Source organism: Podarcis erhardii (assembly GCF_964252035.2).
Source record: "Podarcis erhardii genome assembly, chromosome: 3".
NCBI lineage: Eukaryota > Metazoa > Chordata > Lepidosauria > Squamata > Lacertidae > Podarcis > Podarcis erhardii.
In genome coordinates, this window is record NC_138507.1 from 121131516 (window position 1) to 121255388 (window position 123873).

The 123873-nt window shown below is 46.9% G+C and overlaps 1 protein-coding gene and 1 long non-coding RNA gene across 5 annotated transcripts; one reads left to right on the forward strand and one right to left on the reverse strand.

Moving 5' to 3' along the window:
• Positions 1 to 234: 234 nt before the first annotated feature.
• On the reverse strand, positions 235 to 102351 carry LOC309338078. 3 transcript variants are annotated; one of them, XR_014154675.1, is made up of 3 exons: positions 100416 to 102351; positions 99167 to 99788; positions 235 to 254 (listed from the first exon to the last, which is right to left on the reverse strand). It is a non-coding gene; the product is annotated as an uncharacterized lncRNA (long non-coding RNA). The 3 variants fall into 3 exon arrangements; XR_014154676.1 differs by lacking the exon at positions 235 to 254 and having other exon boundaries at positions 99109 to 99788; positions 100416 to 100549; positions 100844 to 102351; XR_014154677.1 differs by lacking the exon at positions 235 to 254 and having other exon boundaries at positions 99109 to 99788.
• Positions 6851 to 75534, forward strand: LOC309337893 (uncharacterized protein). Of its 2 annotated transcripts, XM_081854880.1 has the most exons (7): positions 6851 to 6963; positions 31905 to 32127; positions 39919 to 40086; positions 42377 to 42437; positions 46556 to 46619; positions 68122 to 68876; positions 74906 to 75534. In XM_081854880.1, exons 2-7 carry the CDS (start codon positions 31940 to 31942, stop codon positions 74945 to 74947), a joined length of 1278 nt encoding a protein of 425 aa, XP_081711006.1. In that variant the 5' UTR covers positions 6851 to 6963; positions 31905 to 31939; the 3' UTR covers positions 74948 to 75534. The 2 variants fall into 2 exon arrangements, with proteins under 2 accessions (XP_081711006.1, XP_081711007.1); XM_081854881.1 differs by lacking the exon at positions 6851 to 6963 and having other exon boundaries at positions 31473 to 32127; positions 46556 to 46623; positions 68138 to 68876.
• Positions 102352 to 123873: the final 21522 nt, after the last annotated feature.

The following is a 123873-nucleotide window of genomic DNA, read 5'->3' on the forward strand; positions in this document are numbered from 1 at the left end:
AAATGCCGTTTACCTTCCCCCTGGAGCGCTTTGACATGCTTTCGAACTGCTAGGTTGGCAGGAGCAGGGACCGAGCAACAGGAGCTCACCCCGTCGTGGGGATTCGAACCGCCGACCTTCTGATCAGCAAGTCCTAGGCTCTGTGGTTTAACCCACAGCGCCACCCGCGTCCCTGTATAAAAATAAATAAACATAAAAAACCCCAAACAGTTGCCTGACTTGGTTGGGTACAGCTTCTTTTCAAAAGCCAGGCTCTATCCGTCCACGGCTAAGTCCCAAGCCTGTTTGACCCAGCACCAGTTGCACTTCCCCTGTAAAGCTCTGAGTTCCAGGCTGGCTCTTTTCCACCTCCGAGCCTGCAAAACTTCCACTCAGCTGCGAGAAGATAACAATGACACAACTAGGAATAAATGGCTGAGTTAAAACAAGCTCCCTCCTCCAATCGCTGCTCCCCGGCGCTGCCTCCCCTCCTCTCACTCCCACAAGGGGAGAGAAATGCAAGCAACAGATGAAGCCCACAGATGTCGATTCAGATCTCGCCTTCTAATCTGGCAACAGACTGGGTGGAAAAAACAGGGGAGCCTGTGCGGAATTTGCAGCGCAGAGTTTGCCTCCTTAATTAATTTTGCCTCCATTAATTGAAGACATGGGGCGAGAGGCCGAGTTTAAAATACAGAGGAAGCATCAGTCTCTCTTTTCTCTCCCCTCCGCCACCAAAACTTTTCTCTTTCGTTATAAGAGACAACCACCCCAGCGTGTAAGAAAGGAACAACAAGCTTCCTGAGCCAGTGTGGTGTAGTGGGTAAGAGCGGTGGACTCGTAATCTGGTGAACCGGGTTCGCTTCCCCGCTCCTCCACATGCAGCTGCTGGGTGACCTTGGGCCAGTCACACTTCTCTGAAGTCTCTCAGCCCCACTCGCCTCACAGAGTGTTTGTTGTGGGGCAGGAAGGGAAAGGAGAATGTTAGCCGCTTTGAGACTCCCTAGGGTAGTGATAAAGTGGGATATCAAATCCAAACTCTTCTTCTTCCTGATCATCTGTCCCTCTTTTGAGCAGTTCAGGGTCAAAAGAATCCCAGATTTGCAGGAAGCTCAGTACGCAAGCGCCGAGGGCCCCTCTGGAGGTGATGGCGTCCAGCGAGCCTCTCAATGTCATCAATGGAGAACAGGGACCTGCGTGCACCAGTCATAGAATCATAGAACTGCAAAGCTGGAAGGGACCACAGGGGTCATCTAGTCCAGCCCTCTACAATGCAGGAATATTTTTTGACCAATGTGGGGCTTGAACCCACAGCCCTGAGATTAAGAGTCTCATGCTCTAACCTAGCTGAGAGCAGGAAAAATCCTAGTTGTGCTGCCAGCGCCCGCTGGTCGGATGGTGCCCCACGGCGCTGCAGTGAATGCTTGGGCAATTAATGAATTGGTTATTAGTTAATTGTTAATGGGAGAGTGGTGCTTAGATGTTTCATAGCCTGCCCAGTCTGGAGGTGAGCGGGCGAGGGACAAAGGATGTGACACATAAGTCACATCCTTCCTCTTGCAGGGGTGGGCGTGACCTTACCTGTGCAGGTAACAAAAGCACAAGGCACACAGCCACCTCTCTCTTTTCTCCTTTTGGACTTCGTCGTTGGACCAGTAGCTTTTTAGCTAGTGATGCCCTGTTGTCTTTCAGTCAACAGAGGACAAGGAGACTACAGTGGTACCTCGGGTTAAGAACTTAATTCGTTCTGGAGGTCTGTTCTTAACCTGAAACTGTTCTTAACCTGAAGCACCACTTTAGCTAATGGGGCCTCCTGCTGCTGCCGGGCCGCCGGAGCACGATTTATTGTCTCATCCTGAAGCAAAGTTCTTAACCCGAGGTACTATTTCTGGGTTAGTGGAGTCCGTAACCTGAAGTGTCTGTAACCTGAAGCATATGTAACCTGAAGTGTATGTAACCCACTGTATCTCCATATGGGATAGACTCACATGTATATATCTGTGACTAAGTCTGCCTTCAGGGATCCATCTGTGAACTGATGGTGCTGTGAGTAAACTACTTTTATATATCTTAATTAAGATTGTTGCGTGTTTATTCTTTTAAGAGGGATTAATAAGGGATCGTACCAGGAATCTATACTGAGAAGCTTAAACAAGCTTGCAACCAGCTACCCTGTGTGCGTTTAAAGGAGAATATTAAAACTCTGCTAAGTTATAGAACTTGCCAACGCAAGTTAGGAAGGATATTAATAAACAATATATCCCCTCCTGCCTCCCTGAACATTCCTACACTTGGGTGCCTTTAAAATAAGTTTGGGCAAATTGATGGAGGATAAGTCTCTCAGTGGCTACCAATCTCGATGGCTATGCTTTGCCTCTGTGGCTGGCAACCGCAGGAAGAGACAGGGGTCTTGTGTTCAAATCCTGCTTTGTGGTTGGCCACTGTGAGAACAGGATGCTGGTCCAGATGGGCTGCTGGCTTGATCCAGCAGGTCTCTTCTTCTGACGATCTTATGGAACCTCCAGGTCCATAAGCAGTCTATCTAGATTTCTCAACTCTTAGAGGCATTTGACCACTGTAAAAACAGGTTGCTCGACTTGATGAGCTGTTGGCCTGATCCTCAGGCTCTTCACATGCTCCTAAGTTGTTTGGGGGTATAAACTTGGGCACATGCGAAAAACCTTCCTTTTCATTCTGGCCTTCTCATATAGTTAGTTTTTGTCCACAGCTAGCATTGGGCCCGGGTGAACCTTGTTTTATACAGTATTTATGACATTGTTATTTTTTTTAGCTTGTGTTTTCTTCCTCTCCTCTTGTGCACTGCTCTGGTATTTTAAGTGTTAAGCACTCTTAAAATTCTGCTAAATAAAGGACGCTTAATGGGATGTGGGTGGCTCTTTGGGTTAAACCACAGAGCCTACGACTTGCCGATCAGAAGGTCGGCGGTTCGTATCCCCGCGACGGGGTGAGCTCCCGTTGCTCGGTCCCTGCTCCTGCCCACCTAGCAGTTCAAAAGCATGTCAACGTGCAAGTAGATAAATAGGTACCGCTCCGGCGGGAAGGTAAACGCCGTTTCCGTGTGCTGCTCTGTTTTACCAGAAGCAGCTTAGTCATGCTGGCCACATGACCCGGAAGCGCTACGCCAGTTCCCTTGGCCAATAAAGCAAGATGCGTGCTGCAACCCCAGAGTCGGTCACGACTGGACAAAATGGTCAGGGGTCCCTTTACCATTAATGGGATGTGATTCCATAACTCCACATACACTATGCATTTAAAGCATGCTCCGCCCATCAAAAAATCCAGAGAACTCTAGTTTGCCCTAACAGAGCTCCAAGAAACTACAGTTTCCAGGATTCCTTAGAGGAAGTCATGTACAGTGGTACCTCGGGTTAAGTACTTAATTCGTTCCGGAGGTCCATTCTTAACTTGAAACTGTTCTTAACCTGAAGCACCACTTTAGCTAATGGGGCCTCCCACTGCTGCCGCGCTGCCGGAGCACGATTTCTGTTCTCATCCTGAAGCAAAGTTCTTAACCTGAAGCACTATTTCTGGGTTAGCGGAGTCTGTAACCTGAAGCGTTTGTAACCTGAAGCGTATGTAACCCAAGGTGCCACTGTATTTAAAATGCAGCCCAAGTGAGCAGTTTCTGGTTTGGTTTGGGTTTCTTTAGGATCTGGGTTCTAAGGTTTGCAAAACTGGCAGGAGCGAAGACTTCCCGGTTTCCTATCCCAGGCACTCGGGATCATCTTCCCGGCTGCGGCCCCAGCTCACTTTTGGAGCAAAAAACGCTCGCCTCTCTCTTTCCCAGCCTCCCCACATGTTTGGACTTGCTCCAGAGATCCCCCGCACCCTTCTCACACCTGATCTCCCGCTTTGGGAAGGCGCTGCCGCTGCAGCCGCTCAGTCCTGTCAACTGCGCAAACATGACAAGTTAATCTAACGCTTCGCATCTCAGAAATGCCTCCGTACTCCGTTCTGCGCGCCCCTCTTTCCGTCCTGCCGCGTTCCCGCTTCTGGCTCCCCCCAGGAGGCTCTGATCTCTCCTCTGGGGAAAAGCAGGCAAGCCCAAGGACAATGTAAAATGAAAAATAAATAATAATATTATTTTTTTTCTTGCTGTCTTAGCAATTTCTGCTTGGAATTCAAAGGCAAAGGCAGAACAATCTGTTGTGCACGAAATGCCCAATAATAGGCGCCTCTTTCTCTCTCTCTCCTTCTCTCTCTCTCTCTCCTTCTCTCTCTCTCTCACTCTTTTTTCCTCTCTCTCTCCCTTTGTTAATTCTGAGATGGAAACAAGCCAGGCAGGAAGAAAGGCGACCCAGCCGCTCCTTCCCCTTCTTCAGGGTCTCCGACGTCCCCACGGGCTCTTTGCGCTCTGCCTGGTTGACAGCGCATCTCACGAAGGAATCAAGGAACGGAGGCTAAGAAGGGATCCCAAAGGCCATCTAGTCCAGCCCCCTGAATTCACAGCTACAGAACCCCAGGTCAAAAAGCCCCCCAAAACTCATAGGAACTCCTTGCACAAAGTCAAAGACTGTTGGTCTTTGAAATATACTCGCAGTTGAGAGTGGATTTCATGCTCTTTATTCAGCTCATAGTGGTGAGGAGGAATGGAAGTTCCCCCAAAATTTCTGCTTTATATACATTATTTACACAATGGGCCCCACGTGATTGGCTAATTCCGGGATTCTCCTGTAGGCCAATCAGGTTGTGGATTCACTTCCACCTGGAGCTGGATTGGGTGGCTCCTGCGGACCAATCAGACTGCTGCATCCTGGATCCTATTGTTCTAGGACCAATCAGACTGCTGCATTCTGAATCCTATTGTTCTAGGACCAATCAGACTGCTGCATTCTGAATCCTATTGTTTTAGGACCAATCAGACTGCTGCATTGTGAATCCTATTGTTCTAGGGCCAATCAGACTGCTGCATTCTGAATCCTATTGTTCTAGGGTCAATCAGACTGCTGCATTCCGAATCCTGTTGTTCTAGGGCCAATCAGACTGCTGCATTCCGAATCCTATTGTTCTAGGGCCAATCAGACTGTTGCATTCTGAATCCTGTTGTTCTAGGGCCAATCAGACTGCTGCATTCCGAATCCTGTTGTTCTAGGGCCAATCAGACTGCTGCATTCCGAATCCTATTGTTCTAGGGCCAATCAGACTGCTGCATTCTGAATCCTGTTGTTCTAGGGCCAATCAGACTGCTGCATTCCGAATCCTATTGTTCTAGGGCCAATCAGACTGCTGCATTCCGAATCCTGTTGTTCTAGGGCCAATCAGACTGCTGCATTCCGAATCCTGTTGTTCTAGGGCCAATCAGACTGCTGCATTCTGAATCCTGTTGTTCTAGGGCCAATCAGACTGCTGCATTCTGAATCCTGTTGTTCTAGGGCCAATCAGACTGCTGCATTCTGAATCCTATTGTTCTAGGACCAATCAGACTGCTGCATTCTGAATCCTATTGTTCTAGGACCAATCAGACTGCTGCATTCTGAATCCTATTGTTCTAGGGCCAATCAGACTGCTGCATTCTGAATCCTATTCAACTCAGTACATAACAGTCTTCTTAGCTTAGTCTTGTCTATACCAGGGTTTCCTAAACTTGGGTCTCCTGCTGTTTTTGGACAACAACTCCCATCATCCCTAGCAGGCAGGGTCGGGGTGATGGGAATTGTAGTCCAAAAACAGCTGGGGACCCAAGTTTGGGAAACACTAGTCTACACTGACTGAAGCTCAGCAGAGGACCTTCTGCATGCAAAGCAGGTGTTCTGTGCCTGTGCTGGGTTAGGAAACAACTTCCAGAGGGATCCCTGGATGAGTCTTTCTTGCAGCAAAAACCAGGAGATTTGGGCGTGCTTCAGTTGTGATTTCTGCATTGCAGGGGGTTGGACTAGATGTTCCCTGGGGTCCCTTCCTGTTATGTACTGAAGCCAGTGTGGTGTAGTGGTTAAGAGCGGTGGACTCGTAATCTGGGGAACCGGGTTCGTGTCTCCGCTCCTCCACATGCAGCAGCTGGGTGACCTTGGGCCAGTCACACTTCTTGAAGTTTCTCAGCCCCACTCACCTCACAAAGTGTTTGTTGTGGGGGAGGAAGGGAAAGGAGAATGGTAGCCGCTTTGAGACTCCTTCGGGTAGTGATAAAGCGGGATATCAAATCCAAACTACTACTAATTCTTCTTCTTCTTCTTCTCCTCCTCCTCCTCCTCCTCCTCCTCCTCCTCACCGTGGGCCAGCAGGGGAATACTGTAGATAGTTTTCACTCAGGTCCACATATGCAAATAAGGGATTGAAAGTGACGTTCAGTGATTGGCTAGTTACAGAAAGTGGTTACTGTTGTGTTGTAGTGGAGCTCTATATAAGCAGGCTGGCTGAACTCTTCAGTTCAGTTCTGTTCTGGCCTGTGAATAAACAAGAGCTGTCTGAAGAATCGCTGTGTCCTCTGATATGTTCACCCACAACTTAACACTTCCAGCTCCACAGTTCTGCGATTCTGTGAGTCTTGTGGCACCTTAAAGGCATGATGGTGGCACGGGTTTTCATGGAGCAGGAAAGAATCTGCAGAGCCTGCCAACCAGACAACGCTGGGCTTGATGGGCAGAGTACAGAGATTTCAAATATCTCTCCTCAGTGAACTCAAGTAAATTGCCCTGAGCCGGCAACTTATTTCTGTCTCAAGAGAGAGAGAGAGAGTTAAATATTCTGTTGCAAATCTTTGATAACATTGCAAGCGAGCCATCTGATTTGCATCACTTTCAATGAGGCCTGTAAAACTTTTACCTCTGTGAAGGACATCACACCCCCATCTAGTGCAGGCAGGAGAAGATATTCTACACAGACACACACGGCAACGCTTGTGGTTTTAATATTAGCGTAGGGGCTTTCTAGGAACAAGAAAGGAAGTGTGCAGAACTCCGTGAGGGAAATAAAGGCAGAACCATCTTGGCACTGGCTGGAAGATGCTACCCCAAGAGACCCCAAGAGGTAAGACTGCAGCTTTGGCCCTGAGCTTGCTGGGGCTATGAGAGGAGCAATGAGAGTCGCCCTTGGGGTACAATGTTCTGCCCCCCTCCACTGAAGACTCCAGATGTAACTATGCATACAATAAACCATATTTCTAAGACACTAGCCTCCACTGTGCCTCCATTTCCTCAACAGAAACACAACTCCAGATGAACGCCTGGAAGAATAATATTTATTATTATTATTACTTGTACCCTACCCATCGGACTGATGGGACGCGGGTGGCGCTGTGAGTTAAACCACAGAGCCTAGAGCTTGCCGATCAGAAGGTGGGCGGTTCAAATCCCCGCGACGGTGTGAGCTCCCGTTGCTCAGTCCCTGCTCCTGCCAACCTAGCAGTTCGAGAGCATGCCAGTGTAAGTAGATAAATCGGTAACGCTCCGGCGGGAAGGTAAATGGCGTTTCCGTGCGCTGCTCTGGTTCGCCGGAAGCGGCTTAGTCATGCTGGCCACATGACCCGGAAGCTGTATGCCGGCTCCCTCGGCCAATAAAGCGAGATGAGCGCCGCAACCCCAGAGTCGGCCATGACTGGACCTAATGGTCAGGGGTCCCTTTACCCTTACCCTACCCATCGGACTGAGATGCTCCAGCCTTTCTGGGTGGAACCCTCTGGAATCTTCCTAGCACACAGCAGAGATTTGGGGTGCTGCGCAACCTTCATAACAATACTTTGCTTTCAGTCTTGTCTCCCAGCCGAGAGTGGTTCTGTTGGTGGTGTTGCAGGGTGAGCAATATTGGCAAGGCTTTTATGGGAGCGGGTGGTGCTGTGGTTTAAACCACTGAGACTCTTGGGCTTGCCAATTAAAAGGTCAGCGGTTCAAATCCCCAAGACAGGGTAAGCTCCCATTGCTCTGGCCCAGCTCCTGCCAACCTAGCAGTTCAAAAGCACACTGGTGCAAGTAGATAAATAGGTACCACTGCGACGGGAAGGTAAACGGCACTTCCGTGCACTGCTCTGGTTTCTGTCACGGTGTTCCGTTGCGCCAGAAGCGGTTTAGTCCTGCTGGCCACATGACCTGGAAAGCTTTCTGTGTACAAACGCTGGCTCCCTCGGCCTGAAGTGAGATGAGTGCTGCAACCCCACAGTCGCCATTGACTGGACTTAACCGTCTAGGGGTCCTTTGCCTCTTTTCCCCCTTCTGTGTGTGCATTGATCCTCATTTGCTTGCGGGGAGATTAGATGACGCTGGCCATTTAATGAGAATTCGTTCTGATTCATTTGTGGGGAAGTCAGACGATGCTACATCAAGGCTAGTGATACTTGACATATCACCCAGGGGTTCTTTACCTAATAGTAGTAGTAGTAGTAGTAGTAATAATAATAATAATAATAATAATAATAATAATAATAATATTTATACCCCACCCATCTGGCTGGGTTTCCCCAGCCACTCTGGGCGGCTCCCAACAGAATATGAAAAACACGATAAAACCTCAAATATTAAAAACTCCCCTAACTTCTGAAGAAGTGTGCATGCACACGAAAGCTCATACCAAGAACTGACTTAGTTGGTCTTTAAGGTGCTACTGGAAGGAAATTTTTTTGTTTTGACTATGGCAGACCAACACGGCTACCTATCTGTAACTCTATCTCTAACTTACCTATTGGCAAGGTTCAATAGCAAGCGAAAGGAACAGCATTTGAAACGCACACCATGTCTTGGGTCCCCCTCCGACCTGCATCACATCCAGTTCCTGCTCTGTCCCTTTCGTCCCTTTCTGCCTTTGAAAAAACCTTCATTAGAGAAACCTGTTCTAAAATACTTAGACCCTCCCAGCGCTAGGACATTGGAGATTGATTAGGCCCTGGAAGGTATCCAAGATAACACTTTGAGAGAAATTAAAAACACCTCCTTGCCTACAGATCCTGTGAAACGCCATGTACCTGAAAGGCAGGAGTCTTAACTTTTGGAAGTGGTTTCAATAACACAACACCTCTTCTCTTTCTCTCTTTCTCCCTCTCCCCCTCTCCTCCTGCCCCCCTTTTCTTGCCCTCTACCTGGAGATACATTTGAATACGAGCCAGCTTGTTTTGACCGCAGCGTGCAGAAGGCTTGCCTCTGTAACTCAGCCCTGCTCCAAAACAGCTGCTAGTAAATCTCAGGACTTTGCAGAAGTTAAAATGTTAATTCGTAAACTGGGTTAGAAACAACTTAATGCACCCATCATGATCCCATGGAAAGACTTTCAAGGAGGGATATGTAGAAAATGTAACTTGAAAAAGAAGAAGACATTGCACATATTTTTCTAAACCATGAAATCTTTAAGAAAAATGTGTTTTAAAAAAAGGAGGGTTGGCAGGAGGGCTTCGGTTCAGAGTACTTTTTAATGTGAATCTACAGCGAGGGTCAAATTGCTCCGGGATTCTTTATGGGATCTGTAAGATAAATAAATAAATTTATGGCGCTTGGAAACCTTCTCAGGACTGCAGAGACAAAGGACTTCTGCATCCCTGACCGTTCTGACAGGCCTTCGGTAAAATGACTTCTGATTGGCCAGCTGCACTAGGCATTGGGCATTGCTGAGAGAGGGAGACAATCTTGCCTTTAATGGGAGAAGCAGCAGCAGGGTGAAGGAAAGAAAAAAAACAATGTCAGTGTCAACTCTAAGATGAAGTGATGGAAGTGGGAAGAGAAAGTATTTATTAGCACCTACCGGCACCTGCCAAATGCTGGCCAGAGTGGTGCATTCTTTGGTTATCTCCCGCTTGGAGTACTGCAATGTGCTCTGTGTGGGGCTACCTTTGAAGGTGACCCGGAAACTACAACTAAATGCGGCAGCTAGACTGGTGACTGGGAGTGGCCGCTGAAACCACATAACACCAGTCTTGAAAGACCTACATTGGCTCCCAGTATATTTCCAAGCACAATTCAAAGTGTTGGTGCTGACCTTGAAAGCCCTAAACGGCCTCAAAGGCCCAGCATACCTGAAGGAGCATCTCCACCCCAATCATTCTGCCCAGACGCCGAGGTACAGTGCCGAGGGCCTTCTGGCAGTTCCCTCACTGCGAGAAGTCAAGTTACAGGGAAGCAGGCAGAGGGCCTTCTTGGTAGTGGCGCCCACCCTGTGGAACGCCCTCCCACCAGATGTCAAAGAGATAAACAACTACCAGACTTTTAGAAGACATCTGAAGGCAGCCCTGTTTAGGGAAACTTTTAATGTTTAACAGACTATTGTATTTTAATATTTTGTTGGAAGTCGCCCAGAGTGGTTGTCCAAAACGTCATTAGAGGGCATCAGATAGGGGAAAGTTGGCTTTCTGGTATCTCAGCCAGGCTCATCCTTGTTTTTTTGGGCCTCGGGTCTTTAGCTGAGCTAGTATTTCACAGCTCCTGAGTTCATAACCCCAAAGCCACCGACCAGCCCTTTCCCTATCTGGTTTCATCTCTCCAAAAGCCTCCCTGGTCGTGCATAGTTTCTCGCTGAGCTGTGCTGGAACGACTCTCTCCAGCCATTAAATCCCACTCACGTCACTTTCTCCCACATCCACCCCCCCCTTCTCTCTGGGGCTCGTGCAGAAGAATCCTCTGGCAAGGCTGCCTTCTGCACCTGCTACTCCTTCGAACCCCTTTCTTCTGCCTCGGAAACTTCTGGCTGCGATGAATGGACTTTGCAGCGATTCACGGTGCAAGGAGACACTGTAGGCAGCGGGGAAAGAATATGAAATTGGGGCAGCTTGTTTCCCCCCTTCCCCTATTAAAGGTAAAGAGACCCCTGACCATTAGGTCCAGTCGTGGACAACTCTGGGGTTGCGGCACTCATCTCACTTTATTGGCCGAGGGAGCCGGCGTACAGCTTCCGGGTCATGTGGCCAGCATGACTAAGCCGCTTCTGGCGAACCAGAGCAGTGCACGGAAATGCCGTTTACCTTCTCGCTGGAGCAGTACCTATTTATCTACTTGCACTTTGACGTGCTTTCGAACTGCTAGGTGGGCAGGAGCTGAGACGGAAGAATGGGAGCTTACCCCGTCGCGGGGATTCAAACTGCTGACCTTCTGATCAGCAAGCCCTAGGCTCTGTGGTTTAATCCACAGTGCCACCCGCGTCCCACAGCGCCACCAGCTTTGTGCTTTATGTAAGCTGAAATCCACAGATGAAACGAAGAGCAAACCGCGCGATGCATCAATGATGAAATGAAACCCGTGCTGCGGAAGGAGGGCTGATGCAGCACAGTTAAGGGGGGGAAATGCGTCAGGAGAAGAAGCTCAGTGGTTGGAGACAGGCCAACAAGGATGTGGACGCCAATATCTGCCCAAAATGAAGCTGAGGGACCCTAGGCCTGCACTTCGACACAAAGGAGGGGTTAGCTGGGTCTCTTGCTTTTACTTTAACCGATGAGCTCAATAGGAATCTGAGAATTGTAGAGGTGGAAGGGGTCCCTGAGGGTCATCTAGTTCAACCCCCTGGAATGCAGGAATCTCAGCTAAATAATCTATGGCAGGTGGCCACCCAATCTCTGCTTAAAAGTCTCCAGTGAAGGCGAGACTTCTACGTTCCGAAGGAGTCCATTCCACTGTCAAACAGCTCTTACCATCAGAAAGTTCTTCCTGATGTTTAGTCAGAATCTCCTTCCTTGAAGCTTGAAGCTATGGGTTCGAGTCCCACCCTCCAGAGCAGGAGAAAACAAACTTGTTCCATCCTCCATGTGAAAGCCCTTAAGATATTTGAAGATGACTCTCCTATCTCCCTTCAGTCTCCTTTTTTTCCGGGCTTAACATCCCCAACTCCTTCCATTTGTTGTTGTTTAGTCATGTCCACTTCTTCGTGGCCCCATGGACCAGAGCACGTCAGGCACTCCTGTCTTCCACTGCCTCCCACAGTTTGGTCAAACTCATGTTTGTAGCTTCGAGAACACTGTCCCACCATCTCGTCCTCTGTCGACTCCTTCTCCTTGTGCCCTCCATCCTTCCCAACATCAGGGTCTTTTCTAGGGAGTCTTCTCTTCTCATGAGGTGGCCAAAGTCTTGGAGCCTCAGCTTCAGGATCTGTCCTTCCAGTGAGCACTCCGGACTGATTTCCTTCAGAATGGATCGGGTTGATCTTCTTGCAGTCCACGGGACTCTCAAGAGTCTCCTCCAGCACCAGAATTCAAAAGCATCCCATGTTCGGCGATCAGCCTTCTTTATGGTCCAGCTCTCACTTCCATACATCACTACTCCTTCCATATTCCTTCCATTCTTTATTTTATTTGAAGCATGTATAAACCACCCAACACTTGCAAACATAATGTCAGTGTGCAAAAAAGAGAAACAAATTCAGCGTACCAAGTTAAAAACTTGAGAATACATTACATCAATCTGTTAAACCAACAGTGGGGTCACACAAACGGGTGTGTAATGCCTATTTCTGCCTCTAGCACCCCCCCCAAAAAACCAACTACCTCCCTTTTCCATCTGGTGCATTTTCACCATGACAAAGTTCCCTTCCTATTTTCACTGTTTGCTGCTGCTCACTTTTTCTGGGACCCCAATAAATGGGGGTCGGAGGCGCATCCTTCAAAGGACATTCTCTGGGAGCCTTGTAGAGACATCCCCTATGCCGCCTCTAGAGGGAGCTGCAGCTGCAGCCCTTGGATTGAGCGGAAATAAGCAGCCGAAATCTGAACATGATTTGTGTAGCACTGAGATACTGCCTTGCAATATATATGTATATAAACTACGCTTGCCATATTTCAAACAGTGAAAATCCAGATAGAAGTTGTTCGCCCAGACACTGCTTCCGACTGCGGTATTCCGGATATGTCCGGTAAATTCTGGACATATGGCAACCCTAAACTGTGCCAAAATTAGGGGTGGGTGAATCTGTCAATTTCAATTTCTCTGTTTCTCATTTTCCCAGGCTTAAATTCAGTTCTCCACATTTCTTCATCGGATTAAGATTTAAAAAATTTTTTTTTTAAAATGTCTGCATAAAAAATTCATTAATGACTGCCTTTTAGGTCTCTAGCTTTGCCATAGACTGAGTCACATTTTCCCAAGCAACTTCCCTTGATATAATGTGTTTTTGTTTATTATTTTCATGAATATGTGCATTTTTTTGTGTGTGTGCCAACACTCTGGCAGCTGCTAACAGATAAATTATCACATCAGCAGATTCCAGGCAGGCCCTCAAAACTCAAAAGCCCCACCCTGTAAGGACAGCGGTTTTTGACTGTATTTCTGACACTCCCAGGAAGTGGGAGTAAATACCGGTTAAAACCCAGGAAAGTTGGGGGTAACTGTTTTTTCTTAGAGGCCGCCAATGCCTGTTTTTTCAAAAAATAAAAAATGTGAGCAGCTTGTTAACTGACCATTATAAGAATCTTGTAACATTAAGAACTGGGTGCCTGAGTTTGCTTGCTTTCCTCCTCCCTGCCCATCGCTTTTTTCTTTTTGTGCTGTGTCTGTTTAGATCTTAAGCTTAAAGGCAGGAATTATGTTTTCTCGGTAAGCCACTCTGGAAGCCGTTCCAGCTGAGGAGCGGAGGTAGAAATGCTTTGACTGGCTAAACAAACAAAACTGCAGGACCCACGTGACGTTGGGATTTATTTTTGGGGCCTGCCTATAAATAGGCGAGCTGCCTTCTGTGGTTAAGCGGTTAACTGAATACTCTCAGTCACGCCACTTGTGCAAACTCTGACCTCCTTTGCAGTCCAGCAGTGACAGATACGGTATACTGCTTTGTTCAAGACAAACAAGAACTCCCAACGCCACCGCTTCCAAGGGATCGTGCCTTGCCAGCTGAATAAACCTCGTATAAACCTGCAGTCATGTTTCCCAACTTCATAGGGCTTGTTCCAGGCTTGTGGCATACACTCCTAATATATCCTGAAAGCTTTGGCCCAAAGGATGCAGGCAGAACCCAGCTCATCTTCTTTGTTGATTCCTGAACTTCCTTCTGCCACAGAATGCAAAGCTGTGTCCACGTGGCTGGCAGGCGTCTGCTGTCCTCGCAGGCAAGGGCCTGAGCATGCATCAATTTATTTGTACGCCGCTTTTCCATAGTTAAAACCATGCTCAAGGTGGCTTACAGCATAAAAAGATTACATAATTCATCTTCTTCTTTGGAGATCACTTGTAGCTGAATAAAATTGTCTTCCTTGAACACGGTCTTAACGGTGAGTCCGTAAGTGACTGTGGAGGCCAATTCTGGATCCACTCGTCCTTCCACAGTGGGGACATAGGTTTCCGGGTGGGAGTTGATCACAGCGAGGGTTTGCCAAGCGTGCCTTCCTCTTAGCATGTTTCTCCCTTTCGTCCCGAGTTCGAGCGTCTTCAAAGCCCAGGACACCTTTGGTAAAGGCTGTTCTCCAATTAGAGCATTTGCAGACCAGTGTTTCCCAGTTGAAATATACTCGGATTTCATGCTCTTTATTCAGCTCATAGTAGTGAGGAATGGAAGTTCCCCTGAGATGTCTGTTTTATATACATTATTTACACAATAGGCCCCACGTGATTGGCTAATTCCGGGATTCTCCTGTAGGCCAATCAGGTTGCGGATTCACTTCCACCTGGAGTTGGATTGGGTGGCTCCTGTGGACCAATCAGACTGCTGCATTCTGGATCCTTTTGTTCTAGGACCAATCAGACTGCTGCATTCTGAATCCTATTGTTCTAGGACCAATCAGACAGCTGCAATTTGGATCCTATTCAACTCAGTACATAACACCAGTTATCAGTGTTTATGTTACATTTTTAAAATTTGCCTTAAGAGCATCTTTAAACCTCTGTTGTATTTCGCTTTCCATTCTTAAGTTGGGAATAGAATAGTTGCTTTGGAAGACGATCATCAGGCATCTGAACAACATGACCAGTCCAACGAAGTTGATGTCGAAGAATCATTGCTTCAACACTAGTGATCTTTGCTTCTTCCAGTACACTGGCATTAGTTCGCTTGTCTTCCCAAGTGATAAGTAAAATTTTGGGGAGACACCATTGATGGGTGACCCTGCTGGGAGTACAAGACTCCCGACGGCTTCGCTCACAAGGATCATAGGAATGTGCAAGCCCACTCACCACAACAAGGTGATGATCCCATGAGTGAGATCACATAATTACAAATATATCAAAAGTATATTTCCTTAACTTTTAGACTGTAAGCTGTGTGGACCAAGTGTTGGTGCTTGGGAAATATAGTGCAGCTGTGTTCAGGTAGAAATAGCCTGGCAAGATTGCTGGTTGGAAGGATAAAGAAAACTTAAGGTTTATTACACATGGCAAACAAAGCCATTCTAAGGGCAGGTTCTACATGTGCCCAAGATGGAGTCAATAAGTTGGCCCCAGCGCAGGCTAGCTCATAATGACTGAACTTGGAAAAGAAGCAGGAAGGAAGTAAAGTCTGGAAGGATTTTCCAACAACTCAGTGGTTTTCTGGTTCTGGTGGGTTATTGCAAACTTTGCTTCACTCCCAACAGTGGGGACCTCACTTTAATTTATTTATAGGAAACATTTATATCCACCTTTTGCTAAAAACTGCCAGGTGGCTAGGCTAGTCAAACAGGAGATATACCAATAAAATGTAGGAGCAGGATAATCTCTTTTTCTTTTAGCTGTGTAAATTACCGTATTTTTCGCTCTATAACACGCACCTGACCATAACACGCACATCGTTTTTAGAGGAGGAAAACAAGGGAAAAAACATTCTGAATGAAACAGTGGATGTATCATTTTTGGGCTTCATGCTGTGGCCACAGACATGTGATCTGATGGTGAATTTGGGGTGACCCAATGCAAAAATCCTGAGAATTCCTGTGGATCCATGCTTTGTAACCACGTTTTTGCACCATTGCAGCCCCAGGCAACAGTGGGTGCGTGATTTTTTTGGTGCAGGCTGTAGCCATGGACATGCTATGTGATCGGATGGTGAATTTGGGGTGACCCAATGCAAAGATCCTGAGAATCCCTGTGGATCCATGCTTTGTAACCACGTTTTTGCACCACTGCAGCCCCAGGCAACAGTGGGTGCGTGATTTTTTTGGTGCAGGCTGTAGCCATGGACATGCTATGTGATCTGATGGTGAATTTGGGGTGACCCAATGCAAAGATCCTGAGGATCCCTGTGGATCCATGCTTTGTAACCACGTTTTTGCACCATTGCAGCCCCAGGCAACAGTGGGTGCGTGATTTTTTTGTTGCAGGCTGTAGCCATGGACATGCTATGTGATCTGATGGTGAATTTGGGGTGCCACAATGCAAAGATCCTGAGAATCCCTGTGGATCCATGCTTTGTAACCACGTTTTTGCACCATTGCAGCCCCAGGCAACAGTGGGTGCGTGATTTTTTTGTTGCAGGCTGTAGCCATGGACATGCTATGTGATCTGATGGTGAATTTGGGGTGACCCAATGCAAAGATCCTGAGGATCCATGTGGATCCATGCTTTGTAACCACATTTTAAGTGGGGAGCGAAGGAAAAACAAAGAAGGGACATGAGAGGGGTGTGCAGAGAAGCAGCTGGCTAAGAATGCAGGAGAGGGATTTAACGGGAGGGAGGAAAGAAAGGCAAAAGTTTTCCCCCACCCAAGCCAGCCATCTCTCTCTCTCTCTCTCTCTCTCTCCCTCCCTCCCTCCCCCCTCTCTCTCCTTCCCCCTCCCCCCCTCTCTCTCCCTTCCCCCCTCTCTCTCCTTCTCCCCCAGCAGCACAGAGAGGAATTCCCCTCTGCTTGCCTGGAAGGGAGGGGCTTTCCCTGCTCTTTGTTCCGTTTCAGCAAACACAGCAACGAAACAGAGGAGGGTGGGCAGTAAGACCCTGAGGCAGAATGCAGGAAAGCAGCCGCTTCCTCTTTTCAGGTTTCGCTTCTCCGTGCAGCGCAGCGATTTGATTTTTTGCCTGATTTTTGCCTGGTTTTTCGGCTCCAGGGACCACACATTCGCTCTATAACACGCACAGACATTTCCCCTTCCTTTTTAGGAGAAAAAATCTGCGTGTTATAGAGGGAAAAATATGGTATCCTATAAAGTGTCATGTTCACTGGTAGGGTAAGCTGAATCAATTTGTTTTTTAAAAACAGTGCTGAGCCCTTGTGTTACAGTTCACAATAAAAACCCTTTCTCAGATCACTCATGGCACTGTTTGTAACTACTGTAAATCCTGATTATCTGAGAAGGAATAAATAACACCAGAAGGATGCCAAGAGTATTGTGGTTACAGTCAAAATATTTTCATGAGGAGCACTGGACGAGTTTTGCTTTTGGGATCTCATGAGAGTCTCTAGTTTGGCAATGCTTGGGGTGTCATTAACTTTGTCTGCTGCCAGCGCTTGCAGAGTTTATCATTAATTATTATGCTCATTATTAACTGCACTTCTAGCTCCTCCTTGGAGAATTCTGAACGTGGAAAAACACACAGAAATGCATTCCTTCTGGAACTAGATTTCCAATTTGGGGAGGGGGAGGATGGACAGGGGAAAGACGTGGTCAGCAGAAGCCAAAGATGTCCAGATGTGTAATTTCCTTGCGTGTTTGCTGTTAAAATGTCCACCAGCCAACTCCGTCAAATGTGCCAGCAATGTCACGTGACCTACAAGCTTCCCACAGGCATCTGGTCGGCAACTGCGAGAACAGATTGCTGCAGGAGATGGGCCTTTGGTCGGATCCAGCACTTTGCCTCTTCTTAAGTTCTCAGGTTATGACAGTTTTAAAAAATGGCGATTGGAGAGACGACTGTTTTTGTCGAAGGCCACACAGAGAGGGACCTGGCTGAGTACAGGTTCAGATTCAGGCCCAGCAGTTCAAATCTAACGTTTTGGCTGTTAGCCTGTGTTGGTTTTCATGACAGCAGGACACATAGGTAAAGGGTAAAGGGACCCCTGACCATTAGGTCCAGTTGTGGCCGACTCTGGGGTTGCGGCGCTCATCTCACTTTATTGGCCGAGGGAGCCGGCGTACAGCTTCCGGGTCATGTGGCCAGCAGGACTAAGCTGCTTCTGGCGAACCAGAGCAGCGCACGGAAACACCATTTACCTTCCCGCTGGAGTGGTACCTATTTATCTACTTGCACTTTGACACGCTTTCGAACTGCTAGGTGGGCAGGAGCTGGGACCGAGCAACGGGAGCTCACCCCGTTGCGGGGATTCGAACCGCCAACCTTCTGATTGGCAAGCCCTAGGCTCCGTGGTTTAGACCACAGCGCCCCCCGCATCACATACACACGCTCAAATGGTGCTTGCATCTGCAAGGACAAGATGCGTCCTCCTCCTGGCTCCTGCTGCCTGGTCCAAAACTGAAGATGCAGTGGGAGACCTTTTTGCTTCTTATAATTCTAGGAGTTGTAGCTTGTTAACAGGCGCTGAAAGTTTTTAGGAGACCCTCTTTCCTTCCACAGAGCTACAATTTCCCGAGGTCCTTGAGAAGGAGGGATTTCAATCTTTTGGGGATGTCTGGGAAATCCTATTCTGTGGTTTGCTTTTGCCTGATTTGTAGGATCACATCTGAACTTAATGAGCTGAGTTATGAACATGCCCTTTGCCCGTCCATACAGACCCTTCATTCGCCACCCCATATTTGTTCTGAGTCACAATTAAACTAGGAATTGTTGATTCAAGTAGGTAGCCGTGTTGGTCTGACGCAGTCAATAATAATAATAATAATAATAATAATAATAATAATAATAATTGTCCAGTAGCACCTTAGAGACCAACTAAGTTTGTTCTGGGTATAAGCTTTTGTGTGCATGTACAGGATCAGGTTTAAGGTGCTGGTTTTAACCTTCAAAGCCCTATACGGCCTAGGGCCCTCGTACCTACGGGACCGCCTCTCCTGGTATGTCCCACAGAGGACCTTACGGTCTTCAAACAAAAACATCTTGGAGGTTCCGGGCCACAGGGAGGTTAGGCTGGCCTCAACCAGAGCCAGGGCTTTTTCGGCTGTGGCCCCGATCTGGTGGAACGCTCTGCCACAAGAGACTAGGGCCCTGCAGGACCTTACATCTTTCCACAGGGCCTGCAAGACAGAGCTGTTCCAGCAGGCCTTTGGCCAAGGCACAGCCTGACCCCCTCTCTCCTTTGGTACTCCTCACAGAACTCTAGCCCAATGGTTGCCATTAATCTGATTTTGAACGATTTTAGAATGAACTGATTTTAGAATGCTGTGTTACTTTTACTGTTATTAGCCGCTCTGAGCCCAGCTTCGGCTGGGAGGGTGGGATATAAATAAAATTGTATTATTATTATTAATTATTATACCCAGAACAAACTTAGTTGGTCTCTAAGGTGCTACTGGACAATTTCTTTCTTTCTTTCTTTCTTTCTTTCTTTCTTTCTTTGTAAGCATTTACCTGCAAATGGCACAAAGAAGAAGGCAATTTTATCATTCATTTTTTAATTTCACTTTAAAAGAGGCTGCCTGCTTCAACGTAAAGTCTCACCCACCCATGCAGGATACTTTATATTGCTGGTAAGACTTTTAATGTAATTTGGCGTCTTTCATCTAGCTAGAAGGCTGATCGTTTTAAATTTCCGCCTCCACTCTGGGCACTGTTAGTCGGGAAACGGAGAAAACCTTTGAGAGGGTGGAGGTGGCGATGAGGCGAAGAGTCGAGACCCCAGCTGCTCCTTTGAGCAGTGGCGTAGCGTGGGACGTGCAGGGGGGGCCCGGCCGCACCGGGCGCAACATCTGGGGGGGGGCGCGCTCTCGCCGCCTCCGGAGTCGCCGAAGAGCCTCGGGCGCAGGCTGTAGCAGAGCCCCATGTCTCGCGGAACCGACGAACTGTGCGCGCGTTCGGGCTGAAGGCGTCTGGCAGGCAGCGGCTCTCAGCGCTCGCTGCGGTCCCCACGCGTCAGGGCCGCGGAGGGCGCGCCAGGCAGCCCCTCCTCAGAGCCCCCCCCCCCGCCGCCGCCGCCGCTGCTGCTGCAGCTGCTGGGCCATGTTGCATTTTCCTCGCCTCTCTGCCCTCCTCCTCCTCCGGGCAAGCGGCATCGTTTGGGCGGCAGCGCCAGTGGCAACTCACCTCAGATCACCTGACACGGACCCGCCGCCACTGCCGTGGCTACCTTACCGTAAATACCCCAGCCCAGGCAGCAGCAAGAAGAAGCTGGCAGCGGCGGCAGGTTAGGGGTTAGGGGTGCAAATTACTTGCCTTGCCCCGGGTTAGGGGGCGCAAATTACTTGCCTTGCCCCGGGTGCTGACAACCCACGCTACGCCACTGCCTTTGAGACAACCTAAATCAGATAGCGTGTGCAGCGTTAAAGCACATCCTGTACGAATGAACCGTGGAGAAGGTTTTGCATGGCCTCTCTTGAGTAATTGCATGAAATATCTAATTGCGCAGAGTCTCTAATTGCGCAGGGTGTCTAATTTAGTAGGTACTCTTCTGAAAGAGCCTCACTTTCCCTTCTGCAGGGAAAGTTGCAGGCAAGAGCATTTGGGACGGGCAAATGGCCCCCGCCTCTTCCTTCGCTGTTTCTTGGCTCTGCGGCGCATTAGCACATCTGGAAATACTTCCTTGCCTCTTCAGCTGTGAGTGGAACTGAGCAAATCTGTTTCAGATGCTCTATGGAGACAGCAGTCACCATTTCACTCCCTCCCTCTCTCAGAGAGCAGGGTTGGCTGCAGTAAAAAACGAACTTTCATCACTGTGTGGAGAAAAAATGGGAGGCCTTTCCTAAGCTCTGAGACCAAGAAAAAGTCCAGCTTGTTCCTTCTCCTTCGTTGTGGGGCTCCAACACTAGAGTAGCCTTGCAGGGCACCATGGCTTCACAAGCACAGGCCAAGGGTGCTTCAATTGCCCCAGATTCTTTGTCTGAAGCTTTTTGCACAGGGCCAGAAGAAGGCAGCAGGGAGATGCTGGAAGAGAAGGGGCCAAATGGAGAAAGCAGAATGCGGAAAATAAAAGGGACCTGTCGATTCAAACCTATCTAACCTGATTTTGCTGCTTTATTGCTCTGTTTCCACACCCTGTATGAAACCACAACAACATCACAGCCAAGGTCCTTATGTCAGATGTGATTTTATGGTAGCACAACTGGTTTGACCACAATTGGTGCCGCACTGCAGGGGGCACCATAATAATAATAATAATAACAATATAGTGGTACCTCGGGTTACATACGCTTCAGGTTATACACTCCGCTAACCCAGAAATACTGTTTCAGGTTAAGAACTTTGCTAAGGATAATAACAGAAAACGTGCTCTGGCGGCGCGGCAGCAGCAGGAGGCCCCATTAGCTAAAGTGGTGCTTCAGGTTAAGAACAGTTTCAGGTTAAGAACGGACCTCTGGAACGAATTAAGTACTTAACCTGAGGTACCACTGTAGTAGTAGTAGTAATAACAATAATAAGTTTATTTATTTATTTATACCCCGCCCATCTGGCTGAGTCTCCCCAGTCACTCTGGGCGGCTTCCAATTGAGTGTTAAAAACAATACAGCATTAAATATTAAAAACTTCCCTAAACAGGGCTGCCTTCAGATGTCTTTTAAAAATAAGATAGCTGCTTATTTCCTTCACATCTGAAGGGAGGGCGTTCCACAGGGCGGCCGCCACCACCGAGAAGGCCCTCTGTCTGGTTCCCTGTAACCTCACTTCTCGCAATGAGGGAACCGCCAGAAGGCCCTCAGCTCTGGATCTCAGTGTCCAGGCTGGACAATGGGGGTGGAGACGCTCCTTCAGATATACTGGACTGAGGCCATTTAGGGCTTTCAAGGTCAGCACCAGCACTTTGAATTGTACTCGGAAACGTACTGGGAGCCAAGGCAGATCTCTGAGGACCGGTGTTATGTGGTCTCGGCGGCCGCTCCCAGTCACCAGTCTAGCTGCCGCATTCTGGATTAATTGCAGTTTCTTGGTCACCTTCAGAGGTAGCCCCACGTAGAACGCATTGCAGTAGTCCAAGCAATGCTGTAGAACGGAGAGCAAGATGCAAGGGGCTGCCAGATTTTAGTGTTGCACAGGGCACCACTAATATTTGAATGCCCAAGTCAGGCTACAGATGCAGAATGCCAAAGGTGTAGGTAGAGAGTTCAAGAACAGTATCAAAAATCCAGTTCTGGGCACCACAATTTAAGAAGGACATTGACAAGCTGAAATGTGTGCAGAGGAGGGCAATCAAGATGATCAAGGGTCTGAAAACTAAGCCATATGAGGAACAGTTGAAGGAGCTGGGTATGTTTAGCCCATGAAAGAGGAGACCGAGAGGATATATGAGAGCCATCTTCAGATATCTTGAGGGCTTTCACTTGGAAGATGGAGCATACTTGTTTTCTCCTGATGGTAGGACCTGAACCAGTGGCTTCAAGTTACCAGAAAGGAGATTCCATCTAAAGACCAGGAAGAACTTTCTGACTAGAAGAGCTGTTCAACAGTTGAATGGTCTCCGTCGGGAAGTGGTGGACTTTCCTTTCTTGGAGGTTTTCAAGCAAAGGTTGGATGGCCATCTGTCATGGATGCTTCAGCTGAGATTCCTGCATTGCAGGGGGTTGGAATAGATGACCCCCCGGTGTCCCTTCCAACTCTATGATCCTATGAAGTTGTGCTGCAGCTGCCTTAAGTTGAGCGGGAACACCTGGAGGCCCTGAAGAATGTCTGTCCTGTGACATTTTTTCTGAATGAAGAGAGGAAGAAGCAACAGCGAATTGTCACTGCAACAACTGACGAGAGTGAGTGTGATGGCCTGGGACTCGGGCTCGGACTCGGAGCCAAAAGAGTCTTAGTCCTTTGCCTCAGGCATCATCTGAACCAAGTCTGGGGGCCTGATCCTGAAGAGTCCCAGTCTGCACAGGTTCCCACCAGCTGGGCCGAGTCAGGGGCCTGAGTCTGCCCTGGCTCCAGATGTGAGGATTCCCTCGTTGCCTCCAGCTGGGCCATCACTTACAGCTGCTCCACTACCGGTTGGGTCAGGGGAGGCTGAGGCGGCCTCTGGGTCTAGTCACCCACCGACGTCTCCTGAGCTGCAGAGAAGGAGAGACCTGAGTACTCGCAGGAGGAATGCTCACCTTTGGGCAAGACAGGGAGGTGAGTCGCTGGGGGGTCAGGACCAGCCGCTACCCTGACAGAGACTGCTCAGAGATTGGGGTGGCACGTAGAAGTATGTTTCATGTTCAGTTTACTCTCTCTCTTTTCTTTAGCGTGGGGTGTCTGACAGGGAATTGGTGCTGCTGGAAAAATCTGCTTTCTAAAAACCCGGTCCAGAAGGCACCAGGTTATGAAATGGTGCTGCTAAGGATAGACATATTGAGGGACAAGCTCACAAACGAAAACCTTGCATAAATTTAAACCTGTAATGCAGTGCTTTAACTGCAACACAACTGGCCCCAAAGAGCAGTTGTGGTAACCTTGCAATCCTGTAATCCTGGCCCAGCTGACAAACACAAAAAACATCCCCGCTCCCAGGTCATTTCCTCCTTCCCATTTCCCATTTATCTTGTTCCTTTATCCTCCACCTTATCTGGATGTTGGGGGAATGATGACTGGATTTTTAACAATTCCACAAAGGCTCCCAACAAGAATGTGGTTTAATTATGAGATGCCTCCATAGTTTTGTAACTCCCAAAGGGATAATGTATCAAGTTCTTCTTCTAGTTTCGGTCATAATTCTTCTCCTTCTTTCCTATTATGACTTACTGCTACAGATTTGAAAAGTCTCATTTGGAACATTCCTGACCAGTGAAAAAGAAAACAGTTACAGAAAATGTTCGTGGACACCCACATCTCTTAGGGTCGTCTTCTTCTTTGGCGATCCCTCGTAGCCGAGTAAGATTGTATTCCATAAACACAGTATTAACAATGAGTCTGTAAGTGACTGTGGAGGCCAATTCTGGATCCACACATCCTTCCACAGTGGGGACATGGTTTCCGGGCGGGAGTTGATCATGGTGTGGATTTGCCAAGCATGTCTTCCTCTTAGCACGTTTCTCCCTTGCGTCCTGAGTTCGAGCGTCTTCAAAGCCCATGACACCTTTGGTGAAGGCTGTTCTCCAACTGGAGCGCTCGCAGGCCAGTGTTTCCCAGTTGTTGGTGTTTATACTACATTTTTTTAGATTTGCCTTGAGAGAGTCTTTGAACCTCTTTTGTTGACCACCAGCATTACACTTTCAATTTTTAAGTTTGGTATAGAGTAGTTGCTTTGGAAGACGATCATCAGGCATCCGCACAACATGACCAGTCCAACGAAGATGTTGAAGAATCATTGCTTCAACACTGGTGATCTTTGCTTCATCCAGTACACTGTTATTAGTTCGTCTGTCTTCCCAAGTGATGTGTAAGATTTTTCGAAGACATTGTTGATGGAATCTTTGAAGAAGTTGGAGATGGCGTTTGTAAGCTGACAGTATTTTGCAGCAGGAATTTGAGTACACACTGGAATTTGAGATTTGTGCAATCAAAGTGGATTAAAGCACTCTTATTTGATAATTTTATTGAATAGAATTTAAATACCGCTTGAGCGTAGAAAACCTCAAGGTGGTTTATGAAAAGAACAAGATACTGTTGCCCTAGTGCAACAAATCCACCAGAAAAAAAAGAATCAGACTTGTTGCAGTTTGGAAAGGTAATGGGGAAATTGCACTGAGAAGTGTGGAATGAGCGATTAGCCAGGAGACTTAGTTGCAAATCAGGGTTAATGCTTATTTTCATATAACCTCTCCATAAACAAATAAGAACAAATGCTCAGAAAATACTGGCTATAATCCAAGCTTTTTGCAAGCAAATCAGGACGGATGCTGAACAAACAGGTCACCTTTGGTTAGTGGGAAGCAGTAGGACGCACTCTTTACGCAATGTTCCCCCCAAAATAGGCTGTTTGAAGTTTGTCTGGCTCCTGTATAGTTCATAGACTGGGATGGGGGGGGGGAATTGCCTTTAGTTCCCATTTAATGGTGAACCTACCCAATTTGTACTTTGCAAAACAATATGCAAAACAAAGCACAGCTCACCTTCAAAATTCACACTTGTCTGAATCTTGCAGTGTGGTTCTCCAGACAAGTAAAAAATATAAAAATGCATATAGTGGGGTAAAGCGTGTGAGGGGGAAAATGCACATATTGGTGGAAATAGCATACAAATAGCATACATAATACTGGGGGAAATTGCTTTGCAAAAATGTATGTGTTAGGCAAAACCGCATATGAAATTGTACATTGTAGGAGGAATTCACACTAGGATGCTGGTTGGTTTTCTGAGGACATTAAAAAAGAAAAAGAAAAAGCCTGATGTAGAAATACGAACAACTGAATTTAAGGCTGGAAAAGTGAAGAAATGAAATTGTCAGATTCACCCATCCTTACTCAGACTGAGAGGTAAACTTGGAGCCATGACTTCTGTGTAGATTTTGAACCTCTGGAGCAGATTTCTCTGAAGAAATTAACCTCTGGCTTCTGCTTTAATGTTTCAAAATGAAATAAAATGTGATGTAGTTAGAGAATTAAATAAATGGCTAAGACTTGCTGTGGTGAGGAATAGGGCAGAAAATCTGAAGGTCTCTCTCTCTCACTTGCTATTTAATTAACTATCGTACAGTAATTTACTGCCCTTGACTACAGACCTAAATGATTTAGCTTGGGGTATTGTGGGTACATATTTCATCCTGTGGCGATGTCTGACTTAAAAAAAAAAGAGAGAGTTTAATGTGCCTTTAATTACAGAGCTCTAATGAGGTGACAATGAAATTATTAGTCTGTTTTTCACTTGCAGAGGGCTCTTAGGCTAAAGGTTTAGAAGAGCATTAAGCACCATCTTTTTGGCGAAGGGATTTCAACGCTGAACATTTTCACGCTTCGGGCTGCCATTGTGATTCAAAATGGTGGCTGGCGTCCCAACGTTGACAGAAGCTGCTGCCCTCACCTTGGGATCCCTCGTGTCTAATTTGAAATTGGCGCAGTTCAGACCATTCGCTCCAAAAATCAGCTGAAATCACGCCATGGTCACGTTTTGGACCACCATCTTGATTCAAAATGGCGGCCGGTGTCCCAACATCAACAGGAAACCTCAGGAACCCTCAAGCCCAGCTTGGCAATGATATCGCAAGAGAATGGACACCTGGAAAAACAACTTTCCAAAATATATAGTAGACGACAACTCCAAGTTTCACTAATGTGGAGTTGGATGTAGCAGACATACTCTTAGAATGAACAAAATATAACAAGGAAGTTGTTCTTAGCACCAGAGCTGAGCAGACCTTACACAAATCTGTGTAGCCCCCACCCCTGTAATCGTCAACACCAACTTCGTTGGACTGGTCATGTTGTGCGGATGCCTGATGATCATCTTCCAAAGCAACTACTCTATTCCAAACTTAAAAATGGAAAGCATAATGCTGGTGGTCAACGAAAAAGATTTAAAGACAAGGCAAATCTTGAAAAATGTAGTATAAACTGGGAAACACTGGTCTGTGAGTGCTCCAGTTGGAGAACAGCCTTTACCAAAGGTGTCATGGGCATTGAAGACACTCAAACTCAGGACGCAAGGGAGAAACGTGCTAAGAGGAAGGCACGCTTGGCAAATCCACACCGTGATCAACTCCCGCCCGGAAACCAATATCCCCACTGTGGAAGGACGTGTGGATCCAGAATTGGCCTCCACAGTCACTTACGGACTCATTGTTAAAACCGTGTTTATGGAAGACAATCTTACTCGGCTATATAATTTAGGGCTGGGGTGAGGAGATATCTGCAGTTGCTATTGCTAAATAATTGGGAATCACAGACCCTTGATAAACTCCTGTGAATCACCATTCTGCCAAGAAGCCCCAATTCTCCTTCTGCCCAGCCCTGATGTAGAGGGAAAAAATATTGGGGAGGGAGGGGGGACTCTGATTTCAGGCCATTTAGGCTTTTATAGGTTAAAAACAAGGGCCTTGGATTGTGCTTGGACTCTAACAGCAAGCTGAGACCTTTGGATATAGGGTGGTATAGAAATTAAATTAAATTAACAATGATAATATCAAGTCACTGTGATATACTGAGGCCTATTGGCTCCAGTCAAATGCTTGGCTTCCCAAACTGGTGCTGTTACATGTAATACCGTTTGCCTTCTGCATCTGTAAGAAATCGATTGTTTAACCTGGTGACTTTGGAACTGCCTGCCTCTTGACATTAGGCACTGGATTCTTTTCGGAGGCAGCTGAAAACATTTTCACTTATACAAGCTGAACCACATAGCTAGAATGCTGATGTGTTTTTATTTATTTATTTATAGCTGGTTTTAATTGCTTGAATATTTTAAGTAATTTTTACAGTTTTTTTTAAAAAGTGGTATATAAATTTTATGAAACAGATAAAAATAAATGAAAGGGGCAGGAGCTCCCTCCCCTGTCTCACTGGCAAGAGTTTCTTTCTCACCCCCCCCCCGGGGGATTCCTCATTCCGGTCTGACTTGGCCTGACAGTTTCATGGGTGTGGCAGCTGCGCATTCCTCCGAGAAATCAGCTTACATGCACATGGCAGTTCTCACCCCCTCGTGCCACGTTGCGAAGCAGACGTGAAACTGCTTGCTGTTTGCTTGGCTGTAGCTAAGCACCTAATTTCAACCCTACCTGCAAGCGTAGCAGAAGTGCAAATGGGTACCTGGAGTAACAGGCTCTCAGCATCACCGTGCAAATAAGTGCTTCCTTGACCTTTAAAGCCCTTCACGGCCTAGGACCCTTGTACCTACGGGGCTGCCTCTCCCGATATGCCCCACGGAGGACCTTAAGGTCCATAAATAGCAACACTCTAGAGGTCCCGGGCGTTTAGGAAGTCAGATTAGCCTCAACCAGAGGCAGGGCCTTTTCAACACTAGCCCCAACTTGGTGGAACGCTCTGTCTCATAGACCAGGGCCCTGCAGGATCTGATTTCTTCCCGCAGGGCTGGTAAAATAGAGTTGTTCCGCCTGACCTTTGGCTTGGAATCAACTTGATCCCCTTCCCCTCATTCCTTTTTCCTTTCTCCTTCTGTGTTGGAACCCCTATTTGGGGACTTCCCTGGCTTTTTTCTGGCCCACGTAGGACCAGTCTGGATAGTTAGCCTTGGTGAAGATTTGACGTTTTCATCAACAAAAAGTTTTTGATTTGAGTTCCTACTGAAATGAGGCTGCATTTTAATGTTGTACTAAATCTTGTTTTAAGGTTGTATTTTAATCAATTGTTTTTACCTGGTGTTAGCTGCCCTGAGCCCGGACTTGGCTGCGGAGGGCGGAGTATAAATAAAATTTGTTATTATTATTATTGTGCAATGGCTTTGAAGCTGGTTAAAGTGAGATCTGGACTGCCATCACATCAAAGCTCAATCAATTGCCTGGCATTCGACTAATTCGTCAAATCATTAATCTGTTGAATTTAAAGTTTGGGTTTTGGGAAACCAGGCATTATTAATCATATTTTATTCTGCATTTCCTCCAGGGGTGGTGTACATAGCTAAGGGCAGGTAAGTAGGCCTGCCATTAGCGACTGCAGAAATCTCAATTACCTGCCTTTGCAGAAAGGTGAAGAGGGAAGCTTTCCTGGCCAAACTTTGGTGCTGCGAGAAGCTGTGGCAGTGGGACCTCGGTTGTCGAATGTAATCCGTTCTGGAAGACCGTTTGACTTCTGAAATGTTCAACAACCGAGGCGCAATGGGTGGTCAGCAATTTCAGTGGAGAAAATAGAGAAATGCGCCTTGGAAGCCGTTCGACTTCCAAGGCGCGTTCGGAAACGGAAGCATTTGGTTCCAGGTTTCTAAATAAATAATTTTTTATTTATACCCCGCCCTTCCCGGTTCAGAAAACCAGGGTCAGGGCAGCTAACAACAAATTTAAAACACTTAATTGATGCAACAAAAAACCCAGCATAAAACACAGTATAAAATGTGAACAACAATAAATTCAGAATTCAAAAATCAATTTAGGGGGGAAATCCATCCAATAAACATTAGATGATCACCAGGACTAGCTGGCTAAGTTAGTCCTATTTGGGCCAGTGAAGAGACCAGGGGAGAATTAGCTGTGGGTTTCGGGTTCTGAATTGTTCGGCTTCCGAGATGCCCGATAACCGAGGTCCCACTGTTCCAGCACAGACGCCCTATCAGAAAAAGGTGGCAACTTCTTGCAATGCAGGGGGTTGGACTAAATGATTCTTGGGTTCTTCCAACTCTGCCATTCTACGATTCTATGATCTGTCGGCAGAGAGGATTTACAGTGGTGCCTCGCAAGATGAAAATAATCCGTTCCGCGAGTCTCTTCGCCTAGCGTTTTTTTCGTCTTGCGAAGCATCCCTATTAGCGGCTTAGCGGATTAGCGCTATTAGCGGCTTAGCGGCTTAGAAAAGGGGGGGGGAGCGAAAAAAATCGCAAGACTCGCAAGTCGTTTTCGTCTTGCGAAGCAAGCCCATAGGGAAATTCGTCTTGCGAAGCGCCTCGAAAAACCGAAAACCCTTTCGTCTAGCGGGTTTTTCGTCTTGCGAGGCGTTCGTCTTGCGGGGCACCACTGTATACAGAACTCCAAGGAAGGCATTGGAGCAGGTAGGTATGAGACAAGACTGACACTTCAAATTTTTTATTATTTTTTACTGATCCTGCTCCTAGCAGAAGGCCTGCCACTCAGTGGCGTAGTGTGGGGCGTGCAGGGGAGGCTAGCCGCACTGGGCGCAACATCTGGGGGTTAGGGTTAGGGGGCGCAAATCCACGGGTTAGGGGGCGCAAATTACTTGCCTTGCCCTGGGTCCTGACAACCCACGCTACGCCACTGCTGCCACTCACTGCATTTCTTGCAAGAGGCAAATACTGGCCTTGCCTCATGGCTGAATACCTGCGGCTGCTTGAAGAAAATGCACTTTTTGCACACAAATTCCTCTGGAAGGCGAATGCATTTCAATTTGCTTCCACAAAGCTTACCTGGAGGTATTGAATTTTATTATTACGGTCACAGACCAGTTCCGGATCACTTACAGTATCAGAAAAATCATAAAACACAACAAGAATACATTGAGTTGCACTTGGGTTTTACAGAGACAATTCAGATTTAACAGCAGTTAGGAATATACATTCAATTTTGCTCACTAAAATATAACCTAAAATTTAAAACCTTTATCATTTTGGTAGTACAGCTTGTTCCCTAAGTTTTATGGCAGTCGCACAGAATTTGGCCACCCTTAGCGTGATCTCTAGATCCCTTTCCTCTACCAGGAGTTTTAGACATTGGAGTTCGGACCCATTTACCTGGAGGTAAGAGAATGTCCAATCATTAGTGTGCATTTTTCCTGATTTATTTGAGGGGAGGTTGCACACTGACTGACACTCATTGAGTTGCTTGTACAATGGCTATGTGTTTCCCTGCTAATAATTTGTTCGTTCCAGACCTTTCAGAGCATCCACCTGTCGTTTTCGTAGCTGCAGAAAGCCCATTTTTTTTATAAAAAAAGAAGCGGATTTCTTGCCCCAGGGTGACAGAGTGTTGGGCTTTAATCATGCAAACCTAAATTTCCAGTGTGCAATTATTATTATTTATTGCATTTGCATTTCCAAGGAGCTCAAGGCTGCCTCCACGGTTCTCCCTCTCCTCCATTTAATTCTCACAACAAGCCCGTGAGGCAGGTTAGGCCGACAGGCAGTAATTGGCCATGGGACACCCAGGGAGCTTCGCAGCCGAGTGGAGATTCGAACCCTGATCTCCTAGGTCCCAGTCTGACACTCTAACCACTATGCCACACCTGCTCTCTTGTGTCCCATTTGAGTTGCACCTGCAATATGCTGGCCGTCTGCTGGTGACCTTCAGAATCATAAATGGGAAACTGAAATAAGCCGCAGCCCTAAGTATTCTTAAAAGTTTATTTTGGCAAAATCAAAGAAGTCGAATGCAAGGGACAAAGTTCCCCCTCCTCCAAAGTGAGCGTTGTCCCTTCCATGTCTGCCTGTGGTCAGCTGCTAAAGGCCTGCAAAACAGGCAAAATCCCAAGAGGGCCTGGGGACATCCAAGACGCAATAAATAGTAGGGTAAATAAACACGGCGCATTTTCAAAACGCAGCTGGTGTTTACTGGGAAACTGCCTTGATTCCAGTTAGGGATGAATCTGAGATTCAGTTGGTGTTTTAAGGGCGACCCTACCCTAATCTGCACTTTCTGAAACTTTGCAAACCCAGGCACAGCCACCCATCAAAATTCACACATCTCTGAATTTTGCAATGCAGAACAACAATAGCAGAAGGAATAAATGTATCAAAAAAAACCAAAAAACAGAAGGGGGCAAGTCCTTGGGATGGGAGGGCGGGAGAGATAAGGGGGTGATTTGTTGTTGTTTTTTGTTTTTGCTTTTTTCCATTATGTGATGTCATTATGTTGACTGAATATAAAATTGTAAAATCTAATTTAAAAATATTGTTTTTTTAAAAAAAATGAATTTTGCAATGCAGCTCTCCTGCCGAGTAACATGCAACTTTTTCAAAAGGGCACTTGCTGGAGCAAAGTGTGCATAAAAATGCATATGTTAGTGAAACCAGCATGCACCGTATTGTTTATTTTTATCTACTTCGTAAGATTTATATGCCTCTTGATTGCAAAAAAGCCCCCCCCCCCAAACACTCAAAGCAGTTTATGAAAGAGATAAAACGATAAGGAAAAAGAACAGCAGTAATTTAAAACTTTCCGAAATAACAGCTGACTAAAAGCAGATCAAAATCCGCAGCAGCTTTCTAAACATCCCAGCAGGCTTGTCGAAACACAAATGCTTTGAGGCAAAATTGCTTTGCGAAATGTGTGCAGCTGGGAGAAATTTGCACTAGATGCTGACAAAGTTTCACGAGGGACTTGGAAATAAATAAATCACGAACTGGTGTGAAACTGAACTCAGGAAACAGAAAATAAGAAATGAAGAGAAGCCGAAATTTGTCAGGTCTGCCCATCCACCTTCAGTCCCGGGAGAGGGATTTCCTGCAGCAGCTCTTAGTCCTTTCTGACTTTCACCGGTTCCCTTTTGCAGACGGTGATTTTCGTTTCCTGGTAAGTCAGGACAAATTCCACCTGTGGCTCTTTTCACCTTTCTGCAGACAAGGCAGGTGGATCTTGGAGCGGCTCTGGGTAGATGCAACCAGGAAGTCGCAGCCGCCTTGCCTGGACAAGCAGCCAGCCAGCCAGCCGCCCACACTCCTGCTCAGAGTTTGCGCCAAGGAGCTCCGGAGCCCTTCTTTGCCCTGCTGAGAATGGGCCTTTTCCTGCGCTAGGGGGGCGAGCAAAACACGTTAGCCCGGAGGACTCGGCTGCTTTCTCAAGGTGAGTGCTGCTGGCTGTCGTTTTCCACCTGCACGGAGGGAACAGAAAATTGGTTTTGGCTGGAATGAATGAGACAGAGCTGGCAAGCCCAGAGATTTGGCCTCTCCCTACAGATCTGGCTGGGTGGCGATGAAGAGACACTCTGTGCATGCCCAGGGCTGGTTTGTTTTCTTCATCTCCTCCTCCTCCTCAGGGTGCTCTTTGCTGTTCTGTTTTTACCTGGCGTGTTGTTCTGATAAGACAGGAACATCCCTGCTCTTCCTCATCAGCTGATAAAATCATGGCTGTGTCTTCTGGCACATTCTCAATATTGTCGCTGCCTTGAACTGAGTCAGAGAGCTGCTCCATTGAGCTCAGTATTCTGAGACTGGCAACAGCGGCTCTCCAGGGTTTCAGGGTCATTGCCAGCCTTACCTGGATAACCCAGGGATCAGACAGGGACGTTCTCCATGCAAGGATGCTCTTTGTTGTTTAGTCATGTCCGACTCTTCGTGGCACCCTGAACCAGAGCAGGCCAGGCACTCCTGTCTTCTACTGCCTCCCGCAGTTTGGTCAAACTCAAGCTGGTAGCTTCGAGAACACTGTCCCACCATCTCGTCCTCTGTCGTCCCCTTCTCCTTGTGCCCTCCATCTTTCCCAACATCAGGGTCTTTCCCAGGGAGTCTTCTCTTCTCATGAGGTGGCCAAAGTATAGGAGCCTCAGCTTCATGATCTGTCCTTCCAGTGAGCACTCAGGGCTGATTTCCTTCAGAATGGATCGGTTTGATCTTCTTGCAGTCCATGGGACTCTCAAGAATCTCCTCCAGCACCATAATTCAAAAGCATCCATTCTTTGGCGATCTGCCTTCTTTATGGTCCACCCCCCACAAAAATGCCAGGGCTACTCTTGCAATAAGAACTCTCCCGTGGGAACAGATCGACAGCCCATTGAGTCCAGCATCCTCTTTCCTACATCAGCCAACGAGATGCCTCCACAATCTTGAGGTGTGGCTGTGAATTCGAAAGTTTCGCTTTTGCTTCTGATTCACCCAGGACCCAGCCTTTGACAAACATGGTGTTTCAGACAGCAATGACCATCAACCCCAAGCAGCAGATGGGTCTAAGCTCGTAGCCAGTGGCTCATCTTGTGGCAGGCAGTTCCACATGGTGTCCCCCCCCCCCAATTTTTAAAATTGATTTTACAAATTACAACCAAATTATTGCCAAATTCATGTAGTTTTATTTAAGTGGCTTTCCACTCGCCGATGTCGATGTGTCCTTCGCTTTCGATGTTACCGCGCCGAATATTTTAAATTACCTCCAATTCCACATGTTCCCCACGTGTGACGTTTCTCACACTTAAATAGCGTTCTGTCTTAGAAAATGTCCAGTCATCCCACTCCGACAGGTTGTCTGCCCTCTCAACCAGGGACATACGCAGCGTATATGAATCTCAAGTACCTCTTGCGGCTTGCGGCTGGCATCCTCGTCATATTGTTTTACATCATAGATAGCAACTGGGACAGAACTGCTTGGAGCAAGGTTAAGGCAGATCTGGTCCAGATTTGGTGCTCACCTGGAGCAGAGAAACAGGTGGATAACATAGGGAGATGGAAGCGAGGCAGTCCTTTCTGGCTGCATAGCAATTTCTCTCCTGGCGCTGCGATTAGAGAAGCAAATTGCGCCTCGTCTAATTTCCATCTCTCTTTATTAATTCCTCCGAACCTGGTGGGCCGTGGGGGGAAAGGAGCACTCTGAGAGCATCCAATAACACGTTAGTGAGATAATTTAATGTAATTTCCTGCCTCTCAGGCAAGGCTTGGCATTCCAACTGAGACCTTGGAGCTGGGAAGAAGTCTTTGCCCTCAATCGTCCCCAAATAAGAGGGGCAAAAGACACAGGTGGGCCCAGGGCTGTCTTAAGCATATGCGGCACCCGGGTGCAAAGATCTGCCTGGCTCCCCTGGACTCAACTCTTGGGCCCTGGACCCTCAGCCTGGCGCCCCTGAGAGCCCAGCGCCCAGGTGCCCCGCACCCCTAGTGGCTATGGATAAGACGGCCCTGGGTAGGCCTCTTTTCGGCTAGCAATCCCTAAGGCCACCTCATTCTTTCATCTGCCCCATGCGTTCTGTCCACATATGAGCCAGTGTGGCCTAGTGGTTAGAGTGTTGAACAAGGACCTGGGAGATCGGGGTTCGAATCCTCTCTCAGCCACGAAGCTGAGTGGGTGAACTTGGGCCAGTCGCTCACTCTCAGCCTAACCTACCTCACAGAGCTGTTGTGAAAGGTGAGGTATAAATTCAATAAACAAGTAAATAGAAAGGAAGATATCATAATGTTGTTGTCCAATCCATGGCACAACTGCACTTGGAATACTGTGTACAGTTGTAGTTGCTGCACCTAAAATACAACAACAACAACAACAACAACAACAACAACAACAACAACAACAACAACAACAACAACAGCAACACTATTGTAGAGCAGGGAAAGGTTCAGGAGAGGACAACTGAAAAGGCCAAAAGGATGGAGCAAGTCCTCTAGTGGGAAAGGCGGCAGCATTTGGGGGGCTTTTTATTTCAGGAAGAAAATGGTGCATAAAAGGAGGGACAAGATTAGTTTATAAAATTATGCACGGCCCAGAGAATGTGCATAGAAAAATTTTCCTCCTCTCCGTCATAAAGCTGGAATGTTGGAAGGTACAAGACAAAATAAAGGACTTTTTCATGGAGTGCAGAGTTAAACTGTGGAACTCCCTGCCACAGTGATGCCCACCAACCTAGATTGCTTTAGAAGAGGATTAGATAAATTCACGGAGGAGGAGAGGGCTCTCTGTGGTTACTGGTCAAAATGGTTATGGTCTCCCTCCACTGTTGGAACCTGAAAGCTGCTTGCTAGCAATTACAGGTGGGGAGAGCTCTGCTGTTGCACCCAAGTCATGCCTGCAGACTTCCCATGGGCACCTGGCTAGCTGATGTGAGAACAGGATGCTGGACTAGAGAATCGGTCTCTTGTTATAATAATATAATCATTTATTATTTATACCCCGCCGATCTTTCTGGGTTCCCCCAGCCACTCTGGGCAGCTTCCAACACAGTATTAAAATACAGTAGTCTATTAAACATTAAAAGCCTCCCTAAACAGGGCTGCCTTCAGATGTCTTCTAAAAGTCTGGTAGTTGTTTTTCTCTTTGACATCTGGTGGGAGGGCGTTCCACAGGGCGGGTGCCACCCCCGAGAAGACCCTCTGCCTGGTTCCCTGTAACTTGGCTTCTCGCAGCGAGGGAACGGCCAGAAGGCCCTTGGAGCTGGACCTCAGTGTCCGGGCAGAATGATGGGGGTGGAGATGCTCCTTTAGGTATACTGGACCAAGGCTGTTTAGGGCTTTAAAGGTCAGCACCAACACTTTGAGTTGTTCTCGGAAACATACTGGGAGCCAATGTAGGTCTTTCAAGACTGGTGTTATGTGGTCTCGGCGGCCACCCCCAGTCACAAGTCTGGCTGCCGCATTCTGGATTGTTATGTCTTTATAGGGCGAAGCACAGATAGGAGGGATTTAACAAGAGTTGGAAGGGATTCTAAGATCCATCCAGTTGATCTAGTAGGAGATGTTTCTCCTTGCAGGGTGAAGTTTGACATTCTGTAGGGAAGTACAGGGCCGCTTAATTTGTGACCCTTTGACTAATGGGCTTTTCCAACTCCTGGCAGCAGGGAGCTGTGGCCAATCCCGGATGCTGTCACTGTGTGAGATGCGCAGCCATAATGCATTGACTGTGTGCACACATAGAGCCTTTTGCACCACTAAAAACACATAACATGTGACGTGGACCCAGGGAACAGAGCGAATTGCAGGACAATCCTATTCATCATATGTGAATGTGAATCCTGATTAATTCTTTGCAGCTTACTCACAAGGGCAGCCTTAGTCAGCTTAGGAAACACTAATAATAATAATAATAATAATAATAATTTATTTATAGTTGTTGTTCTCTTTGACATCAGGTGGGAGGGCGTTCCACAGGGCGGGTGCCACTACGGAGAAGGCCCTCTGCCTGGTTCCCTGTAAATTGGCTTCTCGCAGCGAGGGAACCGCCAGAAGGCCCTCGGTCCTGGACCTCAGTGTCCGGGTAGAATGGTGGGTTCTTTTTGATGTGGGCAGTGGCATGAAATACCTGCTAACTGAGAAACCCTGAGGTCAGTGTTTGGGTATAGCACTGGAGATAAAAGCAGAAGGCAGAGTAAGGATCCACTCCGATGCTATTCCTTTCCCCATTTTGCTTTGGGTATAAATCCATAAATCTGCTGACAGGCTGCCAAGCGGTCATTCTGCACTTGGTTGCCTGGGCTGAATTTCCTTGCGCTGTCTCGGGCTCTTGGTTCATCTAGCTCTGTTGCCTACACTGGCTGACAGAATCACAGAACTATAGAGTTGTGAGGGACCCTCAAGGGGCATCTAGTCCAACCCTCTGTGATGCAGGGAGGACAGCCAAAGGATCCCTGACAGCTAGAAGATACGTTCAAAAATACAATAATAGTTTTGACTCTTGCTAGCATTCGAGTGATAAAGGAAGTAAAAGGAGGCGGATAACAATTAAGGATTTATTATGTTTTCAGAATGTATTGGAAAATTTATATAGAAAGGTTTGTTGTTTTGTGTACATTCGATTGTAAGATAAAACATATGCGGAGGGACTTGACAGGAAGTCAAAATTGGTGAAAAGATTTTGTAAGGTAAAAGGGGAAAAATATTTACTTTCATTATCAATTTTTGTGTGTGTGTGTGTGTGTGTGTGTCTGTACATATGTGTGTTTTTGTATGGAATGTTTGGGAGGAAATAAGACGGTAAATAACAAATAAACTAAATATTGATGTATGTAATTTTTATTTCTCGGTTGTGTGTGGTGGTAGTGTGGTTGTGGTGTTTTTTGTAACATGGAATCGTTCAATAAAAATTATACATATAAAAAAGGAGGATCCCTGAAGGATGGCCATACAACCTCTGCTTAAAAACCTCGCAGGAAGGAGAGCCCTCTGCTAATCCATCAGATTCCTCTCTTTCGCCTCTTCACCCTTTTCTTCCACACCTGCATTTGTTCACCAGCCAGCCAGAACTGGGAGGGACAATCAACAAGCCAAGGCTGCTCAGCTGCTGATCCCAAACCGGATCATCCTGTTTGTCGTTTGCAGGAGACGCCTCTTGGATGACTTCAAATACAGCCTCTTCTTCCTGGTGGGTCCCTGAGATGGACTCCTCCCAGTCCCAGGAGGAATAAAGGCCATCTCTTTCTGTGGGTTAAACCACAGAGCCTAGGGCTTGCTGATCAGAAGGTCGGTCGTTCGAATCCCCACAACGGGGTGAGCTCCCGTTGCTCGGTCCCTGCTCCTGCCAACCTAGCAATTCGAAAGCACGTCAAAGTGCAAGTAGATAAATAGGTACCGCTCCGGCGGGAAGGTGAACGGCATTTCCGTGCGCTGCTCTGGTTTGCCAGTAGCGGCTTAGTCATGCTGGCCACATGACCCGGAAGCTGTACGCCGGCTCCCTTGGCCAGGAAAGCGAGAGGAGCGTCGCAACCCCAGAGTCGGCCATGATTGGACATAATGGTCAGGGGTCCCTTTACCTTTACCTTACCTCTCTTTTTAAAAAAGCAATCACAATCTCCCAAGAACGCTTGCTGGCCTTAACGCTTTGCATCTGTGCCTCCTCCTCCTCGCCTCTGTTATTCCTCCAGCGCTGCTTTTCCTAATCTCCAGTCGTCTTTGAAGAAGCATGAGCAGGCAGCCAGGGCATTCATTCATCTTTTTCTTCCAGGGACATGTGTCAGGATCATAGGACTAATGGGCGGAGAGGGAGAGAGAAAGCGAGAGTGGGGTGTCCAGTTTAAAGGTCCCACTTGGACGTTGGCTCTCCAGCACTTTTAGAGTCCTAGAATTGCAATTCCAATAATAATAATAATAATAATAATAATAATAATAATAATAATTTATTATTTGTACCCTGCCCATCTGGCTGGGTTTCCCCAGCCACTCTGGGCGGCTTCCAACAAAGATTAAAAATACATCAAAATGTCACACATTAAAAACTTCCCTGAACAGGGCTGCCTTCAGGTGTCTTCTAAATGTCAGGTAGTTGTTTATCTCTTTGGCATCTGATGGGAGGGCGTTCCACAGGGCAGGCGCCACCACCGAGAAGGCCCTCTGCCTGGTCCCCTGTAATCTCACTTCTCGCAATGAGGGAACCGCCAGAAGGCCCTCGGCGCTGGACCTCAGCATCCGGGCAGAACGATTGGGGTGGAGATGCTCCTTCAGGTATACTGGGCCAAGGCCGTTTAGGCCTTTAAAGGTCAGCACCAACACTTTGAATTGTGCTTGGAAACGTACTTGAAGCCAATGTAGGTCTTTCAAGACCGGTGTTATATGGTCTCGGCGGCCGCTCCCAGTCACCAGCCTAGCTGCCACATTCTGGAGTAGTAGTAGTTTCTGGGTCACCTTCAACATGCCCAGTTTATAGGTCCCACTTGGACACTGGCTCTCCAGCCATCACAGAATCCTAGAATTGCAATTCCAAGGCTGCTGTGGCCAACATCTTTGAACCATCCGGTTCCTGCGTCAACAAGGATGCTGTTAGATTCCTCTTGAAAGTCAATAAAATGGGAGACAGAAGCACCAAACTCACCCTGCTGTATTCAAACCTTTTAGCTGCAGATGCCTTTGACGGAATGGGGTTCTCCACCACTGAGCCATTATGGGCCAGCAGACAGCCAGTAGGGTGTTGAGTGTTGGGCTGTGACCAGGAAGAGACAGGGTCTCACTTGATCCTGAAGCCCCCTGGATCTTGGGGGCCAGTCCCAACGCCTCTCAGCCTAACCAACCGACCTCGTAGGGTAGTTGTGTGGATGAAATGAGGAGGGGAAGAACCATGTCTGCTGCCTTGAGCTCGTTGGAGAAAAAGTTGGCACATCGATTCAAATAAAATAAAGTTTGCACAGATTTAAAGCCTTCTGTTGGCCTGTGCTTTATAGAACACCCTCCCACCAGATGTCAAAGAGAAAAACAACTACAGCGATACCTCGGGTTACAGATGCCTCAGGTTACAGGCTCCGCTAACCCAGAAATAGTACCTCGGGTTAACAACTTTGCTTCAGGGTGAGAACAGAATTTGTGCGGCGGCAGCGGGAGGCCCCATAAGCTAAAGTGGTACCTCAGGTTAAGAACAGTTTCAGGTTAAGAACAGACCTCCAGAACGAATTAAGTTCTTAACCCGAGGTACCAGACTTTTAGAGGACATCTGAAGGCATCCCTGTTTAGGGAAACTTTTAATCCCTGTCTAGTGAAACAGAGTGGCTGGGGAAACCTAGCCAGATGGGCGAGGTATAAATAATAAATTATTATTATTATTATTATTATTATTATTATTATTATTATTATTACAGCCATTATATTCCTGCCTATTGATATGTAGCAACTGCCTTTAGCTGTTCTCTTTCCGGAGAACAGCATTCTTGTTCAGATCCTTAGAAAGGTGGTGTGGTTTTAATCTGTTTTAGCATTTTAACTTTTTATGTTTCAGAGTATGCTTCTAAACCTTTCTTGTGATACGATGCGATAGTCTTTATTGTCATTGTCCCATATAGAACAACGAAATTGAAAACTTCTACATCAGACATTCAAAAACCATATATATATTTTTGTAAACCTTGAGGGGTTTTTGTTTGCTTGTTGGCTTGCTTTTTGTTTGTTTTTTTGCAACCAAGCGGTATATAAATTTTATCAAACAGATTAAAGAAACAAATCATTCCTCTCTTTCCCCTCTCAGTTTCGCTTTCCTCCTTTCCCGCGAGTGTATGGCTCCTCCGCTGGAAGAGAAGACAGAGACTGCAACCTCTCCCAGGCCCCCGCCTGCCCCCCATGTGTGGGGCTTGGGGGCTGTGGCTTCCGTTGCCCCTCTCATCTTGCTGCTGCTGCTCTGCTTTCCCTTCAAAAGGTAGGTGGCAGACTTGGGGAGTCACAGTGGGGCTGTGTTCAGGGTCCGGGGACACTCAGAGAGGCGAATCTGGACACGGGGGGGGGGGTGTCGCCAGTGGTGTAGCGTGGGGGGTGCAGGGGGGCCCGGTTGCACCGGTTGCAACATCTGGGGGTTAGGGTTAGGGGGCGCAAATCCACGGGTTAGGGGGCGCAAATTACTTGCCTTGCCCCGGGTCCTGACAACCCACGCTACGCCACTGGTTGTCGCTCCAGGCCGGTGTGTCCTGCAACAGATAGCATGTCATTGATGCAGTAATAGTGGATTCATTGTGGATTTGTAATAATAATAATAATAATAATAATAATAATAATAATAATATTTTATTATTATTATTATTATTATTATTATTATTATTATTATTATTTATATCCCGCCCTCCCCAGCCGAAGCCGGGCTCAGAGCGGCTAAGAACAGTAAAAATAACACAGTTTACATAAAATCACAATCAATTAATTGAAATACATTCTAAAATAAATTCATTCTAAAATCAGTTCAGAGTCAAATTCATGGCAACCATTGGGCTAGAGTTCTGTGAGGATTACCAAAGGAGGGGGTCAGGCTGTGCCTTGGCCAAAGGCCTGGTGGAACAGCTCTGTCTTGCAGGCCCTGTGGAAAGATGTCAAGTTCCGCAGGGCCCTGGTCTCTTGTGACAGAGCGTTCCACCAGATTGGAGCCGCAGCCGAAAAGGCCCTGGCTCTGGTTGAGACCAGCCTAACCTCCTTGTGGCCCGGGACCTCCAAGATGTTTTTGTTTGAAGACCGTAAGGTCCTCCGTGGGACATACCAGGAGAGGTGGTCTCGTAGGTACGAGGGTCCTAGACAGTATAGGGTTTTAAAGGTTAAAACCAGCACCTTAAACCTGATCCTGTACTCTACCGGGAGCCAGTGCAGCTGGTATAGCACAGGGTGAATGTGATCCCACGGTGAGGACCCTATAGGGAGTCTCGCCGCGGCATTCTGCACCCGCTGGAGTTTCTGGGTCAGTCTCAAGGGCAGCCCCACGTAGAGCGAGTTAACAATAATCCAGTCTGGAGGTGACCATCGCGTGGATCACAGTGGCTAGGTCAGGGCGAGAGAGGTAAGGAGCCAACTGCTTAGCTTGGCGGAGATGAAAAAATGCCGCCTTTGTTATAGCTGCAATCTGGACCATCTGCACGTCATTCTGGTTTAATAGTTGTTCAGTGGTGCCTCCCCAGTGTTAACACATTCTTGCCACAACAAAGGCAGGATCCCACCCACTTATCAGCCTATGCGATAAGAAGAGGTACAGGATTTCAGCAGGAAATAAATTTTATTATTATTATTATTATTATTATTATTATTATTATTATTATTATTATTATTGGAATCCACAGGGCACGCTTTGACTGGAAACAAAGCAAAGTCCAAACTTTGAGGGGTTAACTACAGTCCCCAGTTACAGGTTTTAAATGTGCATTAGATGGGATGATGGGATTTAAATGTATAGTGTAGATCACAGAATCATAAAATTGCAGGAAGGTAGCCCATCTAGGTCAGGGTTTCCCAAACGTGGGTCTTCAGCTGTTATTCGGCTATGATTCCCTTCATCCCTTGCCACTGGTCCTGCCAGGTAGGGATGATGGGAGTTGTAGTCCAACAATAGCTGGAGACTCAGGTTTGGGAAACTCTGATCTGGGCTAACCTCCTGCAATGTGGGAAAGTATCAACTAAAGCAGCGGTTCTCAACCTGTGGGTCCCCAGATGTTGTTGGACTACAACTCCCATCATCCCTGAGCTCTGGCCTTGCTAGCTAGGGGTGATGGGAATTGTAGTTCAACAACATCTGGGGACCCACAGGTTGAGAAAGGCTTAACTAAAGGATCCAAGACAGATGGCCATCCAGTCTCTGCTTAAAAACCTCTGCAGCTCATTCAACCGTTCCTCATCAGGCTGGCTTGGTTTTCAGACCCTTGATCTCCCTCCTCTGCACACATTCAATATCCTTCTTAAACTGGGGTTCCCAGAACTGGACGCAGAACTAACCTGGGGTCTGACCAAATTTGCGGCTTTTGCTGCCTCTGATTTGGCAGTTTTGAGTGAAGTTTCCAGTGAATTTGTATGGGCAACTTGGCCACTGATGCTGGATAGCCCAAGAGACTTCCTGAGTCGTGCTTTGATTTCAGGGCCTCAGGGTCTGAACCATGTTTTTGATGGCATTGCAAGGAGCATGCAGTAAATCTCTCGACTCAAAAGCCGAGCAAATGTGTCTCTCTCTCTCTCTGTTGCAGGAAAAAACGGCAATTATCAACCCGAACTTTTAAGAGGGACCCATCAGATCTCATCAGCGTGGTGAGTCCTTCCAGTGTCTGTCTCTAGGGGAGGGTTGGAAATGCCAGCCAGATGCTGTCCACATCCTAAGGCAGCCTTTGCCAACCCGGCACCCTTCAGAAGTTCTGAGCTAGAACTCCCACCAGCCCTAGGCAGTAGCGCTTTGACCGTTTCCTTCCTCGTGATGCTTGCGGCTGATTGGAGATTTGGCCCCCAAATATTTGGAGGGTGCCATGTTGGGAAAGCATGGGGAGCCATCTGGCATTTGTGACCAGCATGGCGGCAAGACTCTGAGCCCCCCCCAGCAGTTATGCCTTTGATCTCTTAAATCCAACACCGGGGGGGGGGGGGGGTCCTCCAGAATTTCAAGGCACATGTTTCCGAGCACAATTCAAAGTGTTGGTGCTGACCTTTAAAGCCCTAAATGGCCTCGGTCCTGTATACCTGAAGGAGCATCTCCACCCCCATCGTTCTGCCCAGAAACTGAGGTCCAGCTCCGAGGGCCTTCTGGCAGTTCCCTCACTGCAAGAAGAGAGGTTACAGGGAACCAGGCAGAGGGCCTTCTTGGTGGTGGCACCCGCCCTGTGGAACGCCCTCCCACCAGATGTCAAAGAGATAAACAACTACCAGACTTTTAGAAGAGATCCGAAGGCAGCCCTGTTTAGGGAAGCTTTTAATGTTTGATGTATTACGGTATTTTGATATTTTGTTGGAAGCTGCCTAGAGTGGCTGGGGAAGCCCGGCCAGATGGGCGGGGTATAAATAATAAATTATTATTATTATTATTATTATTATTATTATTATTATTATTATCATATTTGAGTGAATGCCATGGATGTCAACCCTCCTGGTCACGTTTCTCTCTCGCCTCTTCCCCCCCCCCCCCAATCTCTCCTCCACCCAGACAACTTGGAGATTTTATCATTTTATTCTACAGTCATACCTTGGTTCTCGATCGGAATCTGTTCCAGAAGTCAGTTCGACTTCTGAAAACGTTCAAAAACCAAGGCGCAGCTTCCGATTGGCTGCAGCCATTTTCTACATTCAGTCGGAAGCCGCGGAAGCCGAGTCAGACATTTGGCTTCCGAAAAACATTTGCAAACCGGGAGCCAAAACGTTCGAGTCACAAGCTGTTTGAGAACCAAGGTACGACTGTATTTGTTTGAGCCAGCCGTTTAGAAGTTTTATTCCTTCATAAGAAAGCACATAAAAGTTGCAGTCCTCAAGGCACCCAGGTTCTAAGGTGCACAGGGCTTCAAAAGTCAGAACCAGCATCCTGACTTTTTGCTTAGAGACAGGCTAGCAGACCTGTTTTCTTTTTCTCTTCGGGTCTCTTCTCCTCTAGGGTGCTGCTGTGCATTTGAGTTGTTTGGTACTCCTGCGCTGTCTCTTAATCAGTTTTTTTAAGCTGCCTGTGAGCTTTGGAGGAGTCGGGAATACAAAACAAATAAGAATGTGTGCCTTTCTGCTGCTCCTTTGATAACCTGGACAGGTAAATCATTAACTCTTAGAGTCAACCTAGACGCTGCTCGAGGCTTGCAATCTGTGACCTTAACTACAGTATTTTAAAAACACCAATTGCCAGTGGTGTTGGGTCTGTGTGTGTGTGTGTGTGTGTGTGTGTGTGTGTGTGTAACCCTAGCATGCAGTTAGGGGACTTTAACTATTAGGGCCGCCCCCCACTGGGGTCCCAGTTCAGACACATGTCTATTTATTCTGGCAGTTTTCATACTGGAAAAAGAGAAGTCCACTTAATGGAAACTTCCTCCTTAGCCAATTTGCCAGGATTAAGGCCTTAAGTGTACAGTTGTGTGTGTGTGTGTGTGTGTGTGTATTATATATATATATATATATATATAAAGTAAAGGTACCCCTGCCCGTACGGGCCAGTCTTGACAGACTCTAGGGTTGTGCGCCCATCTCACTTAAGAGGCCGGGAGCCAGCGCTGTCCGCAGACACTTCCGGGTCACGTGGCCAGCGTGACGAAGCTGCTCTGGCGAACCGGCACCAGAGCAGCACACGGAAACGCCGTTTACCTTCCCGCTATAAAGCGGTCCCTATTTATCTACTTGCACTTAAGGGTGCTTTCGAACTGCTAGGTGGGCAGGAGCTGGGACCGAACGACGGGAGCTCACCCCGCCGCGGGGATTCAAACCGCCGACCATGCGATCGGCAAGTCCTAGGCGCTGAGGTTTTACCCACAGCGCCACCCGCTGTATATATATACAGCCTTAACCTAGATGGTGAAAGTGCAGCGCATTCACATCCCAAGAGGGTCTGGTTGCTTGCACTGCTGCAGCCTCCAGTTCCAAGAGACCCCAAACATTATGCCTGCAGTGCAGCAGCTGGACTGATAACTGGGAGCGGCTGCCGAGACCACATAACACCGGTCTTGAATGACCTACATTGGCTCCCAGTACGTTTTCGAGCACAATTCAAAGTGTTGGTGCTGACCTTTAAAGCCCTAAACAGCCTCAGTCCTGTATACCTGAAGGAGCGTCTCCACCCCCATCGTTCTGCCCGGATACTGAGGTCCAGCACCGAGGGCCTTCTGGCGGTTCCCTCCCTGTGAGAAGCCAAGTTACAGGGAACCAGACAGAGGGCCTTCTTGGCACAACTAAACGACTAAACAACTCAACAACAACAACAGTTTGTCCAACTATGTCCACCCTGCACTCAAGGCCTGGAAAAAGTTTGGGAACCACGGATCTAACTCATTATTCTCTATTCCAGAGGGTTCTTAACCTGTGGTCCATGGGCCCCCCGGCATTCCATGCATGGGCTTCAGGGGGTCCTTGAAGGAAATCAGTCCCCAGTGCATTAAAAATAAATTGCGTCCCACATTTGTGTGTGCATGTGGTTTGTGCACACTTTTTTCCACGGCGGGGCTCTGCAGCCTCCATCGCATTCTCAAAGGGGTCTGTGACCCCAAAAAGGTTAAGAGCTACAGTACTGGTCTGCTCTGGTTGGCAGCAGATCGTATTGGGTTCGAAACATGGTGTGTTGTCCCAGATATCGGTCATCGAACCTGGGACTTTCTATATGCAAAGCAGATGCTCTTGCTGTGAGTCCCATTCCAAAGGCATTAGGAGGCATCATTCTCCTCCCAGTGGTAATGTGGGTCGGCTCCTCTGGTTCCTCCGTTCCTCAGAAAGGCATGTTGAACCTGGCGTTTGCCACTAAGTGGCAGCATATACCAGCTCTGTGGTTTACCGTTCCTTTTGCTTGTGATTAAGAACAGGCCAGGCTAGACCAGCCAGATGCCTTTAAAATACACACACCCCAAGCCCAAGATACATGTAGGAAACTTAGAAGTTTGTGCAGGAGTCGCTGTTTGTGGGTGGCACCCAGTTGCATACTGCCAAATGCAGCTTGCAGAGTTCAGTTTGGACCTGGGCTTTTGCACAAAGAACCCACTTTCCCCAAAGCTTTTTTGTGCACTAGAAAGAGTAAAATAACAATTGTTTGGTGGGAAGCCTTGCAATCACGTACAATCATAGAATTGCAGAGCTGGAAGGGACCCCGGGGGTCAAAAGTGCAAACAAACCAGGGCACCAGAGTGGCAAAGGGTCAGATGCGGTGTGTTTTCCAGGAAGTAACAGAGCAAGAAATGTACCCATCTCATTTTTAGGTGTCCGTCTCTTCTCATGGCGCGAAGCTATCCCACTCCACAAACATCTAAAGAGCCAATCGCACAGAATGGTGATAAGTGAATGTTTAGTTAACAGCACGGCTTAAATGAAGGCTGGGCAGTCTGATTTAGGGAACAACTCGCTTTCTCCTGGCAAATTTGAGCTCCAGGCTCATTACACCCTCATTCTCTTCCTTTTGCACCAGAAGGAGAAGGTAAGCACCCCTGAAATGGCCCTGGGAGCAGCTGCTGCGCTTTGGAGCTCCAGTTCTGACTGAGCATCCTTTGTTTTTTGCTCCAGAACCTCCCCCACAAAAAGCTGCTCTTTAAAGCTGAATTGGAGCAAACAGCAGTCCAAGGAAAACTCTTTCTGCCATGAAGGAAGCCCAGGTGTATTTTGTCTGGCTGCAGCCACAGGAGACCTGCTCTCAGCAGGATGCCAAAGCCCCAGAGGTGTCACCTTATCCTTCAACTTTTTAAATTTTTCTTTCATTCCTTCTTATGCAGACGAGACTGGAAGACCGGATGAGCCCAGCTGAGAAGACCTTTGAAGATGGAGAGTTGCACAACAGTAAGTGGGCAGTATGAGAGAGGATTTCTCTATGCTTGAAATGTGCTGTTTATAAGAGTGACATGTTAGCAAGTCGTCTTTCTGCAATAGATTCCAAGGGAATCCCTTAAATCAAGTAAAGCAATACAGTGGAACCTTGGTTCTCGAACTTAATCCGTTCTGGAAGTCCGTTCAACTCCCAAAACGTTCGAAAACCAAGGCGCGGCTTCCGATTGGTGCAGGCGCCCTGGAAACAATAGCCTACAGCCACATCAAATGTTTGGCTTCTGAAAAAAAAAACTTTAAAAAACCGGAACACTTACTTCCAGGTTTTTGGCGTTTGGGAGCCGATTTGTTCGTCAACTAAGCCATTTGAGAACCAAGGTTTCACTGTATTCAATAATCCATTAGAATATAATAGTACAGTAAACAGTACAATTGCATATCTTCAAATAATAAACAAAGAGTTTCACTTAGCAATTACAACAATTACTAAACTGTAATCAATAAATATAATGGCAAGTCACAATGTATAAAACCAAAATGTATAAAACCACAAAACCATGTGACAGGATCAAATTGAGAAACAAGGACACACTAATTATATCTATCTATCTATCTATCTATCTATCTATCTATCTATCTATCTATCTATCTATCTATCTATCATCTATCTATCTATCTATCTCTATCATCTATCTATCTATCTATCTATCTATCTATCTATCTATCTATCTATCTATCTATCTATCTATCTATCTATCATCATCCATCTATCTATATCTGTCTGTCTGTCTGTCTGTCTGTCTATCTATCTATCTATCTATCTATCTATCTATCTATCTATCTATCTATCTATCTCTATCATCATCATCATCATCTATCTATCTAATCTATCCTCTTTTCTCTCCCCATGGGACCAGACCCATGAATGGATCGGTTTGATTGGTTTGATCTTCTTGCAGTCCATGGGACTCTCAAGAGTCTCCTCCAGCACCATAATTCAAAAGCATCAATTCTTCGGCGATCAGCCTTCTACTGCTTCTAGTGAGAGCCAGTGTGGTGTAGTGGTTAAGAGCGGTGGACTCATAATCTGGTGAACTGGGTTCGCGTCTCCGCTCCTCCACATGCAGCTGCTGGGTGACCTTGGGCCAATCACACTTCTCTGAAGTCTCTCAGCCCCACTCGCCTCACAGAGTGTTTGTTGTGGAGGAGGAAGGGAAAGGAGAATGTTAGCCGCTTTGAGACTCCTTCGGGTAGTGATAAAGCGGGATATCAAATCCAAACTCTTCTTCTCTCAAAGTCATGGTCTGGGAAAGGCTCCTAGGGCTGGATGTTGGCGCAAGACAGGTGGCGAAAGCCTTTCTCATCCGCAGGAGCGTGAGAAAGTGTTTTGCTCGACACCCCCCAGCCCGTCCCTCCACACCTTTGGCCGGGAACTCAGGGCAGCCGGCAGCAAAGGGGAAAGCTCTCTTTCCTGTTGGAACAATAGCCTGCCGTCTGCAAATAGCTCGAGGCCTTGCAGGCAAACGGTGCGCCTGTTTCTGCACACACATGCGCTTCCCTTCCACTCCTGGAGTCGGTGTCTGAGGCAGCGGCTTCTCAGCTTTTGGAAAGTGAAAGCTCTTTCGGTTCAGCCTCCAGACTCGTTTGCTTCGCCTACGGTTACGGGGAGGAAACAAAGGCCTCTGCTTCAGTGCTCCCAATAGCTCAGATAATATTCTTTGCTGCGTACTGACAGCAAACGCACCAAGGTGTTCCATACCACAAGTCTCGATGGCAGAGGGCAGATTTCCCCACAGATTTGCTCCGCTTATAGAGCCTAATCAGGGCATCTCCTGTTTAAACCCGATATAGATAATGTTTGCTGAACCTGAGCTCTCAATGTAGACTCTTTTAGGTGAACTTTGCTAAACCTGAGCTGCTGCGCCGCCTTCTATTTGACCAGGCAGCGCAGGTTTTGTAAGACTTCATGGTTTCAGCAAGGCTGCAGTTTTCAGCAGACTTACTTGTCCAGTGCAACTCAGCGGGACTCTCTGAGTAAACATGCAAAGGGGCCGTATTGTAAGAGGCTAAGGGCTTATCGCCACTTCCTCTTGTCCCGCTGCTCAAAAGTGTGCAATTGGAGCAAATGGCAATCCAGGTTTTCTCTGTATTGATGTTTGCTCCGATTTAGCACTGAAGAGCAGGCTTTCCCTGGGAACAGGAACAGGGCAAGGGGGAAACCACTCGTGCCCTAATTTGGATAGTGGTTTGCTTTGACTTAGCATAGGGTTAGTCAAATGGGTCAGTTCTGGTTTCTCTCATAGTTCCAGTCTTCATTTCCATATCAGTTCACTTTAAAAAAAAAATCCTCATGCAAACTACTAGCATTTTAAAACAAAACAAATTCCTTCCAGTAGCACCTTAAAGACCAACTAAGTCAGTTCTTGGTATGAGCTTTCGTGTGCATGCACACTTCTTCAGATACACTGAAACAGAAGTTTCCAGACCCTTCTATATAGTGAGAAGGTGGGGAGGGGTATTACTCAGAAGGGTGGTGGGAATGGGTGATTGGCAGATAGCTGTGATGAGCCTGTTGACGACTCTTAACGACTGCAATAGGTCTTACAGGAAAAAGCAAGGGGTGAAAAGGTGTAAAAATGGCTTTGTCATGTATAATGAGATAAGAATCCAAGGTCTTTGTTCAGACCAGGTTTCTCCATGGTTTTAAGTTTGGTGATAAGTTGTAATCCAGCAGCTTCTCTTTCCAGTCTATTTCTGAAATTCCTTTGTAGTAAAACAGCTACTTTGAGATCTTGTATAGAATGTCCTGGGAGATTGAAGTGTTCTCCTACTGGTTTCTCTGTCTTGTGATTCCTGATGTCCGATTTATGTCCGTTTATTCTTTGGCGTAAGGTCTGGCCTGTTTGTCCAATATAGAGAGCTGAAGGACACTGTTGGCATTTTATGGCATAAAGCGGGATATCAAATCCAAACTCTTCTTCTCTCAAAGTCATGGTCTGGGAAAGGCTCCTAGGGCTGGATGTTGGCGCAAGACAGGTGGCAAAAGCCTTTCTCATCCGCAGGAGCGTGAGAAAGTGTTTTAGTATTTTAGTATCTAGCATTTTAGTTTGAATTTTTCCAAAATACATATTTCCCCCCAATTTTTCCCCAAAAGCAATTTCCTGCAGTACAGGGCCATCTTTACCTGGGGGTGCAAGGGCGCTGAATTCTGGAATGCGACAAATGTATACCTACTGTATACCAGTCCCTCTCGATCGGCGGCAGTGAAAAGCAATGGAGTGGAAGTCCCTCTCCCCCAGCCTCTCTGTTAGTCCGTAGCGTCAAATATTCCCAACGAGTTAGGAGACAAAAGCAGTTATCCCCGCTGCGTTACAGGTGAGTGATTCCCTGCCCAAAAAAGCTCAACAACTTTTTTGAGTTTGCCCCCTAAAAAAGGCCAACAACTTTGGGGGTGCTGGGCGGATCTTTGCACCCTGGCAGTGCATATGCTAAAAACGGCCCTGCTGCAGTATAGTACATTTTTGTTTTTTTTTCACCAACATGGGTCTTATTGTGTGTATTCTCACCAACATGGGTCGTTCAATCTACACTTCACCCCAGGATATGCCGTTCTCGGGTGGCGCTGTGGGTTAAACCACAGAGCCTAGGACTTGCCGATCAGAAGGTCGGCGGTTCGAATCCCTGTGATGGGGTGAGCTCCTGTTGCTCGGTCGCTGCTCCTGCCAACCTACCAGTTCAAAAGCATGTCAAAGTGCAAGTAGATAAATAGGTACTGCTCCGGCGGGAAGGTAAACGGCGTTTCCGTGTGCTGCTCTGGTTTCGCCAGAAGCGGCTTAGTCATGCTGGCCACATGACCCGGAAGCTGTATGCCGGCTCCCTCAGCCAGTAAAGCGAGATGAGCGCCACAACCCCAGAGTCGGCCACGACTGGACCTAATGGTCAGAGGTCCCTTTACCTTTACCTTTATACATCACTTAGCCGGAGAACTGCATTGCAAGATTTAGAGAAGTCTGCTTTTCAAAGGGTGCCTGTGTTTTTGGTCTGCTTTTTATTTTGGAAATAGCAAATCGGGTTGGTTCCCTTTTAAGTGAGAACAGAACCCAATTCCCTCCACCCCTCATCCCTAACCTAGCAAATCCCTTCAGCAAAGCTCCTCTGCTAAATACCCCTTCACACACCTATTTTTATTTAGTCAATTTCTTATCCTGCCTTCTAAAGTGAACGTTATTTCTTCCAAGGTGGCAAGCACGTTTTTTTAAAAAAACAAGGCCAAATTAAATGCAGAAGAACTGCAGAAACAAAACAGAACTGTAAAGGTCACGAGAACAATAAAAACAGCAATAAACCCATAAAACACTGAAAGCAGCCGGCAAATGAAAGCATCCAGCCTTTGAAAGCCACAGCCAAATAAATCTGTTTCAATGTGGTGCCTGAAATTTGTAGGGGGAGGCCATGTGCAAGGGGGGCATTTTTTTAAGAAGCAGAGAACCAGCACTGAGAAAGCCCAGTTTTCTGTCTCTACCTGCCAAATCCCATGGAGATGGGAGGCAGGGAACCCTAAGAACGACTTCCTCGGATGACCTTAATGCCTGGGGCATCTCAGGCGGAAGCGAGCAATTCTTGGCTACTTCCAGGCAGCTGACCAGCTCACGCAAAACTTGCACAGGGGTTAAACGGTGTCATTCACTTACAGAGCATTCCTCTTGTTACACACACCATTGCAAGCTAGTGGCTGTTATCCTTTCCAGCACCATTTCCCATCGCTGTTCTTACCAGACTTTTTGCGCTTCAGGAAGCGGCGGAGTGACTGCGCTACCTTGGAAACGGGGGACCTCTCCTTCCTTGGAGGTTTTTAAGCAGAGGTTTTTTTGGGGGGGACCCTCCTGCCAAAGATGTTTTAGCTGTGATTCCTCAGCGGCGTTTGATACCATCGACCATAACATCCTTCTGGACCGTCTAGAGGGGCTGGGAGCTGGGGGCACTGTCATACAGTGGTTCCGCTCCTTCCTCCTGGGCCGTGTTCAGAAAGTGGTGGTGGGGGATGAGTGTTCAGACCCCTGGGCTCTCACTTGTGGGGTGCCTCAGGGTTCCATCCTCTCCCCCATGCTTTTCAACATCTACATGCAGCCGCTGGGAGGGATCATCAGGGGGTTTGGGCTGGGTGTCCATCAGTATGCGGATGATACCCAGCTCTACCTCTCTTTTAAATCAGAACCAGTGAAGGCGGTGAAGGTCCTGTGTGAGTGTCTGGAGGCGGTTGGAGGATGGATGGCGACTAATAGATTGAGGTTGAATCCTGACAAGACAGAAGTACTGTTTGTGGGGCGACAGGAGGTGGGCAGGTGTGGAGGACTCCCTGGTCCTGAATGGGGTAACCGTGCCTCTGAAGGACCAGGTGTGCAGCCTGGGAGTCATTCTACACTCACAGCTGTCCATGGAGGCGCAGGTCAATTCTGTGTCCAGGGCAGCTGTTTATCAGCTCCATCTGGAACACAGGCTGAGACCCTTCCTGCCCGCAGACTGTCTCGCCAGAGTGGTGCATGCTCTAGTTATCTGCAATGCGCTCTACGTGGGGCTACCTTTGAAGGTGACTCGGAAACTGCAATTAAGCCAGAATGTGGCAGCTAGACTGGTGACTGGGAGTGGCTGCCGAAACCACACAATACCGGTCTTGAAAGACCTACATTGGCTCCCAGTACGTTTCCGAGCACAATTCAAAGTGTTGGTGCTGACCTTTAAAGCCCCAAACCGCCTCGGTCCAGTATATCTGAAGGAGCGTCTCCATCCCCATCATTCTGCCTGGACATTGAAGTCCAGCACAGAGGACCTTCTGGTGGTTCCCTCCCTGTGATGAGCAAAGCTATAGGGAACCAGGCAGAGGGCCTTCTCGGTGGTGGCACCTGCCCTGTGGAATGCCCTCCCACCAGATGTCAAAGAGATAAACAACTACCTGAGATTTAGAAGGCATCTGAAGGCAGCCCTGTTCAGGGAAGTGGCCAGCCATAGTTTAACGACATATGTCAGGGGTGTCCAAACTTTTTTCAAAGAGGGCCAGGTTTGATGAAGTGAACATGTGTGAGGGCTGACCAAAGAGTTGTTGACCTTATTTAGGATTGAAGTTGTTGATGTTTTGGCATTTTACCCCAAAGTTGTTGAGCTTTTCTTAGGATAGAAGTTGTTGAGCTTTTTGAAGGATTCCCCCCCCCCCCAGAAAATAAACTGCTGCAGGGTCCACATTAAACCAACTGGCAGGCCGGATTAGGCCCCCAGGCCTGACTTTGCACATGCCTAAATGTGGTTCTTCCACTCCCACATGTTGCCGCCGAATCTCCTGTTGGCATTGCTCATGGCCACACGTTACCTCCTGGTGATGTCATAAGCCTTGCAAAGTGGTTTCCTGAGCCTGACCACTATGGCGGCAGGTGGGTGGGTGGGTGTGTGCGAGAAAGCGGCTGGCAAGCGTGGCTCCCTCTTCTCTAGCCATGGGCGAGTCAGAAACCTGTCCCATGGGAGCCAAGAAACCAGGGAGGTGTGTGCAATCAGTTCCTGGGAGGCGATGAGAGATAAGATAGTGAGAGGGAACATCAAAACAACATCTCCTGGCAGCTGAAGAAGGCAGGTGGATCCTGGCTGGGAGCTTATTCAATTCTGACACATTTATTGATTGGTTTTATTCCACCAGCCCATCAGTCATTCGGTCAACTGACTTTTTAATGCGTGTCTCAAGGCAGTTTGCAGACACGCCATAAAAACAGTTAATATAGTTTTCGAAACCATGCAAAAAAAGCAAACCGAAGAAAGGTTTTTTAAGCAATGCAGGATGAATATATAAGGCTAGAGACCTTTCCACCCAAGCTTGTCTCCAAAAAAAAAAAAATATTAAAAAAAAAATGCCTTCAGTTGTTTGCAAAAAAGGACAGATTGTGGGCACCCATCGTTCCTCACCAGGGATGGTTTTCTACAGAGCAGGGGCAACCACACAGAAGGCCCTGCTCAGAGTTGCTGTGGAGTGGAATTCTGATATTTTAGGGACTGGCTGGGGGCGGGGGGGGGGGAGGGAACACTCTCCAGCAGAACACTTCCCATGAACTCCATGGAACAATTAATAATGGGGGGAAATAATAAGGGGTTGTATTTCGATGAGGATGGCATTGTGCAGACACTGTACAAAACTTGGAAGGCAGAGCAGGGCTGAGACCACAGTAAACTGCCATGTGGAAGTACAGCCATACCTTGGTTGTCAAACGCCTTGGTACTCATCCGTTTTGGCTCCCAATTCCGCAAACCCGGAAGTGAGTGTTCTGGTTTGCGAATGTTTTTCTGAGGCTTCCAATTGAGTGCAGAAAGCTCCTGGAGCCAATTGGAAGCCGTGTCTAGGTTTTTGAACGTTTTCAGAAGCTGAACGGACTTCCAGAACGGATTCTGTTCGACAACCAAGGTACAACTGTATCTTACACATTATTTGGAAGTGAGTCGGACTGATTTCATGGAATGGTGGCCTCAGCTACATCACTTCCCATTTCCCAGCCCTTTAAATGCCTCCCTGTACTGTTCTTGGGAGACAGGGGGCGGGCAGGTGTGGAGGACTCCCTGGTCCTGAATGGCTAACTGTGCCCCTGAAGGACAAGGTGAGCAGCCTGGGAGTCATTTTGGAAGCACAGGTCAATTTTGTGTCCAGGGCAGCTGTCTACCAGCTCCATCTGGTACACAGGCTGAGACCCTACCTGCCCGCAGACTGTCTCGCCAGAGTGGTGCATGCTCTGGTTGGACTACTGCAATGCGCTCTGTGTGGGGCTACCTTTGAAGGTGACCCGGAAACTACAACTAATCCAGAATGTGGCAGCTAGACTGGTGACTGGGAGCGGTCACCGAGACCACATAACACCGGTCCTGAAAGACCTACATTGGCTCCCAGTACATTTCCGAGCATAATTCAAAGTGTTGGTGCTGACCTTTAAAGCCCTAAACGGCCTCGGTCCAGTATACCTGAAGGAGCGTCTCCACCTCCATCGTTCTGCCCGGACACTGAGGTCCAGCTCCGAGGGCCTTCTGGCGGTTCCCTCACTACGAGAAGCCAAGTTACAGGGAACCAGACAGAGGGCCTTCTCGGTAGTGGTGCCTGCCCTATGGTGGAGTCTCCTTCTTTGGAGGTCTTTAAGCAGAGGCTTGACAACCATATGTCAGGAGTGCTCTGATGGTGTTTCCTGCTTGGCAGGGGGTTGGACTCGATGGCCCTTGTGGTCTCTTCCAACTCTATGATTATATGAATGCCCTCCCATCAGATGTCAAAGAGAAAAATAACTACCATACCGCCCGCCTCCTGTCCCCCCAAAACAGTACTTCTGTCTTGTCAGGATTCAATCTCAATCTGTTAGCCGCCATCCATCCTCCAACCGCCTCCAGGCACTCACACAGGACCTTCACCGCCTTCACTGATTCTGATTTGAAAGAGAGGTAGAGCTGGGTATCATCTGCATACTGATGGACACCCAGTCCAAACCCCCTGATGATCTCTCCCAGCGGCTGCATGTAGATGTTAAAAAGCATGGGGGAGAGGATGGAACCCTGTGGCTCTGGGGCGATGCTTAGGCAAGTGCACAGCCCCCCCCGCCCAAGTTAACAGCCCTTTTGTGCATGAATATGAGTGCTGTGGTGGGTTTCCCCCTCTTGGAGGGTCTCTCCGGCATAAGTCCCAAGATGCCTCTGCCTGCCGCGAGCGTAAGGCGATTGGAATCTATTTAACGTGGATTATCCGCCAGATGGAGATGGAGGTTTTAAGGGGACATCTGGGTGATTCCGGCTAGGCTGTGGCCAGGGGCGAGATGGCGGCAGCCTGCCCCAACCTGGTGCCCTCCACATGTTCTGGACAGTTGTGCTGGTGGGGGGCAGTGATGGGAGCCGTAGTCCCACACATCAGGAGGGCACCAGGTTGGGGAAGCCTGGGCTATGCATTGGGAGGAGATTTCCCTGGAACAGAAAAGGGGCTTTGCTTTCACCTCTCCACCCCCACTCCCAGCCCAGCTTTCAGACCTTTTTGATCTTTATCCCTGAGTTCACAGAGTGCAAAGAGAACAATCCCTTTAACTCTCCGCAGGCAGCCGTTTTTAATTCTCAGGGCAGAAAGCCTGAAGCACAGACCGCATTGTAGGTGGAGGGTGGCAGGGCAGAGATTCATTCGGATTTTGTTTCAGACACATCAGAGACCCTGTAGTGTGGTGGTTGTTGTTTAGTCGTGTCCGCCTCTTCGTGACCCCCTGGACCAGAGCACGCCAGGCACTCCTGTCTTCCACTGCCTGCCTCAGTTTGGTCAGGCTCATGTTTGTAGCTTCAAGAACACTGTCCCACCATCTCGTCCTCTGCCGTCCCCTTCTCCTTGTGCCCTCCATCTTTCCCAACATCAGGGTCTTTTCCAGGGAGTCTTCTCTTCTCCTGAGGTGGCCAAAGTCTTGGAGCCTCAGCTTCAGCATCTGTCCTTCCAGTGAGCACTCAGGGCTGATTTCCTTCAGAATGGAGAGGTTTGATCTTCTTGCAGTCCAGGGGACTCTCAAGAGTCTCCTCCAGCACCAGAATTCAAAGGCATCCATTCTTCGGCGATCAGCCTTCTTGATGGTCCAGCTCTCACTTCCATACATCACTACTGGGAAAACCATACTTTTAACTATATGGAACTTTGTCAGCAAGGTGATGTCTCTGCTTTTTAAGATGCTGTCTAGGTTTGTCATTGCTTTTCTCCCAAGAAGGTAGTGTGGTTAGCTGTACTCATAGAACGGTAGAGTTGGAAGGGACCCTGACAATCATCTAGTCTACGCATGTCCAACTCCAAAGAGACTGCGATCTACTCACAGTATAAAAAGACTGGCTGTGATCTTTAGGGGAGGGTTGGCCAAAGGCGATCACTAAACTTCATCCTGTGATCTACCTGGGATACTCTCGCGATCTACCGGTAGATCATGATCTACCTGTTGGACATGCCTGATTCTAGTCCATGGGTAGGCAAATTAAGGCCCGGGGGATGGATCCGGCCCAATCGCCTTCTCAATCCGGCCTGCGGACAGTCCAGGAATCAGCGTGTTTTTACATGAGTAGAATGTTTGCTTTTATTAAAAATGCATCTCTGGGTTATTTGTGGGGCATGGGAATTCATTCATTTCCCCCCAAAAAATATAGTCCGGCCCCCCACAAGGTCTGAGGGACAGTGGACCGGCCCCCTGCTGAAAATGTTTGCTTACCCCTAATCTATTTTTTTTTAATATTTATTAAAATTTCAATAAAAAAAGGTTACAAAATTGATGGGGGGAAAAAATACAAATTACAGAAAAAATAAAAACAATTAAAAGTAAATCCCTCTTTCTATATCTTAGAATTCATTTACTTATTTTCATGACTTCCTCACACCTCCCTTTTTTGTATTCGTTCAGATAGTTAATTCAGCAAATCTTTACCATCTTTGTTTTATCTTATTTCTTAATCGATTTTTACATATTCCTGTTTAACCTTATTACTAAAACCGCTTTGTTTCATTCCAACGTCATTTTAACATTCAATAATTTTAAAGTGTTTCTGTAAATAATCTTTAAACTTTTTCCAGTCTTCTTCCCCCGACTCTTCTCCCTGGTCTCGGATTCTGCCAGTCATTTCCTCCAGTTCCATGTACTCCATCACCTTCATCTGCCATTCTTCCAGGGTGGGTAAATCTTGTGTCTTCCAATACTTTGCGATAAGTACTGTATTCTTGCTGCTGACCCTTAATCTAGTCCAACCCAGTGGCCCATCTAGTCCAGCATCCTGTTCTCACAGGGGCCAATGAGGTGCCCGTGTGAAACCCGCAATCAGGATTCGAACCCAAGACCAACTCTCCCCTCCTGTAGTTTCCGACAACTGCTATTCAGAAGCATTGCTGCTTCCAGCTGTGGAGGCAGAGCTTTGCCATTGTGGCCAGTAGCCATCGTTAGCCCTCTCCTCCTCCATGAATTTGTCCAATCCTCTTTTAAAGCCATCCCGGCTGGTGGCCCGCACTGTCTCCTGTGGCAGTGAGTTCCACAGTTTAACTACGTGCTGCACGAATAAGGACTTTCTTTTATCTGTTCTGAATCTTCCAGTCTTCAACTTTGTTGGGTATCTATAAGTTCCAGTGTTATGGCAGAAGGAGGAAAAACTGTTCTCTCCCTTCTCTCTCCATGCCACACACAATTTTGCAAACTCGTCTCTCACTCGCCTTTTTCCTAAATAACAATGATGATGATGATGATGATGATGATGATGATGATTTATTCCTACCCCACCCATCTGGCTAGGTTTCCTCAGCCACTCTGGGCAGCTTTCAACAGAACATTAAAAACAGAATAAAACATCAAACTTTAAAAAACTCCTCTAAACAGGGCTGCCTTCAGATGTCTTCTAAATGTCAGATAGTTGTTTATCTCCTTGACATCTGATGGGAGGGTGTTCCACAGGGTGGGTGCCACTACCAAGAAGGCCCTTTGCCTGGTTCCCCGTAACTTCACTTCTCGCACTGAGGGAACTGCCTGAAGGCCCTCGGCGCTGGACCTCAGTGTCCAGGCTGAATGATGGGGGTGTGGAGACGCTCCTTCAGGTATACTAAATGTGCCTTTGGTCCACCTAAAAAGGTGAAGGGACCCCTGACCATTAGGTCCAGTCACAGACGACTCTGGGGTAGTGGCGATCATCTTGCTTTATTGGCTGAGGGAGCCGGCGTACAGCTTCCGGGTCATGTGGCCAGCATGACTAAGCCGCTTCTGGTGAACCAGAGCAGCGCATGGAAACGCCGTTTACCTTCCTGCCGGAGCGGTACCTATTTATCTACTTGCACTTTGACGTGCTTTCAAACTGCTAGGTTGGCAGGAGCAGGGACCGAGCAACAGGAACTCACCCTGTTGCGGGGATTCGAACCACCGACCTTCTGATCAGCAAGTCCTAGGCTCAGTGGTTTAACCCACAGCGCCACGTGCATTTATGTCAGGAGTGCTCTGATGGTGTTTCCTGCTTGGCAGGGGGTTGGACTCGATGGCCCTTGTGGTCTCTTCCAACTCTATGATTCTATGATTCTATGATCCACCTACCCCTGTATTTTCCACATTGTTTGGCCGCGGCTCTTACAGAGGTCTGGCCCAGCCTTGCCTGGACATGCTGGAGACTTGAACTCGGGACGTTCTGTGTGCGAAACACCCACCCTTTCGCCTACCCAGCTGCAGGAGCCTGACCCGGCTGTTCTGGTAGAAACAGTTAACGCTCCGCTCCAGCGCTGACCACATTTCTTCTTTTGCTTGCTGCTGCTTCCCCCAGAGAGGGGGGAATCTTCCAGCAGTAATTCAACACCAAACTGCTGTTGGCTGAGTGCAAGTCTGGAGCTGTGGGGGAAGACATATTCCAGCCAGAGGGATCACCCCCCCTGCACCGTGGACGAATCTCCTGAGCAGGCAGAGAGTGGGCAGGGGAGACTTCTTGGCTCCTGAGCCTGGGGGGTTCTGGGGGTGCCCTCCTGTGGGACGCAAGCATGGGACATGTTTGTATGCTTGTATGGCTCCCGGCACCCGGAGAGCCAAGCTTGAGGAGTCATTGCGGTTTGCTGGAGAGCAACTCTTTGCTGAGAAGGAGCCAGGGCATTTGGGGAGTTGAGAAGACAGCGCTGAGTTGTGGGCAGCCGGCCCTGGATAGAGCCGGGGCGTGTGTTGCTGTGCGTTAACATGGCCTCCCTGCCCTGGCTGCAGTGCGAAAACAAAAATTCGAGAGCACTGGACGCTTAACATTTTAACCCCGGGGAAGAGAACCACAAAACCCCTTTGCAAGGACGGTTGTGCCATTATTATTATTTTTTTGGGAAAGTTTTTATTGTTAAAATAATTCAGCATTAATACACACATATTGCGAATATACAAGCATACAAGCATACATTTCATACAATCCTTAAAAATATTCAGCCCCACAGATAATTCCTTTTCCCATCACCCTCCACCACCCCTCACCCCAACTTTGTGTTAGACTTCCAATCTACTCAATTGCAATTTCTTTCCACTTTTATTACTTTCTTTCACACACCTTTAACCTAATTTCATGCTTCTTTTTCTATTACACGTTGTTATCCATCTTATTTAGTATTTCAGTATTTAAAACGGAACTTGTTTATTCTAATAGGAGTTCTGATTTTTCAATAAGGTTTGGCAAGTATCCTTTAAACACCTTCCAATCCCTGTCTATCTTCTCTTTTGAGATCCTTCCAATTTCTCCCATTGTTTGTTAATTGCATTTGCAGAAGCATAAAATCAGAGTTGGAAGGGACCTCAGAGGTCATCCAGCCCAGCCCGCTGCAATGCACAAATCTCAACTATAACGTCAATGACAGATGACTATCCAACTTCTGTTTAAAGTCCACGGTTGTCTTGCTCAGGGTTTCCCAAACTTGGGTCTCCAGCTGTTTTTGGACTACAATTCCCATCATCCCTGACCACCGCTAGGGATGATGAGAGTTGTAGTCCAACAAATTCTGGAAACCCAAGTTTTGGGAAACTCTGGACTAGCTCTTACAGTGGAGAGTCCTGCTTGAAACAGTGACAGACTGCTGCCAGCCAGGGCAGGACGTACTAAGTTAGATGGAGCAATGGTCTCAGCAAAGACAGCTTCCTATGTTCCCAGGCCCAGTTTCACTGCTTTTGGAATTTGTGCAACGTTGAATCTCTACCTGAGGCGCTCCGAACCCACCTGCAATGTGCTCTTTGCAGGAGCAAAAGCAGGACAGAAGCAGAAACATTTCCTTCCCGGTGGTCTTACTGCTGGGAACCTGTCGCCGTTTGGGGGCTAAGGATTCACTGACATGTCCAGAAAATTCAGGCCACACAATCCTAGTTTGTTTTTAGCTCTGCCACAACAAACTCCGCGTTCCCCAGGAGATCAGACTTTTCGCGAAAAGGAAAGTGATAAGGCACTTGCTTTGACCCGAAGTCATGAAACTTGCCCACAAACAAACCAGAACGGGCGTGCGTTCAATAGCCAGGCAACTAATCTCCCTGCCAACGAATCAGGGTGAATGCTCAATAATTAAGCTGTTTGGCAGTGCCCTGTGGCAGAACAGTGGAGCCAGAACAACATGTGTTTGCGGAAGTCAGTGTAAGGCAGAAAAACCCCCTTCTCTGCATGGAAACCTCAGGGTCCTTGCTCCTTCCTTCCTTCCGTCCTAAACAGGACATCCCTGTTCTGTTTATGTTGTGAACAGGCTTGGTTAGGAGTCAGGCATCCCTTTTTGGTTCCTCTTTTAAAAAAGTATTATTAGGGATAGTATCAAATCAGTGCTAGTGAACGAGCCTCCAGTTAGATAGCAGGGGATTCCCTTCCCTTTTTCTGTGTGTAAAGGTAAAGGGACCCCTGACCATTAGGTCCAGTCATGACCGACTCTGGGGTTGCGGCGCTCATCTCACTTTATTGGCCGAGGGAGCCGGCCTACAGCTTCTGGGTCATGTGGCCAGCATGACTAAGCCGCTTCTGGTGAACCAGAGCAGCGCACGGAAACACTGTTTACCTTCCCGTCAGAGTGGTACCTATTCATCTACTTGCACTTTGAGGTGCTTTCGAACTGCTAGGTGGGCAGGAGCAGGGACCGAGCAATGGGAGCTCACCCCGTAGTGGGGATTAGAACAGCTGACCTTCTGATCGGCAAGTCCTAGGCTCTGTGGTTTAGCCCACAGCGCCACCCGTGTCCCAGTTTCTGCGTGTACCTGGGCCGTATTTAGAATTGATGAAGCCCTAAGCTCCTGAAGGTAATGGGGCCCTTGATATGTCCAGCTGTCCTTTGTAAACAACAAATTGTCGCTGCTTTTTGTGTTGAATATATGCTGCACGGTAATTTATGGACCTAATAGGTCCATATACAACACAAAACACTGTTGCTGTATGTAGGTTTTATTTTATTGTTTGTTTGTTTTTTGTTATATTTTGGAAATGTACATCCAGGTTTCTTTCCCTTTAGTTTTTTGGGGGGTCCCCAAGAGAGTGTGGTTCTCAGCTGTATAGCTTGTTTAGCTTATACATAAATCTGGCACTGGTGTGTTCATACACAAACACACCACAAGACTAGAGCCTACCCAGATATTTAGAAAGTTGATGCAAGTTTTCAGTTTCTTGCTGTTTTAACTCTTCGGAAGACTTACGTTACTGTTCCTAACTTTTCTTATTGGTTTTTTTTGTTTTATCTTCTTCGCAAACCGCTTTGAGGTTTTGTTTTTTTTAGCAGCCAAGTGGCGTATAAATCTTATGGAATAAATACAGTGGTGCCCCGCAAGACGAACGCCTCGCAAGATGGAAAACCCGCTAGACGAAAGGGTTTTCCGTTTTGGAGGCGCTTCGCAAAACGAATTTCTCTATGGGGTTGCTTCGCAAGACGAAAAAATCTTGCGAGTTCCCGCGGGTTTCCCCCCGCTTTTTTCGCCCTGTTCCTAAGCTGCTAAGCCGCTTAACAGCTGATCCGCTGATAAGCCGCTTCTCAGCTGATCGCTAAAAGCCGCTAGACCGCTAATAGCGCTAATCCGCTAAGCTGTCAATGGGCTTGTTTCGCAAGACGAAAAAACCGCTAGACGAAGAGAATCGCGGAACGGATTAATTTCGTCTTGCGAGGCACCACTGTAGAGCCAAACCATTTGAGCCCCACAGGGTTTCCATCTCTAGGAGCCTCCCTGGGCAGAGCATTCCACAGATGGGGGGCCACTGCAGAGAAGGCCCCGTTCTCGTGTTTCCACTTCCTGGACCTCGCACGGTGGAGGGACGCAAAGAAAGCCTGAGATGATGATTGCAGGGTCCAGGTCAATTCATGTGGTCGGTTCATTATTATGGCAATTAGTTGCATTTGCATCCCATCTTTTCCAAAGGAGCTCAAGGTGGCCCCACAACAACCCTGAAAGGTAGGCTGAGAGAGGCAGTGTCACCATCCCAAGGTCACCCAACGAGCTTCACCACCAAGCCAGGATTCGAACCCTGGCTTCCCAGGCCCCGCTCCAACACTGCAACCATGCCGCCACACTGGCACATGTGATGTGGGAGCCAGTTTTATGATCTGAAGCAGCCCCGGGGCTCTCTGAATCAGAGCAGCGTCAAGGGGAGGATGAAGAGGTCAACCCTTCCACCCGCCCCCACCTTGCAAAACTGGTGTTCGCTCCGTGGGGGGGTGGGGTAGGGTGGGGAGGGAAATGCAGGCACAGCCTCCCAAGCCTCTCTGGTCCAAGGCCAACCCACTAGACTGCGCTCGGTTATTTCATCTTCTGCAGAGCGAACCTGCCGGGTGAGTTCTCTCTGCCAGACCCAGCAATTGACAGCTTCTGCCGACAGTGTTGGAACCTGTTCCGTGGCTTTAAACGCTTAACCAAAGGAACAAACTTATTACAAGTGTTGGCGCTCGGCCAAACGATTGCCGAGGTGTTGGGGGGAACAGATTCGCTGCAAAAACAGGAGAGGAAAGGAAAGCCTGGATTCTGTTCACACACACACACACACACACACACACACACACGTGTGTGTTTGTGTGTGTCTTGTGAAGCGTGCAAATTCCCTGGCAGGGAAACAAACGGGTGGCTTGGCTTGAGCCTAGGTGGGGCCCTCCGTCGGAGATACCGTATTTTTTGCTCTATAAGATGCACCAGACCACAAGATGCACCTAGTTTTTGGAGGAGGAAAACAAGAAAAAAAATATTCTGAATCCCAGAAGCCAGAACAGCAAGAGGGATTGCTGCGCAGTGAAAGCAGCAATCCCTCTTGCTGTTCTGGCTTCTGGGATAGCTGCACAGCCTGCTGCTTTCACTCCATAAGATGCACACACATTTCCCCTTACTTTTTAGGAGGGAAAAAGTGAGTCTTATAGTGCAAAAAATACGGTACTTGCTGAACCAGTGTTTGCCTTGCAGAAAACCTGAACTGTAACCGCAGGATCAAAGGCTTTGGTGCTGTTTGTGGTGATGGGAAAGAGCCGTGTCAAGGCTCTGCAAAATGCCCCCCTGATCCTCTGTCCGCCCAGCTTTCCACTCTTACACCTGCAGGTCCACACCCTTCCTCTGTCCCTCACCTTTCCAACGCAGTGATCCTTGCAGCGTGATTTACCAGAGCACATCACTGCCTCCAATGCCTCCGTGCTCTTTCCCCCAAGCTCCTTCACGTGTCCGTGAGTGTTGTGCATGCACAACCAGTTTTATTGCAGAAAACTATTACCGATCTGAAAGGGGAGAGTCAGGTAAGGCTGGCAAATGTCCCCTGCCTGAAATCTTATAGAGCTTCTGCCAGCCCATGTGGACAATATTGAGCTAGATGGGCTCAACGGTGTGACTCAGTATAAGACAGCTTCCTATGTTCATGGAGATATAGAATATGGGGTGTTCTAAGGTGCACAGTGGGAATCAGGGATGCATAATAATAATAATAATAATAATAATAATAATAATAATAATAATGTATATCCTGCCCATCTGGCTGGGTTTCCCCAGCCACTCTGGGTGGCTTCCATCAAAATATTGTTGTTGCTGTTGTTTAGTCGTTTAGTCGTGTCTGACTCTTCGTGACCCCCTGGACCAGAGCACGCCAGGCACTCCTGTCTTCCACTGCCTCCCGCAGTTTGGTCAGACTCATGTTGGTCGCTTCGAGAACACTGTCCCACCATCTCGTCCTCTGTCGTCTCCTTCTCCTTGTGCCCTCAGTCTTTCCCAACATCAGGGTCTTTTCCAGGGAGTCTTCTCCTGTCACGAGGTGGCCAAAGTCTTGGAGCCTCAGCTTCAGGATCTGTCCTTCCAGTGAGCACTCAGGGCTGATTTCCTTCAGAATGGATCGGTTTGATCTTCCTGCAGTCCATGGGACTCTCCAGAGTCTCCTCCAGCACCACAATTCAAAAGCATCAATTCTTCGGCCATCAGCCTTCTTTATGGTCCAGCTCTCACTTCCATACATCACTACTGGGAAAACCATAGCTTTAACTATACTGGCCTTTGTGGGCAAGGTGATGTCTCTGCTTTTTAAGATGCTGTCTAGGTTTCTCATTGCTAGCAAAATATTAAAATACAATAATTCATCAAATATTAAAAGCTTCCCTAAACAGGGCTGCCTTCAGAAACATTAGTTCTTTCTTTACATTTTCTGCCTGAGTTGATCTTCAAACTTCTGTGCAAGTGAGGAACTGGAAACTGGTAAGTAACTTCAACATCATCCTTCAGGATTCACTTCCCCCCACCAAATTGCCACTTAAAATATATTTATTTGCTCAAGGCCTATGGTACCGAGGTGCAGTGGAGTTTTTTAGCCTTTAATTTCTTGAAGAGGCCTCTTACCTGTCCAACGGGGGGTTGCAAGTGGGTGGGTGTGAATCTGTCAAGTTAAGTTCCTCTCCATTTCTCACTTTTCCAACCTTAAACTCGGTTCTCTACAGTTTCACATCACTTGTGCATTTCCATTCTTGTTAAAAAGTCCATGTGAAAATTCATCGGTATTTTAGTGCAAACCTCTCCTCATATACAGTACATCATTGTGTGCAAATTCGCCTCTTTTTTTTTTTTTTGCAAAACATTCCCCCGTAAAACAATGTATTTTTTGCTTGTTCTTTTCACCAATACATGCATTTTTTTTCATGCATGCTTTGCCATGGTTTTGTACCCATTAATATATTGCAAAATTCGGAGAAGCCTGCTCTTCGGTTGGAGTATTGATCTGGAAAGTGCAGATGAGGTAGATTTGCCTTTAAATGCGAACCGAGACAAATTTCTTCCCATCCCTAGTTACAACCGCATAACCACAAGACCTTCAAATCCAATAAAACGATTTATAAGCAAACCAAAGAATTTACCATCAGACAAGGCTGGCCCCAACGGGGAGGGGAGGGGAATCACACAATTTTTAACTGTCCAAAAGCCAGTGCATCTTCAGCAAAGAATGGAAACTGTATAATGAGGATGGCTGATGCAACTCTATGGAGAGGAAGTTCCACATTTTGGAAGCTGCTACGGTTTAAATAGTTTTAACAGTCCGAGCCTGCTGCATTGTGCTTGCCGTCTTAAGGCTGACCTCATTTATTTATGTGTTGTTATTAGCCTTGGGAGCCTCCTTGAAGAGGGGTAGGATACCATAATAATAATATTCATGACAATAACAACAATTAATAATAACATCTCCTCCCTCGGCGTATCCTTCAATATTTGGGTTTCTGGAATCTTTTTTTTAAAAGTTTTTTTAATCAACAATTTCAACATATCAAAACATATCATATTCATTATTTCCTTCCCTTGGCTCCTCTCTCTGATTTTTCAACACATATATTTCTCTGCATACTGTGAAATTTCATAAATCCTTATATTATCTATCTGCTGTGTTGACAATCAATAAATTTATGTATGTTTATTCAAAGCCTGCCAAGGAGTCAAATTCATTTTGTTGTCATTTTAAGTGTCCTTATCTCGCAGTTTATATGTTAGTTTAGCCAGTTCTGCATAGTTCATCAGTTTCTCTTGCCACTGTTCTTTTGTCGGGGTTTCATCATTCTTCCATCCTTGTGCTATCAAGACTCTTGCCGCTGTTGTTGCTGTTGTTTAGTCGTTTAGTCGTGTCCGTCTCTTCATGGCCCCCTGGACCAGAGCACGCCAGGCACTCCTGTCTTCCACTGCCTCCCGCAGTTTGGTCAAACTCATGCTGGTAGCTTCGAGAACACTGTCCCACCATCTCGTCCTCCGTTGTCCCCTTCTCCTTCTGCCCGCCATCTTTCCCAACATCAGGGTCTTTTCCAGGGAGTCTTCTCTTCTCATGAGGTGGCCAAAGTCTTGGAGCCTCAGCTTCAGGATCTGCCCTTCCAGTGAGCACTCAGGGCTGATTTCCTTCAGAATGGAGAGGTTTGATCTTCTTGCAGTCCATGGGACTCTCAAGCGTCTCCTCCAGCACCAGAATTCAAAAGCATCAATTCTTCAGCGATCAGCCTTCTTTATGGTCCAGCTCTCACTTCCATACATCACTACTGGGAAAACCATAGCTTTAACTATACGGACCTTTGTTGGCAAGGTGATGTCTCTGCTTTTTAAGATGCTGTTTAGGTTTGTCATTGCTTTTCTCCCAAGAAGCAGGCATCTTTTAATTTCGTGGCCGCTGTCACCATCTGCAGTGATCAGGGAGCCCAAGAAAGCAAAATCTCTCACTGCCTCCATTTCTTCCCCTTCTATTTGCCAGGAGGTGATGGGCGCTGTTGTAGCATACATGAATAAATTCTTTATTTTCCTTGGCGGGCCTTGTCCTACAATCCCTAACAGAAATGCTTCTGGTTTTTTTTAACAAATGTCATTTTAAACATTTTCCTCGATTCATTATATATCATTTCCCATTTTTAAAAAAATTGGGTTCCTGGAATCAGTGGCGGAGCAACATGCTGCAGCTCCCAGAGGGGAGAACAGGTGGGGGTGTGGCTGGCACGCATCCCGGGGGTGTGGTGTGTCGCCCAGGGGGTGTGGTGTGTGGCACAGCACGCAGCACGCATCCCGGGAGGCAGCCATGATGACACCCTTTCCCCAAATGGCACCCAGTGCGTTGTGCTCACCCGCCCGCCCTCCGAACACCAGTGCCTGGAATGTGCACCAGTAAATGACTGTGGCCTGATGCAAATATTTGGGCTTAAATTTCCAGTTTGCCATGATCCCTACTGCATTATCTTTCTTGCTGTGAGCTTATTATTTAAGGGAGCAATTGTTGATGATGTGCATTTATTTTTTAAAAACGAGTTATATTCTCCCCCCCCCAAAAAAAAGCACTCATAGCAACATGTAATTAAAATGCATATCATTCCCATTTCTAAAGAAAATAGAAGTATTTAATGACTATTTAGTTAAATTAATTGGGAAAAGCTTGCAATCACTAGGCTTAGGACTTAAATAAGTAATGTGATGAATTATCATGTTCAGTGCGGAATTGGGAAGAAAAAGAGATGTTAAGTGATTAAGTTAAGATGAGAAGGACTTTGATTTGGAAAACCGTTAAAATGATATGCATTGAAATTCAACTAGGAAGTCACTTAACAATGTTAAGAAGATTAGTTTTAATAAGGTTATGATTTCCATTTGTCTGTTTATTTGTTAGTGTGAAAACCAATAATTTTTTTGGGGGGGAAAAGAAAATAGAATACAAGTGTGGAGCAAGTCCCTGCAGGATCAGATACATCAGATATCCACGGACCTCCTCAATATAAAAAAAAAATTAGCGATAACAAATGGGCTCCTCTTGACCCTAGTGGACAATTCCAAACAACATGAAAGAGCATCAGACCACAAAATGAACAATTCATCTGCTATAAATCACACATTACATACCAACAAATCACGGGGGGGGGGGGGGATCAGAGCCCAAGAAGATGAAATGCAAAAACATTAAAAATTTAAGGATGTCCAGGATAATTCACCACACCTGTAAGAAGCAGTGGCAGAAACTTTTTAATCTGTTATCCTCTCCTGCCACAACTGGAACAAACAAAGCCAGCTGACGATGTATTAATGCATCTCATTATCTGCAGGTAGTTCTTTGGCCAGTCATCAGGCGGAGAGGCAAACGAACGGTTTCACTGCAGACTTCGAGTGCAGAAACGCCAGCTGCCCAAAAGAAATGCGGGCGGTTAGCCCAAACCACCAAACTCTGGAGAAGGCCGGAAAGTCGGATCCGCACCACCTGGGAGTCTCAGGGCCATCAGGAGCATCGTGCGCGAAAACAGCTTCCCCGAGCTCGTTGCAGTTCAGGAAACTCCCAATGACCCCGAAGGAGGCCCGTGTATCTGAAACAGAGCCCCTGAATGGGAGCATCGACAACCAAGTTTACGAAAGCATCGAGGAAGGAGCAAGGGCATTATATACCAGGGACCGGTTGGAAAGAAGGCAGGGCTATGGCTCGCCAATCATTAGCAGCGCAGGTTGTGGTGCAACCCCAGGGGACCCGCTTGCAGGATCCGCCGAATCACGCAGGAGGGACACAAGGACTATAGGGTCCAGTGGGGTGCCAGTGCAGCCACCTATAGCCTTGCAGGGCAGCGAGTCCCTGGGCCAGGAGCTGGGACCGCCACCCGAGGGAGCGGCCCCCATCCAGACCAGCTATGACATGGAGAAAAGGCTGAGCGCTATGTATGCCAAAGTGTGCAAGAAGCCCAGGCCAGCGCAGGAGTGGCAGCCAGCAAACCACCGCAAGGCCCCCGAACAGGAAGAGGAGGAACCTCCCCCCATCCCAGAGAAGCACTTTGAGAACATCTACGAGACCTTGAGCCTCGATGCTGAGGTGCAGGTAGGCTGCCTGGTGGGATCAGACCCTGTTACACCCAAGGGGGAGCCTTCAAGGGTCTCTTGCATGTGTGTATAGGTCATCGCAGGTAATAAGGCCACACACGTCAGCCATAGGTCATATCGAATGTATGTAATCATCATCATCATCATCATCATCATCATCATCATCATCATCATAATACGCCGCCCATCATTAGCCCTCTCCTCCTCCATGAATTTGTCCAATCCTCTTTTAAAGCCATCCCGGCTGGTGGCCTGCACTGTTCCCTGTGGCAGTGAGTTCCACAGTTTACCTACGTGCTGCGTGAATAAGGACTTTCTTTTATCTGCCCTGAATCTTCCAGCCTTCAACTTTGTTGGGTATCTAAGAGTTCCAGTGTTATGGCGGAAGGAGAAAAACTGTTCTCTCTTCTCTCTCCATGCCACACACAATTTTGCCAACTCGCCTCTCACTCGCCTTTTTGATGATGATGATGATGATGATGATGATTTATTTCTACCCCACCCATCTGGCTAGGTTTCCTCAGCCACTCTGGGCGGCCCCCAACAGAATATTAAAAACACAATAAAACATCAAACATTAAAAAGTTCCCTAAACAGGGCTGCCTTCAGATGTCTTCTAAAAGCCAGGCACCGTATTTTTCGCTCCATAAGACGCACCTGACCACAAGACACACCTAGTTTTTAGAGGAGGAAAGGGGGAAAGCCCCATTTTTGGGGGGATCAGCTCACAGTTGTGCAGCTTCTTTTGCAAAGGGGGAAAGCCCCAGTTTTTTGAGGATCAGCTCAAAGTTGTGGAGCTTACTTTGCAAAGGGAAAAAATCCTGTTTTTATGGGGTTCAACTCACATTTCTGCAGCATCTTTAGGGAAGAAAAGGGAGCCGTTTCTACAGTTTCCAGACAGATAATCTAATCAGCCAGTCACATGTCGCTGGGGAAACAAACAGCCTCCGTCTGCAGAACATTCAACAATGGAGGCCTGGGCAAGGGGCCGGAAAGGGAGCCAGAGACCGACCACACATTCGCTCCATAAGACGCACAGACATTTCCCCTTACCTTTTAGGAGGGAAAAAGTGTGTCTTATGGAGCGAAAAATATGGTAGTTGTTTATTTCCTTGACATGTGATGGGAGGGTGTTCCACAGGGCGGGCGCCACCACCGAGAAGACCCTCTGCAGTGTATTTGTTCCGCTGGCGTTATATTATGTTTTCTTTTTATTTATATGCCGCCTTTCGGCCAAAAAGGAGACCTCAAGGCAAGTCACAAGCAATACAGGCACCAATGCAAAAATGATAAGATAAAAACCAAACGAAATCTTCGCGTTTTGAAAGTATTCGAATACATCCATTGGAAGATCCATGCTGATGTTTAAGAATGTTGCCCTAAAATGTCATTTTTTAAAATTATTATTTAGTTTTTTATTTGTGGTGTTCTTAGGATGGTAAGAAACCACTTGGAGACTGCATATGTGTCAGGCTTCAGGGACTCTGATCCCTCTCACAGTGTCAGCCAAGAAGTAGATAAACAAGAAGAGTTCTTACCAAATAATAATAATAATAATAATAATAATAATAATAATAATTTATTATTTATATCCCACCCATCTGGCTGGACTTCTCCAGTACTTTATTCCATATTCACAGAGAGAGACGAAGGAATGCCGTCTCTCGGATAATGGCACCCTCTCTGTCTCTCCTATTCTACGTCATCCCTGAGCTAGCCGATCTGTGCCTTCTGCCTCTGAGCTTTCTGTTCTCCTACTTTCAATGCCCGCCGGGTTCTGGGAGAAGGGGGGTCCAGATTGCTTTCCAAAGACACTGAGTCTGCCAGCTTCTTCTTCCTCCTGCCCCTCTCCCAAAATTTCCCAGCTTTTCCCCTCTGAGCTATGACCTTCTGCAAACCACTGTTCTAAATCTATACCGTCTCCCTTCCTCAGTCCAGTCCCTGACAATATGAAGGAATATACAGATCACCCAAATAAATAAAACAAATAAGGAGGGCGCTTGTCGTGGGATAATGCCCCTGAACTCATTTCAGCCTCTGATTTGATTGATACTCTTTGTGTGATTCAGAGGCTGAGAAAAACTTGCCACCTTCCGCTGCAGTGAAGGAGCTCCTGAGTCATCTCTCTTTCATCTTGGAATTAAATGATTACGGAAACAGTATCTGGATTGTTATCACTGCAGGGCAGAGCTCACGGATTCATAGAGAACAGCTAATAATAGGTAGTATTACTTATTTGGTGATTTTTTTTTTTTAATGCCCTGCCCTTTTTCTTTATCAAATGAACATAGATTAAAAGTGGCTTAGGGAAAATAGTGAACGATTTCTAACACAATTATGAAAAACCCCAAAACAAGTTATAACAAGTTAGGATAAAAACCGTTTTGGCAGCTGAAAAGATTTCTGTTCCTATGGGCAGCTTCCCCCAGGCACCCAAGCTGAATCCTCCACCGCTGACCAAGAGTAGTAATAATATAATAATAATATTTTATTATTTATACCCCGCCCATCTGGCCGAGTTTCCCCAGCCACTCTGGGTGGCTCCCAATCAAGTGTTAAAAACAATCCAGCATTAAATATTAAAATCTTCCCTAAACAGGGCTGCCTTCAGATGTCTTTTAAAAAGAAGATAGATGCTTATTTCCTTCACATCTAAAGGGAGGGCGTTCCACAGGGAAGGCCCTCTGCCTGGTTCCCTGTAACCTCACTTCTCGCAGTGAGGGAACTGCCAGAAGGCCCTCGGGCACTGGACCTCAGTGTCCGGGCAGAATGATGGGGGTGGAGATGCTCCAGGTATACAGGACTGAGGCCATTTAGGGCTTTAAAGGCCAGCACCAACACTTTGAATTGTGCTTGGAAACTTACTGGGAGCCAGTGTAGGTCTTTCAAGACCGGTGTTATGTGGTCTTGGCGGCCGCTCCCAGTCACCAGTGTAGCTGCCGCATTCTGGATTAATTGCAGTTTCTGGGTCACCTTCAAAGGTAGTGTGCAATCCACACCAACATCTTAAAAAGCAGAGACATCACCTTGCCAACAAAGGTCCGTATAGTAAAAGCCATGGTTTTCCCAGTAGTGATGTATGGAAGTGAGAGCTGGACCATAAAGAAGGCTGATCGCCGAAGAATTGATGCTTTTGAATTATGGTGCTGGAGGAGACTCTTGAGAGTCCCATGGACTACAAGAAGATCAGACCTCTCCATTCTGAAGGAAATCAGCCCTGAGTGCTCACTGGAAGGACAGATCCTGAAGCTGAGGCTCTAAGACTTTGGCCACCTCAGGAGAAGAGAAGACTCCCTGGAAAAGACCCTGATGTTGGGAAAGATGGAGGGCACAAGAAGAAGGGGACGACAGAGGATGAGATGGTGGGACAGTGTTCTCGATGCTACCAGCATGAGTTTGACCAAACTGCGGGAGGCAGTGGAAGACAGGAGTGCCTGGCGTGCTCTGGTCCAGGGGGTCACAAAGAGTCGGACACGACTAAACGACTAAACAACAACAACAACAATCCACACTAGATCTCATCTTGCTTGTGCTGGTACCACTCCTCCCAGGGCACACATAGCATGGGGTGTGAAATATACTCGGAGTCGAGAGTGGATTTCATGCTCTTTATTCAGCTCACAGTGGTGAGGAGGAATGGAAGTTCCCCCAGAATGTCTGCTTTATATACATTATTTACACAACGGGCCCCTTGTGATTGGCTAATTCTGGGATTCACCTGTAGGCCAATCAGGTTGCAGATTCACTTCTATCTGGAGCTGGATTGGGTGGCTCCTGTGGACCAATCAGACTGCTGCATTCTGGGTCCTATTCAACTCAGTACATAACAGGGTGCAACCCTGTATCACCTCCGTTGATAATGCCATGCCATGTCACATGACACTGCAAACAAAAATGGGGGTGTAAGTTTGATGTTCATGAGGAGGGATGCAGGAGAAAGTTCGTACGGTTTGTATCTCAATGAGAACAGACCAAATTTGCACTTCCTGAAACAATACGCAGGCGATACATTTGGACAACTCATAAGATATCATAGAGTAGTAGAGTTCTAAGGGGTCCCCAGGTTCATCTAGTCCAACCCCCTGCAATTCAGGAATCTCAGCCAAATATTATAACCAAATTTTGCATGGTGGTTCCTTAGACCAGGGAGAAGATTCCCTCTGGGTTTGGATACAACTGAGCACCATTTTGAATCAATACGTTAGACTGAACTTTACAGAACTGCATTGGTTTTAGCAAAATGTAAAATACTGGAAATGTAAGGTATCGGTCCAATATACCTGAAGGAGCGTCTCCACCCCCATCGTATTGCCCAGACACTGAGGTCCAGTGCCGAGGGCCTTCTGGCGGTTCCCTCGCTGCAAGAGGGCCTTCTCGGTGGTGGCACCTGCCCTGTGGAACGCCCTCCCACCAGATGTCAAAGAGAACAACAACTACCAAACTTTTAGAAGACATCTGAAGGCAGCCCTGCTTAGGGAAGCTTTTAATGTTTAATAGACTATTGTATTTTAATATTCTGTTGGGAGCCACCCAGATGGGCGGGGTATTATTAATAATAATAATAATAATAATAATAATAATAATAATATCGGCAGGTTATTATTATTATTATTATTATTATTATTATTATTATTATTATATCAGCAGCAAATGTTTTCATTATCATTCCTGAGATCAAATGTCAGGTTTTCCAGAAAGGCTGAACATTTCAAAACTACATGGATTTCAACCACATGGATTTCAAAAATATACTCATTTGGGGAGGGGCAGTTCTTAGAATTCCTGAGCAATGCTGGCCACTCTCCACTACTATTTTGATCATCATTAATGTCGTTATTAACTACCTGCCCGTCACCCTAAGGTCCCAGGGTATGTTACAGCATTAAAATGCAGCATTAAAAACAGTTTCAAACCACTTACAAACGTAAAAAGAAGGCGGATCCTAAAAACATACACTTCAAGTGTCAAAAGAGGAACGTCTCCATCATAAGCTGCATAAGGAAGGTGCTAGACACAACTTCCGCAGTTTGGGGCCACCACAGAAAAGGCCCTGTGCCGGGAGGCACCGCTCTGAGCCTCTGAAGAATTACTAAGAGGGCGCCATCTCAGCAGGCAAAAAGGGTCTGTAGGGGAAAGGTGGTCTTTCAGATATGTGCATGTTCATTTGGAAGGAATGACATACCGTATTTTTCGCTCCATAAGACGCACTTTTTTCTTCCTAAAAAGTAAGGGGAAATGTCTGTGCATCTTATGGAGCGAATGTGTGGTCCCTGGAGCCGAATTGCCCAGGGGCAAAAAGCAGATCGTGCTCTCTTTTTTTGAAAGAGGGAAGGGAGTGTTGAAAGGAAGCCGCTGATCATTTGCCGATGGGGAGAGAGATAAGGGATGCTAGCAATAAAGGAGGCTGCCTGGGAGGGGGGAGGTAAAGACAGCAAACTTGCAAGGAGAGGAGACAGGAAGACTAAAGCAATGAGGAGAGAAATTAGAAGAAAAGGAGGAACAAAAAACTGCTCCAGCTAAGGAAAAGACACTAAGGCAAACAAGAGGGAAGGGGGTGTTGAAAGGAAGCAACTGATCGGCAAGCGATCGGGAGGCAGATAAGGGACGCTAGCGATAAAGGAGGCTGCCTGGAAGGGGGGAGGTTAAAGCCCATGGATCCTCAGGATTTTTGCATTGGGTCACCCAAAATTCACCATCAGATCACATAGCATGTCCATGGCTACAGCCTGCACCAAAAAAATCATGCACCCGCTGTTTCATGGGGCCGCAATGGTGCAAAATCGTGGTTACAAAGCATGGATCCACATGGATCCTCAGGATTTTTGCCTTGGGCTACCCCAAACTCACTGTCAAATCACATGTCTGTGGCCACAGCATGAACCACAAAAATCATATATCCACTGTTTCGTTCAGAATATTTTTTTTTTCTTGTTTTCCTCCTCTAAAAACTAGGTGTGTCTTATGGAGCAAAAAATATGGTTAACCCTCAGGCTTTGCTTTCCTCGTTCCCCTTCTTTCTTTCCACAGGGAGGTGAGACGCCGGGTGCCATTGTGCCAGCGGAGGTATGAACCAGGGTTGCGGTGATGGAAGAGCAGAGGCAAGACTCTGGAAAAGACTGGAGACACACATGCCCCCCAGAGCTTTCAAGGCTCCTTCCAGGCCCCTTGGACAGAGGGCAGACGGAAAGGCTTTTAGGACCCAGAAAGCATTTCAGGAGTTGAGTTCTCCTCTGCCCCAGTAGACATTTTCCACGGGACCTGGCGGGTGGAGGGCTTTGGATGGTGGTGGTGTTCTGTCGTAGGGTGTGGGGGTTGTGGTGGTCCGTGGGTCTTCCAAGAGTCGCACAGGAGCTTGTTGTCACGTGGAACAACAGACTCGGGCTCAAAACAAGCACAACCACACCCTTGTTATTTATACCCCGCATTTTCCACAAGCGCATTGGTGATTGCAATTGTTTATAATAAAACTTTTTAATATCGCTGGAGCACAACACTAAATATAATAATAATGCAATGATCAAAAGTTAATCCTACATTTATTTATTATTTATTTCATAAAATTTATGCACCGCCTGATTGTAAAAACAAGCAAACAAAAAAACCCCTCAAAGCAGTTTACAAAGAGAATAAACCAATAAAATTATCAGCTGGAAACCGCAGAAGCAACTCTTTTTAAAAATAAAGTTTTAAGCAGGGGCTTTCCATTCCCAGACTTTTGTGTTAAGCTGCATGAAGAAGTGCTAAGCGAGTTGTTGTGCCTACTTGGCAAAAGGTATGTCCGTTCCAGTCTTGGCCGCGAACTCCCTGGATGGTCTCAGGGAATTTGCTTTCCCAGCCTCAGTTCTCATCTGCAAAATGGGCACAACAGAAGCCTGCTGCGTGGAGCTTTCCTGAGGATGTGTGAACCAACATGTGGTGGCTTGAATTCAAAGGGGCTTTTGCGCAAGGACTCCCCAGTCCATGATGCCCCAGTTTCTTTAAAATATATATATATAAATAAATACCACATTTGCAAATATTTGGTAAGTTATTCACTGGTAATCTTTTTGAGCTGCCTGAAGCTTGTGCATTGAGATGAGAGGTGTGTTACTACTCTTTAACATTTTGGATTGCAAACTTGTCGTTTAGTCATTTTTAAAAAAAATGATTATTCATGCTGTTTTCAGCAGCCAGACGCACTCTAGGAAGAAAATACGAATGCATAGGCACCCAACGCGTGACCCTGCCCCCAAGACGGGAATATCAATGAGGCCATTGTCTTCTGCCCCAGTTCCCTTCTCCCCTCCACCCCAAAGACTTTCCCTCAGCGCTGCTCTATCTGCCTTGTAAAACGACAAAGGGACGTTATGTTGAGGCACTGCTGGAGCTGGAAACAATGGCAGGCCATTCAGAATTCGGGATCTGGGGCAGCCCAGATGTTGTGGTCCTTGCTTGGCAGAGAGTACTGGCAGTTCCTGAGCATGGAATGTAAGAACATAAGAAAAAGCTGATGGATCAGCCCTGGTCAGCATGAGAGTCGTGGTCCAGAATATCTGGATGGAGAAGACAGTTTTATTGTGACTTGCAAATGCAGCTGTGGTGTCTGGATATTGCCTGGAATAAGAGGCGCCTTTGCTCACAGTTCGGCAGCTGCTCATAAAATTGTAGAGTTGGAAGAGACCCTGTGGGATCATCCAATCCAACCCCCTGCAATGCAGAAATATGCAGCGGTCTCATACGGGGATCGAACCTGCAACCTTGGCATTATCAGGACCTCTTCTTTGGCGATCACTCGTAGCCAAATAAGATTGTGTTCCATAAACACGGTTTTAACAATGAGTCCGTAAGTGACTGTGGAGACCGGTTCTGGACCCACACGTCCTTCCACAGTGGGGACATTGGTATCCGGGCGGGAGTTGATCACGGTGTGGATATGCCAAGCGTGCCTTCCTCTTAGCACGTCTCTCCCTTGCATCCTGAGTTCGAGTGTCTTCAAAGCCCATGACACCTTTGGTAAAGGCTGTTCTCCAACTGGAGCGCTCACAGGCCAGTGTTTCCCAGTTGTCAGTGTTTATACTACATTTTTAAAGATTTGCCTTGAGAGCATCTTTAAACCTCTTTTGTTGGCCACCAGCATTGTGCTTTCCATTTTTAAATTCGGAAGAGAGTAGTTGCTTTGGAAGACGATCATCAGGCATCTGCACAACATGACGAGTCCAACGAAGTTGGTGTTGAAGAATCATTGCTTCAACACTGGTGATCTTTGGTTCTTCCTGTACACTGATATTAGTTCGCCTAATATCAGGCAAACTATCAGGATCACATTCTAATCAACAAAGAGAGACATTCAGAGCTTTGCCATCCTGCCTAGTAGCCATCGCTAGCCCTCTCCTCCTCCATGAATTTGTCTAATCCTCTTTTAAAGCCAACCAAGCTGGTGGCTGTCACCAGGGGAGTAGGAAAGGGGGGAGGTCCGCCCAAAGTGCCATCATGGAGGGGGGTGACAAATTATCAAGGAACTATTACTGCCCTAAGGGACGTGGGTGGCGCTGTGGGTTAAACCACAGAGCCTAGGACTTGCTGATCAGAAGGTCGGCAGTTCGAATCCCCGTGACGGGGTGAGCTCCTGTTGCTCGGTCCCTGCTCCTGCCAACCTAGCAGTTCGAAAGCATGTCAAAGTGCAAGTAGATAAATAGGTACCGCTCCGGCGGGAAGGTAAACAGCATTTCTGTGCGCTGCTCTGGTTCGCCAGAAGCGGCTTAGTCCTGCTGGCCACATGACCCGGAAGCTGTACGCCGGCTCCCTCGGCCAGTAGAGCGAGATGAGCGCCGCAACCCCAGAGTCAGCCACGACTGGACCTAATGGTCAGGGGTCCCTTTACCCTTTACCTTTATTACTGCTCTACTAGGGTGGTTCATAAAAATCATTAAAAAAGAAAATGCCTTCTCCAAAGGTCCTACCTTACTACACTAGGGATTATATAGCTACATATGAAATTCCATGCGCATCAGTTAATATCTTGACCCTCCTCCACGAAAATAGCTGTTTACTTGGCCGTTTTCCTATGTCATGAAGGCTGAAATTTCAACAACGTCCGTGCCTTTGCTAGACTCTTTTCGGGCACCTGCTAAAAGCATTCTTCTTTAGGCAAGCATACCTAGATGCTTAGGACATTGAAGTAATTTTAATCTTAATATTGTAGCTTTTGTATGTTTTAAAGCAGGATTGTTATTTTTTCTTGATTTCGCTGCTTTGGTGTGTGTTTTTCTGTGTTTTTTTGGTAAACCACTTTGCAGGTTTTTTTAAAAATAAATTTTATTAAATAAATAAACAACAAATATAAATAAAATAACACAACCCACCCTGTAGATTTAAGTATCTATCCATAGTCGCCTACTTGTTATCAGGTGCTCAGGATACACATTCCTTTGTAAGAAAATATAAAATAACGTAACACCATTTTTGCAGGCAAATAATAATAATAATAATAATAAATTGGGGGGGGTGACAAGAAATGTTCCACACCGGGTACCACCTGACCTTCCTACGCCTCAGGCCGTCACTGTGGCAGTGAGTTCCGCAGTGTGTGCTCTGCATGACAAAGGGCTTTCTTCAATCTGTCCTGAATCTTCAGCGCCAGTGGATGTCTGCAAGTTCTAGTTGAGGGGGAATTCTCCCTCTTCTGAAAAAGAGCCCTGTGGGGACTGAATATCATTATCATTTTTAATTTGTATACCACCTTTCTATCTTACAATACTCAAGGCGGTTTACAAGCTGAAGAAACAAAAAATGTACATCTTATAACAATCTAATGCAATACAAAAATGTGATAATAAAACATAACTTTAAAATAGGCCATCAAAAGAGTAACATTCAACAATCATTAGAATAGTATAAAATAACAATATCAACATATAAAAATTAAACAGAAATCCACTCAACAGTTGCAATAATATCTAAACTACAATCAATAATACAACGGCAAGCCACAGTACATAAAACAATACGATACACATTGAGAAGCAGAAAGTGAGGCAAGGCAGGTGGAAGGAGGCCTTGCCTAATGGAGTCTCTCCCTCATATGCTCTGTGGGCCCAGAATGCTGGGTGCTGGGGGGGGGCGGCGGGTGGGAATGGAATGGAGTACCCTGGGATCAGGCAAATCTGGTTGGCTGGTACCCTGAACCATAGCTGTCAACTTACAGATTTGAAAATAAGGGACCAGCAGCCTCGAAAATAAGGGATCAGCAGCCAAAATAAGGGATTTTAGTCAACCAGCAGCCAAACGAAGCCTCAAGCGGTGGTTCCCACAGCGCAGCAACCCGACAAAGGGGATGCAGCAAGGAAAACCACCGTCACCTCTCCGCTGGGAAGCGCTGAGCAAAGGCGAGTCCCCAGGCAACACAGCTGATTTGATCGGCACAAGGCATGCAAGCTCCACCCCCCCAGTCATTTTTAGACTCCTTATTGGGTGAGCAACGCAGCCAAGCAACACAGTTGGAGCCTCCCTCCTCCCTGGCTGGCAGGGAGGGAGGGAGGGAGAGGAGCTGCTTCCTTTGAAACCCGGGAAATTTAGGGGACATCATCAATAAGGGACAGCAGCGGGACACGGCGCTGGGATAAGGGACTGTCCCGCCAAATAAGGGACGCTTGACAGCTATGCCCTGAGCAGGACCACTCAACAAGGCAACCTTCTCTTTCTTGTTTTTCTGTTGCATTTTATAGTGTTTTACTGATACATCTAGGAAATGTTGCTTGCAAGGTGGGTAAGAAATCTAACAGTTGGAGTAATGGTAGTAGAAATAAATGTCATGAAATAAAAGTATTATTATTATTATTATTTGCATGCATACCCCATGTTTCTTCCAAGGAGTTCAGAGGGGCAGGCATAGTTCTCATCCTCCTCTCTTCACAACAACCTTGGGAGGTAGGTTTAGCTGAGAGGCAGTGACTGGCCCAAGCTCACCCAAGGAGCTTCATGGCTGAACGGGAATTCGAACCCTGCTCTGCCAAGTCGCAGTCCAGCACTCTAACCACGACGCCACAAGGGGAGGCTCTTTGAAGGCATTTTACTACTCTAAATACAAGGAGTGATAGGTAAAATCTATAAGAGAATGATTACAAATAAGAAACAGACAACTCAACTTATTCAAAAGATGTGGAGTAAAGAAGAACAAGTTAGCGAAGCAATGGTTGAAAGGAGAATGAAAGGAATAGATGAGATTAAAGTAAGCAAATTTAGAGAGCTGGAATTAAAATTCTTTCTAAAATGATACAGAACTCCGGCCCAGTTTCCTAATATGGTAGCAGGATTGAATTCTAACTGTTGGCACTGTAAACAAGTCAAGGGATGGTTTTCCCATATGTACTGGGAATGCCCAGAGGTAAAGGAATTCTGGAATAAAACCCTAAAGGTTATTAATGAAATTTTTAAAGGGAAGCTTTCAATAGACTTTGATTTCATGACAATGGGTATAATTGGAAACATGGCTATAGAGAAAGGGGACCAGTTTACCTTCAGAGCTATGATATTATGGGAAAGGCAATGATAGATTTAGGTTGGAAAGATAGAGAAAAATGGACAGTAGAGGCATGGGATAGTTATTTGTTTGAACCTGTGGGTTAAACCACAGAGTCTAGGACTTGCCGATCAGAAGGTTGGCGGTTCGAATCCCACAACGAGGTGAGCTCCCGTTGCTCGGTCCCTTCTCCTGCCCACCTAGCAGTTTGAAAGCACGTCAAAGTGCAAGTAGATCAATGGGTACCACTCCGGCGGGAAGGTAAACGGCGTTTACGTGTGCTGCTCTGGTTCACCAGAAGCAGCTTAGTCATGCTGGCCACATGACCCGGAAGCTGTACGCCGGCTCCCTCGGTCAACAAAGCGAGATGAGCACCGCAACCCCAGAGTTGGCCACGACTGGACCTAATGGTCAGGGGTCCCTTTACCCCTTTACCTTTATTCAGTCAGACATTGTCTCAGTTATGTCACAGGAAACAATGTGGAAGGTCAAGTCCAGCACGATAAGGAACAGATGGAACCCCTATCTTCAATGGATAAAAACTACTGGAATAAAAGACATTTGGTGGAAACTAAAGACGCTATGCCGGTGGCTGAGGATAATTGTTTGAACCCTTCCAATGGATATGGGGGGTGGGGGTGGGAAGGGAGGGAAAGGAAAAAACTGTATGGGAAATTTAAAAATTGGAAGGAGATAATATAATGTATGTAAAAATCCAGAACTTGAATAATAATAAAAACTACTCTAAATACATAATAATAGCATCATAGAATTGTAGAGCTGGGAGTCCAAGGGTTAGCGAATCCCAACTAAAGCATCCAATCTAAACTAAAGCAATAATAATAATAATAATAATAATAATAATAATAATAATAATTTATTTATAACCCACCCATCTGGCTGGGTTTCCCCAGCCACTCTGGGCGGCTTCCAGCAAAATATTAAAATACAATAATTCATTACTTTGCTGTAAGAGTGAAGCATGTGATCCTACAATTCGATGTGCCCTGGCTTATCTGATCTTTGCAAAAAAAACCCCGAAGAGTCCTATCAGCCAGATTGTCCGTTGGGCTGCAGAGCGATCAAGCAGAAAAGATTGACCGGATAGCAGTGCAAAATTGGCAGCCGGAGCATCTGAGCAGCAGGAAGCATGGCCTGGAAACGGCGGCGGTTGCGCACAGATGCCCTCCGCAATTCTCTTGTCTGCCCACGGTTCACTGCCCCGACCTCTGGCCTCCATTTGCCCTTTTGTACTTTAATAACTGGCTGGATCCGAGTGCAGGGATTACGGTCACTTAGGGCTTGGTTATATTCCTGTGCGTGGCCATGTGTGAACCAGCCAGGCTGGCCACGTTTGCCGCGCTCTCCTTCCAGGCGGCAGGCTCTGCCGCTTCAGATGGCAGAGATGGTGAGGCTTTTAAAGACACAGGCACCATCTCCCCCAATATGGACCAGCCTGAAGGTTGCCAAGCGAGGCTGTGCTCAGGGCCGGACCAAGACATTTTGCCGCCCGAGGCAAAACAGAAAATGGCACCCCAACTCCTCATCCACCCCCCTGCCTCTGCTTCCTCTGCCAACCTCCCAGTGCCTCCGCCTTCTCTGCCACCGCCTGAGGCAACTGTAGGCGGCCTGCGGAGGCAGAGGTAGCCCATCCAATTTTGCCGCCCGAGGTGCAACAGAATGGTGCCACAAAGGGCTTTAAAGGTCAACCAGCACCTTGAACCTGACCCTATACTCCACCGGAAGCCAGTGCAACTGGTAAAGCACTGGGTGAAAGTGCTCCCAGGGCAGGGACCACCATGAGGAGCCTCGCTGCATCATTCTGCACCCGCTGGAGTTTGTGGGACAGCTTCAAGGGCAGCCCCGCGTAGAGCGAGTTACAGTAGTCAAACCTGGAGGTGACTGTTGCATGGATCACTGTGGCCAGATCAGGGCGGGAAAGGTAAGGGACCAACTGCTTGATGCGGCGAAGGTGGAAAAATGTCGCCTTGGCTGTTGCTGTAACTTGCACCTCCATGGAAACCAAGCATTATCTACTCTGACTGGCAGCTGCTGTCTGGGATTTCAGACAGGTAGTATGTCCTAGCCCTGCCTGGAGATGTTGCCAGGGACATAGCTGTCAACTTACAGATTTGAAAATAAGGGATCAGCAGCCAAAATAAGGGATTTTCAGGGCACAGGTATGTTCACCTTCTGAGCCCCTCCGAGCCAAAGGCAGAAAGCCCGGCCAGCAGCCAAACGAAGCCTCAAGTGGTGGTTCCCACAGCGCAGCAACCCGGCAAAGGGGATGCAGCAAGGAAAACCACCGTCACCTCTCTGCTGGGAAGCGCTGAGCAAAGGCGAGTCCCCAGGCAACGCGGCTGATTTGATCGGCACAAGGCATGCAAGCTCCACCCCCCAGGTATTCTTAGACTCCTTATTGGGTGAGCAACGCAGCCAAGCAACACAGTTGGAGCCTCCCTCCTCCCTGGCCGGCAGGGAGGGAGGGAGGGAGGGAGAGGAGCTGCTTCCTTTGAAACCCGGGAAATTTAAGGGACATCATCAATAAGGGACAGCAGCGGGACACGGCCCTGGGATAAGGGACTGTCCCGCCAAATAAGGGATGGTTGACAGCTATGGCCAGGGACCGGCGACCCTTCTGCATGCAAGGCAGCTAAGCCACGGCGCTTCCCCATTCTGCAGTCTTGAGCTGCAAAGAGAAAAAGTGAAATGTGTACCTCTGTGTGTGTGTGCAAAACTACCCTTAGGTCTTTAGAAATGCTGCTTCTTGCCCAGACAGCCTTCGCTTGTTTGCTCTATGCTGCAGTTCTTCTGTAAGATCTTTCATGTGCCTGATGCCAGTAGCATGCCGGGGGATTTTTGGCAACGGGAAGCCAGAAAGGGGTTGAAATTCCAAACCTTTTATTTTATTATTATTGTAGTAGTCAGGGAGTTGTAAATGAATAAACGTCTGATAAGGGCAATGGATAAAAGTCACCAAGGAACCGAGGAGGCATTTTGCAGGAGGGGGTTGCAAGCATGTCGCCCAGAGCCCTGCTCTTTGCCACCGTCTAGGCTGGTGCAGTGCAAAAAACGGGGAGGGCAAGACCCACACAAAACTTTCCAGCAGACCTAAAAGCATTATCAATTCCACTTGGGGAAGGGCAATATCTTAGCCTTAGTGTAGACCTTGGATCTTAAAAAGTAGAGACAACAAAGGTCTGTATAGTCAACTATGGTTTTCCCAGTAGTGATGTATGGAAGTGAGAGCTGGACCATAAAGAAGGCTGATCGCTGAAGAACTAATGCTTTTGAGTTATGGTGCTGGAGGAGACTCTTGAGAGTCCCGTGGACTGCAAGAAGATCCAACCGATCCATTCTGAAGGAAATCAGCCCTGAGTGCTCACTGGAAGGACGGATCCTGAAGCTGAGGCTCCAAGACTTTGGCCACCTCATGAGAAGAGAAGACTCCCTGGAAAAGACCCTGATGTTGGGAAAGATGGAGGGCACAAGGAGAAGGGGACGACAGAGGACGAGATGGTGGGACAGTGTTCTCGAAGCTACCAGCATGAGTTTGACCAAACTGCGGGAGGCAGTGGAAGACAGGAGGGCCTGGCGTGCTCTGGTCCAGGGGGTCACAAAGAGGCAGACACGACTAAACGACTAAACAACAACAACAGACCATGGATAGGCAAACTAAGGCCCGGAGGCCAGATCCGGCCCAATCGACTTCTAAATCCGGCCAGCAGACGGTCCAGGAATCAGTGTGTTTTTACATGAGTAGAATGTGTGCTTTTATTTAAAATGCACCTCTGGGTTATTTGTGGGGCATAGGAATTCATTCATTTATTTTTTTTCTTGGCCTTTTCAAAAGCACCAATCTGCCAAACTTCAATGCACATCACTAAATTTCTTTCACATCCTGGCTTTTTGGAAACCTGCCTCCTCCCCTTTAATTTAAATTGTTTTATGCTCCCCCCCCCACCAATTTATTAATGTGGTGCTGATCAGTTGCATGTGTACACATGTGGTCTCCCCTTCCCGGATAACGTTCTGTTTTGTGGTTTTGAAAGAGCAGCTGTCAAGAGGTGTTTTGGAACAGGAGATTGCCCTCTGTGTTCATGTGCTGTCTCCCAGATGAGGGAAGGGGAGTGGGCAAGCCAGAGTCATGCGGAGAATTGGTTGAGAGCATTGAGATGGGTGTTGGCGGCAGCAGGTATCTGAGCCGCCTGGAAGACAAAGCAAAAACCCTGCAGGACCAGTTCGGGTTCTCCTAGAAACTCTGTTTGCATTGAAAAAGTCAACACCGGGAGAATGCGCTGATTAAGTGATAGCGGGGAGCATGTGCAGAACTACGTGCCAAAAAAAAAGGGCTGGCATCTTTCTGTTATCCTCAACGCAGCATGTTTGGCTAACCAACTTGAAATAATGTCATGGGCCCACGGCAGAGTCATAAGAATGTGGGAAGAGTCTTCTGGGTCAGGCCCGTGGCCCGTCTAGGCCAGTATCCTGTTCTCACAGAAGAAAACCAGATGTCCCAAAGAGAAGTGTTAAGTTGTGGGCGAACATATCAGATGACACAGCGATTCTTCAGACAGCTCTTGTTTATTCACAGGCCAGAACAGAATTGAAGGGTTCAGCCAGCCTGCTTATATAGAGCTCCACTACAACGCGACAGTAACAACTTTCTGTAACTATCCAATCACTTTCAATTCCTTATTTGCATATGCGGACCTGAGTGAAAACTATCTACAGTATCCCCTGCTGGCCCAGGGTGAGGACTTCAGTACATAACAAGAAGCCCCCGCAAGCCGGACCTGAGCACAAGACCAGCACTCTCTCTCCCCCACCCTGTGGTTTCCAGCAATTTGAAAGGGTTGGGAACCTCTGGCTTGTGAGCCAGTTTTGACCCATGAGGCCATTTCCCCCAAGCCACATACACCTATCTATCAGTTGACGTCACTTGGAAAGGAGATGGGCTTCAATTCTGCGTTGGCTATGCAGGGTTTGACACCAGGCTTGTGTAAGAGTTAAATCCTGCTCAGTTTGACTGTGTGAACCAATTATCTGCTGGGAAGTGACTCACCTAGTCCTGCATTTTGTCCTTTCAGTGGCCAGCCAGTTGCTCATTATGGGTAACTCGCAACGGGACCCAAGCACGAGAGCCTGCTCCCTTCTTGTGGTTTCCAGCAGCTGGTATTCAGAATCATTTCGACCTCTGGCTGCGGAGGCAGAGCACATCCGTCATGGCTCCTCCATCAATTTACCTAATCCGCTTTTAAAGCCCTCTAAGTTGGTGGCTGTTATGTCAAAGGCTTGGAAACGATGCCTTATGAGGAACGGCTAAGGGAGCTGGGCATGTTTAGCCTGGAGAAGAGGAGGTTAAGGGGTGATATGATAGCCATGTTCAAATATATAAAAGGATGTCACATAGAGGAGGGAGAAAGGTTGTTTTCTGCTGCTCCAGAGAAGCGGACACGGAGCAATGGTTCCAAACTACAAGAAAAAAGATTCCACCTAAACATTAGGAAGAACTTCCTGACAGTAAGAGCTGTTCGACAGTGGAATTTGCTGCCAAGGAGTGTGGTGGAGTCTCCTTCTTTGGAGGTCTTTAAGCAGAGGCTTGACAACCATATGTCAGGAGTGCTCTGATGGTGTTTCCTGCTTGGCAGGGGGTTGGACTCGATGGCCCTTGTGGTCTCTTCCAACTCTATGATTCTATGATTCTATTCTATGTACTGAAGTTCTCACCCTGGGTCAGCAGGGGGATACTGTTTTCACTCAGGTCCGCATATGCAAATAAGGAATTGAAAGTGACGTTCACTGATTGGATAGTTACAGAAAGTTGTTACTGTTGCTTTGTAGTTGAGCTCTATATATGCAGTTACAGATAGGTAGCCGTGTTGGTCTGCCATAGTCAAAACAAAACAAATTCCTTCCAGTAGCACCTTAAAGACCAACTAAGTCAGTTCTTGGTATGAGCTTTCGTGTGCATGCACACTTCTTCAGATACCACTTCTTCAGATATATATGCAGGTCAGCTGAACCCTTCAGTTCAGTTCAGTTCTGGCCTGTGAATAAACAAGAGCTGTCTGAAGAATCACTGTGTCATTTGATATGTTCACCCACAACCTAACAGTGGCCCTCACTGCCTCCTGTGGCAGGGAGTTCCACAGTTTAACTCTGTGATGCATGAAGATTTATCTGACTTGGCTCTTCCAACCTTCAACTTCATTGAATGTCCGCTAGTTCCAGCGTCAGCAGAGCAGCGTAATGTTTTTGCCAGGCTTTCCTCTTCACACGTATCACCTTGATTTGCTTAAAACGTATGTTCCGAGATCCCTCCATAGGTTTAGAGAACAAGCCCCTTCCCCAGATGTGGCTTTTGCAGCAGTCGAGGGAGGAAATCCATATCCCATGCGGCCGGCCACACAGCTTCTGGGTGCAAGATTCATAGAATCATAGAATCATAGAGTTGGAAGAGACCACAAGGGCCATCGAGTCCAACCCCCTGCCAAGCAGGAAACACCATCAGAGCACTCCTGACATATGGTTGTCAAGCCTCTGCTTAAAGACCTCCAAAGAAGGAGACTCCACCACACTCCTTGGCAGCAAATTCCACTGTCGAACAGCTCTTACTGTCAGGAAGTTCTTCCTAATGTTTAGGTGGAATCTTCTTTCTTGTAGTTTGGAGCCATTGCTCCGTGTCTGCTCGCATGGCTCCATTTGGCCCTCCTGTCTGCACACAATTGTGCATTGTGCGCAGGAAGCAAAAAGAAGGAGGAATCATCACATGTTCTGATTTACAAGAAGATCATTGTGTCATATGTATGTTATTGGGGTGGCAAGTATTTTAAAAACACACAAACACAGAACCCTCATTGTGCCCAAAGTTAGACAAAAAACAACCACCTTCCAAGCACATTAAGATCTATATTTCTCAAAACAAAAACAAAAAAATTAATGGGGAAATGTGTCATGCTGTACCAGGCAAAAGAAAATGCCTGCTATTTTCCATGCTTCCAAATGATGCCTTATCATATGTTTTTTTTAAAAAAAGGAATTGGACAAATTCATAGAGGTGGAGAGGGCTGTCATGGCTACTGGCCATAATGGCTAAGTCCTGCCCTCCGCAGTTATAGGCGGCAGTGCTTCTGAATCTCAGTTGCTGGAAGCCACAGGAGGGGAGAGGTCTGACTTGTGCTCAAATCCTGGTAGCAAATTTCCCATGGGGTCATCTGTTTGGCCACTGTGAGAGCAGGATGCTGGACTAGATGGGCCACTGGCTTGATCTAGTGGGCTTTTCATATAATAATAATATAATAATAATTTATTACAGTGGTACCTCGCAAGACGAAATTAATTCGTTCTGCGATTTTTTTCGTCTTGCGATTTTTTTCGTCTTGCGAAGCACGGATTTTGGAAAAGCTTCAAAAATCACCGAAGTCTTCAAAAACCTCAAAAAAGGCTACCACACCGCGTGCTATGAGTTGCTCCTCGAAGTCAAGTCGCAACTGCACCCCCTGAATGCACGGTTTTAAGAAAAAGGAAACAAACTTGCACGACAAAGGAAACAAACTTGCAAGACGTTTCCGTCTTGCAAAGCAAGCCCATAGGGAAATCCGTCTTGCGAAGCAACTCAAAAAATGAAAAACTCTTTCGTCTTGCGAGTTTTTCGTCTTACGAGACATTCGTCTTGCGAGGTACCACTGTATTTATATCCCGCCCATCTGGCTGGGCTTCCCCAGCCACTCTGGGCGGCTTCCAACATAATATTAAAACACAGTAATGCATCAAACATTAAAAACAGGGCTGCCTTCAGATGTCTTCTAAAAGTCTGGTAGTTGTTCTTCTCTTTGACATCTGATGGGAGGGCGTTCCACAGGGCAGGTGCCACCACCGAGAAGGCCCTCTGCCCGGTTCCCTATAATGTGGCTTCTCACAGGGAGGGAACCACCAGAAGGCCCTTGGAGCTGGACCTCAGTGTCCGGGTAGAACAATGGGGGTGGAGACGCTCCTTCAGATATACTGGACCAAGGCCGTTTGGGGCTTTCAGGGTCAGTACCAACACTTTGAATTGTGCTCAGAAATATGTACCTATTTCTTTGTTGTCGTGAGACATAACAATGGGATGCTAGTGTGTGTGTTTGTGTGTACAGGGGCATAGCTAGGGTGCAGTTCCAACTGAATTTGGACCTGCCAAGGAAAATAAAGAATTTATTCATGTATGCTACAACAGCGGCAAGAGTCTTGATAGCACAAGGATGGAAGAATGAGGAAACCCCGACAAAGGAACAGTGGCAAGAGAAATTGATGAACTATGCAGAATTGGCTAAACTGACATACAAACTGCGAGATAAGGACAACTGTGACTTTAAAGAAGAATGGGAACTTTTTACAAAGTACTTAAAAAGACAACGAAATGAATTGGACTCCTTGGCAGGTTTTGAATAAACATAAACAAATTTAGTGATTGGTAACATGGCAGATAGATAATATAAGGATTGAAATAATTTTATAATATGCAGAGAGTGACGTGTGCTGAGAAATCAGAGAGAGGAGCTGAGGGTAGTCTCGGAGGGGAGAGGGGGGAGGGGGGTTGATGGGGAATGGGGAAAAAGGGGGGAAATGATGAATATGATATCTTTTGATATACTGTACAGTGGTACCTCGGGATACGAACAGGATCTGTTCCGGAGCCCCGTTCGCATCCTGAACAGAACGTAAGATGTGTCTGTGCGTGCGCGGCTCGCATTTTGCCGCTTCTGCGCATGCGCGTGATGTCATTTTGAGTGTCTCCGCATGCGTGAGCGGCAAAACCCGAAAGTAATGTGCTCCGTTACTTCCAAGTTGCCGCAGAGCGCAACCTAAAAGCACTCAACCTGAAGCACATTCAACCCGAGGTATGACTGTACTGTTATGTGGAAATTGTCAATAAAAAAGAAAGAAAAGAAACTTGGTCCAAACCGAACGCAGGTGAGATGGCAACATTGTGCCTGCCATGTGGCCGGGGCGGCAATGATGAAAGCCCACTTCTCTGCCTCCTTGCATCCACACATTGCTGTCCAGCAAAAATTCTTTAATGGACTTCTGTCATCTGTCCAAGAGTGTGTTGCTCTCACACTGCCGGAGGCACGTTAGGGACAAAATTGCTCCGATTCAGACAGATTCAGATGCCAGCAAGTCCAAGGTCTGCTCTATCTATACTGGATCAGTTCAGATTATTGCAGTCTGAGGATGTGGACAGTGTGGCTGGCCACCCTGACCCATTCATGGCTTCTTGATTTATACAATATGCTCCAGTAAGTTGCGGAATTCAGACTCTTTGGTGGGTGGGTGAGTCACAGAATTTGGGTTATTGCGACTTTAAATAAAGGCACGTTCCGGCTGCCTATATTGAGATTTTAGCAAGGTCACAGATTAGGAAACAGCACAGAGGGAGGAGGAAGGGGCTGTGTGTTGGAACTTATCTCTGAAGGCAGCCTTCCCCTATCTGAGCCTTGCAACAGTTTTTGTGTTTTGCAGTCAGTGCTTCTGCAGGAAGGAACAGGACCTTGGCTGCAATGGCCCTGAGGCAGTAGAATTGCCTTCCAATTGAGGTTTTGAGCTGGTCCTTTCAGATTTCTAGAAGGGAGTTTCAGCTACTGAGTGTTAATTACATTTTCTTGGCCACTTTCACTGAGGTTGTGTGTGTTATGTTTGGTGGCTGTTGTTGTTGTTTTTTAAAAAAACCTGTTCTGTGGTTTAGTTGCTATAATCTTTTCCGTAAGCCGCCTGGGGCTTTGGAAAGGCTGGATATAAATGGAATTAAATGCATAAGCGCTGTGCATTTACTCCAATTGCCCCATCAAATCCTTGGCTGCGGTCCTTTGGTGACAGCGCAAATGGCTCCGCTTTTGCTTATTGTACTTGGCACCCACCCATGTCGGCTCGACCGAGTCTGGAGCATGCCTCTTCTGTGTGAAAACACCCCTTGTGTACAAAGCAGAGGTTAACAGATAATCCCTCGGTGGCCGCTGACTCTAGCAGGAACCGGCCTGAATCCTCTTGGGTCCAGAGCAGTCAAAATGCACGTACTCGCCTTGCAAGAGTGACACAACCATGAGCAAGTCGGCTGTAAATTTCCCAGATTCCTTATCCTGGTGTGATTCACTTACATTGCCCATACTAGCCCTGGAGGTATGTCACAACATCCGCAACCGTTACAGAAAACCTCCATGCCTTGCGCTCTGTGCATGGAAGGAACCTGCGCGCACACACACACACACACACACACACACACACAGGCAAAATCTGCGGTGCTTCTTCCTCTTAGTCACGAGAGGGTGTCGTTATCCTGAATCAGCAAAAAAGGGGAGGGGGCCGCTTAGGATGTCATCACCGCTACCAACTTGAAGACAGCTCTGGTCGATCATTTATGAACATGGGGCTTGCATGTCAGCTGGCAATAGCAATGTAACATGAGATCTCTTGCACTCTCTCTCCAAATGCACTGCTGGACAGTTTGCAAAATGGTTTCTGAATCAGAGGCATAAGCATAGAAGGAATAAGGAGAGGGGTACAAGGTCCGTATAGTTAAAACTATGGTTTTCCCAGATGTGATGTATGGAAGTGAGAGCTGGACCATAAAGAAGGCTGATTGCCAAAGACTTGATGTTTTTGAATTCTGGTGCTGGAGGAGACTCTTGAGAGTCCCATGGACTGCAGGAAGATCAAACCTCTCCATTCTGACGAAAATCAGCCCCGAGTGCTCACTGGAAGGACAGATCCTGAAGCTGAGGCTCTAAGACTTTGGCCACCTCATGAGAAGACTCCTTGGAAAAGACCCTGATGTTGGGAAAGATGGAGGGCACAAGGAAAAGGGGATGACAGAGGACGAGATGGTTGGACGGTGTCCTTGAAGCTACCAGCATGAGTTTGACCAAACTGCGGGAGGCAGTAGAAGACAGGAGGGCCTGGTGTGCTCTGGCCCATGGGGCCACGAAGAGTCGGACATGACTAAACAACTAAACAACAACAACACATTATTTCTTGCTTTGCTCTTCTCATTGCATAAGCAGGAGTAACAATCCCTGGCTTAGTGTTACATCCAAACTGGGGATTGTGGTTTGATTCCCTCCAAACAAACCATGCTATGAAACCAGAATTTGTTCTTGGCTTAGTGGCGTCTGAGTGAAGCAAACCACCATCTTGGGGTGGTGGTGGTGAACAACAGTTCATTTCAGCCTTTGCTAACCTGATGCCCTCCAGATCTTTGGACTAGAACTCCACCTCAGCCCCAGTCAGCATGGGCGTTGTGGTCTAAGCTATCCGGAGGGCATCAGGTTGAAAAAAGCTGGTTGGTTTATGGCAACATGTGAATCCAGCTGTTGTGTCCAGATGCTGCCTGGAATAAGAAGTGCTTTGCCCACAGTTGGGGACCACTCATGTACATCTCAAAGGCGGAAGTTCAGAGTTATATGCCCATTTGTAAGAAGAGCCTGCTGGATCAGGCCAATGGCCAGGATCCTGTTCTCACAGTGGCCAACCAGATGCCTGTGGGAAGCCCACAAGCTGGCATCTGTGGCCCAGTTGCGGCAAATACTCAGTGCTGGTGCTGACCTTTGAAGTCCTAAACGGCCTCGGCCCTGTAGACCTGAAGGAGCATCTCCAGCCCCATCATTCATCCTGGACACTGAGGTCCAGCTCCAAGGATCTTCTGGCAGTTCCCTCACTGCAAGAAGTAAAGTTACAGGGAACTAGGCAGAGGGACTTCTCAGTGGTAGCACCTGCCCTGTGGAACACCCTCCCATCAGATGTTAAGGAGATAAAGAACCATACAACTTTTAGAAGACATATGAAGACGTTTGAGGTTTTATTGTGTTTTTACTATTTTGTTGGGAGCTGTCCAGTGTGGCTGGGGCAACCCAGTCAGATGGGCAGCATATAAATAATAAAACTGTCATTCTAATTCTTCAGTAAAGGTAAAGGGACCCCTGACCATTATGTCCAGTCGCGGACAACTCTGGGGTTGCGGTGCTCATCTCGCTTTACTGGCCGAGGGAGCTGGTGTACAGCTTCCGGGTCATGTGGCCAGCATGACTAAGCCGCTTCTGGCAAACCAGAGCAGCACACGGAAACGCCGTTTACCTTCCCACCGGAGTGGTACCTATTTATCTACTTGCACTGCGTGCTTTTGAAATGCTAGATTGGCAGGAGCAGGGACCGAGCAACAGGAGCTCACCCCATCGTGTGGATTCAAACTGCCAACCTTCTGATCAGCAAGCCCTAGGCTCTGTGGTTCAGACCACAGTGCCACCGCGTCCCTTTTTAATTCTTTAGTAGGATTTTAGTCTTCTCTTGCAATCAACAGGGTTCTTTGCTGTGCAGCAGAGATTCTTCCGAAGCAGGCAGAAAATATTAGGAGGAGGAAAGAAGACTGGAAGTGTAGCATTCCAGAAAGAGAGCCAGGGGAAATGGTCAAAGTCGCGGAGACAAGGTTTCACTACTGCTTTTGCTCCAGAACGAAAGAGGGATTGGGAAGGGGGTTCATTTTTCACTCCGCTCCTGCTAGCGATCTGATGAAAGGAATGCAGGAGGTTCCTAGGCTGTAGGGAAGGGACTCCATCCAACAGCCGAGGCTGCAGCGTTTTTTTTGAAATCCAAGACTCGTTGTCTTTGTGTGTGTGTTTATGAAACTGTGTCAGTGGCTGTGGGTTAATTTAGCCTCCGGAGAGAGATCAATTTAGCATGTGGCAAACAAATGTCCCCAAGCGAGAACCGCAAGGGAAGATTTGGGAAGGAGGCCAGGAAACTGGGGGTGGGGGGGACTCTGATTGCTCAAGCTGGGAGAGCAAAAGGAGGAGAAGATATGGGAGGAGGAGGAAGTGAGAGGGAGGTGGAAGCAACTTCACCCTTGCGCTGCCAGCCTCAAATTGAAGCCGGAGCATAATTTTGCACGGGCTATCCCACGTTCAGCCAAAATGGCTAGAATTTGAAGGTATGGAAGGATAGGGGTTGTTTTTTTCCTTGAAGGAGGAAGGAAACATGCTCTAGCCCTGTGTAATCCTCAACATGCCACAGCGACAGAACCCTGTACAGCACATGCGTTCCCCTGAGTCCACCCAGACTGAAGAAAACACAGGCCAGAGGGTGGCCACATGCAAAAACAAAACACGACAACCGCCAAGAAACCCTCGTTGGAAAGATTGTGCAAGTGCCGCCTTCTGTATACTGAGCAGGGCAGTTTCCAGAAAATAATAGTGCAACTGAAGGGGGAAATCAGGCCCCAGGAGTAACATACAGGGCACTGCAGAGGCATGGAAGGATATGTGGTGATGCTGGCAATGATTAATCGTTAACATTTTTAGGGAGGATTTTCCAGATTAATATATTATCTTCTCTTCTCTCCCCCCCGCCCCAATATACAAGATGTTGTTTTCATTGATTTATAACGAATTTTTGGAAGTGCCTTAAGAGCCTTTGGATAAAGCAGGCTTGAAATCCTTGAATGAAAAAAGTTTGATGTGTTCTACCATCCAACCCCTTCTTCCATCACGGAATCCTCAGACACCTCAGATCCAGGCATTGCCTAGACTGGGACCTGCTTAACTTCAGCAAAGTGAATATCGCCTGCTCTCAGAACTTGGAACATCTAAATGTATTTTTCTTAATAACAAATTGAGGTTTTTCTATATCGCCCCTAGCCATACGGTCACAGGGCGGCGGCGGCGTTCGACATTTTAAAACACATCAACACACATTTCTAAAATCAGTTAAAGAAGGAACGCAAACTAGAATCAGCAGAAACTGAGATAACACAAGATAACAATTAAAAAAATAATAATAATGATTGAATACTGTGATATTCTAAATGAAATAATGTGATTTGTTTTAACTGGTTTCTAATACAGTGGTACCTCAGGTTACATACGCTTCAGGTTACATATGCTTCAGGTTACACACACTTCAGGTTACAGACTCCGCTAACCCAGAAATAGTGCTTCTGGTTAAGAACTTTGCTTCAGGATAAGAACTGAAATCGTGCTCCAGCGGCGCAGCGGCAGCAGCAGGAGGCCCCATTAGCTAAAGTGGTGCTTCAGGTTAAGAACAGTTTCAGGTTAAGAATGGACCTCCAGAACAAATTAAGTACTTAACACGAGGTACCACTGTGCTGTGTTACTGAATAGTTTCACACTGCTCTGACAAATGGCATTTGCCCTGGCAAATGGCATGGTGAGGCGGAGGTGGTTACCTGACCTCCTGACAGGTGAGCTGCTGCTGTTTCCCAGAAGGGGAAGGGGCCAGGCAGCGTGGAGGGTGGTACAGTGGAAACGCATCACTAGGAGTGCTGGGTTGGCTCTGCTGGAGTGTTTGCACCATGCTGACCTCACCTCTTATGGTCAACGCCAGTGACCCACCTGCCCGGAGGTCCGGTAAGGGTCTCCATCCTGCCATGTCATCTGCCATTGCCTTATGGCGAAAAGGAGGCAAGAAATCTAATACTAATTATAAAAAGCCCCATGGAATTCCAAGTATTCCATGATGGCAGGTGATAAAGAGCACCAGGTATCAGCTTGCCTAGAGGCTTAGTGATGACAGACAGCATAGAAGAGCATTGCAGGTTGACATGGCTGAATGCTGTTGTCCCAGATGTTCTGCCTGGATTTGTGAGGTTCTGCAAGTATAGAACAGTATTCCTGCCCCCCGAATAGAAGCAGGTGGCTGTGCCACTACTAGAAAATGCACAGAAAATACTAGAAAATATCACAGATGTTCACCTCATCCTCATCAGGAAACTAAAATGCCACATAAATGTACTTTCTGCGAATATTCAACATTTTAAGAGGAGAGAGGAGTAATATTTGAACTGCAGAAATGGACTTTTGGTCAAAGACACAAGTTATACCCCTAAGATTTGAACTTTGGCTGACAATCCAGCCATGTAATGCTCAACTACGGTATGTCTTCTTCTTCTTCTTCTTCTTCGCTGACATTTAAAGGCAAAACTGAAAGTTTTTTCTAAATCCTTATGGCTAAATAAGTACGTTGTTTATAAGCAAAGCCACACCTTTAATTGGAAGGGAAAGAATGATCTGATATAAATATATTGGCAAGGAGAACTGGAATTTTATTACATATTGGAGCAGTTGGTTTTAATCAGAACATGTCTTCAGAAAATTCGCTCTCCTGATTTTGCCTCTTTACGTGCTTGTGCTGAATCTTTTCAGGGATTCTTGTAACCTATTTGGCTGCATTGTTATTGTTGTGAGAAATAACATTTTAGTTTAATCTGTTCAATACAAATTTTTCAAAAATTACGAATCACATCACCAAAAAAATGAGGACCATACAGGTCAGGTTCTTGTGCCTGAAATAACTTTCCTAGAAAGGGAATATGAGAAACTGTAGTACATAATGGTGACAGGAGACAAAAGATATACTTTATTGACAAATTTAAAACTATTCTATCATGGGGTCTGAATGGCACCCACCTGAGAGCTCTTAAATAGCTGGTCTTTTAACGAAAATATGTAACATTGCATGGAAAGTTCATTTTTTAAAAAGGAATTAGTTTCAGTTTACCAGCTCCAAAAGGGAATTAGTTCTAGTTTGAATTAGATTCACAATTCACTCATGTAGTCCTTGACTTTCCTCCACCAAGACTTAAGAATTTTACCAGCGGCTCTGCAAAGGTTTAAAAGATACTTTAAAAATCAAAGAAAATATCAAAACACACAGTGTTTTATTCTTCCCAACAGTTATGATATTTAAGTTTAAACAGCAGCGTGACTAACGGCCACAATCAAACAGAGAGTAAAGTGCAACAAAACACTTATACAGTGTGTAAAAATCATTGAATTAAAATTGAATTAACTTAAAAATTGCCCAGAATTCTACCGCGAAAAGAACTTAATTCATGTTCTGTTCATCTGGAAATTATAGGAACTACTTTCAGCGCCAAATTTAGGGTGGTGCAGGTGGTTCAACTAAACAGGGTGTCAAGCCGAGGGGGGGGGGCAAAACTATGACATAGCGCACTTGAGAGCATGCTCAGAATGGAAGGCGAGAGGAGGAAGGGCATTGTTTGACTACGAAACTCGCTGCCCCAGGCGGCAGTGATGGCCACCAACTTGAATGGCTTTAAAAGAGGAATGGATAAATTGATGGGGGACAAGGCTAAGTTCTATCTGTACTGTCCAAGGCAGGGGTCGTCAACCTGCATCCCATGGGCCGCAAGCGGCTCATGGGGACAGTTTAACTGGCCCACGAGCTGCCCCCGAACCAAGCCGCCTGCTTGGCAAGTCCCCGCGTGCTGTGCTAAACCGGCGCGGTGCATATGCTACAACAGCAGCAAGAATACTTATTGCAAAGTACTGGGAGACACAAGATCTACCCACCCGGGAAGAATGGCAGATGAAGGTGATGGACTACATGGAACTGGCGGAAATGACTGGCAGAATCCGAGATCAGGGAGAAGAGTCGGTGGAAGAAGATTGGAAGAAATTTAAAGTTTACTTACAGAAACGTTGTAAAATTAAGGAATGTTAGAAGGATGCTGGAATGAAGTTTTGGGGTTTTAGCAGAAATGTTATAAAGGACTAAGTAAAAATGGATTGTTAATTGGTGAAAGAAGAGAATGTAAAATTATAGTATATTAAGATAAATTATTAGGATAAAAACAAAGATGGAAAGGATTTGCTGAAATATCTAACTGAACTAGAATACAAAAAAGGGAGGTGTGAGGAGGTCAAGGAAACAAGCAAATGAAAGATAAGTTATGGGAAGGTTTGATTTGGTTTTTTAATTGTTTGTATTTTTCTGTTGTATTTTTTGTTTGTTTTTACTTATTATGATGTATTGTCTTGTTTTTTGTTTAATTTGGTGTTTTTTCTTTTTTTCCTTTTGTAACCTTTAAAACTTTAATAAATATTATTTAAAAATAAATAAATAAATAAACCGGCGCGGTGCAGGGCCTCACTTCTGTGGTGCCGAAAATCGTGTCTGCACATGCCAAGACACTGGAAATCGCATGTGCACGCTCACGTGCGCACATGATCCAGCTCATGGAGAGGTCTCCACGGGACTTGACCGGCCCAGGCAGGTAAAACCTTGCCGACCCCTGGTCCAAGGTAATACAGTCATACCTCAGGTTGAATGTGCTTTAGGTTGAGGGCTTTCGGGTTGTGCTCCGCGGCAACCTGGAAGTAACGGAGCGTGTTACTTCTGGGTTTCGCCGCTCACGCAGACGCTCAAAATGACATCATGTGCATGGGCGGAAGCGGCAAAACGCAACCCGTGCACGCGCAGATGCGCCTTACGTTGTATTCACGATGCGAACGGGGCTCAATTTTTGGGAATCAAAAGCAGGGAGAGTGCTCTTGCACTCAGATTGTGCTTGCAGGATTCCTGTGGGCCTCTGGTTGGCCACTGTGAGAATACTGGAGGATACTGGACTAGGTAACAACAACAACAACAACAAATTATTTATACCCCTCCCATCTGGCTAGGTTTTCCCGGCCACTCTGGGCGGCTAGGTGAGCCTTTTAAATGTCACAAAGCAGTAGAATAACAATAATTTTGAAGAGATCTCTTCAGGGAACATGAAGTTGATGATCAGAACCGAACTTAGGCTAGCTTTCTCCAACCTGGGCTCCTCAAGAGGTTTTAGACATTGGAACAGTCTCCCTTGGAAGGTGGTGGAAGAACTTTCTGGCGGCAAGAGCTGTTCAACAGGGGAACAGTCTCCCTTGGGAGGTTGTAGACTCTCCTTCCTTGGAGGTTTTTAAGCAGAGGTTGGATGGCCATCTGCCATGGATGCTGAGATTCCTGCATTGCAGGGGGTTGGACGAGAAGACCCTTCGGATACCTTCCAACTCTATAGTTCTACATTTCTATGATTGTATGACTACAGTTCCCATCTGCCCCACACACAGGGCTGATGGGAGTTGTAGTCTAAAGTATCTGTGGTGCACCGGCATAAGGAAGGCCTAGGCCAATATTCAGCATTCACGAGCAAAGCTAGGAGGAAGCGTGGGTTGTGATTAATGCTTAGAAATGTGAATTCTTCCATCTAAATATGGCTCAGTTCACTGACATCATCTGAAAGTCGGCTATATGTTTACAGATCCCTTTTCCAGCTTCCCTTAATAGGTTTCCAGTGCTGTCTCTTTAAGGGGAGAAAACTTCTCTCTGCTGGCTTCCATGTGGGCGTTTTGGTTTTTTTTTTTTTTTACAGCAGAGAGAGCCAAGCCAAACAACCCAGATCCTCTCCCTCCCTCCCTCATCACGTTTATATATCCAGCCTGCTGAGACTGGATCTTTCTGGCTCAGAAAATATTTGGCAGCTGTGGAGAGTTTAAAAAAAGAAAAGAAAAGAGGCCGTGTGGGTTTGGTTCCTATTCCTCTTGTTACCACAATGGTGGTGAAAGTTCTCAAGACACATTATAGAATGCTTTCCTTGGAAAGAAAAAAAAAACCACCTGAAAAACAAAACACGAGGCTTTTGCAAAAAGAAAGAGCAGCTCCAAGAGTGTTTAGAAGACAGAAGCTCTAACGGCATCCGCTCCTCTGTTGCACAGTCCGGTGCATTTTGTTTGAATTACCTTGTCTACAGAATACGGCTCAAACCTATTTAATTGCACAAACTATGCAAGCTGCCATCCTTCATGGGGTAACAAGGAATACTGTTTCAGTGTATCTGAAGAAGTGTGCATGCACACGAAAGCTCATACCAATAACTAACTTAGTTGGTCTCTAAGGTGCTGGAAGGAATTTTATTTTATTTCGACTACTGCAGACCAACACGGCTACCTACCTGTAACAAGGAATACAGTGGTACCTCGGGTTACATACGCTTCAGGTTACAGATTCTGCTAACCCAGAAATAGTGCTTCAGGTTAAGAACTTTGCTTCAGAATGAGAACAGAAATCGTGCTCTGGCGGCACGGCAGCAGGAGGAGGCCCCATTAGCTTAAGTGGTGCTTCAGGTTAAGAACAGTTTCAGGTTAAGAACGGACCTCCGGAACGAAATAAGTACTTAACCTGAGGTACCACTGTACTGCAGTTAATGTACGTGAAGATGTCTGAGAACTTAAGAAAAGTGTTGTCTTTGAATTAGCATTGTTGAAAGAGAGTAGCTTTGTACACACCATATATTTAAAGCACATTTAAAGCACACCCCAAAGAATAATGGGAACTGTAGTTTCCCCCTCACAGAGGTAGAATTCTAAGCACTATTAACAAACTGAAATTCCTAGGATTCTTGCAGGCGGAGGTGCTTTCAATGTATGGTGTGTATGCAACCAATGTGCCACAAAGTCATTCTTTTCAAAAACCTGGGTTAACATCTTTGGCCAGCTATAAAATGCATTTGGGTACCACTGGCAAAGCATTGCCACCTGGTTTAACTTACCTTGCAGGGTTCTTGGAATGGTAAAATACTCCTCTGAGCTCCTGGAATGAAGAGTAGAGTATAAAATCCTTACTTTATATTATTTAAAGAAGTTTGCATGACTGGTTCACAGATGTATGTATACCAGTCCACTGAATGTATGAATTGCCTTAACTGATAAATATTGCGCGGTGAACCGATATTGGGCAATCTTAAAAGTTTTATCTAGCAGACGGCTATAATGCTTCTTAAGCATTTTCCAGAGGTCTCTGGATGGCCGCAATGGAAGAAGGGTGATGGAGAAATGGGCCTTAGCATCTGATGCAGCCTGGCACTTCTTAAGCTAGGCTTTCATCGGACAATCGGGCATAGCAGGAGATCTCCCTTGCGAAATCCCCGCTAGGGCACCATGTGTCAAGGTTCCAGACATCAGTGGGGAATGGAAGCAGGGCCGGCCCACCCATGAAGCAAGGTGAGACCACTGCCTCAGGTAGCAGGATTCACAGGGGCAGCAAATCTAGCCTCCGAGGAATGCACTGCTGCGGGTGCACACCTTGGAGGCCAGATCTGTCATGCCGCCTCTACAACAGCCTTTTGGTGAATACCCTTATTTCTGCTTTTCCCCCAGGATAATCTTTATTGGTTTTTTAATTACATACTATACATACACATATTACATTACATTTTACATTTATACTTGCTCCTAGGAGCTGACTTCCCTCCTTCCGTCTTCTGGCTTTTTTATATCGTCTCTCAATTTTTCGCATTGTCTGTCTCCATTTTGTATATTGTTGTTCTTCTTCCACATTTGTCCATAAAATGTCTGTAAACAAATAAATCTTTCTATATATACAATTCTGGTTGTCTGTCTATATTCATTTACAACTACTGTTAGTTACATTTGTCACATTATATATTTTACTTCTTACTGTTATTATTGTCCAGTAAAATTCTTTGTATTTCCCATTATGAGGTTTATTTCGCTTCTACTGGTTTCACTATTTCACCTTATCTTTCCTATATATGACATAAATTTTCCCCATTCTTTTTGAAATGTTTCATTGCCCTGTTGTTGAATTTTCCCCGTTAATTTGGCTATTTCTGCATATTCCATTACCTTCTGCTGCCACTCTTCTACTATTGGCAATTGTTGCTGTTTCCAAACCTGGGCCAATAATAACCTTGCCGCTGTTGTTGTATATAGGAACAATTTCTGAATACCCTTATTCCTGATGAAGTTCTTCACTCACCCCTTCTTCCCTGACAAGAGAAATTCAGTGCTGTGAGTCCAACAGCATGATGAGCGCAGAGGATAAACCTGCAGAATAAGCCCAAGTGAGACAGTCCTAATTACTAGGGCATGTCATTCATATATCATGATTAATTTGCAAAGGGTGTTACCCTTTTTATTTTCATTCATTACAATAAGCCTTTGAAGTAAATTTCAGCTATTCCCATTTTACAGGAGGGAAAACAGAAGCAGAGGATGTCTTGCTGTACAAACACCCCATTCTCTAATGCTATGCCAGGGACTAGTATTTTGACAATCCGAAGCTGGTAAACATAAACTTTGATATGGTGACACTGGAACGCTAAATGAACACTGATCTGTGCTGAATGTGTAGTTAAGTGAAATAAAATGACATTTAAGGCTTCTAAGTGTAAATTCAAGTGGGTTATTCCCCTGTTTAAAGCACTCTCGTTAGCTGAAGTTAAAGAGGAGGGTGGCCGCCAGTATTTCACGTTCCAGTACATCTGCTTTGCAAAAAGCATAACACGCTGGCCAAATAGTACAAATAGAAAACCGTGATCCAGAACATTCTGTCTGTCCAACAGAACACACTCCATCCCGCATGAATTTATAACTTGGCATTTTTGAATGAAATATGGAGGGCTTTCCATCCATCATGTGTTTATGGAAGGGCGCCCGAGGGTGTTTTGAAGATGCTGCAAACAGCAGTTATGTAACTGGCTGCAGCTACAACCACTCTTAAACGCCTCTTGCACTTTAAATAAAAAGGTGGTTGTTACATGCAGGAGTGTGAGCTGGGGAAACCATGGAGCATGAACAAGACCAACAAAAATGGATTGCCACCCCTCACTTGTTTTGTCCGGCAGCTAAAAAACAGTGCTAAAAATAATGAATTATATCCACCCATAAAACAGTACGTTTACTGACAAAATGGGAATTCCAATCTGCTAATAGAGAATGAGGGACAGGGAGCAATTTTACATCAGTTAAAGCAGAGTATTTACCCAGAACTTTCAGCATGGAATTCAGTAGATTTTCATCCACTGATTTTATTGTTTTCTACCTTTTTTATTTAAAAAGCAATTTTATTGTCATTAGTATGCTTTTATCTTGCTGCTCTTGCTTTGCTTTCGTAAGCCATTCGAAATGCCTATGGCTGGAGGATGCTGTGTACATTTCTTAATTATGGTTGGGGAAGAAATTCAATTCAGTTTGCATTTAGAGGCAAGCATACAAAATCCGCCCTTTCTGGGGAAAAAAAAATGCAAACCAAAGCACAGCACAGCAATCCTTTGAAATTTTGCACTATAGTTCTCCTCTGGTCACGTAATGTGTACAAAAATTCATGTACTAGGGTAGCATGTGTGTAAAAAGACATATTTCAGTGAAAGTAACATTAAAAAAATGCACTGTATTATTAAAAAAATGATTTGCAAAAAATATTATTCATTTCTATACTGGTTTATATTTTTAAGAAAAAATCTCAAAACGGTTTACACTTTAAAACATCAAATAAAACAATCCAGAATAAAACATGACTGAAGAAAGTCTAAAGTATAAAAATGTATATATTAGGCAAAATTGCATACAAATGTGTCTATTAGGAGGAATTTGCACTAAAATGCTGGTATCTTTCTTTCTTTTTCTCTCTCTTTCTTTCCTGCAAACTGGTGTGGAAATACAGAGAATTGGGTTTAAAGTTGGCAAAATGAGGATGTAAAATTGACAGGTTTGTCCATGCTTATTCTTCATGAACTAACCAATCTCACACTGACATCACACTTGTGTTGCTGATCATTTGCAAGCAAATCCCATTGAGCTTAATGGAGTTTCTTCCATGATTGCAGTCTGTGGAAGCAAGTGTGGTATTCTCACGCAGCAAAATGCAAAAGAAACAACTGCTTAGAAACTACAATGAAGGGATTTAATTGTTTAGATCCCTTTTCCTTCCCTGGGTAAGGGCCAATAGAAGTCTGACTTCATAGACCCACATTCTAACACTGTGTTTATTGCCGGCATTCAATATTTCACCATAGGTTGTAGCTGAGAAGTCTCTGGGACGCATTGCACGTGCTGGTTTTGTTACTTTCGAGCACAGAATGTTGGCAGAGAGTCAATTCTCGGTGAAAAGCACAGGGGGAAGTTGGTCATTGATCTCCTACTAGAACCCAGAGAGTCTTGGCTCATAGGTGGGCTTGGATTGCTTTTGTTTTCGGATGTTGCAGAATTGGCTGTGAGAGCCCAGAGCTTTGCAGCAGTCCACATGTGTTGCGTACAGATGGCCCCAGATTGCAGTCCTTTACATTTCCAATTGAAAAAAACTTGGGCAGCAGGGCAGATAAAGGCCTCTCTGGCCTGGCACCTTGGACTAGAGTCCCTGCCAATGAAATAGAGAATTCTAAGACCAAAAACCATTGTGGGTTTTTCTTTGGGGGGCAGAGTTAATGTGCTCAGAAGCTCACCCATGCAACAACTTGAAGGAAAGAGGTGATGTACAGAGGGTAGGGGGGAGGATGTGCTCTGGCAACCCTCGAAATCATTCCCTCCTGACCTGCCCTACTGCTGCCACAGGGCCTGTGAGAGTAGCGGTAATAAAGACCATTATTATCATTTTCGTCAATAATATAGACTTAATGAATACAAGAAAAACGTTAATGTATATATAGGGGTAAACTGCCCTCCACCTTTTCTTGTGCCCCCCATGCCAAACTTCTAGGCTGGCTATGGGCCTGTGTCTGAGATCCTGTAGACCACAGCCACTGCTAGCCAGAAGAGGTAATACAGTAGTGGATGAGACAGGCAAATTCATAGAATCATAGAGGTGGAAGGGATCCTCAAGGATCATCTACTCCAACCCCCGGCAATGCAATGCAGGAATCTCAACTATAGCATTCCTGACAGATGGCCATCCAACCACTGCTTAAAAACCTCCAATGAAGGAGTGTCCACCACCTCCCAAGGGAGACCATTCTTACTGTCAAAAAGTTCTTTCTAATCAGAATTTCCTTTCTTGCAACTAACTTGTAACTATCTAATCTGTAACTATCTAAGGTTGATTGCAGATGACCCGTTTGTTGATCATCTATCCTGATGTGTCTACAGGAGGGTTAAAAAACTTCCGCTGTTTATTGATGATTCATTCTGATTTGTCTGCAGGCAAGTAACAGGTCATATAGCAAGCAATTGTTAGCTCATACTTCCCAGTGCATTTTCCTGTCACTTTACAAAAATGCTCTGATGGTGTTTCCTGCTTGGCAGAAGGTTGGACTCGATGGCCCTTGTGGTCTATTCCAACTCTATGATTCTATGATCTGATTTTTTAATATTTTTTTATGATGGGGGAGTGGGTTGGTCTTTATAAGAGCCCCATATCCACTTTAATTGCACAATCTAAGTTTGCTGGTATGTGATTAAAACCCACCCATGAAAGAATAATAGTCTATAAATGGCCTAACACAATATAAGGCTACATTATATATTCAGCTCTGGGCTGTTCTGGTTTCCCTGCTGTTCAAAATCCTTCCCACCCTGGCTATTATGATGGGAACTCCAGATTTTGCTAGAGATGGGGGTGATCTTAACTAATAGGTTGCTTTTGTGATGATTAAGCATTGTTTCCATGAGCAAGCTTCTGCACTGGGACTTGTGTGTGAATCCCAGAATGCAGTCCTGCCTGAAAGACATTGCCCAGGAGCTGCATGCAAAAAGCCTTATACAGGGGGAAAAAGAGAGCATGAGTATCGAACCAGGAGGTATTGGTTCTTCCAGATTGATTCACACTTAGTACAAAGCTGCAGTTTTGTGTATATGTTGTGAAGGTTCTTTATTCCCCCACCCCAAGGATTTCTGCTCTGCCTGCCTGCAACAAAGCACAGTCAAAGCAGCCCACCAGAACATTAAAACAAATAACACAACATACTTCATGGTCCAGCAACCAAGGGGTAAGTTTTAATATACGTGCACAAACACAAGAGTCGGCCTGTTTGCACATGTTGCACTGATGAGCTTCTGCAAACGAGAAAAAGGAAGGGGAAACGGTCTTGTTTAAAGAAAAAATGCATGTTGTGGTGGGTTTAAGATACTGTTGCTGTTCTGGTGCAACAGTATCTTGGCTTTCCATGTGGATCCTGCTAGTCTGTGTCAACTAGCTATGTATGGAAGAGATTGCACCTTGAACATGTGCTTTAAGGGCATCTATTGGATGGATCTCATGGATTCTTTAGTAGAGATTCCTGCATTGCAGGGGTTGGACTAGATCAGTGTTTCCCAACCTTGGGCCTCCAGCTGTTTTTGGACTACAACTCCCATCATCCCTAGCTAGCAAGACCAGTGGTCAGGGATGATGGGAATTGTAGTTCAAAAACAGCTGGAGGCCCAAGGTTGGGAAACACTGGACTAGATGACCCCAGGGTCCCTTCAAACTCTACGTTTCTATTGCTCCAACAACAAGCTGCTCAACAAGAGCAGCTAGATAAATGAACACAAACCACCTTCCAATATTTCTGTCATTTGGTGTTAGATTCCTGCCCTCTCCTGAGATTTCCAGACAAAGCTTCACTAAAAGCTATATACAGTATATTCCTTAGCAGAAGAAAAACAGGATCATCCATAGTCTGTGGCTGAACTTCTATTCGGACCCTCATAAAATTACTACCTCTGGGTGATGTAGTGTCAAAGAACGGATATGGCAAAGAATTGTTTATTTTTAAACTTATTTTTACAATTTAAGTAATTCGTCCATAGACCCCAGAGCATGTCGCAACAATAAAATTCATGGCATGAATGTTAAAATTAAAATAGTGTGTATTCCTTCGAAAGTGTTTGGGCTGAACTGTTAATCTTTTCTTCACAAAATTCGAAGGACTGGTTTTGATCTAAACCAAAGTGATCAGCGAATTGTCAGCTACAACAACTCAGTATGAAAGAGATACCGTAAGCGTAATTTGCAAAGAAAACTATAAATGGAAGACTCAAAGGCTGTGCCAAGAAAATTATAGCAAGGCTTTGTTTAAACTGGAAGCTAAACCCAAATTTCAATGCTAGGCTCATGGAAGGGGATGGGGGAAAGTTCCCTCGTATGGACTTGTGTTGAGGTTTCAAGTGAATCTTAAATTGTCTCAAACCAACAATCTAGTAAAACCTGTATCTAGTCACTTAGGTTATTTCTGGATATTCCCTGTGAAACCACAATTCTCTCTTTTTCTGTTTGTGTAGAGGTAGCACACACGTTTCAGATACTCTGCCAAAACATAAATGGTTCTGTACATTAAAATACCATATAAAAACAGAACCGCAGCTTCACTGAACCTATCCAAAGACTTAAAAACAATCTCTTATTGTGCCATCGACACCGGCTGCGTTTCCTTTATAATTCTTCCACAGCTCTGCTGCCTCACTCCCCTCCTCACCCCTGTATTTATTTTATTTATTCCATAAAAAATTATATCCGAATTCAAACTCCTTGGTTGGCAGAGAAGTAAAATTTGTATACTGCTTGTTTGTGAAAAACAAGCAAACCTCAAAGTGTTTTACAAATGAGGGAATCAATAATATTATCTTTTGAAACACTATCACATTGTTTAATGTGTTTCCACTCCTATTCTCTCTCTCTCTCTCTTATTGCGATATCTCAACCTTTTCCAGTACTACATTGTCCTTCATGGAATTCAAATTACTTCTCTGGTATGAACTGTATTTTTATTTTTATTTTTGCAAATGACTTTTTGTGGGCCTCTCATGGGTGGTCTTGAAAGTGGCTGAATAATCAACACACAAATATTAGAATCAGTCTGGATAAAACACCATTTGTTTAGTTCTCTGTGTTTCCTCTTTAAATGGCTTGACTTTCTTGCGTTAAAGTAGGACCATATTTAAAGAAATGAGAGAAGTTGAAGAAGGCGCTGTGGAATAGGAGGCATTTCGTCTCCTCATCTCCCAATCTTTTTGAAATATACTCAGAGTCGCAAAGTGATTTCATGCTCTTTATTCAGCTCATAGTGGTGAGGAGGAATGAATGAATGTCCCCTCAAAGTATCTGCTTTATATACATTATTTACACAATGGGCTGCACATGATTGGCTAATTCCAGGATTCTACTGTAGGCCAATCAGGTTGTGGATTCACTTCTATCTGGAGCATGATTGGGTGGTTCCTGCTAACCAATCATACTGCTGCATTGTTCTAGGACCAATCAGACTGCTGCATTCTGAATCCTATTGTTCTAGGACCAATCAGACTGCTGCCTTTTGGAGCCTATTGTTCTAGGACCAATCAGACTGCTGCAGTTTGGATCCTATTCAACTCAGTACATAACACCCCTCCCCTCTAAGTTCCAGTCCTGCCCGGAAGGTCGCATTCATAGTCCTCAAGGTACGCCGGTGGCCTACGTGTGCGTTGCGGCCTGGGGTGTTCCCTGGTCCGGGGTTCAGGTTCTGGCTCGTGTTCCAAGGATGGGGCTGTTTGGTCTGGCGCAACCGGCTCGCTCAGTCGTGGTTCTGGTTCCGGTGTCCTTTCGGCCTCGCGGGTCCTCTCTGTATTTACTGATTCTGCCTCTCCTGCTTGCCCCTGCTGCTCTATGGGCCTCACTGCCCCACTGTTCCCTTGGGGCTCCTCTGACCTGTCCTCCTCCTCCTGGTTTTCTCCCGGGAATCGTCGCCGTATCTGGTCGCAGTGGCGGCGCCAGCATTGCCCCCCATCTGTTAGCACCTCGTACGACACGGGGCCCGTGACCCTGGTGACTGTGGCAGGTACCCATGCAGGGCCTGCCCCAAAATTCTTTGCGTACACTGGGTCCTGGGCCTCGAAGGTCCGGGGGTTCCTGCCTTCCCCCACCACTACCTCATCCTGAGCTCTATCGGGGTGAAGGCGGTCCAATCTGATTGCAAGGCGCCGACCCATTAGTAGTTCAGCGGGGCTCCGGCCAGTCGTTGAGCTGGGGGTGCTGTGCTGTGCTAGAAGGAATGTGGCAAGGCGGTACTCCCAATCCCCTTGCGTCATGCGGCGAAGGGTGTCCTTGGTGGTCCGCACCATGCGTTCTGCTTGGCCATTGGTGGCAGGGTGGAATGGCGCCGAACGGATGTGGCGGATGGCGTTCTGCACTGTGAAGGTTTGAAATTCTCCTGATGTAAATGCAGTCCCGTTGTCTGAGACGAGAGTGTCAGGGAGCCCGTGGGTTGCAAACAGCCTGCGTAGTACCCGGATGGCTGCGGACGTAGAAGTGGACGGTACCAGTGCGACTTCCAGCCATTTGGTGTAGGAGTCCACCACTATGAAGAATGTTTTCCCCTGAAAGGGGCCAGCGAAGTCCACATGCAGGCGTGACCATGGTGCTCGGGCGGACTCCCAGGACTGGACTGGGGCCCTTGGGGGATCTGGGCGGGATTCCTGGCAGGCCTGGCAGTGTTTGACCCAGGCCTCTATCTCTCCGTCGATCCCCGGCCACCACACATAACTCCTGGCAAGGGCCTTCATTCTTACTACCCCTGGGTGTGTCTCGTGTAGGGCTGTGAGGACCCTTTTGCGGAGGGGCTGGGGAACAACGACCCTGCTTCCCCATAACAGGCACCCCTTGTGGGCTGACAGTTCATGTTTGCGGGTTGTGTAGCCGGCGAATTCTGGCCCGGGGCTGCGGCTGGGCCATCCCCTCCACACCCAGTCCAGGACCCGGGAGATGACCCTATCTTTCTTGGAATGGTGTGCAACTTCTTGTGCCTGAATGGGGCGGTCAGGAAGCAGCTCCAGGCTCATAACCTCTTGTGCAGGTGCTGGGTCGGGGCCTGTTTCCGGTAGTGGTAGCCTGCTGAGGGCGTCTGCATGGCCCATCGCCTTTCCAGGGCGGTGAATCAGTGCATACTGGTAGCTGGCAAGGAAAATTGACCACCTGAGGACGCGAGGAGACAGCACTTGGGGGGTCTGCTTTTCGGGGGCAAACAAGCCAAGCAACGGCTTGTGGTCAGTCACCACGGTGAAGGGCCGCCCGTACAAGAAATCATGGAATTTTTTTACTCCCTTCACGATTGCCAGACCCTCCTTGTCGATTTGCGAGTAGTTCCGCTCGGTTTCGTTGAGTGTCTGGGAAAAGTATGCTACCGGTACCTCTCTTCCATCCGGGAGTTGGTGTCCCAGGACAGCGCCGATGCCATAGGGCGAGGCGTCGCATGCTAGCACCACCGGCAGCCTCTCGTCGAAGTGTGCCAAGACCGAGTTTGAGACAAGCAAGTCCTTGACTGCCTGGAATGCGGCCTCCTGGCGCTGGCCCCACACCCAAGGGGCCCGCTTGTCCAGGAGTCTGTGTAGGGGCTCCGCTACCGCCGCCTTGTGGGGAAGGAAGGAATGGTAAAAGTTCAATAATCCCAAGAAGGCCTGAAGTTCAGTCTTGTTCTTGGGCGCTGGGGCATCACAAATGGCCCGTACCTTGTCCCCAGTCGGGTGAACCCCTTCTGCATCCACCATAAATCCCAGAAAGTCCACTTGAGGCACTCCTAGTAGACATTTTTCCCGCTTCACCTTGAGACCCGCCATCTGGAAACGGTGCAGAACAGTGCGGAGGCGGTCCTCAAACTCCTCTGGTGTGGGCCCGGCAATCAACACATCATCAAAGAAGGGGGTGACACCAGGAATCCCTTTAAGGAGAGAGTCCATTAGATTCTGGAATATGCCTGGTGCCACGCTGACCCCGAATTGCAGCCGCTTTACCCTGAACGCTCCTCTGTGCGTCACAATCGTCTGTGCCTCTGCTGTGGCCTCATCTACTGGCAGCTGTTGATATGCTTGGGCCAAGTCCAGCTTGCCAAAAATTTTCGACCCAGCCAGGGTGGCAAGGACATGGCTGACCACTGGCACTGGGTATGCATGGGCCGTGAGGGCCTTGTTTATGGTACATTTGTAGTCTGCGCAGATGCGGACCGAACCATTAGGCTTGACGGGTGTGACGATTGGGGTTTCCCAGGGGGCATTAGGCACCGGCTCCAGCACTCCTTGCTCCACGAGTCGGTCCAATTCCTCGTCTATACGGGGTTTCAGGGCGAATGGGACCCGGCGGGCCTTGAGCCTGACTGGTCGTACTGCGGGGTCAAGCTGTAGAGCAATGGGGGGGCCCGTATACTGTCCCAATTTCCCATCGAAAACCCCCGGAAACTCCTTGCATATGGCGTCCACGTCCACTTGTAAGCTCATGTGGTTCACCCCGGTGATGGCTAGTCCCAGTGGTCCAAACCATGCCAACCCCAGTAAGCTAATGTAGGGGCCCTTGACCACAAGCAAGTCCAGTTGCCGCGTCCGCCCTCGGTATTGCACCCTGAAGGTCCCCACCCCCATTGTGGGGACCTTACGTTTCTGGAAGTCCCGGAGGGTGAATGGGGCCGGCCTGAGTTTGGGACCCCCAGTAGGACACAGTTTCCTTAAGGTCCTTGCCGAGATTATGGATAGAGTTGAACCCGTGTCAAGCTCCATGCGGCATGGGGCCCCCTCTATCTGTACCTCTACATAAATTTTCTCTACGTTGGGGTGGGGCAACTGGTATACCTGGAAGTCTGTGAGCTCCGTCGAGTTGCCTTGGTGCGTTGGGCCCCGGGACCTGGGGCTCTTGGATTGGTCATCTGATGCCTGGCTTCGGGTGGGCCGAGCCCGACACACCCGGGCGATGTGTCCCAATTTTCTGCACTGCCTGCACTCTGCGTTGCGGAAACGGCAGGTCCTCCTCTCGTGACTTTCTCCACAGCTTGCGCAGTTCCCTCCTTCTCGTCGAGGCAGCTGTGGTATGTGGGCTGCTTGAGTGCGCTGCTGTACTCGGTGCACCTCCTCCCTGTCGGATCCCGAGTCGTTGGTGAGGTCTTCGTGGTGGACCCTCGGTTGGGACGGCTGGCTCAGCCGTGCCTCTTGCGTCGACCTCTCAGCAGCTTCCGTTGCCAGGGCCTCCTCCAGAGCGACCTGGAACGTTAGGTTCTTCTTAGCGTAGAGGCGTCGTTGCAGCTTCTCATCCTTCAGGCCACCGACGAGGCGGTCACGAAGCATGTTCTCCAGCTCTGAGAAGTTGCAGAACCGGGCAGCTTGGCGGAGAGAGGTCACAAACCCAGTTATGGTTTCCCCAGGGGCTTGCCGCTTTGCGTAGAAGGCATTTCGACGAGCCACCACTGAGGGCTGTGGCGAAAAGTGCCCCTTCAGCTGTTCCATTATTGTTTTGTATGGAACAGTAGCGACGTCTTCAGGCGCAAGGAGAGCCCGGGCGATTTCAAATGTCTCCTCTCCGCAGACGCTGAAGAATATTGCCCTCTTCTTGGCGTCTTCTTCATCGGTGACCCCTTTGGCTTCTAGGAGGAAGGTGAAACGGGAGGCGTACGCTTCCCAGTCTCCAGATGCTGGGTTGAATGGCGAGAAGCTGCTGTCAGTTGCCATTCTGAGTTCCTTGTGTCCCGGAGCTGAAGCCTGGATACACGGTGCGAGGCAGCGGTGCGGCAGGTGGCGGTGCTGCGGTGCTGTGTGTGGCAGTCAGCTCAGCGGGATCCCACCTTCGTCGCCAGTGAAATATACTCAGAGTCGCAAAGTGATTTCATGCTCTTTATTCAGCTCATAGTGGTGAGGAGGAATGAATGAATGTCCCCTCAAAGTATCTGCTTTATATACATTATTTACACAATGGGCTGCACATGATTGGCTAATTCCAGGATTCTACTGTAGGCCAATCAGGTTGTGGATTCACTTCTATCTGGAGCATGATTGGGTGGTTCCTGCTAACCAATCATACTGCTGCATTGTTCTAGGACCAATCAGACTGCTGCATTCTGAATCCTATTGTTCTAGGGCCAATCAGACTGCTGCCTTTTGGAGCCTATTGTTCTAGGACCAATCAGACTGCTGCAGTTTGGATCCTATTCAACTCAGTACATAACACTTTTCAAAAGAAAATAGTGGCTAAAAATGCCGTTTGCAATCCAACTTTCAGTTTATTTCTCTTTTTGAAAGCTCATTCACCTAATCATCCATTTCACTGTGTTTTTTAGCTTTCTGAAATAAGAAAACCCTCTTTCCCCCGCAGGCCCAAGCATGAAGACAGATTTGCAAGGTTGCTTCTCTTGCAATTCCGATTTCAACTGTGCATGGTTTTATTTTTATTATGTTGGCCGATCTTTTAAAATCCCTTTTGCCTCAGGAATAGGAATTTTGCAGCATGGCGCCTTCCTTCTTCTGCCATTACTGCTCGACTACAGTTGCTTCCAACTGCTTTACAAAACTACATGATTTACATTGTATTTGTGATGATCTGTGATGTTCTTTCGTGTTGTTTGTAAGCCGCTTTGGGATTCATTTGAATGGAAAGTGGCATAGAAATATAATAAATCGAATTGAAAAGCGGCCCCTCAGCACCAACCAACACATTAAATCCCCACAGCCGCTTTACATTGTATTTCTTATAAAAATAAAAATTGTGATACAAGCACATTTTTATTCTGAGGAAAAACGTTGGAGAAACATTGTTTTAATTGTACGAAAGCCTCTCTTTTTGTGTGTGGTGTGTTGGGTTTTACAGAGGCTCCGAATCAAAGAAGAAGAAAAAAAAAAGGCATCAAGCCACTTCGGGGAGGACAGGGGTAATAATATTGATATTTTAGATCAACTGTTGCTGTTCCCCGTGTCGCGCGTCGTCGTGTGAACTGTGTACGAAGCGGGGACTGAGGAGCCAAAGGCGAAATCGCCTCAGGAAGGGGCAGCGGGGGGAGGGGCGACCCGCCAACGGCCTCCTCGGAAGGGAGGGGCGAGCGCCGCTTCCTCGCGCTGAGGAGAGAGAATAACAAACCCCGCCCACTTCGTGAGGCAGATACAAGGAAGCGGCCGGGGGGGGGGGGGAAAGGCGGGCTCCTTTTCTGCTGCCTCAGCAGATTCGAGCGCGCGCTTTGGCAGCCGGGCTCGCTCCCCCTCCTTCCCCCTCCCCGCTCGCCGCGCTCAAGCTTCTTCTTATTGTTGTCGTTGATCTTATCTGCGCCATCGCGTCGGGATTGGTCGACCCCGCCTTCCTCGTCTGCCGGCTCTCTTCAGCGATTGGCTGTTAGGTTTCCTACTTCAACCCCTCCCCTTCCTCCGCTTCGCCTTCTCTTCGCCGCCCAAGTGCCTTTTTCCGGCTCGCTTCTGGATTGGCTCGCTTTGGCATCCCAACTCCCCGCTTCGCCTGCCGATTGGCCGCCCGCTCCCCGCCATCTCGGCCTTCCCCGCCTCCCCTCCCAGGGCTCCGAAGGCCCTGATTGGCTGCCTCGTTTCTCCCTCGTTTCCTAACCCAGCCCCACCCGCTTGCTTGCGTCGGGCGCGCGCGAACGTGCGGCCCCGGCTGTTCTGTGCGGTTGGGGCTCCCTTCCACGTGGGGAGCTGCACGTAGTCACTTTTCCGCCCGGGCGGGGAGGGGGGAGAGGCAAGGGGCAGCCCCCGCCTCAAGATCACGTGGGAGGGGGGGAGTGAAGCAGCAGCAGATTTAATCTCCTGAATGGGAGAATCAAGAGATTTGTTTTTATGGCAAGAACTTAGGTCCATGCTGGGCATTGACTTCTGTGCTCCTGTGCATGGTGCAAACTGACTTGTGCCTGGTGCAAACTGACTTGTGCATGGCGCAAACTGATGCTACACCCCTCCTATGGCGGGAGATAATGGTGGAAGGAAGGATAAATGCTTTATCTCCCAGCAGTCAGCAGGGAATTTCCTTTGGGAACCTGAACCTTAACCCATTGCATAATTAAAATGCAATAATTTTCATATGCAGCAGTGTTTGCAGCCACAGTAGCACGCCGCAACCGGTGTGTATGCACATAATAATAAATTTTATTTATACCCGGCCAAGACTGGGCTCAATGGGACGCAAGTGGCACTGTGGGTTAAACCACAAAGCCTAGGACTAGCCGATCAGAAGGTCGGCGGTTCAAATCCCCACAACAGGGTGAGCTCCCGTTGCTCGGTCCCTGCTCCTGCCAACTTAGCAGTTCGAAAGCACCTCAAAGTGCAAGTAGATAAATAGGTACCGCTCCGGCGGGAAGGTAAACGGCGTTTCCATGCGTTGCTCTGGTTCACCAGAAGCAGCTTAGTCATGCCGGCCACATGACCTGGAAGCTGTACGCCGGCTCCCTCAGCCAGTAAAGCGAGATGAGTGCTGCAATCCCAGAGTCGGTCACGACTGGACCTAATGGTCAGGGGTCCTTTTAAGACTGGGCTCAGGGCGACTAATATCAGTTATAAAAACAATTGATTAAAATACAACTTAAAAACAGGATTAAAATACAACTTAAAATGCAGCCTCATTTCAGTGGAAGCCCAGATCAAAAACTGTTTGGGGGGAGAAAACGTCAAATCTTCACCATGGCCAACTATCCAAACTGGTCCTATGTCGGCCGGGAAAAAGCCAGAAAATGGTCCCCAAATTGGGGTTCCATCACAGAAGGAAAAGGAAAGAGGGGGAGGGGATCAGGCTGATTCCAAGCCAAAGGCCAGGCGGAACAACTCTGTCTTACAGGCCCTGCGGAAAGAAATCAGATCCTGCAGGGCCCTGGTCTCATGAGGCAGAGCGTTCCACTAGGCCGGGGCCAGTGTTGAGAAGGCCCTGGCTCTGGTTGAGGCTAATCTGACTTCCTTAGGGCCCGGGACCACTAGGGTGTTGCTATTTATGGACCTTTATCTGCCAGCAATGCACTCCTGAATCTGGGGCCCATCTGTTAGTTGTGGCAACACTCTCTTCTCTACCTTCCCTGACATAGTGCAACTTTATGCCAATATTTACTTAGAAGAAAATCCCCTTGTGTTTGAGGGGAGTTTACTTCCAGGTAATTTGGTTCTGCTCTGTTTTGTTTTCCATTGTGTTTTATTAAAATATTCCACTGCCATTTATGAAACGAAACATGAAAATATAATGGAATGCTTTAGAAAACACATTAAGGACGTTTTTTCCTTCACTAGGTTGTGTGAGCTCACATTTTCCCCATCTTGTCGAAAGCATGCTGAGGTTAATATGCAAATTCACTTGAACTGAATCAATTAAAAAGGAGAGTGATTAACCAACAAACATTCCCCTAAATGTTTGGTAATCCCAGTTGCACCTTCAGTCTACAGCAAAGATCATGGTGGCACTAAAAGATTTATTATGGGATAATAATAAACTCTTGTGAGTCCACAAACACTTAGGCATAGTAAATCCATTAGTTCTTAAGGGTGTTCTGCAACTTGTTTTTGCTGCAATGGACAATCATTATTACTGTGCTCTTCTGCATGTATACCTGTAATACACAAAATTTTCTTCGACACAGCACTTCGAAAGTACCAGCCATGTTCTAGACATGGCACATAGCATAATGCCACAGGCCCCACACTTTTTGTTGATGGACATCCCATTCCCATATCTAATTACTTGCCTCCTCCTCCTGTGTGTGCCCTTGTCTTTCCAGACTGAAATTCTTTCGGTTCTGCAATCTGAGAGCTACATCTCAAGGTATCTTGGAAGGTTCTGGAGTGAGCCTCAGGGCATGTCCTAGCCTCCACTGCAACTTTGCAAGGAATGGGTCTTGGGTTCCATTTCTCGGCTCAAGGGTCAACCTTGTGATCGTCACCCATATTTGCAATACGTTTCACGTATTTTATTTTTTGAAGAAGTTGAGCAAGAGTTCTGTGCAACTCACAGGTCATTGGTGTCAACTAAAATGGCAGAAGCCAGCTTTTCAAGTCACCCAGGCTGCATGTTCAGCAAAAAAGCAGTGAAGGAAGGAGGGGAAGGAGGAAGAAAAACAGCATTTCAGGGCATTTCAAGCCTCAAAGTCATTACCACCATGACTTGAAAGCAATAAAATACTGAATAGCCTAAAGAAGAGGTGTTTTAGTTTGTTCTCACAAACGGTATTACAGCAGTGTTACTTTTTTATCCCCACCAAATGGACTAGCGTGTTCACCTGCAATTTCTGCCTGTTCAGAAACCCATGTAAAGCATTTTGGTCTAATTGCCTGAGCCTCGCTTGCTTTATGTTTTTAATCAAGGGCCTGGATCTAGTCCAAGACACACTTGAAGAGCTGATTTCTATGGTCTGCTCCAAGGACAACTGGCTGTGCCTTCTCAGAAATAAGCCCAGCTTCGTTCAATGAAGCTTAGGTAAAGGTAAAGGGACCCCTGACCGTTAAGTCCAGTTGTGGACGACTCTGGGGTTGTGGCGCTCATCTCGCTTTACTGGCCGAGGGAGCTGGCGTACAGCTTCCGGGTCATGTGGCCAGCATGACTAAGCCGCTTTTGGCGAACCAGAGCAGCACATGGAAATGCCTCTTACCTTCCCGCCAGAGTGGTACCTATTTATCTACTTGCACTTTGACGTCCTTTTGAACTGCTAGGTGGGCAGCAGCAGGGACCGAGCAACGGGAGCTCACCCCATCGCTGGGATTCGAACCGCTGACCTTCCAGTCGGCAAGCCCTAAGCTCTGTGGTTTAATCCACAGCGCCACCTGCGTCAATGAGGCTTATTCCCTCATAAATTGGCTTAAGAGGGCAACCTGAGCGTGGATCCAGCCTAGTATACCCAGAATTCATGACTCTTGTAACCACAAGTTCCTCCTTCTATTGTATCACTACCACATGATGAAATAATTGCGATTTTCTGTTCATTTGCTAAACCTATTGACCTGAAGGACCTACTGACCATTTACATATGCCTGTAAAATCAGAATTGTTGGTACATGAGGTCAGCCTCTGCGCTACAGTAGCCACAATTTTGCCTACTAAACCTTCTTCTTCTTCTTCTTCTTCTTCTTCTTCTTCTTCTTCTTCTTCTTCTTCTTCTGTCATCAAGATTAGAAACTTGGGAAGAGTTTGATGGACATTCAGAATATAGTATGGCAAACCCGTTTTGCTGATCTGACTGACAACATATGACACCACTGTGCAGACCTCTGTGCTGGCTGCCCATTTACTATTGAGCCAGGCTCAGGAGCCTTGTATTCATTTACAAAGCTCTGGACAGCTCCCAGCTCAGTCACAGATCATTTGCAGGAGCATTGCTGGCCATTTCCATGAGTTGGTGAGGCTCACCTGACAAAAAGAAACCAAGCCTTCAGCCTCATCGGCCCAGTCCTGCGGAACACCCTGCCACTAGAGAATCAGCATTTCAACTTTTAAATGCTTGCTGAAAACTTGTCAGTTCCATCAAGTCCGTGCAGGCGATTAACAATGCATCTTTCCACAACAGTTACCTGATTTCAACTTTTTAAAATATGATTTTTTTTGTATGGTTTTTACATACATTGCTGCAAAACTCTGTGATTTAAAATAATAATAATTAGCAGTGTGTGTATTGTGTATGAATAAACAAATAGCTTTCAATTTTTTGTGGATGTTGCACCTTTCTAATGAGTCAGCTCCGCATGGACATCTCTGTCTGCAAGGCTAACCGTGCACAATAAATGTAAATAAAAATCACCTTGTAGTGGGACAAATTTGGTTTCACATTTTGTTTAGAACCTACCTGATTTAGACTTCCCGCCAAAAAACTATACACAAATGAAAATGCAGCTGTCCATCAACATACGTGTTTTTCCAAATTTTGCAGTGCACTTCTGCAGCAAACCCCTCTCCTCCCCCCCAAAAAATCTGTGTTAAGAAAAAGTGTGTGTGAAAATGCATATGTTGGTAAAAATAATGTTAAAAATGCATTACACTTGGGAAAAAGTTGCATGCAAAAAAGTGCATATTACAGAATACTGCATGCAAAAATATTGTGTATGTTGCAAGAAACGAGCTCTAAAATGCTGGTGAATTTTTGTGGGAACTTAACCACAAACTGATGCGGAAATGTGGTGAACTGAATTTAAGAGTGGAAAAATGAGAAACTGAATCTGACAGATTTATCCATTCCCATGTGGCAAACACTCTGGAACTTTGCTGCTGCTTTCTGCCTTCTTGGCTTTATTGGGTTGTTGTAAGAGTTAAGGAATGTATGCAAAGCACTCTGAATATTCACGAAAAAGATCTATGTCAGGCACTGGCACACTTGGCCCTCCAGATGTTTTGGGACTACAACTCCCATGATCCCTAGCTAACAGGACCAGTGGTCATGGATGATGGGAATTGTAATCTCAAAACATCTGGAGGGAACGAGTTTGCCTATGACTGATCTATGTAAATGCTAAGCGTGGTGAGAAAAGTTGTTTTTTATTATGGGGCAGGGATCTTGTAATCACAGAATCATAGAACTGTAGAGCTGGAAGATACCCACAGGGTAATCTAGTCCGATCACCTGCAAAATTCGGCAAAAACAGCACTGCTGACATCGGTTGCCATACATCTGGATTTTCCCATTTTTTTTCCAATTTCCACCCGGACACTGCTTCTGACTGCAGTATTCCAGGTATGTCGGGGGAAATTCTGGATGTAATAATAATAATAATAATAATAAATTTTATTTATATCCCGCCCTCTCCAGCCGAAGCCGGGCTCAGGGCGGCTAACAACACTAAAACAATACAACATTATAAAACATTATAAAAATGAGTTAAAAACAAAATTAATGGCAACCATAAGCTAAAGTCTTGAAAAGATTGCCAAAGGAGGGAGTCAGGCTGCGCCCTAACAAAAGGCCAGGTGGAACAGCTCTGTCTTGCAGGCCCTGCGGAAAGATGTCAAGTCCTGCAGGGCCCTTGTCTCTTGTGACAGAGCGTTCCACCAGGTTGGAGCCGCAGCCGAAAAAGCCCTGGCTCTGGTTGAGGCCAGCCTAACCTCTCTGTGGCTTGGGACCTTCAAGGTGTTTTTATTTGAAGACCGTAAGTTCCTCTGTGGGGCATACCAGGAGAGGCGGTCCCGTAGGTACGAGGGCCCTAGGCCGTATAGGGCTTTGAAGGTTAAAACCAGCACCTTAAACCTGATCCTGTACTCCACCGGGAGCCAGTGCAGCTTGTATAGCACCGGATGAATGTGATCTCTAAGCGAAGACCCCGTAAGGAGTCTCGCTGCGGCATTCTGCACCCGTTGGAGTTTCTGGGTCAGTCTCAAGGGCAGCCCCACGTAGAGCGAGTTACAATAATCCAGTCTGGAGGTGACCGTCGCGTGGATCACAGTGGCTAGGTCAGGGCGAGAGAGGTAAGGAGCCAACTGCTTAGCTTGGCGGAGATGAAAAAATGCCGCCTTTGTTATAGCTGCAATCTGCGCCTCCATAGAGAGGGAGGTATCGAAGATTACACCCAAACTCTTAACGGATGGTGCTGGCACTAATTGCACCCCCGCAAGAGATGGGAGTTGCCCCCTCAGTCCCAAGTCGTCCCGTCCCAGCCAGAGGACCTCTGTCTTCGAAGGATTTAACTTCAACCGGCTCCCACGAAACCATCCAGCCACAGCCTCCAAGCATCTGATCAGTGTGTCTGGGGCCGAGTCCGGGTGGCCGTCCATCAACAGATAGAGTTGGGTGTCATCAGCATACTGATGGCAGCCCAGCCCAAAACTCCGGACAAGCTGGGCGAGGGGGCGCATAAAGATGTTAAAAAGCATCGGGGAGAGTATTGCACCCTGGGGCACACCACACACCAAGGAGTGGCGGGATGACAATTCCCCCCCAAGCGCCACCCTCTGTCCCCGACCAGAGAGAAACGAGCGCAGCCATTGAAGGACTGTGCCCTGGATCCCCACGTCGGCAAGGCGGTGGTCTAGGAGTTCGTGATCGACCATGTCGAAGGCTGCTGACAGGTCTAGAAGAATCAGCAGCCCCGACCCGCCTCGATCCAGCTGCCTGCGGAGATCATCTGTTAGGGCGACCAGAGCCGTCTCGGTCCCATGACCAGCGCGGAAGCCGGACTGGAATGGATCCAGAGCTGATGTTTCATCCAGAAACCTACCAAGCTGTTCAGCAACCGCTCTCTCAATCTCTCAATCAATGTATGGCAATCCTGCAAGATCCTGCGTTCCACTCCTCAAAAACACACCAAAAATAACCTTGGGGAGTAGCCCGGGGCTGGAAACTACTCTGTGTGAATCCTCAGAATTGCCTGTGATTTTAGACATTCCTAGGTCAGATGGATTAGCGATAAGGCTGCCCCGTGTGACTTGTTTTGGTTGCTGTTTTTAAAGTTCTCGAGGGAAAGACACATGTGACGATGCGTCACACACATCGCCAGTGCATGGAAGCGTGTGGGTTTTCACTTCCACCCCAAAATGCAGGGAAAAGGGAGAGACAGACACCTCCTCTCTGATCCCATGACTGAGGAGGAGTAATTTGGAAAAAGGTGGGTGGGTGGAAACACGTAACCTGTGAAACTTGCACAGAAGTAGAATGACATCTCATCAACTTCAGAGGAAAGCATTGCACACAGATGTGCCCCAAGGCTGGAAACTGTTGAGCAGTGCAGCGACAGGAGCTGCAAAATCATTAAAACTAAGGGGGTGTGGGTGAAGATTATTGGATATGCAATTACACCATGATTAAGCTATATAACTCTGTAGTAGTAAAAGCTGTCTGGGACTGATGCTCACCGCGAATGCTTGCCATTCTTGCTTAAACAGCGTAGTGGGTGAGGTATCTCCCAGTTATTTCTTCTGTACAAACTCCCTGTTGCCCCTGCTGCTCCCACTGCCTTCCAACCCTGCCCCCCCCTCACCTGCTCCCCAACCCCCCGACCCCTCAAAGTGCCTTCAAGCCCCACCATTGTTGGAAAATTCCATTCCACCTTTAGTTGCAGACATGGAACTGTTGCATGTCACATGTCTGTTTACATACCAGCACAGCTTGCTGGAACTTCCGTTGTGTGTGTAGCTTTTCCGTTTCCCTGTCTCTCTGAGAAGACAGAGAGACGACATGTTTCTTTGTCCTGATTTATGATTAAAAAATCCGTAGTTGCAGTATGCTTCCACAAGCCTCACGCCTATTCTGTGTGCACAGTTTGCTCTGCTGATATAGTGTGCCTTGGCTTTGAAGCCTGGGTTGCTGATTTACATCAGAGCAGAGGCCGATGGGTCTTTGCAGCGGGACGGCTGGAAGGAGACGACCCAGCTGGCCTTGCGACCCTCTGCATGCCAACAACCATATCCTCACAACTTACTCAGGCTCCCCATATAATATATCTATCCATTCCTGCTTTATTCAAACTTCTGCCGTTATTTGAAACCACCATCTTAAACGCCACCTCCTCTTCTGTGTCCCTACCCCACCCTGGCCCCATGCAAATTTGGGATTGTCAACAGGCACTGCAGATACGCCAATGGAGGTTGCGTGACGGCAACCTTACAATTTTATGTATATAGGAAGAAACTGGATTGCAATAACAAGGGAATTGCTGAAACTTTTGCCCGTGGAAAAATAGCGGCTTGATGTAGCCAGACAACTTGGCTTAAGTTCCGTTTAACCTTTGGCATGGATTCCTATCCTCTTGCAGGAAAAAGCGGGTGTGTATTAATCTTGTAAAGGCAGTGATACTGGCGAAGGGGAAGAGAGATATTTTCCATTGGGCCCTGGGGCAAATAATAAGCAGGGTTTCTACCTACACCAAACCCTTCAATGAGCAAATAGAAAGGTGGCTGATGTTTATTGAAATGCAATGCTTAAAACAATTTAGGTTTTGAGATAGAGTGTGGGTTAAACCACAGAGCCTAGGACTTGCCGATCAGAAGGTTGGCGGTTCGAATCCCCACGACGGGGTGAGCTCCCGTTGTTCAGTCTCTGCTCCTGCCAACCTAGCAGTTTGAAAGCCCGTCAAAGTGCAAGTAGATAAATAGGTACCACTCCGGCGGGAAGGTAAACGGCAATTCCGTGCGCTGCTCTGGTTCGCCAGAAGCGGCTTAGTCATGCTGGCCACATGACCCGGAAGCTGTACCCCTGCTCCCTCGGCCAGTAAAGCGAGATGAGTACCTCAACCCCAGAGTCAGTCACGACTGGACCTAATGGTCAGGGGTCCCTTTACCTTTAAGGACAGGGGAGGGAAAGATAAATCTGTCAGTTTTCCTTTCTCTCAGTTTGCAACTTTCCCAGTCCTAGGTTCTCCACCTTTCCTACTGAAAATCTGTAATTTTAGTGCACTTTTATCCTAATAAATACATATTTGTATGTAATTCTGCCTAATATAATGCATGTTGATATGCACGTTCCCCTAATAAATGCACTTTTGCTCTGCTTACTGTCAATATATACCCCCAAAATTTGAAGAGGTGTGAAATTTGAATAATAGCTGCATTTCAGTTTACATATTGCTTCAAGAAGTGCAAATCTAGGTTCGTTTTGCATTAAAACATGGACTGGACTGGATTTCTTCCCCAACCCAAAGTGTGGTTATAGGGAAATTTTAAACCCACAAATGGAGGCGCAGGATGAAGGGGCTTAGTGTTGTGGTGTGAGTTAAAATCCTGTTAAAGAGTCACTTCTTGTGCCAGATATCAGCAGTTGGCAAATGATCATGGCAAAATCACGATTTGCAATTCCTTAGCCATTTCCCCCTGACCAAAATCTGACGCTCAAGGTTTCTCACGTGGCTATCATTTTCACTAGGGAGATTACAGGCTGCATTAGTCTTCCATTTTCCCACCACAGCAAGATAAGATAGGCAGAGAGATAATGTCCTAAGGTTGCCAAATAAGTTTCATGGTGGAGGAGGGAGAATCTGAAGTCAGAGCTCCCTGCCTGAAAGCCAGCCTGTCATTCACTAACATGCTGTACTGCATGCAGGAGATTCTCTAAACTCCGTTCTAGTAAATTGCGGGTGGTGGGCTGCATCTTTGACCCCTTGGCCTGCTTGTGAAAAAAAGTTCATTTTAATAGTCATATCTTCTTTCCGGGGTGTTAATTTTCTGTATATAGGGGCTTTATCTGTGGTGGAGAAAGCAAAGATACAGTAGCTCAGGCAAACTCGGCCCTCCAGATGTTTTGGGACTACAATTCCCATCATCCCTAGCTAACAGCACCAGTGGTCAGGGATGATGGGAATTGTAGTCTCAAAACATCTGGAGGGCCGAGTTTGCCTATACTTGTAGTAACTTCACCTGTGCAGCATGAACTGGTATATTCCAGAAAAAGCTAGACTATTTTGCTGGTTGTTGTTGTTGTTGTTGTTTAGACCCTGTTGGAAGTCACCCAGTCGCCCTTTGGTTTCTTTGTTTGTATTTACAATTGTGAGTTGTCACAAGATAGCCGGTTATTGGTAATAGTTATTGGTTTCACTATACATTTGTTACTGTGCATCGTTTGCAGGTGAATTTATATATAAATATTTTGTGCTATAAATTGCCTTCACCCTTATGTTTTCGTTAGTAAGAATGCATAAATATAATTTTCATGCAATATTCATTGCTGAATTTTATTGTGTTACCATCTTCCTTGGTCAGTTGTGTAAACCACTATTCCGAATAATGCCTTTTGTAGGGCAGGGGGCACTGGGGATGGTTTTGTGGAACCAAGGGCCACCAAAAGTTTGGGAGCCGCTGATATAGATGAAGATTGTGGTTTTTGTGTTTTGTATGAGTTTCTCCCTTTTAGCACGACACTGTTTTGACGACATGCCAGACCAAACATGTGAGGATCTGATGCTCATTTGTAACTTCGTGTTTTTGGCATGAGTTTCCCAGCCATGCCGACACATGTTCCTCATCACTCCCCGAGAAAAAAAGAAAGGCAGTGGCCTATTTGGGGATATCGCGACAAATGCACGGCCATTATTTTTTATGATGCCGATGATTTGTAACGCTAATAGTAGCAGTTTTATTTCATTTAGGAATCACTTCCCAGTAGGCGTTGTGGAACGATTTGCAGTATAATCACATATTCAAAACAGTTTCATCCATGAAAACAGTTAAAACATATTTTAGGGAGGCGGGTGGCTCTGTGGTCTAAACCACTGAGCCTCTTGGGGCAGCCGATTGGAACGTCAGCGATTTGAATCCGTGTGACAGGGTGAGCTCCCGTTGCTCTGTCCCAGCTTCTGCC

Excerpts from the sequence above, each read along its gene's own strand:
- LOC309337893 (XM_081854880.1), top strand. The coding sequence starts at position 31,940 with ATGCAACCAGGAAGTCGCAGCCGCCTTGCCTGGACAAGCAGCCAGCCA. Across the intron at positions 32,128-39,918 it reads GACTCGGCTGCTTTCTCAAG|TTTCGCTTTCCTCCTTTCCC; the intron begins GTGAGTGCTGCT and ends TTCCCCTCTCAG. Across the intron at positions 42,438-46,555 it reads CATCAGATCTCATCAGCGTG|ACGAGACTGGAAGACCGGAT; the intron begins GTGAGTCCTTCC and ends CTTCTTATGCAG.